Source organism: Periophthalmus magnuspinnatus, chromosome 17, assembly GCF_009829125.3.
Source record: "Periophthalmus magnuspinnatus isolate fPerMag1 chromosome 17, fPerMag1.2.pri, whole genome shotgun sequence".
In the NCBI taxonomy this organism is placed as follows: domain Eukaryota; kingdom Metazoa; phylum Chordata; class Actinopteri; order Gobiiformes; family Gobiidae; genus Periophthalmus; species Periophthalmus magnuspinnatus.
In genome coordinates this window covers 26,725,164-26,847,800 of record NC_047142.1, presented here as the reverse complement: position 1 = coordinate 26,847,800, position 122,637 = coordinate 26,725,164, and the positions used below count along the sequence as shown (strand labels likewise).

The 122,637-nt window shown below is 40.9% G+C and overlaps 3 protein-coding genes across 4 annotated transcripts; 2 read left to right on the top strand and 1 right to left on the bottom strand.

The window, feature by feature from the left end:
• The first annotated feature begins 24,340 nt into the window (after positions 1-24,340).
• On the top strand, positions 24,341-100,646 carry LOC117384681 (voltage-dependent R-type calcium channel subunit alpha-1E-like). The gene is made up of 47 exons (XM_055228719.1): positions 24,341-24,610; positions 36,624-36,729; positions 39,112-39,251; positions 58,749-58,852; positions 60,362-60,520; positions 62,578-62,768; positions 63,823-63,926; positions 64,117-64,232; positions 65,584-65,637; positions 66,321-66,404; positions 66,941-67,150; positions 68,694-68,806; positions 69,408-69,520; positions 69,598-69,729; positions 70,598-70,667; positions 72,264-72,381; positions 72,844-72,911; positions 73,076-73,143; positions 74,243-74,974; positions 75,715-75,989; positions 76,801-76,957; positions 77,031-77,160; positions 77,639-77,698; positions 78,220-78,326; positions 78,677-78,688; positions 79,740-79,836; positions 80,994-81,154; positions 81,345-81,482; positions 83,435-83,636; positions 84,175-84,339; positions 85,806-85,916; positions 86,872-86,952; positions 87,194-87,313; positions 88,208-88,273; positions 88,343-88,434; positions 90,209-90,383; positions 90,530-90,657; positions 92,360-92,456; positions 92,535-92,640; positions 92,709-92,816; positions 94,503-94,603; positions 95,315-95,421; positions 96,335-96,434; positions 97,701-97,802; positions 98,702-98,837; positions 98,935-99,077; positions 99,920-100,646. Exons 1-47 carry the CDS (start codon positions 24,342-24,344, stop codon positions 100,403-100,405), a joined length of 6,714 nt encoding a protein of 2,237 aa, XP_055084694.1. The 5' UTR covers position 24,341; the 3' UTR covers positions 100,406-100,646.
• LOC117384684 (RING finger protein 11-like) lies at positions 63,575-109,717 on the top strand. Of its 2 annotated transcripts, XM_055228725.1 has the most exons (4): positions 63,575-63,587; positions 103,315-103,743; positions 104,156-104,325; positions 105,037-105,933. In XM_055228725.1, the coding sequence occupies exons 2-4, from the start codon at positions 103,621-103,623 to the stop codon at positions 105,206-105,208; spliced, it is 465 nt and encodes a 154-aa protein (XP_055084700.1). In that variant the 5' UTR covers positions 63,575-63,587; positions 103,315-103,620; the 3' UTR covers positions 105,209-105,933. The 2 variants fall into 2 exon arrangements, with proteins under 2 accessions (XP_055084700.1, XP_033837730.1); XM_033981839.2 differs by lacking the exon at positions 63,575-63,587 and having other exon boundaries at positions 103,168-103,743; positions 105,037-109,717.
• A 2,500-nt stretch (positions 109,718-112,217) lies between these two features.
• LOC117384682 (retinoid isomerohydrolase) lies at positions 112,218-118,605 on the bottom strand. The gene is made up of 14 exons (XM_033981838.2): positions 118,527-118,605; positions 118,149-118,231; positions 117,878-118,028; positions 117,680-117,787; positions 116,551-116,692; positions 116,327-116,474; positions 115,461-115,542; positions 114,965-115,097; positions 114,757-114,896; positions 114,558-114,687; positions 113,765-113,879; positions 113,592-113,686; positions 113,387-113,498; positions 112,218-112,470 (listed from the first exon to the last, which is right to left on the bottom strand). Exons 1-14 carry the CDS (start codon positions 118,535-118,537, stop codon positions 112,325-112,327), a joined length of 1,596 nt encoding a protein of 531 aa, XP_033837729.1. The 5' UTR covers positions 118,538-118,605; the 3' UTR covers positions 112,218-112,324.
• Between the last annotated feature and the right edge of the window lie 4,032 nt (positions 118,606-122,637).

Sequence of the window (122,637 nt, the reverse complement as noted above, 5' to 3'; positions counted from 1 at the left end):
TAAACAAGAGTCACGCACTGTGAGACGTGAGGCTTGAACGCTGTTATTCTTCTGGTATTTTTAGACTGAAAAGCTGTAATTTCTACCTGTTTTTCTCTCCCTCTGGTACACAGCTCCATGGTGCTTCCTGCTGGTCTGCATCTGGAGTTAAACTGTCATCAAGGCCGGATTTAACCTGTGCCAATGACAGAAGTGTGAGACAGGTGGCACCAGTACACAAATGAAGTCATCAGGGGTGAAAGGTCCTGTATCACACAAAAGAGACTCTTGTGAGCTTTAAGTCATGTTCTAATGCTGTTACCTCCTCAAAACAGGCAATTTCAGCACTGAAATTATCCAAATGATTCTAGTGAAGGTGTGTGAAGTTTAAAAACACAGTGGAGCACTTCCTGTATCACCACATGATGACATCACAAGGTGGAGCAGAGTGTTTTCTGTCACCTTCACATGGGCACATACATTTAGACCTGTATTGAATAAAAATAGATTCTGTCAACAATTTTATACAAAGGCTTTAATGATTCACTATGTAACTTTTCCATTGGACGGTATCAACCATGCTTTTACTTCATTACAGTTTTTTTTTTTTTTTTTTTTTTTTTTTTTTGCTTCCCGCTGATGTGACCTTGTTTCTTGATCGTCTCCATTGAAATAACACGTGTTTCATCTCCATGGACACAAGTAGGTGCACCCTCCACTAGATGTTACATAGTGCAGCTTTAAAGGGCCCATGTTGCACTATTTTCTGATCTCTGTTCTAATGTTGTTTCCTCATCACAAACAACACAAACCTACATCATCCAAACAGATCTTTCCGCTCTCTAAATGCTGGACTTCTGGTGCTTCTAGAGCAGGGGTCTTCAACATTTTTCGTCCAGTGAGCTAACTTTACAAAACCACAATGCCAGAGAAAGCTACTTATTTTAGTGGGCACAAGAAATTGAGTAAATATTAGTGCCATGGCAAGTGTTAAATGGATAATGGTTTATGTTTTATAGGTATCTAACTGTAGCCCATCTATTAGTCCACAAAGTCAGGCATCAAAATGCTACTTTTACCATGGTAATTGATCAAACTTTTGTTATTCAGTACAGTTTATATAATTGAAAATCCTTTAGTGAGGGGCTTGAGCTTCCAAGATACAGGTGGGAGACCTCTGTTCTAGAATGTCTAAAAGCACAGTAGGAAGGACAGCTTTCACTGACCAAGCTCCTGTGTTATGAAATCACTCCTGTCCATGTTAAAGAGTTAAAGAGGCCCCCACAGTCTCTACATTTAAGACCAGGCTTAAAATGTTCCTCTGTGAATCAGCTTATGGTCAGGCCAGTTAGGAGCAGAAATAAAACCTGTAGTTTTAGTTAAGATGCCTAGGAGTAGCATCATAACCTGAGCACTATCCTCTGTTTCCTCCTGTTTTGTTAAAAAAAAGTCGCCACCATAAAAAACGGTCACACGCTCTTTAGCTTTGATTACGGCACACATTCGATTTCGATTTTGTTCTGCAATATCACAAGATTTATTCCATCCAGTGTTGCATTAATTTTTCACCAAGATGTTGCATTGATGATGGTAGAGTCTGACGCTGCACCAAGCTTCTCCAGCACATCCCAAAGATTCTCACTGGGGTTAAGGTCTGAACTCTGTGGTGGACAATCCATGTGTGAAAATGATGTCTCATGCTCCTGAACCACTCTGTCACAATTTGAGCCATGTGCCATTGTCATCTTGGAATATGCCCGTGTCATCAGGGAAGAAAAAAATCCATTGATGGAATAACCTGGTCATTCAGTATATTCAGGTGTCAGCTGACCTCATTCTTTGAGCACAGACTGTTGCTAATCCTAGACCTGACCAACTGCAGCAACCACAACATATTTGCTTAGTTAAATCCAGGTGGAGACTTTTTTTGGCCAGGCACATGTGTGAATGAAACAAAACACAACTCCAGGTCTGTTTTTGAGGAGTTAACAGCATTAGAACATGACTTAAATCTCAGAGGAGTCAATTTCACGTAATATATGGCCTTTAATGGGCCCTTTGAAACTCGAATACACCCGGGCCTGGCTTGAAGTAACAAAAGAGTGAAAGAGAACATGTGAAAAGGTGCAGTATCACAAACACGATAGGTTCATCTTTGACTTGGAAACCCGCAGCCTCTTTCGTTTTTCCTTCCGTTTATTTTTAGGAGCTGAAAAGAGGCTGATGGCGGCGCGCGGGCACAATGGAGACAGTGCAGGTGAGAAGCACTCAGGTCTTAATATAGAGCCGTGATTTCATGTCAAGACCATTCACACTATCTCTCCCCCAGACATGACGCCAGGTACGCGGCCGTAGTCCACCACCTAGCGGCAAACCTCTCCAAAGACACGGCTCTCCATCTCCTTCAGACCTGTTGCGTTCAAATCCTCACAGTACACGCACCACTCCGCGCGCGCCCCCCACCTCACCCCACCCCACCCGCCTGCGCCACCGTAACATGAACTTTGAGTCAATCTGAAACACGATAAAGAGACTCGCCACCAACGCAGCCGCTGCAGAGCCGATTCCTGCACGTTCCCGTTCCCTTTTCCCGTGCGTTTGTGGACGTCTCCGCTGTGCGCCACACGCTCCTCTGGCTCCGGGCCACTTGGCGGTATTTATAGTCATGCAGCGGTCTAATCATCGCTCCTGAAGGAACCCGCGCCTCACAACCCGCTTCAACTTGGACCTAAAGAGCTGAAAAGAGGCTGGGAGGAATTTGGGATCCGCCTGATACGAGACTCTTGGCCATGGAGCAGAGCGCGGCGCCTCAAGGTGAAGTAAAGATGTTTTTGATTCATTACTAATTGCCTTGTTTTAGCATTTTTACGCGCGCTTTACTTCCCCGCCTCCAGATGAGATTTTGACGTGTGTGCTGGGAGCGTGTGCGACTTGAGCCAGTGTAAAACTCTCCCTGAAAAGGCTTCTTAATTAGCCTCACCTGTTAAGTGCCTGGCGACCCTCAGCTGACGCGCACAGATGAGTGGAAAAGGCGCGCGGCCAGTTGTTCCCAGACTCCGGACTAATTAAAGCGCACAGCCAGGTACTCGTTTGAAATTAAAAATCTACATGAGCGAGTTTTTTTTTTTTTTTCAGTTTCTTTCTCAAACAGAGTCAGATGAGAACGTGTTGAGATCACAGTTAATGCGTTATGGTCCCTGCTAATCGAGATCAGATCAAGATGGCATTTAAAACAAAGATGTTCCCTGAAGGTAAACAAGATACTGATCCAAAAGAGGTGACATTTCATTCAAAGTGCTGAAGAGGGAGGGGATGTGTGTTTATCACCACCCAAAAGCAGTTCAGAATAATTACAGGCAGTTATAGCATACTAGGGCTTTAAAAAAAAAAACTCTATACATTTTTTTTTAGGATCAGAAAATGATTTTGGAGTCTACTGAAGCTTGTAGATGGCCGTGTTGACTCACTCTGTCTATTCCACCTGCTTGTTGCCAAATGAATCATTATAATAGATACACTGGCGCTGTAGTAGCTGTAGTACAAAAACAGCTGCTGTATCCAGAACAACACAGAGCATATGCCAGATACATGGAGTATTTGATTGATAGAACATAGACCTAACAATCCAAGTGTTTCTGTGGAGAAAATGGTCCGTAGCAAGATTAAAATAAATGGCATGAGATGATCATCAAAAACCGTTTAAAATGTCTTAGATTTCAGTTTTAAAGGTCTTATATTACAGAAAATTGATTATATAAGTCCATGTACTACTAGATTTAAAGGGCCCTTATTGCGCTATTCTCTGATCTATGTTATTATAATGTTGATCCCTCCTCAAAAACAGACCTGGAGTTGTGTTTTGTTTCATTCACATGTTTGACATTCACACACATGTTTGAGTAACACTTTGTTATTCGTCTGTAACATCTCCAAAGCTCAAAATGCTCTGTTCTACCTTATGATGTCATGAAGTGGTAGTTTTAACAGCTTTAACAGCCACTTTTTACCTTCAGTTCAGTAAATATGACCAGATCCAGGAGTGAAATCATCCATATGATTTTAGTGAAGGTGTGTGGAGTTTAAAAACACAGTAGAGCACTTTCTGTGTTACCACATCGTGACATCACAAGGTTGAACAGAGCTTAAGAGAAGAGCTCAGCCTAAATATGCAGGGTTTGTGTGTTAAACATGTGTGAATGAAACAAAACACAACTCTAGGTCTGTTTGTAACGAGGAAACAACATTAGAACACAGATAGGAGAATAGAGTCATATTTGCCCTTTAAGTCTAGTGACACATAGACTTATATAATCATTTCAAAACATTTAAAAATCATTCAAGCAAAGATCCTGGTGGCAAAAGGCGATTTCATCTATTACATGGAATGGATAGGGCTGGATTTAGACCATGATCAACATTGTAAAGATGATAGTAAAAGTACTTGTACCCTTTGAGCAATCTGTTGTTATCAGTGTGAGACAGCAGGAACCGGCAACCCTCCGTCAGATGCTTGGCCAAGATCTGGGTCAGGACGTTTGAGGAAGAGCTTGTTGTGCTCGTAGAAACTGAAAGAAAATATACACAGCCCAAACAACCCGGGAATCAAACCTAAGACCCTGTGTAAGGCAAGGACATACCAACTCGATTTCCATATTAAGGAAGAGACTCGATACCGATTCCGACACCACGGTCATGATTAAAAACGCTCTTTCTTTAGACAATAGAATGTGATCCATGTGGCCCAGGAGAGGAAAGAGGAGGAATAGAGGGAAGCTGAGGAGAGGAGGAGGAGGAAAGAGGTTAAAGGAATGTTAGGAGAGAGAATAAAGAGAAGGGTAAGAGAGGAAAGAGAAAGGAGAGAGAACAGTGCTCACTCGTCTAATAGGTTCATAGTGGTCCATGGGTGTGTACTTGTCTATGAGACGTATACTTGTGAAACATACAGAGAGACATCAGTATAAACACTTGGATTGGTCCTGGTTTAGTCCAGTAGGTTCATAGTGGTCCATGTGCGTATTCTAGTCTGTGTCTTCTCTGAGTCTTCATCTGAGTTTTGATACTTTTGACAACCCCATTCTTAGATTACATAAATTATCACCCTGTAACTTTACTATTTGTCCAGTCTGTAGGCTCAGAGTGTGTCCAAACCTCCAGGCGTTGGACAAATGCTATTTTGTGGATGTGTTTTGACCTTGTAACAGAACCAGCACCAGTCTAAAAGCCCGTTCAGCCCTGAGCCCTGCAGTTGTCCTGGGAGCACAGCCCAGTGACTCAGATCCCTGTGTGCTTCACTCAGCTTCAGTCTTCAGTCAGCTTCAGTCGGCTTCAGTCATCTCCCCTTCAGCCTCACTGCCAACAACACTTTAGTCCTTGTACAACTGGTTCAAACCAAATCCCACTTGTTCAGTGTGCTTTGATTAAAAAGTTTGAAAAAACATCTCTCTCTTGTCAAATGAATTCATTTTTTGTAGGATTTTGTTCAAAGTTCACATTTTGGAAGAACTGACAAAAATACTGAAATCTGACAAACTAATACAAGAATCATATTTCAGAACAGGTTTGTGCAGATCTAAACTACAGTTAGATGTTTTTTGCAGAATGAAGCAGGGCATGTTGTTGTTTGTGGTTCTTCTACCACTGCTACACCAATCTACATACATCTGTGTTGGGAAAATAAAACCGAAATTGTTTATGGTATTTGGTTGTTTTCAGAAATGCTTTCCTTAGAATCTAGAGCAGCCAGTAGACGATGAGCTCTGCCAGTATGTCACTGATATATACATCACTCGACAGTGACCGCCCACACCACGGGCGGACTTTCAGAAAAAAATGTATATTAAAAGTTCGAAGCTTGCCCAGGGATAATCAGCTACGTGGAACTAATGACACTAGACCTATCATTTTTTTTTCTGAAACTTAAGAAACTGCAAAGTTATTAAAACATTTAGCAGAATCTTGCAGTTTAAACAGACTTTTTGGACTTAAAACTTTATTATGGAGATTAGTTAGCATGTAGCTGGTTAGCCACTGCGATACCTTAGAACTCTTAATATTTGAATTTTTCTATGGGAAAAATAAACGGAAAATTGACTTTCAGAACCCGAGCAAACGTCACTTTGGAGCTCCATATTGGGCTTATTTTAAACCATAGCTTGTGCATATAAATGGACATAGCTAACGTGCTAGCCGTCGCATTCCACCATGATTTTGGTCTTTAAATGTTTGTATTAACCCACTTTACATGGTGCTGGTGTTTTTATTTCGCTCTTTTGTCCGTGGCTCCATGAATGTGACTTTTTCAGTGTCTATACCTGCTCAAATGAGTATCTAGCTTCGATACTAGTTTTAGCATCAAGTAGAATCTGTTTTTTGATGCTTTTGACCACCCACCCAAAAAATGGTGAACAAAACCATACTAGACCAGTCCATATGTAGCCCACAGTCCCTATCTCCCTCCCATTCCTCTATTGTACAACCAGGGCCTTTAAGTAATGGCATAACTGTCCTCCATTTATGTCTAACCCAGAGCATTAACTATTACGAATTACAAGGTGCCATAGTCAGACCGAAAGTACAAAACTATTCCCCATTAACTTGACTTGTCCTACTTTCTATACAAGCTGAGACCTTCAACCCACTTGCACTATTACCGCCATCTCTGCATGGCTGATCATCAAAATCCTCGGCTCGTTCTAACATATGCTCTGGCTGTTAATAGGCTAGAAAAGGAGAGGACAATTTGCCGCTTTTGTTGCAGATTCCAAATGAATTCTTCGCCTTGAATAGTGTTTTTGTTCCGCAGACAATCACACTATGCATGGCGCTTCCTACGTGCAGCATGGAGACGGACTATAGCTTTCAGGATTAAAGGGAATGGTTAAAAAGCAAAGTGAATGCACAGATAAAAGCTGACAGGTGTGCTGTGCTGGGCCAGATTTGCCAGGTGGAACTTTTTAACAAATACTTGGAAAAATGGGTCAATTGGAGAGAATGGGAGGAAGTGTAGGTGTTATTATGACCCCGGGGTTTGTATTATGCATGACTGATAATTAGACTGCAGACAATAATTAAATGTTTTGAACTACAAAATAAATAAAAACATTTCTATGATAGTACATATTTAGTTCCAAAGTTTGCAGTGGGCAGTGAATGACTCTATCAATATTTTAGGGGGATTGACCCAGTAACTATAATACGATGATATTGTCGTTCAAAATCATACAAAAGTGAGTAGTTTGTAGACTGTATATATAAATGGACATAGCTAACCTGCTACATTCCAAATAGGAAGTGATCATGGGTGCGCTTCCGGCTCCATCGACTCTGGCTCCAATTCACTTTCTATTGAAAAGCTGTGTCCCCTCTCTCTGTAACTGCTGCTGTCAGACTCATCATTTTGGTCTTAAATGTACGTATTCACCTGGTCTACATGATCCTGAGGTTTTTATTTTGCTTTTGTGTCTGTAAATCAAGATATGAACATTAATAACAGGCAAATCAGGGGCCTTATTCCCCCAAGATCACTCCTGCTAGCGTTAGCAACAGGTTTGATTGACAACGTTGCTCGCTCTCTGCTAAACCAGCGGAGCGGGTGGGAAGGGGCGTTATCTTCAACAGCCTCGCTCTGGAGCTGTTTGGTTGCTATGATTCTCAGATCGGAATAAGCTCTATACACAACAGCGCCCTCTGCCGCACTGTTAGTGTAACTACTTCCTGTCCAGTTTTATCTCTATGAGGTTTGTGCCAAGTCACGCTAAAATGAATAAATATTTAAAGATCAGACAGAGGACAGGGAGCTGCAGGTGGATGTCACTGACAACATGTTAAACACAATGCAACTAAAATGAATACTTCACCAGAGACACTTCTGTGTTTAGAAAGAGACATTTTTACGCAAACTTAAGTATTCTACATATGAAAATAATTGGGTAGTCTTTATTTGAACACATTTGAATTTTAATAGATTGTGATGTTTATTTTATGTTTTCTGATTTTAATAAAAGTGACTTGTTAGCTTGTGAGACAGAGTGAGCTTGGTAGTGTGCTGCTGTGCACAGAGCCTATTCCAAATGTGAAACTTGGCTCCAAATTAGCCCCTATAACTGCTAGCTTCGATGAGATTTATTTGGCTGGAGCCGAACACTTTGGGTGACACTCTCTTAGTCCACTTCTTTATACAGTCTGTGGAAGTGAGAAAATAAACATCATAATAAACAGCATAATTATAGTTAAATGGTCACATTTTTATATAGCATTTTCCACCTGCAAGGCTCAAAGCTCTTTACATCATGGAAGATCAGACAGTGGACAGAGAGCTGCAGGTGGGAGCTGCAATGTGTGTGTGTGAATGGGTGAGTGGTAAGTGTCTTGCCCAAGGACACAACAACAGCATTCATCTGTAGGAGCTGGAATAGCAGCACTAACCTGTGGGTCAGTGGATCTGACCATTCAACAAGTTACATAGTTTTACCCCTTTTTACTGTTACAATGGCTTTCACAATAAGACATGAGGTGTTGTTTATGGTACATCAAAAATTGCAGCCTTTGCGATTTGCTGATGCATCCATTCAAATTGAGATTTTCGATTCAATTACGATTAATCTTGCTTCCCTAATAGAAAGAAATAAGCAAATTGTGTTAAACAACAAGGAGGTGTGCGAAAAAAGGTTCTGTTGTTGTGAGGAAAAATAGGACAAAGTGAGAGCATATTTACTTCATTTGACTGGAGCCGAACGCTGTGGGTGACGTCACAGTCACTTCTTTACACAGTCGGTGGTTAAAACAGCATAACGCACACCTCCTTGTTGTTTAACACTTAAGAAATTATATTTTGCATTATCACTATACTTAAGTAAACAATTCATTTACAGGCACCCAACAGTGGGCCGGAGCACCTCGGCCTACCCCTGATTCAATTACGATTAATCTTGCTGCCCTAATTGAAAGAAATAAGCAAATTTGAAATGTGAATGTGTCACTTGTGGGTTTTAAATCAGACAGCCCACATGTTCATATCTTCACTTTCTATTTGTTCTGGTAACACAATAACACAAAAGGCTGGACACTCTATTGAAAACAGTATTTTGACGCCAGGCACCATGGCAACGGGAGACAACGACCAGCCACATTGTACCAGTCGTAGCCATTCTTCTCAATCAATGCCTTTTCTTTCTATTTATAGCGCTATGGTGAGGCTGCCAGCGCCCAGCATTCAAGATGCTCACCAACTCAGACCAGTCCCTGCACGTCCCGCTCGCAGCCAGTCTCCGCCCGCTGCCCGGCTACAGTGGGGCTAGAGTCCAGTCGTCCCTCTCCCTTCCCGAACCAGAACCATGGAAGAGGAGCAGCCCCAGCACTGCCCGCCCGGGTCTGGCCCAAGGGAACCGCTCGTGCTCACTGCAGGTAGACACAACAACAAAAGGTTCTGTTGTTGTGAGGAAAAACAGGAAAGAGTGAGAGCATATTTACTTCAATCACACTGGGTACATTTATATGGCAAGTTTAAATCAAATAAGATTGATAAATAAGACAAATAAGATGTGTGTTTACATGCACAAAATAAAAAGTGAGCATCAAAAACAGCTGCTGAGAAGGATAAATAGATGTTTAGTCTAACTGTTGTATTCAGAAGACAAGGTAAAAGGAAGTTTACACGGCCCTGTTGCATTCTCTATCACCACTAGTTGCTCTATGTGTTACTCCTGTGAGTTTGGCCTAAAGAAGACCAGAAAGCTCAGGTGAGCATGAACAAAGGCCAAGTGAGGGAAGGGGCCAGGTGATGAGAAGAGGGAGGGGCCAGGTGAGGGTGAGGGGCCTGATGAGGGGAATGGGGAGGGTCCAGCTTAAGAGTCCAGGTGAAGAAAGGGGCCAGGTGAACAGAAGGGGTCCGGTGACGTGAGGGGCCAGGTGAGGGGAGGGGCCAGGTAAGGAGAAGGCGGAGGGGGCAGGGGAGGGGAAGGCGGTGGGAGGACAGATTTCACATCTGCCTAGTGAAAACTCAAATAAATGGTTGTTTTAAAACAACTAATTGAACCTTTAAAATGGCTCTTTCATATTTATCTTTGCCGCAGTCGTTTGCCCTTTTTGCATAATTTACTTTGCTGTAACAAATACCACAATTGTGAATAATCACAAAGAACTCAGATTACTCATATGAGATGTCACATGGGGCGAGGGGGGGGCGGGGGGCGTGGGGCACAATGAGCTATTTAAGGATGTGTTACATTCAGTAGATTGAATGAATAATGTGATGAAGTAATAGGATCGAGTGTCATTTTGCTCTTAAAATGTTTGTATTGACCCGGCGGGCGCATAGCAATGCTGTTAATCAAACCTGTTGCTGATGCTAGAGAGAGAGCGACCTCAGGGAAAAAAGGCTTCGCTCTAGATTGGCTCTTTGGTTGCTATGATACTCACGGTCAGAATTCCAAATATGGAACTTGACCCCTATAATTGCTAGCCTCGATGAGCTTCATTTGACTGGAGCCGAACGCTGTGGATGACGTCACACTCACTTCTTTACACAATCTGTGGTTAAAACAGCATAACGCACACCTCCTTGTTGTTTAACACTTATCACTAAGTGATTATCACTATAATTAAGTAAACGATTCATTTACAGGTACCCAACAGTGGGCCGGAGCACCTGGGCCTACCCCCCCGGGCGGCCAGCTTCGACTTAGCCGGCCCCCGGGACGACTCGGACCAGGGCTCGGGGTCCCTCAGCCCCCACAGCGCTCGCCGCAGGAGGGGGGGGCTGGTGGAGCAGAAGGATGTGATCATGGCTCACCAAGCGCACAAGATCCAGAGCACCCCTCAGGCCCGCAGAAAGGAGTGGGAGTGAGTAGAAAGGAGAGAACGCCTTTTTAAATCTATGTGTAAAGATGAAAAGTCTCCATGGAGCAGCATCATATGGCAAAGTAAAGAGATACGGGCTCACGGTTTAAAAATAGACCCTAAGAATGACACTTCTATCAAGATTTTTACCTTCGTGTTCCTAGTTACAGTCATTTTCTTGTATTACATCAAGCTTATTTTATTCTTGGTGAAAATACCACAGATCATAATTCCTTTTGCCTATTTCTAGAGCCTCGTGTATGTACACCTTGTATAAAGGGTTTGGTAACACTACACTATTGATCAAAGTATGAACATATTATGGACATTTTCACAATACTTTAAAACGACTTAAAAGAAACAAGTCCGCTGAGATCACGCTTTGGGAGCAGCCTATTTTTTTCCATTTGTGCCAAAATGGCTACGCGATGCTGCCGAATCCTACGCGTATCACTGATTAAGAAAATGAAATTGGGAGTTGGCACGGTACCGGCGGCGGAGAAAACGGGGGTAGATCAGAGCAATGACGTCTCGAATCCCGGAGATTAAAGACACTCGAACATGTATGAATCACTCTAAGTACGACTTCGAGTGGGTAAATGAGAAGCAGAAACAGTTAGAATATGGTAAAAAGCTCTGAAAAGTCGATATTGCAAAATAGGTCTGATTTAAGAATGATGCAGGACCCCCCTTGAAAAAAAGATGAGGCGTCTCAAGGGGTTATCCAAAATACATACATTAGAACATGAATAACTACTTAATGAAGGGGTTAGTGTTTTCATTAAGTCAAGTGAATCATTCGTAATAAACTGTTTGTTGATTATGAAATAATTCTTCATGCCCTATTATGGCTGTTTAAGGTTTATTCAGTTATTATAGCAAATATTTCATAAACAAGCTCTACTCCGTTCAGGTATCCGCGAGAAAGCAGTTCAAAAACCTGAGTAAAAAGAGCTTTGTTGTGACAGGGTGCTTCTTTGTTTTGTTTATCTTTACCTTGCTCGTTATTTGGACATTTGAAACAATTTTGTTCACTGCAGATGTCAACTTTACAACTGTATACAGATAGACCTATATACATAGACTATAGATCCATTAATATGTTTTTTTTTTTTTTTTTCATGGCTGATACCGATCGTTTAAAATCCAGAGAAACCAATGGTCAATGAGCTCGGGAGATATTTGTTTGGGTCAATTTAGATTTTTTTCTCCAAATCCTGTGTTACGCAAATCTTTACTTACTCTGTTTTACCTAATTTGCACTAGATGTAATTTAAATGTGCCCTTGTTTTTTAGCACAAGCCCATAAGAGAACTGTGGATTCATGTTTTGGGCTGTTGGTCTTTGCACTAAAGTGTTAAAATTAGCTTTATGTTTGTGCTTTGGGCAGCAGGTCTGTGCTGGAGATTTTACATCGATATCAGATGTGCTAAAAAGTGCAAATATCAGCCGAATAGACTGGCCAACCGAAATATTGGTCTATCTCTAGTATAAACTTCTCAATTTAGTGTTTTTTCAGTGCCCTACAATTGACTCCATGCACAACAGCGCCCTCTACCTCACTGTTAGCATCACTACTTCCTGTCCAGTTTTATCTTTATGAGGTTTTTGACAAGTCACTAAAATGAATAAATATTTAAAGATCAGACAGTGACTGGGAGCTGCAGGTGGGTTAGGGGTCAGGGGTCAGAGGTTAGGGGATTAGGGTCCGATAGTGGACAGGGAGCTGCAGGTGGATGTCACTGACAACAATTTAAACATGACACAAATAAAATGAATACTTGTGACACTTGAGACATGTTTGCATCTCAGTGCTAATGCTAATGCTAATTTTGAAGCAGGACATTAAAACAACACCAGAAACTGAAATAATATAGATATAAAAATAATCGGTCTTTACATTAATCAATTTTAATTTTGTCATAACCCAGCTTTAAGCCGTGACAGAAAATATGCCAAACATGTTTTTTATGAGGCATAGGTGTCGGTAAATATCGAGGGTGTAAGTGCGAGTGCATGGCTTGCGAAGTGTGTGCAGTGTTGTGTTGCAAATCAAAGTAATAGAAAGAAAAGCGTGAGACGAGCAGGATGAACATGCCCGAGCTTCTGGTGTACCAAACCAAAGTCCACCTGCACACAAAATCATAATACCACACGGCAATACATTTAATGATTGGGCAGTGACAGTTTTAATAGGTTGTTTATTTTATATTTTTAATAAGTTAGTATTAGCTTTGAGCCACAGTGAGCTAATTAGCGTGCTACTGTACACAGAGCCTATTACATTCCAATTATAAACTACTTCGATGAAAGGGCTGATACTGGGGTGTACTTCCAATTTGATGCGTTTCCGTGCTCTCCTCTGTTATTTGAGCGTTTCATAAAAAGGTTAGCTCTTTCCACTGACCATGAGGCTACAATAATAAGCTTCCATTTACCCCGTTCGGTGAAGCAATTGTAAAAACGCCTGTGATTGAGAGGTTCAAGTGATTGTCCATCTAAAGGTACAGCGCTTTGTTGCCTGGTTACAAAGGCCCGGCTGCATACAGTAGTCGAAAACATACAGCGATGATTCATATCCATAAGTGAAGCTCCATAACAGTTTGTATGTTTCATTTTGTTTCCTGTAATCACAAACCAGTAATGCCGAACTCCTGAACTCAACATGAGCATTTCTCTGATTATCGCCCTCCCAACACTTGAATTTGAAGAGGTACTTTATCAGCGTAACCCCTAAGCCCCCAGCCTGCCCCCGCCCCTGTGTTTTTCCCAGAATCCTTTGCACTTCCTGCCTCCACCACCCACTCCACAGGCTCTCCAGCGCTCCTCCCATCCTCTTCATGGCACGTGCAGCTCTTGTGCACTTTCAAATGTTGATTACCAAAGTGGCCCTAATCATGTACTTATTTCTTTTCCAAAATTCTTTTGCCAAGTACTAACTCTGGAGAAACAGTGAGTTAGGTGAGTGTTAGGTGAGTGTTGGGTAAGTGTTGGGTGAGTGTTGGGTGAGTGTTAGGTGAGTATTGGGTAAGTGCTAGGTGAGTGTTGGGTGAGTGTTTGGTGTTAGGTGAGTGTTGGATGAGTTTTGGGTGAGTGTTGGGTGAGTATTGGGTGAGTGTTGGGTAAGTGTTGGGTGAGTGTTGGGTAAGTGTTGGGTGAGTGTTGAGTGAGTGTTAGGTGAGTGTTGGGTGAGTTTTAGGTTAGTGTTTGTTTGTTTGTTTGTTTATTATTTAATGAAAGGACAATGCATATTAAGAACAGAGGCATGGGGAACGAATCCCACACCTGTAAATATGCAGGATTATAGCCAGTGCTAATTTTCATCCTTTGTCCCTTGCTAGAAAAAAAAAAAAACAGCCACACCACAGCTTATAGAAACAATAAGTACAAAATATAGAGTACAAAATACAAACCCTCTTTCATATCTTAAAAACTCATCCATAGACCACTGCCCTCAAATCACCAGATCTCTCACAAACTTACACCACATACTACTCGTACACCACATCCACCTATAATCACAGCCTACACCTTAATAAGCTAAACATTATACATTCATGAGAAACTACATTTGCAATTCTATATACAGTACATGTACAATAATGACTTGTGCAGACAAAAACACAGCATTACCACTAAAATCCATTCAAGTTAGTGATTATGTGGACAAGTTTGATTGTCCACATAATCATAAACATTGTGGGGTGAGCGTTAGGTGAGCCTTGGGTTAGTGTTGGGTGATTTTGGGTGAGTGTTAGGTGAGTATTGGGTGAGTGTTGGGTCAGTTTTGAGTGAGTGTTTGGTTAGTTTTAGGTGAGTGTTGGGTGAGTGTTAGTTGAGTGTTGGGTGAGTGTTAGTTGAGTGTTGCGTGAGTGTTAGGTGAGTGTTGGGTGAGTGTGGGGTTAGTGTTGGGTGAGTGTTGGGTGAGTGTGGGGTTAGTGTTAGGTGAGTGTTGGGTGAGTGTTGGGTTAGTGTTGGGTGAGTATTAGGTGAGTGTTGGATTAGTGTTGGGTGAGTGTTGGGTGAGTGTTAGGTTAGTATTAGGTGAGTGTTTGGTGAGTGTTAGGTGAGTGTTGGGTTAGTGTTAGGTGAGTGTTGGGTGAGTGTTAGGTGAGTGTTGGGTTAGTGTTAGGTGAGTGTTGGGTGAGTGTTGGGTGAGTGTTAGGTGAGTGTTGGGTGAGTGTTTGGTGAGTGTTAGGTGAGTGTTGGGTGAGTGTTAGGTGAGTGTTAGGTGAGTGTTGGGTTAGTGTTAGGTGAGTGTTGGGTGAGTGTTGGGTTAGTGTTAGGTGAGTGTTGGGTTAGTGTTAGGTGAGTGTTGGGTTAGTGTTAGGTGAGTGTGGGGTTAGTGTTAGGTGAGTGTTAGGTGAGTGTTGGGTTAGTGTTAGGTGAGTGTTGGGTGAGTGTTGGGTTAGTGTTAGGTGAGTGTTGGGTTAGTGTTAGGTGAGTGTTGGGTTAGTGTTAGGTGAGTGTTAGGTGAGTGTTGGGTTAGTGTTAGGTGAGTGTTGGGTGAGTGTTGGGTTAGTGTTAGGTGAGCTCTTACATGGCAGAAGTGGATAAAATAAAGACTATTTTTGTTTTTTATTCATATGGGATAAGTAACATTCATATTTGCTTCTCCTGTTAGAGTTATGTGATGTTGCTGATTTAAACAAAATCTCAAAAGTGAATTATTAAACATCAGAACCATTCATTGATAACATTATATATACAGAATCACTTATTTTTTTCTGATGGTAGGTTCCTGTCCACTCCCAGCTCGGAGAAGCAGACTGGAGCAATTAAAGCGTTATTAGCCCTAATGGAGCCAATGACACTAAATGACTAAGTGAGCGTCTAACTGAGCTTCTAAAAATACTCCATGTGGGTGTTACTGTTACATACTGTAGGTGTCACCAGCACTTTATACTTTTATACTTTTGTACTTCATATTCTTCAATTTGTTCCATTTTTATGCAGCCAAAAACGTAGCACTCCTCAGAGGAGCTCTTGTTACCGTCTGGACTCAAATATGGACCATTTATCAGCCCTATTATTATTATTAACAGGCTATTAAAGTCTATTATAAGAACCATCTGCACAACTGAAGCTTCCACTGACCTCACTCTGCAGTGTGAGCTCTCTGACAGTGTTCTGGCTTTACAGCTATTGTTTTTAGCCACATCTGAGCTGCAGTGGAGGGGGAGGCGGCTGTAGGCCTGTCACAATGATCATTATATCGATTTAGTTTCAACACATGACAGATGGAACAAGATTTTGGGGGTCAGTATTAATCATGAGGGATTTTCTTTGCGCTGCTGGGGGAAGTTTGATTATTTATTATTATTATTATTATTATTATTATTATTATTATTATTATTATTATTATTATTATTATACTTTTATTGTTATTTTCTTATTGTTATTTTTATTAACTTCTATGACTCATTAGAAACAGAAATTAACTACTTGAGTGCTTCATTCTGTTATTTATTTATTACAGTTCATTTTTTTGCATTTTTGTACATTTAGAATCATTTTTGGGGGATAATTGTACACTATAGTTTGGTTTCAATATTATTGCTTGTCATCTATATTTACTTCAGAAATATATCGCACTTCAAAATTTGTTATTGTGTGTTTATGTTCAGAAATAGGGACCAAAACACTTTTTCTTTTTACTTTCACTTTTTAAATTACATACATTCTATTATTAAACGTGAAACATGAAAATGACAATACTCCGGTGTGCAATAGGAGTTCAGAATAATATAGACTAAGAATAGCAGCTGAATGATGTCAAATAGTCCTACAAATAGTGTAAATAAACAAACATAACTCACAAGTCATATTAAAACACCAAATCTGTTTTATTAAATACATATATTGAGACATGACTGAAGCACAGCAGTGTCCTCCGTAGTGATCATTGTGACCCTGTAGTCGGCTGCAGAAAGTTGACTAAAATTGACCACTGAAAAAGCTCCCACAGTACAACAGTACAATCTCATTCATAAAAACACACTGCATCAGCTGTAACACGCAAACCTCTAAGTGCTCGCAAAGAGATGACAAAAAGTGAAAAAAAATTGGTCACTCTTTCATAATCATCAGGGTAAATTCAAATCTAGCATGTTCCTATTCATTTTTATTGATACACTGCATGCACTGTGCTATTCTGTCCATTAGGGGACGCCAGGGACTCAAAGTAGAAGCGCAGCAGGAAAGTGGCATATGAGGCCTGCTATATTTACTTAAACCATGAAGCAGATCTCATTTTGTTGAAGCAAAAGTAAAGATAAGGCCATATTTAAACATAAAACACCAAAGTGAAGGGCTTTATACCTCTGCCAGGTGAACGTTTTGGCTCATACAATCCCCCTCCCCAGTGTCTCCTTCCAGCGCACATCCAAACGTCAGTAATCTCTCGGTCATTCTAATGTGCGCTGATATAAGCCACGGTTATTGGTCAAATTAAACGGACATAACTCGGTTCTAAAAGATGTCTGTTGCTAGGGAACAGAGAGAAAAATAAATGCTAGAACCGCTCCGGTCGGTGATGGCGGCAGAAAAAAAGCCTGCGCACAATTACATAAATACTCTTCAGAGTCCTGCCTGGCATAAAGAGAGTACGCACATTAACTGTGTGTCATCTGTAACCTCAGAGCTGACCCGCTCGTGTGTACTACCGAAAAATACTCAAAAATACTGAGCAGACGGGACAAGAGACCTCAGCCAAGTCACTCTTTTTGCCTCGAGTGGTAAAGACACAAGGCCCACGTCTGGATCCACATCTGGACTTAAACTTATAGATACGGGTTCATGGGTCAGTTTTCTTTACATGGAGCCAAAACTTCCTCTATACTGTACACACAAATCATGTAATATAATAAATGTGTGTGTGTGTGATGTGTATGTATGTGTTTGTATGTATGTTTGTATATATGTAGGGGTGTGTGTGTGTGTGGGGTGTGTGTGTGTGTGTGTATGTGTATGTATGTGTTTGTATGTATGTGTATATATGTATGTATGTATGTATGTGTGTGTGTTTGTTTGTATGTATGTGTTTGGGTGTGTGGGTGTGTGTATGTGTGTGTGTGTCATAAAATACAGGAACATACAAACAAAAAAACAAAAAACTGCACAGGTCCATTTAAAACAAAAAACAAGAGCAGGTTGATTATAAATGTTTATCACAGATAGTTAAAGTGTGTTAATGGCACCAGTCTGTCCAATTTTACATGTCCTTGAATGTGTTCTGTTTTTCTTCTAATATCATTTTCATTGTAATTAATAAACCAGCAGATTAACACATGATTAACACACGATTAACACATGATTAACACATGATTAACACATGATTAACACATGATTATTACATAATTAACACATGATTAACACATTAAACCATGATTATCACATGATTAACCCATGATTATCACATAATTATCACATGATTAACACATAATTAACACATAATTAACACATGATTAACACATGAATAACCTGATCCTGTTTCAGAACAGGGTGTTCAGGCTTAAATATCAGTGACTGGAGAAAACTCACAATATAAATGTTGTGTTTTATATGAAATTTTATCTGACATGATCACCAGCCCTGACCACCACCAGCCCTAACCATCACTGACAGAATAGTTATTATATTATTATTTGTTATTTGTTGTTCATTAATTAATTCATTAATTAATCATTAGTTTTATATAGAGCCTTTCAGACTCGCACTTTACCACATTGTTCACTTTCTCCAGACTTGGTGATATAACCTGCTATTGTAGCCACAGCTGCCCTGGGGCAGTCTGATGGAAGGGAGGCTGCCAATCTGCACCATCGGCTCGTCCACCTACACTCACGCACACAGCACATTCATACCAGGCAATGTGGGTCAAGTGTCTTGTCTAAGGACACAATAATAGTTTTTGGCACTGCTGCCCCATTGTGGCACCGGGTATCCCTGCGGTCTCCCATCCTAGTCCTGATCAGATCTTTAGGTTAAAGCTACATTTGACCCATCCTTCAGTGTCTCTCTTTTAAACCTGCATTTGACCCCTCATTCAGTGTCTCTGGGTTAATCCTGCATTTGATCCATCCTTTGGCATCTCTGGGGTAAACCTACATTTGACCCATTTGACCCACCCTTCAGTATCTCTGGGTTAAAGCTACATTTGACTCATTCTTCAGTGTCTCTGCGGTAAACCTGCATTTGACCCATTGTTTGAGTAACACTTTATTGTTAGTCTGTCTACATCTCCAAACCTCAAAATGCTCTGTTTCACCTTGTGATGTCATGAAGTAGTAGTTTTCATCAGCTCCTTTTACCTTCAGTCCAGTTCAGTAAAAATAAAAAAAATCCAGGGCTGGAATGATCCAAATGATTCTATTGAAAGTTTAGAGTTTAAAAACACAGCGGAGCACTTCCTGTATTACTACATGATGACATCACAAGGTGGAGCGGAGTGTTTTCAGTTTGAGAGAAGAACTCAGACTAAATATGCAGGGTTTGTGTGTTAAACATGTGTGAATGAAACAAAACACAAGTCCAGGTCTGTTTGTGACGAGGAAACAATATTAGATCAGAGAATGGTATAATATGGGCCCTTTAATGTAATGTGGGCCCTTTAAGCATGTTTAGTTCTTTCTAAAATATTGAACAACACAGCGAAATAAGACGTCCACTAAGCCGTTTCTTCACTGTTTGAGTCCAATTTACAAAAGTATTTATTAGACGTTAGGCATCAGGCAGAACCCGCCTCAGACGCCTCTTAAACAAACGCTGTGGTCACTCTTGTGGATTGTGGCCAGCGTTATCATGTGAGTGAACTGACCTCTTGTGTTGGACCTCTGCTCTGAACCGGAGAGCAGTTTGGGCAAAGCAGATTTCAGACGATCTACCGCTACTATTGTGCAACACGGCTTTTGTTGGCAGAATGAAAAGAAGTAGGAATGGAAGAAGAGAGAGGAGCTATGTCGCTATGGAAACAACAGCAAAACGAGTGAGACACGGCGAGCAGTGGAAAGAGTCCTCGTGCTGTTTGCAGAGGATGATCGGAGATGTGTTTTTGTTTGTTGTTTGGGAGTAATGAGTACTTTTACATAGGAAGTCCATAACTGCAGTGTTTAAATGTGTTAATTACATGCTGTTTTGAAATCCCCCTCTCGGCAGGTCATTGTTCGGGCTCGAGCTGCCGGCGTGTTTTGCATGAGGTGCCACCCCACGCAGATTAGGCCAAAGCAGCAGTTTTGGGAGCTTAGTTAAGGGCTTATTCATAGATCCTGTTAAATCTATTTCATTTTTTTTTTTCTCCTTCCCCCAGATCTCGACGTGTTTGCCAAGAATAAATTTGACACTCTCTTGGCTGCGAGCGTTCCCAATCCGTCCTCGTCCTCGTGTTGCTCACAGCCCGTCTACAGCACAATACACGCAGTTTTATACCTGAGATGTGCTGACCGGACCGACAGCCTCCAGTTGACACGTATGTAAAGCAGGGCCAGGTGGAGCGGGTCAGGAGGAGTGGGTCAGGGGGAGCGGGTCAGGTGGAGCGGGTCAAGGGGAGCGGGTCAGGGGGAGCGGGTCAGGGGGAGCGGGTCAGGGGGAGCAGGTCAGGTAAAGCGGTTCCTTCACTGCTCAGATGCCCTTTAGAACTTACACAGTATGTGAAGTAAACCTGATACTGAAGGAGGTCAGGGAAGGGACTAGACCTTGTTTATTTTTTTAAAGTTTTTATTTAATTTATTTATCAAAAGGACAGTGCGTATTAACCAACAATACTACTCTATAATATATACACTGCCTGGACAAAAAAAAAAGTCTCCACCTGGATTTAACTAAGCAAATATGTTGTGGTTGCTGCAGTTGGTCCGGTCTAGGGTCAGCAACAGTCTGTGCTCAAAGACTATCTGAATATACTGAATGACCAGGTTATTCCATCAATGGATTTTTTTCTTCTGTCGATAGTCCTTAGACAGGTGCACAATGTGGAGAAACGGTCTTGTCAGCTGTACTTTGGGCGACAGTGGCTCAGTCGGTACAGTTTTTGTCCACTGATCTGAAGGTCGGTGGTTCAAATCCCACTCTCGATGTAAACAGCATTGGCCAGGCAGTCACAGATTGGCAGATGTGATTCCAGGGGGCCCATGTGTGTGTCAGTTAACTATCGTGAGTCTATGATGAAATGAGCTGGACAGTTTTATTCATTAAAAATTGTCCTATTCTCATGAGACCAATTTGGTGTCGCTTCCTGTGGGAATCGTGACTGTCAGTTGCAGGGTCAGGCAATGTGGTAATAAAATTCAAATCACGATCTCATTCTTGTGACCATCTGCTATTCGCTCATTTTCTCTACGCTCGGGTTTTCCCACCAGCACCACCTACAGGTCAGCCCTGGTAATGGTCTGAGTGACAACTGGATTAAAAACCAAGAAATGTGAACTTTGAGAAGAAGCTCATGACTGAAGGGATGTCTGCAAACAAATATAAAGTTACTACATTTACACAATTTGCTCGTCAGTTGCAATAAGATGTTACTCTGAACCTACTTAGAAAAATATATTTTGTGACACCTTTGAACTGAGAAAAGCATTGGCATTTTTTTGGGGCAACAGTGGCTCAGTTGGTAGAGCCGAAGGTTGGTCCAAATTCCGCTCTCGACATAAACATCATTGGTGGAGCGGTCCATCCAGCTCCTACAGATGAATACTGTTGTTGTGTTCTTGGGCAAGACACTTTACCCACCTCGCCCCAGTGTCTGTGCACACTGGTGTATGAATGTGTGTGTGGTTCCTTCATGTAAAGCACTTTGAGCCCTGAAGGTGGAAAAGCGTTGTAGAAAAATAAAATATATCACCATTTTACCATCTTTCATTTGCCTTGTCCACAGTCTGCCCCAGATGACGTTTACTTCTCCACCATCTTTGTAACTTGTAGAAACAAATAGGTGTGTGCATGTTTTCTTTGCAACACTGGGAAATGTGTGTTATTTTTTTGGCTCTATGATGAGATTTTTATAACAATATTGTAAGTTTAGAGTCGTTTTTGTGGCTTAAATCCAGTCTTGGGCTTTTGTGTCAGTGACATACTGTAAATTAGTTTCAATATAATCTTTTATGGTTTATATTTACTTCATCGATGTGTCAAACTTTAAGATGTATTATCATGACAGGCCTAGAAATGAACCTGATAGCACAGATGATGCTAAATGCTAATGCTAACAGTCCAGTCATATTAGACACTGGCATTTATGAACAAGCCACTGACTCAGACTTTAACAGGTCTAAACCCACATGTGCGGCCGTCGCTCATCCCTTCACCATCACGTCAGCCGCTGTCAGAGAGTGGACTCAAAATGGCCCACATTTTACACTGCAGTCAAACTCTGGGCCATAATAGGGTCAGTGTGTCACTACCTGACTCACTGTGTGGATAAACCTGTGCAGAGATGGTTCAGTGTGTGGGGGGTGAGATGGTCATCTTCAGGAAGCAGCAGGGGAGCGAGCAGAGCGACAGAGCGGCAGATGGGGCGAGAGAGAGAGCCCACTGCCTAACGAGGTCTCACATGTGCGTGTGAAGACGACCCTGCCTCCCCCTCCCTCTCTCTATGTTGCTCTCTCTGCCTCCCTCCTCCTACTCGCTCTTTCTCTATCAACTCTCTCTCTCCCTCCCTCTCTCTTTCTCTCTCTCCCTCCCTCTCTCACTCTGTCTCTCTTTCACTCCCTCCTCTTTCTTTCACCCTCCCTCTCTCTTTCTCTCTCCCTCCCCCTCCATCTCTCTTTCTCTCCCTCCCTCTCTCTTTCTGTCCCTCTTTTTCTCTCCCTCCCTCCATCCCTCCCTCTCTCTTTCGCTCCCTCCCTCGCTCACTCACTCCCTCTCTCTTTCTCGCTCTCCCTCCCTCTATCTTTCTCTCCTCCCTTTCTCTTTCTGTCCCTCTTTTTCTCTTCCTCCCTCCATCCCTCCCTCTCTCTTTCGCTCCCTCCCTCCCTCGCTCACTCCCTTTCTCTCCCTCCCTCTCTCTTTCTCTCCCTCCCTCCCACCCTCTCTCTTTCGCTCCTTCTGTCTTTCTCTCCCTCCCTCTCTTCTTCCTCTCACTTTGTCTCCGTCCTTCTCTCCCTTCTTCCATCCGCCGCTCTCTCCTTCTCTCCCTCCCTCCCTCCCTCCCTCTTTCTCTCCCTCTCTCCCTTCCTCCATCTCCCTCTCTCTCCCTCTCCCTCCCTCTCTCTCCCTCCCTCTCTCCCTCTTTCTCTTCTTCTCTCCCTCCCCCCTCCCTCTCTCCCTCCCTCTCTTCCTCCCTCTCTCTCTCCCTCCCTCCCCCCTCTCCATCTCTCTCTCTGCCTGAAAAAGGGAGCAACCCTAAAATCTATTTCATGCTCTATTTTTACTCCAGACTTTACTCCAGTATTAGCACAATGGCCCAGTTTTGACTCTTCTCATCGTGTCTGACTTTTCCGATGAAGCCGGTGACACGGGCGCAGTATCAGTGATCGATAAAACCCGTTCACGGCTCCTATAGAGTCGAGTCTGCACTTGTTGCTTTTTGTTTATGTGAAGTTGTGCTTTCGCGCGCTTTAGCGTTTGCTCCCACGAGCGTCTTTACATAATGCTTTTAAACCCACGCAACCTTGAACCTTTTTTAGCAGAAGGGGATGTTTTCTCTGCCTTTTCTTTCACAGCCATAAGCAAACTGTAATCACCATGGCAACCTGCACATATACGGTCCCTCCTCCAGCTCTGTCTTCCACTCTTCATTCAGATCATGAAACACTGTGGGAGAGGGCTGAACACTGTCGGAAGGGGCTGAACACTGTGGGAGTGGGCTGTACACTGTGGGAGGATCCTGAACACTGTGGGAGGGGGCTGAACACTGTGGGAGTGGGCTGTACACTGTGGGAGGATCCTGAACACTGTGGGAGGGGGCCAAACACTGTGGGAAGGGGCTGAACACTACTGTGGGAGTGGGCTGAACACTACTGTGGGAGTGGGCTGAACACTACTGTGGGAGTGGGCTGTACACTGTGGGAGTGGGCTGAACACTACTGTGGGAGTGGGCTGTACACTGTGGGAGGGGGCTTACAGTGAGTGCTGGCTGCTTCTGCTGCTGATGAATCCACCAAGTGATAAACGGATCTCGAGATCGCAGCGTCTGTGCCGCTTTGCTCAGAGGAACTTTCCTTTTGTAAATGACCTCTTCCCGCCGCTGCCACTCGGGGACATGCGTAAACTTTTGGGCGCAGTTTTAGCGGAAGACTCGTGCTCTTTGCGGGTTGCTGGCGGTGACACAGCCCTTGAACGCGGCTTTGGCTCATGTTTTGAATAGGTTGCGTGGAGCGAGGCGTGTTAAAGTTAGTTGGTGTTGTGCGTGAGGCTGTGCTCGGCGTATGGGATCACGCTGGAAACGCCTGACCCCGGGTCTGTGGCTGACTTTTACGCACAGTAAACTGATAATGGAATAGGATCTAGCGACTTTTTGGCGGGAACTTGGTCGCTTTTTTTTTCTTTTTTCTTTTTTTGTAAATCCATTTTCGCGTTGTTTTCTTTGTAGAATGGCTCGTTTCGGAGACGAGTCGGCTCCTAGCACCGTGGACTCCGGGGATGGCGACTTGGAGCGCGGTGGAGATGGTCAGGACTCAGCCGCGGCTTCTGCGGGACTCACCGCTTCAATGAAACAAGCCAAGGCTCAGCGGGCCCGGACCATGGCTCTGTACAACCCCGTGCCCCACCGCCAGAACTGCCTCACCGTCAACAGGTCGCTCTTCATCTTCGCCGAGGACAACATCATCCGGAAATACGCCCGGCGGATCATCGAGTGGCCATATCCTTCCGAGGTGTTAAGTACTTCTGCATAAAGTTTGTACAGTATAAACTCATATGATGTGTGTAATGATGCAGCACACTCTGACTGTGTGTGTAAATGTGTGTAAATGCGTGTAGCCTGATCAGGACCACGGACAGCGCCTACATGAGTCCATTGAAAAACACACGTCTCAGTCTTTGTGAGCCACATCATTTTGACATTTATTTAGCCATTTCTGTTTAAACGTGAGTGAATTGAGTCTAGCCACACCTTTAACTTTTGCTTTTGTGTTTCTGATGATGATGAGGCAGGGATGGGAGCAGTTTGCATTCTCTATTTTACATAAGCCTCAGGACAATGGACAGAACTTTTGCCTAAGTGGCCAGAGTTGTAAATTGTTGGTTTCCTTTTAGTCCAGTTTGTCAACATTATAACTGTCGCCTACCTTATACTTTCCATAGCTACACGAAACTATGCACAATCTGTTACAAGCGGCCCCCCTCACCTCCCCACAAAAACACTCGTGAAAGTAAAGTGTGAAATCTGCTCAGAGGTGAGTACTCGCTTCATTTTGTCAGTTCAGGACCACAGACAGAGCTTGTGATTTCAGCTTTTATTAGTCTGTTATTATTTTGTTTGGACATCAAAATCACACCTGTATTTTTTGTTCTGTTTGTTGAGGCCGTGTCCTGCGTGAAGCCTTTACTTCACAGCGCCCCCTACAGGAAGAGCCCGTGGCGTTTTAAAACTCATACACCTTTGATTACAGCCGTTGTTGACAGTCCAATGTAAGTAATAGCATTTTTAAGCCATACACAGCACAGTATCTTTGTAAAGTAAAACTGAGCCATTTGGAGAAAATATCGAATTGGAATTTTTGTTTTGCGATTTGCGATCTAGTTCACGTTTAAAACTTGTCTAAAAAATTGACAAAAACACAGAAATCTGAACTGACAAACTCATTCTACAGGGTTAGCAGCTTTTATGCAGAAAAGACCCCACGGAGAGACAGGGAGGGCATCTGCCACACACAGGGAGGGCAACTGACACACAGGGAGGGCATCTGACACACACAGGGAGGGCATCTGACACACATGGACATCTGACACACACGGACATCTGACACACAGGGAGGGCATCTGAAACGCACAGGGAGGGCATCTGACACACACAGGGAGGGCAACTGACATACAGGGAGGGCATCTGACACACAGGGAGGGCATCTGACACACAAGGAGGGCATCTGACAGACAGAGAGGGCATCTGACACACACAGGGAGGGCATCTGACACACAGGGAGGGCATCTGACACACAGGGAGGGCAACTGACACACAGGGAGGGTATCTGACACACACAGGGAGGGCATCTGACACACAGGGAGGGCATCTGACACACAGGGAGGGCATCTGACACACACAGGGAGGGCAACTGACACACAGGGAGGGCATCTGACACACACAGGGAGGGCATCTGACACACAGGGAGGGCATCTGACACACACATGAAGGGCATCTGACACACAGGGAGGGCATCTGACACACAGGGACATTCCAAAACCTGTTTGCACGGATCTAAACTACAGGGTTCACAGTTTGTATGCAGAATAAGATGGATATTTTGTTGTTTTTTTGGGAGAATTATGGTACTTAAAAAACTATCCTTTGCGATTAGCTAACTGCGTTCATTCAAATTCATATTTTTCGATAGTGATTAATCTTACCGCCTTAATTCGAAGGTGTTAAATAGCATTCTGTCTGGTCTGAATAATACGTTTAATGTTACAAAGGTATGTGCAAATCTGATTCATAATAGTTCTGTCAGGGTTTCGACCTCTCGTTGCGTGTCGGCCATATTTGCGTTGGAGCCCTGTACTGTAGCCGTGCCTGGGCGCTGGCAGGAGAGCGGGGAGCTAGCATGTGGTGGTGGTTGGAAGCAGCTCGGCTCACTGTGGGGGAGGCATGTAGGCACATCTCTGCTGCCTTAGTGCTCATTGGAATATGAACCTGGTCCTGTGTAGGTGTCAGTTCAAATCCAGCACGCACTCTTCTCTGCTTCCTCTCTCATCAACTTCCACACATCTAAAAGAGTCAAAATGATGTAGTGTGGGCCCGCTGTGGAACTGTAGGGCTCCAAAGACGAACAAAAGTTTGGGTTTGTGGAGGGTGGGGGATGGCTTGAGTACAGTGTGTCGGCTTTTGTACTTGTGGGGAACATTTAGTTATTTTCTTGTAGTTTTCTGAAGTTTTAAACAGTAGGGCATTGAGTAAATAACTTGACTCATTAACTGTTTCATATATATTGGAGCTCGTGTAGGACTTAGTGGGAAAGTGGACATTTTTCACTTGACATGGGATGTAGTGAGTACTTATGAATATGCAAATATTGAGTATGTAGCCCGAAACCCCCCTTGAATTTTGTTTTCTTTATTTTAACCATTTTATTATTATTTGTCTGTTGTCTTATTTATTTATTTGGTTTTTTAATATATTTTAAAATGTATATATTGATTTTATTTATTATTTTACTTTTTTTTTTTTGCTGTTAAGCTATATTGATAACACTATTATGCTGAAAAACGTCAATAAAAATATAATTAAAAACACATATAGATAGGCCTGTCACAATACTATTATATTACTATATCTAACTTTTGGGCGTCAGTAATTATTATAGCTAAGAAAAGTTTATTTCTGTAGAACCATTGGCCCACAAAGTAATTCAGAGTACTTTACAGAATAAGAAAGACATTCTTTTTCTTTGTCTAATGAGACACTTTTGGTGACTTTTTCTGCAAAATAACTAATGATTTAAGTGTTTCATTCTTCTGTTCATTTATACAGCTCAACAATATTTAATGATATTGTACGTTTAGAATACTTTTTAGGGGATAATTCTGCTTTATGGTTTGGTTTCAGTATTATTGTTTATCGTCGATATTTTCTTCAGCAATATATCGTCCTTCAGAATGCGTTACTGTGATAGGCCTAAGAGTGTGCGTTGATCAAGTGAGTGCGACGTCATCCACAGCTTTCAGCTCCAGTCAAATGAAGCTCATCGAGGCTAGAGCAGTTATAGATGCTAATTTGGAGCCAAGTTCCATATTTCGAATTCCGACCACAACTATCATAGCAACCAAAGAGCCAGTCCACAGCGAGGCTGTTTAAGGTAACGCCCCTTGCCGCCCAAACCCCAGGATCATATAGAGCAGGTTAATACGAACATTTAAGACTAAAATGATGAGTCTGACAGCAGTTACAGAGAGAGAGTACACAGATATTCAATGTAAAGTGAATTGGAGCCAGAGTCGATGGAGACAAAAACGCACTCATGATCACTTCCTATTTGGAATATGGTGGCTAGCAGGTTAGCTATGTCCATTTATATAAACATTCTGTGTGATCAACCCAGGTTTGAATGTTCAAGTCTGTGTGTGGAGAGTGGATTTTTATTGTAACTATTTGTGAGCTTGTCATCCAACAAATTTCCACAATGAAACTAAACAGCATCATCTGCAAACTTTTGCTCACCATTCTAAAACAATTTGTTTTAAGCTTTGTTTTATTGGTTGTTGCCTTGGTGATGTTTTATGGTTATGAATTTATGACATGACAGAAAAACTCAGAGTCACCCGGACACTACACACAGAGTGCAGCGGATTCAAAATCGTATAGTTTTCCATTTTGATCACTATTTTAAAACTATTTGATTTAAAGCCCGCCGCACATTACAGGATTTTTCTGTTTTAAACAAATTTTAAGTGTGCATTAAACAGACACAAAGAGAACTGAATGAGATTTTAAACTTCAAGTACAAAGACTGCAGCGTGATATGACAGTGAAGAGACCGCACACCACAAGCTTTTCTGACCCAGCCTTTGAAACAACTGCTGGAAATGATCCTTTGGCTATAATCCGGTGTGTTTACATTCATGTTGTATCATGTCTGTACATCAGCATGCATTGTCCCAATCAAATAAATGAAGAAAAATAAATAAATAATCAAGCTAAGAGCTGGTGTTACCTGTTTCCTGTCTACAGTAAAACACCTCACTCTGAGACTCTAAATGTTCCAAAGATCAGAGCATTACACAAGTCCAAACGGTGTTATTATTATTAGTGAAATGTGGTGCAGTAGTTCAGATAAATACTTTTAATGCACAGAAGGCTGGAGTTAAACAACACAGGAAGTAGAGTCGCTATCACTAATCTGCAGCAGCTTCAGCCTGATCCTCGCTTTGTGGATGTAAACAGACGCATGAGGTTCTTCTCTCGCCTTTTTACTTTTACAGAACACTTCAAACTGGAGAACACCGCCACCTTGTGGACTGGGGGTGATTATTTGTATAGTCATAAAGTCGTTTTTAAATTATTTTTACTGTTTCCTGAGTTTGTATCTTGTGCCTCTGTGTTCACTTCCTCTGCCCCTGACGCTTTGTTTTATTCGCTTTTGCCGTGGTGGTGTTTTGTGGTTAAGAATTTACAATATGGCAGAGCAGCTCAAAGTTGCTTGGACATCACACACATGAGGAACGCAGCGGATTCGAAGTCGCATATGAGGATCCTAAATCGGGTCACGCCTCCCTGAAGTCGGGGAAAAGCAAATCAGCAAATGGTCTCGTACTGTGTGGTGGTCTTTAATGCAATTATTGTATTTATTCAGTTAAAATGTCCTAAATCTCTGCGTATGTTTTTGCCAGTGTTCTCCATCTTGAACACCAAATTCTGTTGTGTTGATCTGCTGCAGTAAGAGCCAACACAAAATGTTTTGCATTTATAATTGCTATTCTACCAATTGGAAATGGATAATCAGATCAGATTAAAAAACCCAAATGCAACACTGTATAACTGATTTCTTACTCTTAATGGCTATATTCTCACATCACCAAAAGATTACGTATCAACCAAACCATATCCAAAACAACCCAACGCTCTCCCCATTCAAAAATCCCACTTTGAGACACTTTTATCATTGTCACGCTCTCTTTCTCTCTGTTTTTTTTTTCTCCTTCAAATAAATAACTCCCTGCCCACTACCACCAGCAGTCCGTAAGTTGCCAGTCTACCCACAGCTCCTCCTGTCTTACACCCCCACCAGTGCAGTCTCTTCAGTGTTACCTAACTGCTGAAGCTCCATGGTTGTGTGGGAGTAGGGCCTAGTGGTCAAGACTGGCCACTGGCAGCGGAGTTAGCATGTGGGAGAGGGAGAGTTGGCCTATAGTACCACCATGGCTCGTGGGCTGGGAGAAACAACACATGGTAGGGTACTGACACTGCCAGACCCTTATCTAGGCTCACAGGGTGGTAAGCACTTTCAAAACATCTACAAAAGTGGAGAAATAGCTACAGTGTTTGTGTGGAGAAGTTTAGCTCGCCAGCACCACAGCGGTTTGCTTTTCCCTGCCTTCATGGAGGCATGACCTGATTTAGGATCCTCATACGTGATTTTTAAGCTGCTGTGCAACTCTGAGCTGGTCCGTCATATCGTAACCACAAAACATCACCACAGCAGCAAAGTGGAGAAAGTGAGTGTAACGTCACCCACGGCGTTCAGCTCCAGTCAAATGAAGCTCATCGAGGCTAGAGCAGTTATAGGAGCCAATTTACAGAAAGAGCCCAGATCGCTGGTTTAGTAGGGAGCGGGTGCTTAGCAATGCTGTCAGTCGCTAGCGGTAGCAACCTTTGGAAAAGAAGATGCCTTATTTGGTATTAATGTTCATATCTTGATTTATGGACACAATAATGAAATAAAAAACCCAGGATCATGTATAGCAGGTTAATAAGAACATTTAAGACCAAAACGATGAGTCTGACGACTACAGTTTTTCAATAGAAAGTGAATTGGAGTCGATGGAGCCGGAAGTGCGCTCATGATCACTTCCTATTTGAAATGCATTGGCTAGAAGGTTAGCTATGTCCATTTATATATACAATCTATGGGGCAGTCAGCGTGACGGTCACAGAGGCGCAAGATACAAACTCAGGAAATAGTGAAAAGTTAAACTGCAGCATTCTCATCCATATTATCCTTTAGAAAGTGCCTTCTGCAAAAAAATGACCCCAGATGGCGATGTTCTCCAGTTTGAAGTGTTCTTTAAAAGTAAAAAGGCAAGAAAAGAGCCTCACGTTTGTCTGTTTACATCCACACAGTGAGGATCAGGCTGAAGCTGCTGCTGCTACTTCTTGTGTCGTTTATCTCCAGATGTCTGTGCATTAAAAGCATTTATCTGAACTACTGCACCACATTTCACTAATAATAATAACAGTTTGGACTTGTATCTGAACTAGAAGTGCAACACTTTGATCTTTGGAACACTTTGGAGTCTTAGAGTGAGTCGTTTTACTGTAGACAGGAAACAGCAGACACCAGGTGCGCACACAACTTTTAGCTTGTGGTGTGCGGTCTCTTCACTGCCATATCCCACTGCAGTCTTTGCACTCGGAGGTTTAAAATCTCATCTGATTTCCCTCATGTCTGTGGTCTGCGCTTTTTGTTGTACGTTTAAAAATCATTTGAGATTGAAAAATCCTGTAGTGTGCCGGGTTTAAAAGTGTATTTTTTAGTTTTGACATCTCAGACGGCCTTGTCTGAGAGGCAGTTGAAACCTGATTTGGTTATGTAATCCATCATTATAATACCCATTGTTTATGCCACAGTGAAATGTAGCTCCTAAGATACGCCGCATGCAAGTTGAACTTATACCAGTTTGAAAAGAGCCAAGTTACTTCTTCTTGATATAGTTCTGTTTTTTGGGGCTGCCATATAAAAAGGCGTAAATCAGCATGTCACAGTATCAATTTTTAGTGTTCCGGTTTTGGTGAGAAGAAAGATTTAAAGATTTAACAATTATTTTATTTACCAAACAACAGTAAAATGTTCTGATGTGAAATTCATATTGTTCTTTTCATTCTAATGCAACTTTCTGAAGGTAGTAAGTCAGATTAATGTGACATCAAGTTAATAATAATAAAAATAATAATACATGTGATTATATGGCGCTTTTCAGGACGCCGTACACAACAGACGATGGCCGACAGTGGCTCAGTTGGTAGAGCGTGTGTCCATTCATTCGAAGGTTGGCAATTCAAATCCCACTCTCTACGTAAACGTCATTGGTGGAGCAGTCAGGTCCAGCTCCCTCAGGTGAATACTGTCATTGTGTCCTTGGGCAAGACGCTTTTATTATATTGTGACCTGATTAATTTCGATTTTACTGATTTACTTCATAATCTCAACATTCCCAGATGTGACTGAATAATTTCACAGCAGTTACATAACGGTCTGCAGCCCTGAGTGATGTTTTATGTGAGAGAAAAAGAAATATAAGATTGATATGAAAGTGTATATTTTGAATGTGACAGCCTTGGATTTATATAAGTGCACGCCTGAACCACCTGAGATGCCCTCTTCAGACTGAAGCCTATGCAATGTTTATGGAAATTAACAGCTAAAACTTTTTGTCCTTTATGTCTTTAATCCTCTCATGCAATCCCATTTTCCTGTGAAGTAGGCAGTGGTCATAACATTTTAAAACTCCAGACAATGAGCTCAGATGCTTCTCATTTGCAGATGTTTTGTTTTGAATGCCAAAGTAATGAGTGGGCGATGTAACACTGTACAGTTGAGTTATGATATGATTGTTATAATGTCTTTGAATGCTTCAGTTTAATGTCGCTCTGCTCTTAATACAGTGGCTCAGTTGGTAGAGCGTTTATCCATTGATCAGAAGGTTGGCAGTTCAAATCCTTCTCTCGACATAAAAAAAAAAGAACATCATTGGTAGAGCAGTCAGATCCACTGACCCACAAGTTGGCTGTGCACTTCCAGCTTCCACAGTTGAATGCTGTCATTGTGTCCTTGGGCAAGACACTTAACCCTCCAGTGTCTGCCTAGGAGAGTGGTTCCTTGATGTAAAGCATTTTGAGTGTCTTGAAGTTGGAAAAGTGTGATATAAAAATGTGACCGTTTACCATTTACCTCTTGAAGAGAATACGAAGTTACTTTATTTGAATTATGATAAAATTATGATATATTTTGGGCTATGGCTCTGCACAACCTTAACTGGTTTAAAACAGCTCTGAGGAATTAGGGGTTTTCAGATAAGAGCGAAATGTCTTCCCTCTTACAACGATTTGTCCAGTTGATAAATTTAAACTTTGTCTTTTGCTTTCCTGAATATGTTTATAATGATGTTTCTCTGTATCTTTCTCAAGTATAAGACACATAGGCTAGTACACACCCATGGACCACTATGAACCTACTGGACACTGAGGGATTACACACATATAACACACATGGGAATAGAACACAAAATACAACATTTCAAAATTGAGTTTTACTTTCCTTTGGAATATCCAAAAGGTAAATTCACAAATGTTGAACCTGATCATTTCTATAGTCACTGGACATTAGAACTCACTGTATTAACACAAATATGCATTTTAGCCATATTGCTTTGGCCTGCCCCTTATCAGTTTTAAAGGGCCCATAATGCTCTATTCTTTGATGTCTGTTCTAATGTAGTTTTCTCATCCCAAACAGACCTGGAGTTGTATTTTGTTTTATTCACACATGTTTAAGGCACAAACCCTGCATATTTAGGCCAAGTTCTTCTCTCAAACTGAAAATACTCTGTTCCACCTTGTGATGTCATCATGTGGTAATACAGGAAGTGCTCCACTGTGTTTTTAAACTCCACATGCCTTCACTAGAATCATTTGGATCATTTCAGTCCTGGAATTGTCAATCTCTACTGAACAAAAAAATAAAAGATAGGTGTTAACTTGGAAACTACCACTTCATGACATCACAAGGTGGAACAGAGCATTTTGAGCTTTGGAGATGTAGACAGACTAATAGTAAAGTGTTACTCAAACATGTGTGAATGAAACAAAACACAACTCCAGGTCTGTTTTTGAGGAGGAAACAGCATTAAAACAAGCTCACAACAGTCAAATTTGCCTAATATAAAAGATTTAAATGTGTTTGGCCTATAGAATGTTGTGATGTCATGTGTAACCTAACAATAGATAAGATTGAATTTCATTTTTCTCACCGGTTGTGTGTCCAAATGAACATATTGTGTGGGCTAAAACACAGGTAAACGCAGTCACGATGTTGATTAAGCGTTATCCATTTAAGGTATTCTGAAGCCTTGAACAACCTCAGAATGGAGTGTGTGGATGTATCAGAGGGGCTCCCAGGGGCCCTCATCTCCGCTCCTCTGTGACTCACTGACCTCATTTCACTCACAGCATCATGGGTAATAAGGGCGGCCAGGGACAGCAGCACCAAGCGTCTGGGATTAGAGTTTTGGGACATGTGTGTGAGCTCCCACTAGACGAAACACACATACAGACAGACAGACAGACAGAGCATGTACGTAATCTGGTGAAAAAGAAACTACAGAGCTTATAATAGACAGTGGTACAGGCAGTGTGTGGACCACAGACTGTGTAAACAAGTGGACTAAGTGAGAGCGACGTCACCCATAGCGTTCAGTTCCAGTCAAATGAAGCTCATTGAGGCTAGCAGTTATAGGGGCCAATTTGGAGCAGCGTTACATATTTGGAATTCCGACCACGCGTATCATAGCAACCAACGAGCCAATCCAGAACGAGGCTGTTGGAGGTAACGTCACTTCCCACTCGCAGAGCTGGTTTAGCAGGGAGCAGGCACTTAGCAGTACTGTCAATGAAATCTGTTGCTAATGCTAGCAGTTTTTTGATGTGAAGTGAATTGAAGCCAGAATCGATGGAGCCGGAAGCGCGCCCATGATCACTTATTATTTGGAACGCGGCGGCTAGCAGGTTAGCTATGCCCATTTATATATACAGTCTATTGAAGTAACTAAATACATGTACTTAAAATACACACTCAGAATATTCATTTTGAAGTTACCCTTTTCTCTCGTTCTCAAAAGTATTGACAGATAATAATCTTCAAAGATATCAGTTCAGTCGATATGTCATTTTGGTTTATAAACTGGTGTAATGAGACTATTTACTGGCTGATGTTGGCTCAAAACGTCTCATAATATTAAACTTTTATTTTTACACAGCTGTTCTGTAGTTACAAAACACATTTGGATCATTTTTTACTTTACACCATTTGTGTTTAAAGGGAATAAATGGTGTTTTCAGTCTCTGGTCTGGGCTGTCATCGGAGATCAGCAGAGACTTAAAGACATTCAAAAATACTGGAGCTGTTGGTCCTTAGTATTTTAGTCAATCAAAATGTGTATTACTTGTAGTATTTTAGTTTATTTAAAGGATTTCTATGAGACAACAACAGACAGCACAACATATGGGGCGAGAGAGCTGGAGATATGGGAGTTTAAACTTCCTTTTTACATATAAATACACAGTTTCCGAGTCCTATTTTGAACCCGTTTTTGCATGAACTCTTGTGCCGCTGGAGTCTTGTGAGTGTCGTCTGGCTCAGATACATAGAGAACCTTTGCCACAACCCCTTTTCATAATCGATCGGGATAGCATCATAGCATCATAACATCTTTAGCTAACCAGTAATGTAGTTGACTGCATCTCCACAAAATATATTTTAATGACAAAATGACATGTTTTTTAGTAATAGTAATTATGCCAGTGTTTATGAGGTGAGTATAGTTGGTTAGATTTGGATGTGTTCAAACTGCAGTCTGCTGGATGTGTTTACATACAAACATACCAGGACTTTCCTCCTTGTAGAGATGCTCCATTACACTAACAAAACCACATCCACAGTAATTTGGGTCGTAAAAGAAATGTAGCAATAATACGTTTTGTTCATAATGATCCAAATGTGCTAAACGGCTCCACCCTGTTTACTTTGTCATGTTTTGCATTCGTTGGCATCTCAGTGTATAGTTGTTATGTCAGGTGAAGGTAAGTTTGCAGCACTCTGTCTCCCACTGAACTCTCTCCTTTTTTTTCTCTTCATGAAAAGCACTTTTAAAAGCGGGTTGCCATGGATACGACCATTTTTCTAATAGATCGTTTCCAACAGAGAGCAATCCAACTGTCATGAGCTATAAACATCAAACAAAGCTCAGTCCATTTCACAGTTTCAGGGCGACAGTGGCTCGGTTGGTAGAGTATTGGTCCACTGAGCCGAAGGTTGGCGGTTCAAATCCTGCTCTCAACACACTGGTGTATGAATGTGTGAGTGGTTCCTTGATGTAAAAACATTTGAGCCTTGAATTGATTACAGAGCGCTATCTACTGTTTCTAGGCATTTTGTGTCAGCTTTAGTACTATCTAGGTAAATCTGTTCAAAAACAATGTGTGTACTGCCTTTATTGGCCTCTGCGATTTCAGGTAGTTGGTGAAATCACAAAGCACTGCCCTCATTACAGCAGGTGTTTCAGATCACAAACAACTGGCTGCAGGGGCGGAGTTTGAAGTGTGTCGCAGTGTTCCTCATACCTCCAGACCCCACCCTTCTTCTCTCACTTTCCTCTTTAGTCCTCCAGGTAGTGCCCAGCTGTATTTCAAATGAGGTTGTTTTAGTTTAGGTGTTTAGTCCGTTGACTGCATATATAAATTGACGTCGCTAACCTGCTGCTCTGGCTCCAGTTCACTTTTTATTTCGCTATTGTCTCTGTAACTCGAGATAAGAACATGAATAACAGACAAGTCAGGCGCCTTCTTTCCCCAAGGTCGATCCTGCTAGCAACAGATTTGATTGACAGTGTTGCTAAGTGCTTGCTCCTTGCTAAACGAGCAGTGTAGGGGTGTTACCTTCAGCAGGCTCGCTCCGAATTGGCTTGTTGGTTGCTATGATACTCGCGGTCAGAATTCCTAATATGAAACTCTGCTCCACATTGGCCGCTGTAACTGCTCTAGCCTCGATGAGCTTCATTTGACTGGAGCCGAATGCTGTGGGTGACATCACACTCACTTACTCCACTTCTTTACACAGTCTGTGGTTTAGCCCCACTTTAAAAAGTTGTGATTTCTGTTACTGTTTTGGTTTACAGTTTAAACCTGTTCCATATTTGCTGTCTCTGATCGTTCCTTAACTCGGTGCTTCCACTCCGTTTGAGTACATGATTCTGGCCACCATCACCGCCAACTGCGTGGTCCTGGCGTTGGAGCAGCATCTCCCCGGAGAAGACAAGACGCCCATGGCAAAAAGACTTGTAAGACCTCATATTTTTGTTATGGTTAATTATGCAAATGCCACAAACATACACTACCAGTCAGAAGTTTGGACACACCCTCTCATTCAATGTTTTTTTGTTTTTGTTTTTACTACTTTCTATATGTTATTTACTCACAGAAGGCATCAAATATATGACGTAACATATATGGAATTATGTAGTAATGAAAAAAAGTCTGTAAAAAAATTCTACTGAATATATTTTTTATATTCAAGTTCTAAAGTATCCAGCTTTTGCTTTGTCAAAAAATATTTTGTAATTATTTCACTTTTTTTCTTACTACACACAGTGGGGCAAAAAAAAATCTTTAGTCAGCCACCAATTGTGGAAGTTGTCCCACTTAAAAAGATGACAGAGGCCTGTAATTTTCATCATAGGTTCACTTCAACTCTGAGAGACAGAATGGGGGGAAAGAATCCAGGAAATCACATTGTAGGATGTTTAATGAATTAATTGGTAAATTCCTTGGTAAAATCAGTATTTGGTCACCTACAAACAAGCAAGATTTGTGTCTCTCACAGATGTGTAACTTCTTCTTTAAGAGGCTCCTCTGTCCTCCACTCGTTCCCTGTATTAATGGCACCTGTTTGAACTGGTTATCAGTATAAAAGACACCTGTCCACAACCTCAAACAGTCAGACTCCAAACTCCACTATGACCAAGACCAAAGAGCTGTCAAAGAAACCACAAACAAAACTGTAGACCTGCACCAGGCCCCGAAGACTCAATCTGCAATAGGTGCAGCTTGGTGTGAAGAAATCAACTGTGGGAGCAATTATTTGAAAATGGAAGACATACAAGACCAATGATCATCTCCCTCGATCTGGGGCTCCACAGAAGATCTCCCCATGGAGTCAAAATGATCACAAGAACGGTGAGCAAAAATTCCAGAACCACACGGGGGGACCTAATGAATGATCTGCAGAGAGCTGCACTACACCGCCAGGGACTCAAATCCTGCAGTGCCAGACGTGTCCCCTGCTTAAGCCAGGACATGTCCAGGCCCGTCTGAAGTTTGCTAGAGAGCATTTGGATGATCCAGAAGAGGACTGAGAATGTCATATGGTCAGATGGAACCAAAATAGAACTTTTTGGTAAAAACTCAACTTGTCGTGTTTGGAGGAGAAAGAATGCTGAATTGCATCCAAAGAGCACCATATCTACTGTGAAGCATGGGGGTGGAAACATCATGCTTTGGGCTGTTTTTCTGCAAAGGGACCAGATTGACTGTGTAAAGGAAAGAATGAATGGGGCCATGTATTGTGACATTTTGAAAACTTACTTCCATCAGCAAGGTCATTGAAGATGAAACATGGCTGGGTCTTTCAGTATGACAATGATCCCAAACACACCACCCGGACAATGAAGGAGTGGCTTCGTAAGAAGTATTTCCAGGTTCTGGAGTGGCCTATCCAGTATCCAGATCTTAACCCCATAGAAAATCTTTGGAGGGAGTTGAAAGTCCATGTTGCCCAGTGACAGCCCCAAAAACATCACTGCTCTAGAGGAAATCTGCAGGAGGAATGGCCCAAACTACCAGCAACAGTGTGAAAACCTCGTGGAGACTAACAGAAAACATTTGACCTCTGTCATTGCCAACAAAGTATGGTATGTACAGTATAGTAAAGTATATAACAAAGTGTTGAGATTAACTTTTGTTATTGACCAAATCTTTAAAAATCAGACAATGTGATTTTCTGCATTCTTTCCTGCATAGTGTCTCTCATAGTTGAAGTGAACCTATGATGAAAATTACAGGCGTCTCTCATCTTTTTAAGTGGGAGAACTTGCACAATTGGTGGCTGACTAAATACTTTTTTGCCCCAGTGTAATTCCATATATTACTTCACATATGTGATGTCTTCTCTCTGTCTCTCTCTATCCACTCTTTTCTTGGTCTCTTTCTCTCTTTCACTATATGAAGTCAGCTTTTGCTTTGTTGAAAAATATTTAGTAGAATTATTTCACATTTGTTCTTGACTACATTCTTCCATATATTTTGCTTCATATATTCACTACCAGTCAAAACTCATTCAGTGTTTTGTTTTGTTGTCCTCTCTTTAAACTGTAGAAAGTATAAAAAAATAGATACATGTTGAAGACATCAAATATATGAAGTAACATATATGGAATTATTTAGTGAAGAAAAATTGTGAAATAGCTCTACTAAATATTTTTTGACACAGCAAAAGTCAGATACTTTGAGGATTTAAGAAAAATATTTAGTCGAGACATTAATCTTTCCTATATTTGATGTGTGTTGTGTGTATAAAGTGTAGAAAGCAGTAGAAATAAAGAAAAAAGGGGGGCGTGTCCATACGTTTGAATACTCGTGTACATTCGGATGTTTGTCTTGAACAGGAAAAGTCTGAGCCGTACTTCATCGGGATCTTCTGCTTCGAGGCTGGGATAAAGCTGGTGGCCTTGGGCTTTGTGTTCCATAAAGGCTCGTATCTGAGGAACGGCTGGAACGTCATGGACTTCATAGTGGTGCTCAGCGGGTATGTAACTGCTGGTTGCCACGGTAACTACTGTGTTTAAAGTTTATTTTTCATGTGTTTAGTTTTGTATAGATGCAAAGTGTTCATGTTTTTAAAATCATGCATTGTGTCCCGTGCCAAAAATACACTTTCAAACTCCATCCATCAGAAAGCCACACATCAGTTTAAGGGACAGATACTCGAGTACTCCATTCTGTTAAGTAAAAATACAGACAATAGAGCAAAATACTCAAGTAAAAGTACCTGTTTAAAATGTACTTAGAGTAAAAAGTGAAAGTTTCATACACAGTAGTCACAGATTTTGAGTCTTATAAAGCTTCAAATGTGGTGATTTTGATAAAAATTTTAGCTGAATTTTGTTCAACAGAAACAATTGAATCGATTTTTTTTTTTCTGTTTTCATTTGTATATTTTTGTTTTGTTCAAATTCTGAACATGTTAAAATGTCGTAACGTCAGGTGCGGACCAAGGAGTGCAGACTCGGGGCAGATTTACAGTGTGTGCAGAAACAGTTTAATAGTTCATTTAACACACACAAGGAGTGGGGAGCAGGAGGCGAACCAGAAAGGCTTCGTGTAGAACAGGAACAGGGAAAGCCAGGACTGGAGCGAGGACAGGATCGAGAACGGGACCAGGGAAGACCTAGCAGGGGTAATCCAGAGAGCGGGAGCCAGGGCAGGAGGCGGGAGCCAGGGCAGGAGACAGGACAGGAGGCGAAGACAAGGGGTGGACTGTACCGGAGCGCACAATCAGGAGCAGGAATCTGGAAGGTGGCAAAAATCCAGTGAGTAATGAGCAGACAGGTAACAAAATGCAAAAACTGAGCTGGAGCATTCACGTTGACACACGGACGATCTGGCACTGAGTGTCTTCTGCCGAGCCCTCAAATACTCGGCAGCAGGTGGTGGTAATTGTGCTGATGCGCTCCAGGTGCGCAGGAGGAGTAGGAACTCCGCCCAGCTCCGGATTCAGGCAGGTAGGGGAGGGAAAGAGCACACAGGGAGACAGATAATGCAGGCATCATGACATAAAAATAAACTCTCAGCCTTTTCAGCAGGTCTCACACAATAATAAAAATACATTTGCTTTTCAGTCTACTTCAGAAATGTAGTGGAGTAGAAAGTACAGATACTGCTCTCAAATGTACTCAAGTAAAAAGTATAAAATGTACAGATAAAGTACAGATACATCACATTTTTACTTGAGTACAGTACTTTACTATTTTTACTTTTTTACATTCCACGACTGCAAACACAACATGCCACTTGAAGTTGTTGCTGCAAAATGCTTCTAGAATAAAATGGCAAATGACACAAATTATGAAGAAAGAAAATGTAATCATAAATGACATGTTCATTCAAAATATTGTTGATCCCGATTATGAATAAAACATGCTTAAATAAACTGTTATGGTGTAAAGCTGCTAGCATTAGCCGCTTTAGCTCGAGCTGTTAACAGGGCGATAATCTCCACATCTCAGATAAAAAAATGCATAATCCAGTCTGTTTACATGAGATCCAGTTTGACATAAACGTGTCTGATTATTATTTGTTCATAAAGACTTGTGCCAGTTCAATCTGATCAGTATTTATGACACAAATCAACTTTTATCAGAGTTTACACTTTAGACTTTATTTCACCCAGACTCACATGACCTGAGTCACATGACCTGACTGTAGTGAGCTGTGTCTGAATCTCTTGTGAATGAGGCTCTGTACTTTCTGATAAAGAGAGCAGGACTTTGGAGTGAACAAGGGGTCAGGGGCTGTGGACTGAACGAGGGACCAGGCGCTGCGGAGTTAACGAGGGGTCAGGAGCTGTGGAGTGAACAAGGGGTCAGGGGTCAGGAGCTGTGGAGTGAACGAGGGGTCAGGAGTCAGGGGCTGTGGAGTGAACGAGGGGTCAGGGGCTGTGGAGTGAATGAGGGGTCAGAGGCTGGGGGAGACATTCGGACACAGACTAACTCTTACCGTGAGCTCTATAATCTGATGGTGTCCACTGTTTGTTCCTGTGGTGATTGAAGCCATATTGTGGAACTTTTGCGAAACCAGAAAACTTCCATAAGCTTCACCTCACTCCCTCCGTCTCTTTCTATATTCATCCTGTATCGACCATTACAAGCATCACTGACCCAACTCCTTCATTTTCTGGAAGGGATTTTACAATTATTTTTTCTTTCCCATTTACGGCTGTTGAACCAAGAGATGAATTTTGCCCGCTGATTCTCGTGTTACGTTGCGATGCTCGTGCGACTGTTTACATCACCCCTACACATATTCAAACAGGCCAGACCCTATAGCTGAGGCTCTATTGTTGACATACCAGCGCCCGTTTGGATGTGAGATTTTAAACACCTTCAATACATCATCGGGGACACATAATGAGTGTTTCCATGGAGCGCTCGGGCTCTGCTGCAGTCTGAAATAGGTGGGTGGATAAGTGGATTGGCACTGTCTAAAAACCTGCTTCGAATCGCCCCCAGGACCTCCGCGGATTGAACGAGAATGCGCCGCTGCTGCTGGAGATGTTATGCAAAATAATAGCTGGGAAAAGGGATAACACGCTAACTGATTTCATTAGTTCTTTCGGCGTAAAGACCAGGTTTGGAACGTGGTTAAACATATAGTGCGGCTGACGTTGGCACGCTGACATCTCGAGCCGACTCCCACATGTTTTTTTTTTGCTCTTACATAAAAAGGGCTGGACTCAACGCTGAGCAGCTGTGATGGACACGTTTGCACAGAACACAGAGACGAATACAAATGAATCCAGAACAGGTGTGGGCTCCAAGGGCTGTGTGATTGGGAGGTTTGTCGCTAGGTATATCTGCTAGCTCAGTGTTAGTCTCTCAGGAATTAGGTCGTAGGTGATAAACTTTACAAATTTTATGTTTAATATTCAAAAGTATAGACTGTTTGAGAGAGGCTAAACAATGAATATACACATTATTCTCCAGCCTCACAGCATAGTAAGTCAGTTTTTAGCCAAATAGGCTCTATGCACCGCAGCATGCTAGCTAGCTAGCTCGCTCAATGTGTCTCAAAGCCATAGACTGTATGTATAAATGGACATATCTAACCTGCTAGCTGTGTTCCAAACAGGAAGTGATCGTGGGCGCACTTCCGGCTCCGTCGTTCCAATTCACTTTACTTTGAAAAACTGTGTCCTCTCTCTGTAACTGCTGCTGTCAGACTCGTCATTTTGGTCTTAAATGTTCGTATTAACCCGCACATGATCCTGTTTTTTTTTATTTCACTATTGTGTCTGTAAATCAAGATATGAACATTAATAACAGACAAATCAGGCGCCTTCTTTCGCCAAGGTTGCTGTCAATCAAACCTGTTGCTCCCGCTGGCGTTAGCAACAGGTTCGATTGACAGATTCAAAGCGCTTGCTCCCTGCTAAACCAGTGGTGTGGACAGGAAGGGGCGTTACCTTTAAAAACCTCGCTCTGAATTGGCTCTTTGGTTGATATGATACTCATGGTCAGAATTCCAAATATGGAACTTGGCTCCAAATCATCCCCTATAACTGCTAGCCTCGATGAGCTTCATTTGACTGGAGCCGAACGCTGTGGGTGACGTCACACTCACTAAGTCCACTTCTTTACACAGTGTCAAAGCTAACAGTCACTTTTATTCACATCTGAAAACATAAAATAACCATCCTATTAAAATAAAGATGACCCAGTTATTTTTATATGTAGAATACTTCAGTTTGTGGTGTTGTTTTAATATTTATTATACCTCAAAATTAGCATTAGCATTAGCACTGACACACAAACATGACTCTTTCTAAACACAGAAGTGTCTCTGGTGAAGTATTTTATTTGCGTTGTTTTTAATATGTTGTCAGTGACATCCACCTGCAGCTTCCTGTCCACTGTCTGACCCTAATCCCCTAAACTCTGACCCCTAACCGTTAACCCACCTGCAGCTCCCTGTCCACTGTCTGATCTTTAAATATTTATTCATTTTAGCATGACTCGCAAAGACCTCACAGAAATAAAACTGAACAGGAAGTAGTGATGCTAACAGGGAGGTAGAGTGCGCTGTTGTGCATGGAGCCAATTGAATTTCCAGTCCCATTCTGCTCTCCACACCCTACTGCACCTGTACGTGTCATTGGCTCCATCTTCAGCCAATCAGAAAGAACTTTACAGCCAAAAAAAATACAAAACCATCCCAGTCATCTAATTAATTTGTTTTTCTATTTTCACAAAAACCTGGAAAAATGACTTGGGTAATTACACTATGAGGCTAATGACAATATTAATTTTATTCAGGAAGTTGCCGTGGGCGATGCTATTACTTTCGGCCATGTTTGCGGTTTGCGTGAATTTGCTGAGATTTTCCAAACTCATGGAACATAAGTTATAAACTACAATACTGTTTTCAAACCCTTCAGAAAGAAAGGAACAGTGCTGACTTAAAAGATTGCAGACTAAAAGTGGTGGACGAAGAACTTAATGTTGTTACTTAAGTAAAAGTACAGATACTGGTACAAAAAAGCAACCTGTTTAAAAATGTACTTAGAGTAAAAAGGTCTTGAGGTCTTACAAAGTCGTTCAGTAGCCATGACCTCGCCCCCTGTGTCTGTGTACACTGGTGAATGAATATGTGCGGGTGTCTGTGGTTCCTTGATGTAAAGTATTTTGAGTGACTAGATACTATAAAAATATGACCGTTTGGGGCTGACGTTTTGGACACTTGGTCATTAGTATTTTGTTTATTACTTTTTACTCATTATATTAACAATGAATATGATTATTATATTATGTTGGATACATTAGTTACTTTCTTCATAATAATACTGGGTCCTACTTATTGTTGCGGTACAGCGCATTTGAGGAGCGCACCGATAAAAACACACGAGTGAACACGCACAGGGCACGCACGAGATGAGATGAGTTAAGTTGCAGATATCGCTGGAGCAGAGGCACGTGGACAACAAATTTAAAGTGATCATCGAGGAAGAGGGATATAATCTACGAAGGTTTGAACTTTTAGAGTGTTTAAAAAAGAGAGAAATGTGTGAAAACGTTAATGCCTGTGTGAGAAAAGTGTATAAAGTGTGTGGTGAGGGGTTTTACAGCTGCAAAACATATAGAATAATTGTAAAAAATAAAGCTAACTACTTTGCGGATTTCGTCTATTGCGGGTTATTTTTAGAACGCTATAAACGAGGGACCACTGCACACCAAACAGTCCTTTAAATGTATCGAATAGGGGGAGCTTATAACATTCGCATTATAGTTTGTACAAGCCGATATTTGGCCAAGGGGGTTTGTATTTGAACATAAACGTCTGAAACAAAAGCACTTACCCTCTCAGCAGGTGTGTGGAATGCCGTGTTGTGACTCATGCTCTTTATAATGCAAATAGATCCGCAAACATATGTAAATGACGCTAAAGACATCATTATCCTACGATGTTTTTGTTCTATACACGTTTGTCAAGTGATCCCCCTGAGCAGCCTTTGAGATTCTCCCTTTGTGAAACGGCTCCCACTAAAACAATTTAGTTCTGAAACTGAAACCAAAAATAGCACGGCTCAAATTGGCTAAAACTTTAAAAGCGTCCCCTGGTTTATGATCAAAGCGTGTTTCTGATGAGGAGAAGCCGGGGCAGACGACAGTGTAGTGCTGTTTCACGTTGGACTAGGGCGGTCAAAAGTATTGAAAATCACTACTACTATACTAAAACTAATATCAAAAGTAGTTAATAGATTTGAGCAGGTATCGATACTAAAAAGTCACATTCACAGGACAGAAATGAATATGTCTATAATGATGTTGAGCTAAATCAGAGCAACTATAAGACACTATGAACCTACTGCACACTGAGGGATTACACACATATAACACACATGGGAACGGAACACAAAGTACAACATTTAAAGGTCCCATGTTACACTAATTTAAAATCTATGTTCCAATGTTGTTTCCTCATCACAAACAGACCTGGAGTTGTGTTTTGTTTCATTCACACACGTTTAACACACAAATCCTGCATATTTAGGCTGACTTCTTCTCTCAAACTGAAAACACTCTGTTCCACCTTGTGATGTCATTATGTGGTAATACAGGAAGTGTGAAGGAACCTGTGTTTTTAAACTCCATACACCTTCATTAGAATCATTTGGAATTTTTTTTTTTTGCCAATCTCTACTGAACTAAAGGTAAAAAGAGCTGTTAAGTTGAAAACTACCATTTCATGACATCACAAGGTGGAACAGAGCATTTTAAGCTTTGGGGATGTAGACAAAATAAAAATAAAGTGTTACTCAAACATGTGTGAATGAAACAAAACACAACTCCAGGTCTGTTTTTGAGGAGGTAACAGCATTAGAACATGACTTAAAGCTCATAAGAGTGCATTTTGTTTAATACAGGACCTTTAATGTTGAAAATCACGTTCTATTGCCTGAAGAAAGCGCTTTTTTGTTATCATCATAGTATCGAATCATCATCGGATCCAGTCACCACTTTGTGAACATCCTCAGCTCACACTGAGACGCTTTGACTGCTGCTCAGTGACTAACTCTCTTAGACTCCGAGCTGCTGTTCACATGCCCCAAATGCATTCACAAATATTTTTCCTTTGGCTGGTACAACTGTTCTCTGTCTGTTTTGCAAATGTGGAGTTAGAACTTTGGATGAAAACTTGCAAACTCACTCATCTTTTGTAAGGCCATTAGCGATCCATTGTTGAGAGCTTTCTTCCATCTCGTATTTTGTATATTATGGGTTTTTAAAGATACATTATGACTATATTTTACTTGCGCAGAACTACAGACTGTATAAAGAAGTGGACTAAGTGAGTGTGATATCACCCACAGCGTTCAGCTCCAGTCAAATGAAGTTCATCGAGGCTAGTGGTTATAGGGGCCAATTGGGAGTTGAGTTCCATATTAGGAATTCCGACCACGAGTATCATAGCAATCAAAGAGCCAATTCAGAGCAAGACTGTTGAAGGTAACGCCCCTTCCCGTCCGCACCGCTGGTTTAGCAGGGAGAGAGCTCTTAGCAACGCTGTCAATCAAACCTGTTGCTAACACTAGCAGGAGCGATCTCGGGGAAAGAAGATGCCTCATTTGTCTGTCAATAATGTTCATATCGTGATTTACAGACACAATAGTGAAATTAAAAAACCCAGTGTCATATAGAGCGGATTAATCAACATTTTAACCCTTTAAGGACTGAGCACACTATAGACCAGTATAGCTCACCTGGACTTTTATTCTTTTTAGCCATAAAAATCATGTTAAAGAAAGTATCAGAATGTTCTGCATTTTTTCACACAACTACCTCTATTTTACATATTCATCTGTATTTTTTATTTGATGCATTGAATAACTGACTGGAAAAATCCCTGCGGCACCTGTGCTCTGATTGGTCGTCTTCGATGGACAACGTAAGCGCATTACCCTAATGACAGTAAAATATTTAAGGAGCCACATGCCTCTGCTTTGAGATGCCGTTTGAATTTACATGAAGCACAATGGGTTGCGGAGTTACAGTAATGACATCCGCCACAATAGGCTTAAGACCAAAATGACTGAGTCTGACAGCAGCAGTTACAGAGAGGGGACACAGTTTTTCAATGTAAACTGGAGCTTGTGTCGATGCATCACGCTCATGCTCACTTCCTGTTTGGAACTGTAGCAGTTTAGCTATGTCCATTTTTATATACAGTCTATGGGCAGAAAGATTATTCATAATTGAATTGAAATTTGAATAGTCCAAAGGATTCGGTCACACCCCACACACCTGCCTGTGTGCACAGGCTCAGACTCTGCACATCATGTATTAAAGATGTGCTATTATTGTTTTCATTTAGCATCTCCATATTTTCTCAAGGTTAAAATGCTGTTCCACATGAAATGAAATCACAATTGTAAAGTGTCTCAGTTGGTAGAGTGTTTGTCCACTGATCAGAAAGCTGGCAGTTCAAATCCCACTCTTGACATAAACATCACAGTTTGGTGGTGTGATTCCAGCTCACACAGATGAATGCTGTTGTTGTGTCCTTGGGCAAGACACTTAACCCCCCTCTCCCTCAGTGTCTGTGTGTGAATGGGTGAGTGGTGGTAAAGTGAAGTTGGGAAAGTGCTATATAAAAAATGTGACCATTTACAGTTATAATCATAATCACAAACAGACAAGTTGCATATTACTTTGAAACTACTCTTCACTGTTGTTAAAGCTCCATTAGGAAACTTTTCTGGTCATGTGTCTGCTCCATAGAGATATTGTTGCTTTGTCTAGAATGTCTAACAGTTCCACAGCATTGAACTTGTCTATATTACATTTATTTAATTACATTCTTACTGAGCGGGGTCAACTCTCCACAGACCTGACCTGGAATCTGTCAAGGCCCCGGCATCAGCTTGCACATGGAGACAATATTTTCTGGACTATACGCCGCTCCGGAGTATAAGTGACACTGGCCAAAAAATGCATAATAATGAAGGAAAAACATATATAAGTCACATTTTTTGGGTAAATGTATTTTACAAAATCTGAGACAAGAACAGACATTTTATCTTTAAAGGCAAGTTATAATAATAATAATAAAATAGAGAACAACAGGCTGAACAGCAGTACAGCACACTAACATAATACATTTATATTTTTTCAGCTACATGAAGCATAGACAGAACTGAACATGTGTCTGGCCTGTTAACATAAGATATTAACAGTTAATCAGATACTAAAAAACTAAAGCATAAAAAACAATCAACAGGTTTACTCTGGATCTCACTCCAAATCACTAAATCCATTGACAACAACTCCACCTGCTCTGGAGGTAGATGAAGTGCCACTTCGACAGCGTAGCTGTCACACTGGTACAAGACTAGAGTGTCCTCACGCGGCTGTCACTGTGACAATAACGAAGATGTGAAATTATATATTTTAATAATTTCACACATATAAATTGTATCTGAGTATAAGTTGCACCCACAAACTATGAAAAAAGTGCGACTTAGAGTCTGGAAATTACGGTACTTACGATATTTACGGCATTTAATGCCGTATGGTGGAACTTTCCAGGAAAAACATTAACATTTCTATAGAGACAGGTAGCGGACCCTTAGCCAGAAAAGTTACATAGTGCACCTTTAAATGACATTTAACGTCAACATCAGGTGTTACTGAAGTTAAAACCACTGGTAGAACGTAGTAAAGTACTTTACTTAAATACATTTTAAAGTTTATACTTTTTACTTTTACTTGAGTACATTTGAGAGCAGTATCTGTACTTTCTACTGGGCTGAAAAGTAAAAGTATTTTTTTTTAATTATTGTGTGAGACCTGCTGAAAAGGCTGAGGTTTTATTTTTTACATAATTTAAACAAAACAAAAATATGCAAATAAAAACAGAAAAAAACAATCGATTCATTTGTTTCTGTTGAACAAAATTCGTCTCAAATCTTTATCAAAATCTCCACATTTGAAGCTTCATTAGATCTCAGAATCTGGGCAAAATACTTTTACTTGTTACTCTTTAAGTACATTTTGAAACCTGTACTTAAATACCAATTTTTAAGGTAATACTTTTACTTTTTTCTCCAGTATCTGTACTTTTACTTAAGTCACAAAAGTACTTCTTCCACCACTGGCTAAAATACAAATAGAATCAATGTCCGCTTTTTTTCAGTCTATTTTTAAGCCCAAACTCGTCGCTCTTTCTGCCATATCCATCGAAACGGCAGCTGGATTTGGTAACAGACGACCTGGTTTCCTGCCTTCGATCTGACACAGTTTGAGGGCTGCACAGATGCCCTCCCCTCTCTCTCAGTGTAGTAGTGGTTAAAGTAAGTCAGACTTAAAAGAAAGCCTTCATCTGTCAGAGAAGACGAGTGGGACTCCGATCGAGGCCAGTGGGGCAGGCCGCCGGCGCCTATTCCAGTTCGTATTAATGATTTGCTATGTCTGAATCTACCGGGACGCGGTGCTCAATTAAAACAGCTAATCTGAGGGAGGAGTGCGTGGCAAAACGGACCCAACCAAATTAATTCTCAAAGATTCCAAAAATGGGGAATTGTGTCCTGGGGCGGGTTCGGAGTCTGCAAAGGTGGTGGGTCTGGTGCTTTGATTAGCAGCACAAGTCTCCCTAATGACTGCACGAGCGTACGGAGGTGAGGGACACGTCGTTTTACATGAATATTGTGATTTCAAATGTGCCTTTTATAACATAATGATTCACGGCTTTAGAGATTATAACTACAGAGCAGACTTTAAAGCTACAGTATGTCACCTTTTAGCCAAAAAAATAGACTAAAATAAAAACTTTGGCCAGTAGGAGGACTTCCTGCTTGTTCTCATGGAAAAGTACTTCACATAAAAGCGTAGACAGTATAAAGAAGTGGACAAAGTGAGTGTGACGTTACCCACAGTGTTCAGCTTCAGTCAAATGAAGCTCATCGAGGCTAAAGCAGTTATAGCGGCCAGTTTGGAGCACAGTTTCATATTAGGAACTCCAATAGCGAGTATCATAGCAACGAAAGAGCCAATCTGGAGTGAGATTGTCGAAGTTAAAGAGTAAAAAGTCAAAGTATTTCATGCAGATTTTGAGATCTAATGAATCTTTAAATGTAGTGATTTTGATCAAGATTTGAGCAGAATTTTGTTGTAAATCTGTTAAATCTGTTTTATTTGTGTATTTTTGTTTTGCTCAAATTATGAACGTGTTAAAAATAAACCCTCAGCTTTTTCATCAGTTCTCACACAATAATAAAAAATACTTTTACTTTTCAGTCCAATTAAAAAATGTAGCGCAGTAGAAAGTACAGATACTGCTCTCTAATGTACTTAAGTAAAAGTAAAAAGTACACACTGTAAAATCTACTTAAGCAGAATTTTTAGGTATCTATACTTTAATTAAGTACAGTACTTCACTACTTTGTTACCTTCCTTCACTGCTTAAGCTTTACATTCTGTCATTTATTCATTGCAGTTTTTGGGGATAACTGTGCTTCATGTTTCAGTTTCAGTATTATCGTTTATCATCCATATTTACTTCAGTCGACTGCAGCCCTCGTGTGCGCCTCCTTCAGGTCACTGTCCCTCATTGAGAGTGAAGTGAGCCAGTGTTTGACACTAAAGCGTTTGCTCTTTAGGCTGGATGAATAACAGCAGTAGGTGGAGACTGGGAGTGACTCATTACCATCTGGCTCAAAGACACACACAGCAGAGAGAAACAGGCCAGAATATGACTCTACAATGATATATATCAGGATTGTGTCATCATAGTCAGATATTCAGTTAGCTTAAAGGTCCTGCATTATGCCAAATGTACTCTTGTGAGTTTTGGTCATGTTCTAATGCTGCTACCTCCTCAAAACCAGACCTGGAGTTGTGTTTTGTTTCATTCACACATGTTTGAGTAACACTTTATTATGTCTACATCTCCAAAGCTCAAAATGCTCTGTTTCACCTTGTGATGTCATGAAGTGGTAGTTTTCAAGTGAAAAGCTCCTTTTACCTTTAGTTCAGTAGAGATAAGTGGCTATTCCGGGGCTGAAATCATCCAAAGGTGTATGGAGTTTAAAAACACAGTGGAGCACTTCCTGTATTACCACATGATGACATCACAAGGTGGAACAGAGTGTTTTTTGTTTGAGAGAAGAACTCTCTCAGGAATCTGCAGTTTGTGTGTTAAACATGTGTGAATGAAACAAAACACAACTTCAGGTCTGTTTGTGATGAGGAAACAACATTAGAACAGATCAGAAACAACGTAACATGGCTCTTTAATGTTAAACTAGAAATATTCTACAAATTGTTCTGTTCAGATCTTTATCCATCTAGTCGTTTCTTCTCATTTTCCTGTGAAGTTGTATTTGGAGTGATTCATGTTTGAGTAATCTTTAATTGACTATTTTCAAGATGTCATTTTGTCAATCAGCCCCCATGAACCTTTACCGGTACATGACCACTGTGACGTACACGGCACGCCCACTGTCACGACCACTGTCACTGACGTACACACTTCCTTTTCCAGTTTTATTTTCTTAATCGGTGATATTCGTAGGATTCGGCAGCGTCGCATTGTCATTTTGGTACAAATGAAAAAAATGTGCTGCTCTAGTTTGATGTGCAGCTGTCCATAGGGGGCGCCGACAGCATGCAGTGCTTTGTTGTGATGACGTTTTAGCCAAAATATAGACAAAAAAAAAAATTGTTAATAAAATTTGGACTACAGTGAGCAGGCTTGCATCTCCACAAACCTGACTCTCATTTGGCCAATTGGAAGGCTTCCTGCTCGTTCCCATGGAAATGTTGTTCTGAAGTATGGTTTTAACTTTCTGTTTCTATGGAGACATGCAGGTGACTTTCCACCTCCAGAAGTTATATATTGTACCTTTAAGATGCTAGATAGTGATTGTAGTGTTCATTCAGAAGTATTTAAATATATAACAGGAGGTTTCTCGATGTTGTTCTTGTTTTTGCTCAAGTCTCTCTAAAGCCTCTGTAAAGCATGTCTCTGGCTGTTCCACACACTGGTACAAACATGGTGGATTCTGCTAATAACAGACATTTACAGGTAGGTTTTGTACATTTTGGATAAATCCTCGCTCTTATCACTGTGAGGTTTATATTTGAAATGACCATAGAAAATCACATTGATCTGATGGTGTTATAATTTTACATGACTTGTCGTTTCTGCCATTCTCTCTCTCATCCCAACACACCAGCCTCAGTCCCAGATAATTAAAACCTTTTAGCTAAAATTGGCTGTTGCTAGGAGACACTTTATTTCATTTTGCATCAGTCCATTTGCTCATATGTTTTCCTCTTGTTTTTTTATTAAACAATTTAAATGAGTGCTTGTGTAATGTGCATCTGGCCGAGAGAATAAAACGACTCATTTGACTCACACATAAGACGAAACCTGCACATACTTGAACAGGACGCAACGCCATGGCAACCAACGCCACTGCAACCACAAGTATAAAACATGAAATTATGACAACAAGTTACATAGTGACACTTACTTTTCAGATACTCTTTTTCTGTTTTTGGCTTCCTCTGTTCCTAAAAAGTTCCACAGCATGGCATTAAATCAGACCTATTCTGCATATTGGACTTTTCAGATCTTTTATCTATTTTCTAGTCATTTCTTCTCATTGAGCCTCTGAAGTACTCTGTATTTGGAGTGATTCATGTAAGAGTAATCTTTGATTCTCGATTTTCAAGTCACCATTTTGCTGATCTATCCCCGTTTATCCTCTACCGGTACACGCCCACTGTGACACGCCCACTGTGACATACGCACTTCCTTCTCCAGTTTTATTTTCTTAATTGGTGATACTCGTAGGATTCAGCAGCGTTGCATTGTCATTTTGGTACAAATGGGGGAAAAAAAGTGCTGCTCTAATGTGATGTGCATCTGTGTGATGACGTTTACAGCGACATCAGCTCCCATTGGACACACCAGTTTTCTAACGCGGAAGTGGACTTGTTTCTTTTATTAAGTGGTTTTAGATGAATATTGTGATTTAAAATGTGTACATTAAAACATAATGATCCACTGGGGTTAGAGATGAGAACCTTAGAAACACAAGCACAATAGGACTGATTTGAAGTGATCTAGTATGGGGTCTGTATTCAATTATAGGTATTTTATTGCTAAAATATTACCTGGCAAAACATGTATTGTTACTAATAGCAGGCTCATGTCTCCACAGACTCGTAACTCATTTTAATGAACCACCTTAGAAGATTCTAGTAAAAAACATAGACTGTGTAAAGAAGTGGACTAAGTGGACATCACCCACAGCATTCGGCTCAAATGAAGCTAATTGAGGCTAGCAGTTACAGCGGCCAATTTGGAGCCAAGTTCGATATTTGGGATTCCGACCACGAGTATCATAGCAACCAAAGAGCCAATCCAGAGCGAGGCTGTTGCAGGTAACACCCCTTCCCGCCCGCACCACTGGTTTAGGAGTGAGCAGGCACTTAGCAACGCTGTGAATCAAATCTGTTGCTAACGCTAACGGAAGCGACCTCGGAGAAAGACGGCATCTGATTTGTCTGTTATTAATGTTCATATGTTGATTTACAGACACAATAATGAAATAAAAACCCCAGGATCATGTAGAGCGGGTTAATACAAACATTTAAGACCAAAATGACAAGTCTGACAGCAGCAGTTACAGAGTGATTTGAATCCAGCGTCGATGGAGCCGGAAACGCACCCATGATCACTTCTTATTTGGAACATGGCGGTTACCAGGTTAGATGTGTCCAATTATATATATATAGTCTATGGTAAAAATGGCTATGGAAAAAGTGACCTAGTGCGCCTAAGTGAACCCTAAGTGAACCTTTAAATCATAATTGACTTGGCCCAAACGACGGCTCACGTACATCCCGCCTCCTCATGATCCTCCGTCGTACTGTATAACTGTATAAACGCCTGTGTCTGTCCCCACATCGGCAGAGCGGTGTCATCATTAGGCTCGAGCTTCATGTGTCTTTGTCGTCTCATTCAAACTTATTCGTTCTGTTGATGTTATGTTGAGCCATATGGAGACGTGTTTTTCCACTGGTTAGCAACGCGGTGATTGCTGTGGGTTTTTGGTGATGTCTGAGTGTAGGTGGAGGTGTGTGGGAGAGGCTAGCGTTCTGTGCATGTAATGAATTCAGCCTCTCCTCTGACGGTTTGCAACAGCGCTGAGAAACTGCTCTTCACTTCAGCTGTTAAAGAGCCAACCAGCAACACTAAACACGTGGGCCGTGCTATATATACGGCGTTTGCATGCAGTGGGAGGGATCAGTGAAGCTATAGTTATAGTTATGGACAGTAAGCGAGGGATTAGCATGTTTTGGTTGAGGCGTTTGTGGGTGAAGTTTAAATAGGCAAAGAAATGGATCAGTGATGTAACGGTTTGTAATGGTTTGGGATTGGTGAGGAGTTGAGATGCACGATACGATACTGGCATTCCATATCGGCACCAGTATCGTGTAGTTATTAGTTTCCAAGATATCGATTCAGTCGATATCCCATTTTGGTCTATAAATCTGTATAATAAGACGATTTCTCTGTTCTAATGTTGTTTCCTCATCACAAACAGACCTGGAGTTGTGTTTTGTTTCATTCACACATGTTTAACACACAAACCCTGCAGATTTAGGGTTCTTCTCTCAAACTCAAAACACTCTGTTCCACCTTGTGATGTCATCATGTGGTAATACAGGAAGTGCTCCTCTGTGTTTTTAAACTCCATACACCTTTCACGTTTTATCATTTGGTTAATTTCAGCCCTGGAATTGCCAATCTCTACTCAACTAAATGTGAAAGATAGGTTTTAACTTGTAAACTACTGCTTCATGACATCACAAGATGGAACAGAGCATTTTGAGCTTTGGAGATGTAGACAGACTAATAATAAAGTGTTACTCAAACATGTGTGAATGAAACAAAACACAACTCCAGGTCTGTTTTTGAGGAGGAAACAGCATTAGAACATGACTTAAAACTCCAAAGAGTCTATTTTGTGTAATATAAACTACAGTAGTCCCTCGTTTATCGTGGGGGTTACGTTCTAAAAATAACCCGCAATACGCCTTATTTTTTTTACAATTATTCTATATGTTTTTGGCTGTAAAACCCCTCACCATACACTTTATACACTTTTCTCAGACAGGCATTAACATTTTTTCATATTTCTCTCTTGTTTAATTCATTAAAAGTGACTCACATATATTTCACAGTTCCTCTGAAGCCTCTCCGCTGTAGTGTCAATCAATAGTGTTGATTTATGTAAATTTGGCTGACCACATTCTTTTACTGTACAGGAGACACGGCACGGAGGAGATGGACTGACAGTGGTCTAAAGACTCTTAGCCAATCAGGATGCAAGAAGACAATGGTCATTCATGCAATGGAAAAAGAAGTATGCAAAATTGCACAAAAAATCAGCAAAACAGCGAGACTGCGAAAGGCGATATAGAGAGGGACCATTGTATATTATTTTTACAGAGCTGTTATGTAATAACTTTAAATGATAAATAACAGTTACACATTTGGATCATTTTTATGCTGTTTGTGTAAATTCTGTTTTCTGTCTTGAATTATCCCAATGAAAATACTCAGTTGAGGACCTTCCAAAATGTGCTATAACGTACCTGTAGATCCTTCAGCTGAGGTAGTCCTGACCGAACCTAAGATCTGGAGATAAAGGTCAAGGTTCACTTAATTTTCCCCATACAGAAATTTGTCCTCTGCATTTGACCCATCCTTCAGTGCCACTGGGACAAACCATAGGAGCAGTGCACACCCAGGGATCCATCTCCAGATCTTGAGCTCATCTTGGTCAGGATTAACTTTACTGGAGGATTTGACCTTTTGTGCGTGTTGTAGGTTGGTGAGGAGTTCCCACACACAGGGAGAACGAAACCTTCCTGATGTGAGGCATGTTTTGATATATTTATTTGATATGGACATAGCAATTACATTGGACAAACCAGATATTTCAAGTGTTATAGCTAAAAATGCTCATTTTCAGCACATGTCCATAAGAGGTAGCAGACACGTTGACAACAATTTGGGGGCCCGAGGCAAGAAACCTTGTATGGGCACCCCTCTATGTGCCCCCTCTAATATAAATGAATGAGATAGGCCTGTGACGATAACAGATTTTAACATATTGGTGAAGTGGCTCAGTGTTTGTCCACTAATCTGAAGGTTGGCGGTTCAAATCCCGCTTTCTACATACACATCATTGGTCAAGCGGTCAGATCCACTGACCCACAGATTGGTGGTGCAATTCCAGCTCCCACAGATACTCAGATACAGGAGCACAGCTGTTGTTGTGTCCTTGGGAAAGACACTTAGCCCCCCTCGCCCCCAGTGGGTGGTTACACTGGTGTATGAATGTGTGAGTGGTTCCTTGACGTAAAGCTCTTTGAGTCTTGAAGGTGGAAAAGAGCTATATAAAAATGTGACTGTTTACTATTCAACCCTCCACAGCTCAAATCTAAACATAGAACAGAAAAATCTAAACGTGTCCCACTAGTGCAGAGAAAAAGTCCTCACGATGAATACTGACCCCCAAAAATGGTTGTTCCACCTAACATATAGTGAACGATAAGTCTGTATAGTTTTTATCATGACAGGCCTAAAAGTTAAGTGTAAAATGAACTAAAGTAGTTGCATAACATTATCGTGTGTACAGCTCTGCCCCTGTTTTCAGTTTCAGACTCTGTTTAAGAAGTTAAAGTCAGTCTGCAGTTTTTCATTTTAAATCTTTGTTTACGAGTCTCTTTTGTCTTGGTTTTGTCTCTTGTCTCTAAACTTGTGTCGTTGCCGGATGACTGTGGACATATGGTGGCTTGACAACGCTTCAATATGGACTGGAGGTGTGTGCATGTTTGTGTGTGTGTGCTGGTGTCACTGAGCGGACGCCTGCAGGAGAGAGAGAGTGTGTGAGTGCGTGGGCTCCTCTTCATCGCTGCCATGTGCTTCCACCCCCTCCTCATCGCACTCATGTGCCTCCCCATCACACACACAGACGCCTACACACACACCTACACACACTCGCATGGATGCCTACGCACACACAAACATACACCTCACACTCAGACATACACCTACATGCACATAGGCACACACAGCCATACCTACATGCATATATACACAGACACGCAGACACAGACATGCGCACACACACCCACACACCTACACCCACGCACACATACCTGCATACACATACACGCACATACACACACTCAGGTGCAGGGTTGGTGATGGAAAAAAAAAAAATTATCTAATTCTTTTTACCTCGTATTGATCAGTCTTGATTTTTATAACACACAAGTTTTCAGTTTTATAAACCAGACAACAAACATTACACCAACACACTTGATCCAGACAGTGATGGAACATAATGAAGTAAAAGTAGTAAATTACTATACTTTACTTAAGTATAAACTGGATACTTTTTACTTTTACTTGACTACATTTGAGAGCAGTATCTGTACTTTCTACTTCAATACATTTTTGCACTGAAAAGTAAAAGTATTTTTTATTATTGTGTGAGACCTGCTGAAAAGGCTGAGGGTTTATTTTTAACATGTTCATAATTTCAACAAACAAAAGTATACAAATAAAACTAATTCACTTGTTTCTGTTCAACAAAACTCATTGCATTGTGGTATTGTAATCGGTGTCAGATGTTGAGTGAATTCTTTAGTATTGAAATAGAGTTTGAAATGTTAGTACTGTGACAACACTAAACTGCACAGACAGACCTGTTTAGGAACCATTTTGCTGTGAGGTTGTAGCGCTAACGGCTAGTTCTACACTAATTCATATTTTTGTTAAGGTGTGTGCAGGGGTGTGTGGATGTGTGTTTGTGTGATAGTGTGTGCAGATGTGTACAAATGTGTTTGGGTGTGTACAGATGCGTGCAGTGTGCAGATGTGTGCGGGCAGGTCGGAGCCTCTTGTGTGATGCGTCTTCGGTGCCCGTGTAGGTGGTGGGATATCACTGTTTGCGCGGGTTCTATATGTGCCTTTGCATTCCCAGTCTGCATCCTGTCACATTACAAGTGTTTGATTACCCAGAATGCCGTCCTTGGAGTGACATTTGTTTTGTGCCCTTTTGCAGTTTTTCTCTTTTTACCTTGTATTGACAGAAGCATCCGTCTCCGTCTTTGTACCTGATTTAGCTCATGAAATCCACCAGGTCTCATATCCCCTAATTGATTTAACCTAGATACTCCTGATTGTTCCCATTCAGGTCTAATGTAGGTCGTCAAAAGTATCAAAAATCAGATCATAATCGGTTCTAAAACTTGTATCGAAACTAGATTTTTGAGCAGGTATCGATACTAAAAAAGTCACATTCACTGGACAGAAATGAACCTTTCCTGAATATAAGAATATAAAGTATAACACACATAGACTAGTATACACCCATGGACCATTAGGACCCTACTGGACACTGAGGGATTACACACATATAACACACATGAGAATAGAACACAACAACAGCACTCTGTTCCACCTTGTGATGTCATCATGTGGTGATTCACGAAGTGCTCCACTGTGTTTCTAAACTCCATACACCTTCACTAGAATCAGTTGGATGGTTTCAGAGCTGGAGTTGCCAATCTCTACTGAACTAAAGGTAAAAGGAGCTGTTAACGTGAAAACTACCACTTCATGACATCACTAGGTGGAACAGAGCATTTTGAGCTTTGGAGATGTAAACAGAGTAATATAAAGTGTTACTCAAACATGTGTGAATGAAAGAAAGCACAACTCCATGTTTGTTTTTGAGGAGGTAACAGCACTAGAACATGAATTAAAGCTACAAGAGTCCATTTTGCGTAATATAAGACCTTTAACGTTGAAAATCACATTCTATTCTCTAAAGAAAGAGAGAGTTTTTTTTATTATCATCATAGTATCGGTATCGAGTCTATTCCTTAGTATCGAAAACAAGTTTGAAATTCTAATGTAATGTACTTTGTTTTTTGTAGTATTTTGGCGACAGCTGGGGCCCACATGAACATCCCGGTGGATCTGAGGACGCTGCGTGCGGTCAGGGTGCTCCGGCCTCTCAAGCTCGTCTCTGGGATTCCTAGTAAGTCACATCTCTCCGTTCTGAACGTACTGTAGAACTATTCTTATGTATTTCATAAACACGTTCGATCTTTGTTATTATAAGGATTGTAAGGTTTCATTAGTAAGTAAAAGTAAAAAAAAGTAAAAGTAATAGTATCACATGAAAAAGTACTTAAGTAAAAGTATTAAATTACCTGTTTAAAAATGCACTTAAAGAGTAAAAAGTGAATGTATTTTGTGCAGATTTTGAGTCTTATAAAGCTTCAAATGTAGTGTTTTTGATACAGAGTTGAGCTGAATTTTGTTCAACAGAAACAACTGAATAAATTTTTTTAACTTGTTTTTATTTGTATATTTTTGTTTTGTTTAAAGTATGAACATGTTAAAAAATAAACCCTCAGCCTTTTCAGCAAGTCTCACACAATACAAAAAATACTTTTACTTTTCAGCCCAGTTCAAAATGTAGCAGAGTAGAAAGTACAGATACTGCTCTCAAATGTACTGAAGTAAAAGTAAAAAGTACACACTGTAAAATGTATTTAAGTACAGATACATAAAATGTACTTGTGTACAGTACTTTACTATTTTTACTTTCTTGCATTCCACCCATGGACTGTTTATATAATTGGACATATCTAACCTGATAGCTGTCACCCACGGTGACGTACCCACCCACGGTGACGTACCCACCCACGGTGACGTACGCGCCCACTGTTCTGTGCTTACCTCATTCTCCAATTTTATTTTCTTAATCGGTGATACACGTAGGATTCTCCAGCGTCGTGTTGTCATTTTAGGACAAATGGAAAAAAATAAAAAATCTACCACAGCTGTCCACAGAAGGCATGCACCACCAGTATAAGACACATCGACTAGTATACACCCATGGACCAGTATGGAACATACCAGGACACTGAGGGATTACACAGATATGGGAATATAAAAGAAAGTGTTTCCTCCTCAAAAAACAGACCTGGAGTTGTGTTTTGTTTCATTCACACATGTTTGAGTAGCACTTTATTATTAGTCTGTAACATCTCCAAAGCTCAAAATGCTCTGTTCCACCTTGTGATGTCATGAAGTGGTAGTTTTCAAGTTAACAGCTCCTTTTACCTTTAGTTCAGTAGAGACTGACATTTCCAGGACTGAAATTATCCAACTGATTCTAGTGAAGGTGTATGGAGTTTAAAAACACAGTGGAGCGCTTCCTATATTACCACATGATGACATCACAAAGTGGAACAGAGTGTTTTCAGTTTGAGGGAAGAACTCAGCCTAAATATGCAGTTTGTGTATTAAACTTGTGTGAATGAAACAAAACACAACTCCAGGTCTGTTTATGACAAGGACACAACATTAGAACAGATCAGAGATTAGTGTAATATGGGCCCTTTAAAGTTGAGTATCTATTTCTTAGTATCGAAATTGAAATTTTAATATCATGACAACACTACCCACCTCAGATCTAACTGTTTACATCACATTTCAATCAGATAATGCACTGCTGTTGTCCTGTTCTTGCCCGTAGGCCTACAGATAGTGCTGAAGTCCATAATGAAAGCCATGATCCCCCTGCTCCAGATCGGGCTCCTCCTGTTCTTCGCCATCCTCATGTTCGCCATCATCGGCCTGGAGTTCTACAGCGGGAAGCTCCACCACACCTGCCTGGCGTCCTTTGACATCCTGGGTACGGCACGACCAGAGACTTAGCCAAATTTAAAAAGACAAGCAGAGACGATAATTGCTTTCTCAGCGGCGTGTAAGGAAAACGGTTCATAGCTGGTCGAAGTTTGGAGCAGGTCCAAATGGAGTGGGAGTTCATATGTTTGACCAGTGTTGCGTAATATTGTCTTTTTACTAATGGATTTGGCTGTTTCAGGAGGATTTAAAGGTGCTATATTATACAAAATGGTGAGCTTCATGTTCTAATGCTGTTACCTCCTCAAAAACAGACAAGAAGTTGTGTTTTGTTTCATTCACATATGTTTGAGTAACACTTTATTATTAGTCTGTCTACATCTCCAAAGCTCAAAATGCTCTGTTCCACCTTGTGATGTCATGAAGTGGTAGTTTTTACGTTAGCTACTTTTAGTTCAGTAAAGATTAGCAATTCCAGGACTGAAATGATCCAAATGATGCTAGTGAAGGTGTATGGAGTTTAAAAACACAGCGGAGCACTTCCTGTATTGCCACATGATGACATCACAAGGTGGAACAGAGTGTTTTCAGTCTAGGAGAAGAACTCAGCCTAAATATGCAGGGTTTGTGTGTTACACATGTGTGAATGAAACAAAACACAACTCCAGGTCTGTTTGTGTTGAGGAAACAACATTGGAACAGAGATCAGAAAATAGTGTAACATGGGCCCTTTAATATCATTGGTTTTACATTGTTTCAGATTTTATAAATTAGCATTAACCACTAGAGGAGCAGGCAGCAATCTCTCAGTTCTGGTCAGACTACTGCTGAAGGGAGGAGCTAACTACACTGAAGCTAACACACCTGTTTGTTTACAGTTTGTGTTTGTTGGCTCGGTCTGTTGAACTGCACTAAGTGTGAACTGTGCCTGAGTCATATTTTACATAATCATTTAGGCCCTTAATGGATGCTCTCACACCTATTAGCATATTGGCTTTTAACACACTGGCTATTAGCACACTGGCTGTTAGCACACTGGCTGTTAGCATATTGGTTTACTATGGACAACTGAGGGATGACACAGACAACTTTTCTGGATCTTACTAGTATAGACCACAAGGAAATATTAATGTAACTTCTATTTATGTCTTAAAAATTAAAAAAAAAAATATTGTGTTTTAGCATCACTGTGGTGTTGAAATCAGTGTCAAGCTATTTCCTTAGCATCAACATTGAAATATTTGTATAGTGACAATGGTGTAATACAGTAACTCTTTCTAGTCTCTCCCTAAAATATTGTCAATTTCTTTGTCCTTCTAATTATCCACATTTCTAACTCTGTGTTTCTTGGAGTGAAAGCAAATAAGCAGAACACAGAATGGCAGTTTGAGAGCTCACAATAGGAGCTTAGGGCTGTTATTAGAGACGCTGTGGACTCTTCAATTATTTCACATGGACTCTGTAATCAGACGACACAACACCATCATTTACTATCAGTCCCCAACACTACTACAAGCCAACACAACCATAGACTGTATATATAAATGGACATACCTAACCTGCTAGTTGCCACGTTCCAAATAGGAAGTGATTATGGGTGTGCTTCCGACTCCATCGACTCTGGCTTCAATTCAGTTTCTATTGAAAATCTGTAGCCCCTCTCTCTGTAACTGCTGCTGTCAGACTCGTCATTTTGGTCTTAAATGTTCGTATTAACACTCTCTACATGATCCTGGCGTTTTAATTTCACTATCGTGTCTGTAAATCAAGATTGAATATTAATAACAGATAAATCAGGCGCCTTCTTTGCCTGAGGTTGCGGCCGCCAGCGTTGCTAAGCACTCGCTCCCCGCTAAACCAGCAGTGTGGGCAGGAAGTGGCGTTACCTTCAACAGCCTCCCTCTGGATTGGCTCTTTGGTTGCTATGATACTCGCAGTCAGAATTCCAAATATGGACATTGGCTCCAAATTGTCTGCTATAACTCTTAGCCTTGATGAGCTTCATTTGACTGGAGCCGAACCCTGTGGGTGACGTCACACTCACTAAGTCCACTTGTTTTTACAGTCTATGTTTACAGTTCACTTACTTCTTGTCTTGTTTTCCAGACAATGAGACGGTGGATTCATCTGAGTTGGCGTTTGCGTGCGGCGTGCGGAAATGTCCAGACAAATACGATTGTAATGACACTTGGATCGGACCAAACGACGGCATCACGCAGTTTGACAACATCCTATTTGCCGTCCTCACTGTTTTCCAGTGCATCACAATGGAGGGATGGACAGCTGTGCTCTATAACGTACGCTACCAATATTTCCCAGTACTCTACTTACATTTACTCAAGTAACTTTAAAAAAAAAAAGTACTTTTCTGAGTAGTTTTCAGGCAGCTTGCTTAGACCTGTCTACTGTCGTTCCATAAATGAGAAATGGAGGACAGTGTTTATCATGGTTACTTAGTGATGAACCTTTTGCACTCCCATGAGACCTGAGACTTCAAAATTTGTTATCATGACAGGCCTAACATTGCTATTTACTCGAGTAATACAGTGTAGTAGTACTGTACTTGAGTAACACTTGTGGTTCCTCTTCCCACTGTGAGTAAGTCTATGACTGACAAAAGCTTTATGTTGACGATATGAAATTATTTGAATATTGGTGTTTTTTTCAGCTCTTCTTCAGACAGGATTTAGTTTGACTCATTTCTGTGGTGTATCTTTTGTAAAAGTACAGATACAGAGATAAAAAATTTACTCAAGTGAAAGTATAAGCACCACATGAAAAATTCTACTTAAGTAAAAGTATTTAAGTTTAAATACTTTATAATTTGTTAGCGTGTTAAATTTAGAAAGACTGATTAAAAACCACACATTTTGGTCGGCTGTAACAATACGAATCAATTTCTTCATTTTTCTTCTGAATTGTGTGTATTTATTTTTGTTTTACTCAAAGCTGAAGCTTGAACTCAAAGACTTTAGTCAGGATGTTTCCACAAACATGGTAAAAATAACCTCCCTGATCATATGAAAAGTACTTTTAACTTTTCAGTCCTGTTCAGAAATGTAGTGGAGTAGAAAGCACAGATACTGCTCTCAAATGTACTGAAGTAAAAGTCAAAAGTATACACTTTAAAGTGTACTTAAGAAGAGTACAGATACCTAAAAATTCTTCTCTTTACTACTTGTACTTTGTTACCTTAGTAGTTTCTCCAGATATGTTTGTACACTTACTTTTACTCTACTTTGTACTTCTACTCTACTAATATTATTTTGAAGTACTGTTACTGGAATACAGTTTTGGCTGCTCTACGACCTCTGAAAGCAAAGTTATGAAATGTTGCTTTTTTACTTTTAGACCAATGACGCTTTGGGCCCCACGTGGAACTGGCTGTACTTCATCCCACTCATCATCATCGGCTCGTTCTTTGTGCTCAACCTGGTTTTGGGTGTACTGTCTGGGTTAGTATCACTTTTAACTTTGAACTTGTAACTATACTGTATTTTTTTTTTCATTTTAATTAGCTCTTTTTGCAGCTTATTTTCAATTCAAGTTTTTTTTATTAAATTAAAACAGATGATCAGAGTGCTTCACATATACTTAGCTGTTTACCTCTAATGGTTTTTTTTTTATATTTTTGTTTCCATACAGTGAGTTTGCCAAAGAGAGGGAGCGGGTGGAAAACAGACGAGCCTTTATGAAGCTACGTCGCCAGCAGCAGGTGGAGCGAGAGCTGAATGGCTACAGAGCCTGGATAGACAGAGCAGGTACGACTCACACCTTTATACAAGGATCTCACACAGTTATTTACTTTTTGTTGTGCGTGAAGGAAAACCAGAACACCCATGTACAGCTTATTGGTTTGTGCCACTTTATATATAATATCATTTATATCTATGGTATTGATACTTTGCTCTGTTATAATTCTGGGGGGGATTCTTCATGTCTTGAATGTTAAGCCGTTACCAGGTTGACACAATGCACACATGAAAGATACACACACACATCCTCACATGCACATACACACATACACACATACACACATCCACACATGCACACATACACACATGCACACACGCACACATCCACACACGCACACACACACATACACACATGCACACATGCACACATCCACACATGCACACATGCACACATGCACACACACACACACACATACACACATGCACACATGCACACATGCACACATGCACACACGCACACATACACACATACACACATACACACATAAACATCCACCTACTGACTTCAATTTATGTTTGTGGCTCTGCAAGCCCAAGAGAGAGAGAGAGAGGGTGAGCCGTTGGATGAAGCTGTGGATGGAGCTGTGGATGGAGCTGTGGGTGGAGCCTGTGGGTGGAGCCTGTGGGTGGAGCCTGTGGGTGGAGCTGTAGATGGAGCTGTGGATGGAGCTGTGGATGGAGCTGTGGATGGAGCTGTGAATGGAGCTGTGGGTGGAGCCTGTGGGTGGAGCCTGTGGGTGGAGCTGGTGGATGGAGCTGTAGATAGAGATGGGGATGGAGCTGTGGATGGAGCTGTGGATGAAGCTGTAGATGGAGCTGTGGGTGGAGCCTGTGGGTGGAGCCTGTGGGTGGAGCTGGGGGATGGAGCTGTGGATGGAGCTGTGGAGGGAGGCTGTGAAGGGAGCCATGGATGGAGCCTGTGGGTGGAGCTGTGGGTGGAGCCTATGGATGGAGTTGTAAATGGAGCCTGTGGGTGGAGCCTGTCGGTGGAGCTTGTGGGTGGAGCCTACTCAGATGTTTGTTGTGTGATGTTCAGAGTGTTTGCACCCTGAAGAACACATTAGCTCTCATGTGTACTGTATGTGTGTGTACTGTATGTGTGTACACTGTATGTTTGTGTACTGTATGTGTGTACGGGGTGTGTGTGTGTGTGTGTGCTGTATGTGTGTGCTGTATGTGTGTGCTGTATGTGTGTGTGTACTGTGTGTGTACTGTGTGTGTCTATGTGTGTGTACTGTGTGTGTACTGTATGTGTGTACTGTATGTGTATGTACTGTATGTGTGTGTGCTTGGGACATTATGGTGGATGTGTGTTTTCTGTTATGGTGAGTGTGTTTCTGTGTTTTCTATTTTCTAGAGGAGGTGATGCTTGCAGAGGAAAGCAAGAATTCAGGCCGATCCCCATTGGACGGTAAGTTACGAACGTGATGTAACTTTTCAAAACTGTGTGAATTAGAGCGGACAAAAGTGAATGAATCTGGACTGTTGTTTTTTTTAATCTGTAAACATGTACAACTGTTTTTTGATTTAGTGAGAATACACTGCAACTTCAAATTTAGTAAAAACCTAAAAAACTACTGTACTTGATTAATGGACAGAATAATTACTAGATTTATCTATTTGTAATTGTAAGTAATTGTTCAATCTTAATATGATTTATAAAAATATAAACTATAGGAGAGTATACTATAGGAGAATGACTTCCTACTACTGCATATAAAGAATCTTGTGTTGTGTTTATAACTTTAGCAGTGTACATCGCCCTGGTCTGGAACATTCATTTACAGTTGCTATGGATGAGTAGTACTTATGAGACAATTAAAATGACATAAACAGCAAAATGGTGATTTTTCTTCCTCTTCATGGCCCCTCTGAACACTCATATCAGATACTATGGTTTACTTGTCATTTAATTCAATTTAAATGCCAAAAAAGAAGATTATAATCCGATCCTAATCAGATTATAATCAGATTTGATGACGTTTCTTGCGGGAAGTATCTTTGCATTTAACATTAGGCCTTTAAGATCGTGTAGATATTGTATTTGAAATGATCATCTTGTACATTTGTTTTATTAGAAATTCTGTGTTTTAGTGTTAAAACGAGCCAGTAAGAAAACAGGAGCGAGAAGAGGAGCCCCAGGAGACGACAAAACGTACACCGACATGTCCACCGCCAGTGAGTCAACTTTAGGGTTATGAGGTTATAAGGTCACGTTAAGGTCACATGGGAGTTAGGGTCATGTTATGATTATGTTATGTTCACATGGGAGTTAGGGTCATATCGGGGTCGGAAGTGCTCACGTTTCTTACTTGAGTAATACAGATACCAGGGCAAAAAATACTCATGTAAAAGTAAAAGTATCACATGAAAAAAACAGTTTAAGGTATTAAAGTATCTAAGTAGTTTAAAATGTACTTAAAGCGTAAAAAGTAAAAGTATTTCACAACGATTTTGAAATCTTATAAAGCTTCAAATGTCATGAATTTGATACAGATTTGTGATATCTGTAATATCTGCTCTCTCTCCTCTCCCTGTGTGTTTTTAATACCCCCTCTTCCTCCTCTCCCTGTGCTTTTAATACCCCCTCTTCCTCCTCTCCCTGTGTTTTTAATACCCCCTCTTCCTCCTCTCCCTGTGCTTTTAATACCCACTCTTCCTCCTCTCCCTGTGTTTTTAATACCCACTCTTCCTCCTCTCCCTGTGTCCCTGAGGCATGTCCCGGTGCCGTATGAACTTCCGGAGTGGTCGTCGTGGGCCAGCGGCGTATTTGCGTCGTAAAGAGCGGATGCTGCGTATCTCAATCCGCCGCATGGTTAAGACCGACACCTTCTACCTGCTGGTGCTCAGCCTGGTGGCCCTCAACACCATCTGTGTGGCCATCGTGCACCACGACCAGCCAGACTGGCTCACCATCTTCCTCTGTGTGTACAAACAATAATACTAATAAGATACGCTAATATTTATGAGGGCTTTAGCCAACGGGGTGACAGCTCTGGTTCCAGAACAATTTTAAAAATAAAAATTTTAAAATTAAAAGTTCAAAGCATAGACTGTATATATAAACAAACACAGCTAACCTGCAAGCCTCCAAATTTCAAATAGAAAGTGAACATGGGCGTGCATCTGGCTCCATCAACTCTGGCTCCAATTCACTTTACATTGAAAAACTGTGTCCCCTCTCTCTGTAACTGCTGCTGTCAGACTTGTCTTTGGTCTTAAAATGTTCATATTAATCCGCTCTACATAATCCTGGAGTTTTTATTTCGCCTTTTGTCCATAAATCAAGATATGAACATTAATAACAGACCAATGAGGCACCTTCTTTCCCCGAGGTTGGAACTCGGCTCCAAATTGGCCGCTATAACTACTAGCCTCGAGCTTCACTGAACACTGTGGGTGACATCTCACTCACTTAGTCCACAGTTTATACAGTCTATGGTTCAAAGCCATAGTGGAGGCTAACCAGCTATGTGCTAGCAAAATGTAATATAATAACTTATGAAATTTCAAAAACATATTTAAAAAAAACTATGTTACCACAAGACCCATCAGAGCTGATTAGCCCTGAGCTTTCAAACTTTTAAATAGGGACGCAGCGACCTAGCTGCTTTGTAGTTTTAAGTAATTGCCAATGCATGGTATGAACCAATATCAATGAGGGACTGAAAACAGCATTTATTTCCTTTAAGCAAAAATAAAATGAGTCAAAACTGATCCAAATGTATTATGTAGCTGTTAAGTAACTACAGAACAACTTTGTATAAATAAAAGTTCAGACATTATGAGACTGAATATATCTCCAACCAGGGTATCGACTGAACCGATATTTGGAAGCCGATATCTGATACACAAAATCTTTCACTATCAGCGCTGAGATCTGATTCCAGTTGGATTGGTGCATCTCTAGTTTTATTATACATTTTTTATAAGAAAAATGAATGAGAAATGTACTTCTGGAACAAGGGTGTGACTGTTGAGCTCCATTAAATGATCGATGGAATCTTAAACGACTTATCATTTTATTTACATTATATGGATGTATATGCGACATAAACATAAAGAAAAGAGCTGAAAATTTGGTACTTTTTGATATTTCTCCATAAAAACTCAAATTCAACTCATGACTCACAAGTTTAATCTCTCTCTCTCTCTCTCTCTCTCTCTCTCTCTCTCTCTCTCTCTCTCTCTCTCTCTCTCTCTCTCTCTCTCTCTCTCTGTATGTATATGTATATATATATATATATATATATATATACTGTTTCCTAGTATTTTTTTGGCATAAATGGTAGTTTTTGCATGAATGAGTGCAGTTTGGGTCAGATACACAGGGATACGTAATAGTTTTGAGCCCTTTTGCCGTTCCCTCTTTTTAGTCCCTTAATCAGCAGCACATGTCTTTAGTCCAATAAGAATTTCTTTAGTCAACTACAAGCATAAACTTTACAATGTTTAATTTTTCCTCAGACTATGCAGAATTTGTTTTTCTGGGGCTGTTTCTGGCGGAGATGTGCCTGAAAATGTACGGCCTTGGATTCCGGCTCTATTTTAATTCATCTTTTAACTGCTTTGACTGTGCGGTGAGTTCCTCCAAGTCATCTTCAGATTCATTAAATCAGATCTGTTCTACAAACTGGACTTTTCAGAGCTTTATCCATGTTCTAGTCGTTTCTTCTCATTGAGCCTCTGAAGTTGTATTTGGAGTGATTCATGTTTGAGTAATCTTTGATCGCTTATTTTCAGGAGTCACATTTGGTTGATCTACCCCCATTTTCTCTTCCACTGTGACACGCCCCCTGTGACATACACGGCCACTCTGACATGCCCACCGTGACATACACGCTGACTGTGATGTACACGCCCACTCTGAAATGCCCTCTGTGACATACACGCCACTGTGACACGCCCACTGTGATGTACACGCCGACTGTGACGTACACATCCACTGTGACGTACATGCCCACTCTGACATGCCCTCTGTGACATACAAGCCCACTGTGACACGCCCACTGTGACACGCCCACTGTGATGTACACGCCCTCTGTGACATACACATCTACTGTGACATGCCCACTGTGACGTACACGCCGACTGTGACAAAGGCACTTCCTTCTCCAGTTTTCTTAATGTTTTGCAGGTCATGATAGTCTTCATTTACTCTGTCGGTCACATGTTTTGCAGGTCATTATCGGCAGCATCTTCGAGGTGGTGTGGGGGTTCTTCAGACCTGGGATGTCTTTTGGCATCAGTGTGATGAGGGCTCTGAGACTCCTGAGGATTTTTAAGATCACAAAGTAAGTATATGAGTAAACACGATACAAATTGGACCGTCACCAGGATCCAGAACTGTAAAAGCCTTTTTATTTCACAGGTACTGGGCTTCTCTCCGAAACCTGGTAGTCTCTCTGATGAGTTCTATGAAGTCCATTATCAGCCTGCTGTTTCTTCTCTTCCTCTTCATCGTGGTCTTCGCTCTCCTCGGGATGCAGCTCTTTGGTGGGAGGTAATGAAAAAATTTAGATATTCAACTCCTCACACACGTAACGCAACATGTCTCTGCTATAAGTAGTAATATCAGACGACTAGACTGACCAGAGGAGTCAACAGGGGCGGACAAAGGGGTCCGTCGTCTCGGGCCCCAGAGTCTTAGGGGACCAGAACTGGACCCTCTTCCTAATAATTTATATTAGAGGGGGGCCCATGTGAGGCTTCTTGCAGCGGCCCCCAAATTTCTGTCAACAGACCTCAGATTGATATTGATAAAGCACTACCAGTCAAAAGTTTGGACACACCATCTCATTCAGTGTTTTTTTTTTTCTTTATTTTTACTACTTTCTACACATTATATACATACAGAAAACGTATAAGATAAGATATATGAAGTAAGATGTATGGAATTATGTAGGAAAGACAAAAACTTAAATAACTCCACTAAATATTTTTTGACAAAGCTTTGAGGATTTGAATATAAGATATAAAATCATTTTTAGTAGTTAACTTTTTTCTGGGCTAATGCTAGTGCTAATGCTACTTTTGGAGCCTAATAAAAGTCACTGACTGAAATAATCTACACCTAATAATAATCAGTCCTTACAACAAAATACAACAACCTTACAACAAACCTTACAACAAATATAATTTGTTTTTATGTTATATTTGACAGATCACTGTAATCTCCTGTGTCAGTTGTTAACTTTTATTTTATACTAGTTGTCACCGTCCTATTTCTGCATCTACACGGTGGAGGGATATTTACTGTAAACAGGTGATGAGTCGAGTGAGGCGTCTGGGTGAAAATATACTCCTCTCATCTACGCTCCTATTGGTCACTCTCTCTGACTCCTCCCCCTCCCGTCTGTGTCCCATTTTAGGTTCATCTTTGAGGATTACACTCCCACCAACTTTGACACGTTTCCCGCCGCCATCATGACGGTGTTTCAGGTTCGCCTCTTTCTGGTTGCTTCACATGACACATTGCATCCTGGGAAATTTCTCACCCCAAGAACAGATTTGAACCACCCAACCCATCCTCCTTCGCTCTCTATGCTCCTTCTCTCCCTCTGTCTCTCTCCTTCTCACTCTCTCTTTCTATCCTCCTTTTTTCGCTCTCCTTATCCTCTTCTCTATCCTCCGCTCTCTATCCACCTTCTCTCTCTCTACCCTCCTTCTCTCACTCTGTCTCTCTCCTTGTCACTCTCTCTCCATCCACCTCTCTTTCTCTCTCACGCTCTCTCTATCCTCCTTTCTCTCTCTCTATCATCTCTCTCAGTCCTTCTCTCCCTCTCTTTCTCTCCCTCCCACACTCTCTCTTACAATCCTTCTCTCCCTCTATCTCTCTGTCCTCCCTTGCTCTATATCCTCCTTTTCTCCCTTATCCTCTTATCCTCTCTCACTTTCCTCCTCCCCCTCTCTCTCTTTCCCTTTCTCCCTCCCTCTTGCTCTCTCTCCTCCTTGTCTCACTCTCCCTCTCTCTCTGTCACTCTGTCTTCTCTCTCTCTACTCTCTTTATCCTTCTTCTCACTCTCTGTCTCTTTGTCTCCCTCTCTCTCCACCCCCCTTGTCTCCCTCTCTCGACCCCCCTTCTCTCTCTCTTTCTCTCTCGCTCCCTCTCCCTCCCTCTCTCCCTCTCTCTCTCCTCCTCTCTCTTTCACCAGCCCCCCTTCTTCTCTCTCTCTCTCTCCTCTTCTCCTTCTCTCCACCCCCTCCTGTCTTCCTCTCCTCCCCCTCCCCACCTCCTTCTCTCTCCCTCTCTCCTCTCCTTCCCTCCACCCCCCTTCTCTCTCCCTCTCTCTCCTCCTCTCCATCTCGCTACCCCCTCCTTCTCTCTCCCTCTCTTTCTCCCTCTCTCCTCTCCTTCTCTCCACCCCCTTCTCTCTACCTCTCTCTCCTCCTCTCCATCTCACCACCCCCTCCTTCTCTTTCTCTTCTCTCCCTCTCTCCACTCCCCTTTCTCTCTCACTCTCTTTCTCTCTCCCCTCCTCTCCCTCTCTACCCCTCCTCTTCTCTCTCCCTCTCTTCTCTCCCTCTCTCTCCTTCTCTCTCCAGTTCTCCACCCCCTTTCCTTCTCTCCTTCTTTCCCTCTGTCTCCCCCTCTCCACCCCCCTTCTCTCTCCACCCCCTTCTCTCTCCATACCCCCTTTTCTCTCTCTCCCTCTCTTTCGCTCCTCCTCCTTCTCTCTCTCCTTCTCTCTCCCTCTCTGCACCCCCCTTCTCTCTTTCTCTCCCTCTCTCTTCCTCCCACCACTCCCCCTCCTTCTCTCCTTCTCTCTCCCTCTTTCTTTTTGTCTCCACACCCCCTCTCTCCGCTCTCCGCCCACACATGTATCCATATCTTCACAAATGTGCACATGAAGTCAGACATGAACAGTTCCTCCACAGATCTGCCATTAAACCAATTTAAACCAATCCTCAGTGTTTTGATTTTTACACATAGTAATTAAACGCCCCCAAAATGAAAAAAAGCCTCCTTTGTTAAATACATTTCAGTACTGTGAATGTTAAACCTGTTTCTGTGGCGACTGTGTGTTTTGTCTGTAGATCCTGACGGGAGAAGACTGGAATGAGGTCATGTACAATGGGATTCGCTCACAAGGCGGCGTGCAGTACGGGATGTGGTCGTCCATATACTTCATAGTCCTGACGCTGTTTGGGAATTGTATCCTTAGGGCGCTGTCTTACACTGGACCCTCCACACTGAACAGGCTCTCATCATTGTGAAGCTGACGTAGACTGTATATATAAATGGACATAGCTAACCTGCTAGCCGCCATGTTCCAAATGAGAAGTGATCATGGGCACACTTGCGGCTCCATCGACTCTGACTCCAACCCACTTTCTATTGAAAAACTGTGTCCCTCTCTCTCTGTAACTGCTGTTGTCAGACTCGTCATTTTGATCTTAAATGTTCGTATTAACCCGCTCTACATGATACTGTTTTTTTTTATTTTACTTTTTGTCCGTGAATCAAGACATGCCCATATAACTGCTAGACTTGATGAGCTTCATTTGGCTGGAGCTGAACGCTGTGGCTGATGTCACACTCACAATACAGTCAAAAAGAACCCTCATACACATTATTCTGGGTAAAAACGTTGTATTGTTATTAACTCGTGAACAGACACACTGCTGAATGTCTTCTTGGCCATCGCTGTGGATAATCTGGCAAACGCACAAGAGCTTACAAAGGTTAGTGCACAAACGTAGATGGTGTGAAATTGCCCAAAGATGCAATGGCCGCTCAACAAATGATGTTTATGTTGAGAGTGGGATTCAATCCACCAACCCTCTAATCTGTGGGATTTAGCTTTCCATGACACTTACTGGTTTAATGTACATATGTTTTTCATCAGGATGAAGAAGAGGAAGAGGAGTTTTTCAACCAGAGGTATGCCAGAGGCAGAGACGGCTTAATATCTGAGTAAGTTACTGGTTTTATCAAGTTGTGTGAAGGTGAATCAGCATCCACATCCCGTGGCATTTCTCAGTGACTTCTGTCTGCATGTTGTAAGGAAACACAGATCTGTACAGTGGAATATAGTTGATTATGTTCATTACAGTTTCATTATGATCATGTCAAAGCGTCGTGATCATTGTAATGCTCTGTTTGACCTCTAGGCTGCATGGACAAAGGCATGTTTCAGGCATTATTGACTCGATGTCATAAATACAGAAGCATGACTTTACATGTATTTAGCCCCTGACTTTTAAATATGTGATTCTCATGTGATTCTCATGTGATGTTTGATTACTTCCTGGTTCAGACACATGTTTTTCTTATAAAGAGGTTTCAGTTTTTGTGATGAATCCTTTTGTAAATCTGACTGTTTCATTGTGTGTGTTGTGTTTGTTTTTATATGTTTGTCTTGTGTTGCAGACGTCTGGAGACTGAACTTTCTGTGCTCTGCTGATCTCATCCTGTCTTGTTTTATGACTGTTTTACTGCACTGACCAAAACGGTAAATATTATTATAAATATCAGACTTTGTCTCCCGGATGCTCCATATTTACAGATCGTACTTGTAGAATTTCATTATTCGTAAAAATAGATTTGCTTAGTTGCAGAAACACTGCAGAGTGAGTGTTTTGGTCAGTGTCAGAGCAATGTTCTGTGTCCAACACTAATGTCTTGTTTTCAAACGGTCACTCATTGATTTCATGGACAAGAATCTGAGCAGTAAGTAAACCTGTACTCATCTCTGTCCCACCGGCATCTCCTTCTTTTTCTATTTACGTCTCAGATATCGTTTACATCGTTAGAACCTCAAACCTGCACTTTCCTTTTGATTTTGTGATATTTTTTGCTTGATCAGTCAAATATGTTTTAAATTCAGTTTATGTTTTGTTTTGAAGTATTTCACATTTGTATGAATAATGTTTAGTTTTGTTTCCACTAACATGACACTGACCTACTGTAAGTGTCATGGAAAAATGTTTTTATTTTATTTAAATGATTTGAAAAAATGAACAAATACGGTGATGTTCTTCTCTGGTCTAATAGTGATTATGTTGTTCCTTAGTGGGAGACGGAGACCCTACCTGTACAGGAAGCGAGCCATCCACAGAGGCCGACCGAACTTCCCTGATGAGGCGGATGGAGGGACTGGACCTCCAGACGAGCAGCCTCTGAATGGTGCCAAAGCTTTCGCCAATCGCCGCGAGCGACGAAGGAAAGTCAATATGTCCGTGTGGGAGCAGCGAGCCAATCAGCTGCGCAAACGCCGCCAAATGGCCAGCCGAGAGGAGCTATTCAGCAACCCCACTGAAGACACCGCAGAGACCTCCACTATCCCCCACCATGGCCCCGCTCTGGCCTCTGAAGTGAGCCCAGCCCACCTGCCAGAGTCGCCCATGTCCGAATCAGAACCACCCATGTCCATAACGATCCCCATCCCCGAGCCCCCCACGTCCGAGCCGCTCGTGAACATCTCAGAGGAAAAAACACCCACATCTAACCACCGCACCACCGGGGGGAGCCGTCACAGGATGGCACGCAAGTTCAGAGGCTCGGAGGATGGAGCGAGGCACAGAAGACACAGGCACCGCGAGGCCCGAGCCGAGGCCAAGAGTCTGGACTGTACACTGGCTCCGAATGAAGGGACAAGGGTCAAAAGGTCGCTCAGCCAGGACCCGAGGGTGCTGGACGAGCAGGACGAGAAGGAGGAGGAGAGAGAGAAAACGGATGTTGTACAAGACGAGGATGGGACGTGTATTGTGAATCCATACGCTGATGTGGGAGAGGAGAGCAGAAAGTAAGAAGAACACATAGTTAAAGTTCCCATATTACACTATTCTCTGATCTGTGTTCTAATGTTGTTTCCTTATCACAAACGTGTTTTGTTTCATTCACACATGTTTAGCATATTTAGGCCGAGTTCTTCTCTCAAATGGAGAATAATCTGTGCCACCTTGTGATACCATGTGGTAATACAGGAAGTGCTCCACTGTGTTTTTAAATTCCAAACACCTTCACTAGAATCATTTGGATCATTTCTGACACATAAATCAGACCTATTCTGCAACATCGACTTTTCAGAGCTTTATCCATGTTCTAGTCGTTTCTTCTCACTGAACCTCTGAAGTTGTATTTGGAGTGATTCATGTTTGACAAATTTTTCATCGACTATTTTCAAGACACCATTTTGCCGCTCAAACCCTTTTTTCACGTCCACCGCTACACAGCCTCTGTGACGTACGCACCTATTGTGACGTACACGCCCACTGTGACATATGCACTTCCTTTTATTTTCTAACATGGAAGGCAGTGGACTTGTTTCTTTTATTAAGTGGTTTTACATGAATATTGTGATTTAAAATGTCTAAATTATAACATAATGGTCCACAGGTGTTGTAGATTATAGCTATAGAGCAGACACAAGCACAATAGGGTTGTTTTAAAATGTTTTTAAATGGTTTATCATATATATTAGATCAGAAATCTTTTTTGCTTGAGGTGTGATATGTTTAGTAGCTCTTTCTTTATGAATCCCAGAGCTTCCATCCCAGACTCGGACGTCCCAGACCCCCCTGAGTGCCAGCCACTGATTGACTGTAACTGGTCTGGACAGACCGATGCTCAGTCAGATCAGTTCGAACATGAAAAAATCCCCATAGAGACGGCGCAGGAGGCCACAGAGTACAGTGCTGGCGCCATGGAAACCGAGAACCACCCGAGGACCGTTGGATCGTTCAAACATCACAAAATGGAGAGCAGCGTGGCCATCGATATATCATCACAGCCTCTGCTGGAGCTCACCCCAATGACAGGTAGCACTTTCCTCATCACAGCATCCCTGAACCATGGAACAAAGTAATAGCATCTCCATGGAGACCAGCAGGTCTTAACTAAACACATCCATAGACTGTATATATAAATAAACTTAGTTAACCTGCTAGCCGTTGCGTTCCAAATAGGAAGTGATCAAGGGCACACATCCGGCTCCAATTCATTATCTATTGAAAAACAGTGTCCCCTCCCTCTGTAACTGCTGCTGTCAGACTCGTCATTTTGGTTTTAATATATTTGTCTTAACCTGTTCTACATGATTTTTATTTTGCTATTGTGTCCATAAATCAAGATATAAACATTAACAACAGACAAATCGGGCACCTTCTTTCCTCAACGCCATTCCCGCTAGTGTTAATAACAGATTTGATTGACTGCGTTGCTAAGATCCTGCTCCCTGCTAAAGCAGCCCAACCAGGGGCATTACCTTCAACAACCTCACTCCAGTTAGGCTCTTTGGTTACTATGATACTCATGGTCAGAATTCCAAATATGGAACTCCAAACTGACTCCTATAACTGCTAGCCTCGATGTGCTTCACTTTACTGGAGCCGAGCGTTCTGGGTGACGTCACACTCACTTAGTCCTCTACTTTAAACAGTCTATGGATTAAACTTCACCCTCCTCTGTCTGTGTGGAAAGTGGTGGGTTTTACTTTCTACATAACCAACCTTCTGAACTGTGTCTTGAGGCGTCAGGATCTCCCCTCTCCGGTGTCAGACATAACTGAACCCTGCATGAGCCGATTGCACTGGTGACTCACTTGCTCTTACAAATGTCTTCTGTTTTTAGTGAGCAGTAAGGAGCTGGAGGCTTACCAGTGTGAACAGAAAGAGAAAGAAGACGAGGAGACAGATGATGAGGAGGAGGAGGAAGAGGAACCACCACCTTTACCTCCGCCCAAACCTCCAGCTCCAGACAGCATGTTCATCTTCAAAGCTTCAAACCCGTAAGACAGTGTAAAACCAATATGGCTTTCTGAGATGTTCCAGGTTTGTGAAGCTGTCATGTTCTGTCTGCAGCATAAGGAGGATCTGTCACTATGTGGTGAATCTACGATACTTCGAGATGACCATCCTCCTTGTGATTGTGGCAAGCAGCATCGCACTGGCAGCTGAGGACCCTGTCTGCACCAACTCAGAAAGGAACAAGGTGCCAAAAGATCAACACTAAGTCCAAACAGTACTAAGTCCAAACAGTACTTATTATTGTCCAGTTAGTAATACTAACCTCTCTACTAAAATACAGGATGGTAAATGGTCACATTTTATATCACGCTTTTCCTTTTCAAGGTACCATGCACCCATTCACACACACATTCATACACCAGTGTACACAGACACTGGGGGCAAGGTGGGTTAAGTGTCTTGGCTAAGAATACAACAAAAGCATTCATCTGTGGGAGCTGGAATCGCACCACCAACCTGTGGGTCAGTGACGCTCTACCAACTGAGCCACTGTCGCCCCAGGATCAATACTTTTTATGCAGCCTTAGAATTGCAGAAAGGAAGCATTCAGGAACAGAATGTTTGAGGGGCAACAGTAGTTCAGTATGAGCTAGCTCTCCCTTCTGACCAGGCTGTTTTATTTGTCTAACTCGTTTTCCATGTACTTTGTTTTCTTGCACTAGGTTCTGCGATACTTCGATTATGTCTTCACCGGTGTGTTCACCTTTGAAATGATCATTAAGGTGAGAGCTCGTACACGTCCTTGTTTCATTCCTATATTGGAGTTTGACTGTGTGTGCGTGTCCTGAGCATAGACTGTGTATATATATATATATATATATATATATATATGGACATAGCTAACCTGCTAGCCGCCGTGTTTCAAATAGGACGTGATCATGAGCACATGTTCTGACCATCTCCCCAAGTTCTAACCCTGTCCCCAAGTTCTGACCATGTCCCCATGTTCTGACCATGTCCCCATGTTTTGACCGTGTCCCCATGTTTTGACCGTGTTCCCATGTTCTGACCGTGTCCCCATTATCTGACTGTGTCCCCAAGTTCTGACCATGTTCCCATGTTCTGACCGAGTCCCCATGTTCTAACCCTGTCCCCAAGTTCTGACCATGTTCCCATGTTCTGACCGTGTTCCCATGTTCTGACCATGTACCCATGTTCTGACCGTGTCCCCATGTTCTGACCGTGTCCCCATGTTCTGACCGTGTTCCCATGTTCTGACCGTGTCCCCATGTTCTGACTCCAGATGATCGACCAAGGCCTGATCCTCCACGACGGCTCGTATTTTCGAGACATGTGGAATCTGTTGGACTTCATTGTGGTGGTGGGAGCTCTCATAGCCTTCGCCCTAACGTGAGTCATGATGCTGCTGCTGCTGATGACTACAGACTGACTCACTGCACCATTGTACTCAACGACCTTCCCTTTAAATCTCCAATCTGATTTTCTATTACTGAAAATACTGGCTATGAGAAGTGGTATTAAACCCCGCACACATATTTTAGTGGGATGTCTATGGGACTTTGCTAACCGTGTGCGATGTACTTTTGCTGTCGTCTTTTGGGAATTTGAATGTGGCAAATATTTAATGATTTTTTTGTTCCTTTTAAGTGTTGTGAATATCACTGTGATCCTCAATTTCTCTCTTTTGTCTCGATTTTTTCTGTTGTTCCTGTGGATTTTGTGACTGTTGGGGCTTCGAGGAATGTGATGGGGTAAAGCTTCACACTAAATGTTGTGCGTTGTCGCCATGTTTTCTGTGTTGTGTTGCCGTTGGTTTCCATTAAAGGCGCACTTCGTAACTTTTCCGGTGGAGGTCTGCCTCTGCCATCCTCTTGTCTGTTATGATGATGTTACTGCATTCAGTGTTGGATTTTCTAGCTTTCCATTGGTTAATTCAGTGTTCGTGTTAAACCCTAAGAGGCGACTGCTGTTGTGATTTTGGGCTTTACAAATACACATTGACACACATTTTACCTACTGATATCAATCTCCATGGTGACAAGGACGCCAAGATGCCATCACCAAGTCACAGGTCAGATTTGTGGAGAGGCGATCTCACTTTCAATAATAATGCGTGTTGAAATGCTTGATGCCATACTGTGAAACATCAGACCCAGCATCAGAAAGGCTCCATTGCGCATTATATTGTTCTGTCGTAGTAGTTGTGGTAGTTGTTGTAGTTGTACTAGTTGTAGTAGTTGTAGGGCCATTAAGGAGATGTTTTATTCTAAAATCAATGCATTGGATTTACAAAGCACTTTTCTGGACACTCAAAGACGCTTCACAGAGCATTATTCATTCACTCCACACTCGGTGGTGGTCAGCAACTACAGTAGCCACAGCGGCTCTGGGGCAGACTGACAGAAGCGAGCCTGCCAATCTGTGCCATCGGCCCCTCCGACCACCACTAACACACACCACTTTCATGGTAAGCATTGTGGGTGAAGTGTCTTGCCTAAGGACACAACAGCAGTTTATTTTGCAACTGGCGCCCCACTGTGGAAATGAACCGTCACTACTCCACTCTACTTTATACCTGTTTGTTGAACCATATTCTGCCATTATTTTATCATTCACTTGACCTAGATTCCATATAGAGGCTTTTAAGCTCAAATCTGTCTTCACAGTCATGTTTTTATAATTATTTGATGTTAAACTGGTCAAAGATCATGTTTATGTAGTGTGTTGCCACTGTGCTGTGACCTATGCTGAGTCCCTGTCTCCACAAACGCACATTTAACTTCTGACTCTTCATTTTCCCAGAAACAACAAAGGAAGAGACATTAAGACCATCAAGTCCCTCCGAGTCCTGCGAGTCCTGCGTCCGCTGAAGACCATCAAAAGACTTCCAAAGCTCAAGGTACCATTTATATAGAATATGTAATGTGAAGGGCTGCAGTCGACCAAATGCATCCTTAGGCAACAAGAGGAGTTTAGTTTTGTGTCAGTCATGTTTGCTTTGAAAACTATTAAGAGACTCATTTTTCACGTGTTTAGTAACCACTGAGCTGCTTTGAACTAGGACTGCACCAGAACCAGAACCTGAACCAGGACTAAAAGGATCACATGAAAAAATCTACTTAAGTAAAAGCATTAACATACCCATTTGCTACTTTTATTTTGTTGCATTTCACCATTGCGCTGACCATATCCCCATGTTCTGACTGTGTGTCAGAACATGGGAACATGGTCAGAACCATGATCCCATGTTCCGTGTCCCCATGTTCTGACCATGTCTTTATGTTCTGACCATGTCCCCATGTTCTGACCGTGTTCGCATGTTCTGACCATGTCCCTATGTTCTGACGGTGTCCCCATATTCTGGCTGGTTTAGGCTGATGTCGGTCATGTTTAGTTTGAAAACTACTAAGATATTCACTTCTCGTGTGTTCAGTAACCCGTGAGGTGCTTTGAACTAGGACTGCACCAGAACCAGAGCCTGAACCGGATCTAAACCAGGGCTAAATAAGAGGACTGACCTTCAGACCTGAATCAGAACTAAAGCAAGACTAAACCAGGAGACACAGGAGAAAATAGGTTCAGCTTCAAAAAGTGAAATAACATTTCAGTTCTATACTTGAATGTAATATTAGAAAAATAATAAAGCAGGCTAATTATTATTGACTTTTATTTGGACATTTTAAGTAACTTCGTCCCAGATACATAGAAAAATCAAATCCAAATTAAACCAGCCCAACACTGAGTCAGTACTACAGTATATTTATGTCTAAAAGGTCAAATAAACAGCAGTTTAGGAGCCAAAAAAAAATCATGATTTTGTTTTTTGACTTTTTAAAAATGTGATCACTTCCCAGGTCTAATGTAAATATTAAAAAAATCTCAGCTCTTCAGCTTACTCACTCACCTATTCCTCCGTTCTGCTGTTGTCCTGTATAAATCCTTCTAATCTACATATAAAAACTCCATGGGCCGATGATTTGACTTAAGTCCTAGCAGCTCCAGTGATGTGTAAATTTGCAGTTGGATCTTGCTCACTTCTCTCCTCCTCGTCTTCAGGCTGTGTTCGATTGCGTGGTCACGTCCCTGAAAAACGTCTTCAACATCCTGATCGTTTACCAGCTCTTCATGTTCATCTTCGCCGTTATCGCCGTGCAGCTCTTTAAAGGGAAGTTCTTTTACTGCACCGACAGCTCCATGAACACAGAGAAAGAGTGTCAGTAAGTCCCAAGCTCACACTTTCTGTTTTGTGTTCAAGAATCTGCTAAAACTGTTCAGTGGTTCTGTTTGGATCTGAGCTGTTACAGAGAGGTATTGTGATGGTGTGTTGTGTGCTCTCCGTCATGCAAAGAACCTGTTTAATCAGCGAATGTGTGAACGCTAACATCTGGGCCGATACACTCCCTACAGAGGCTACTACATCGACTACAGCCGAGACAAAAAGGAGGTGAAGAGAAGAGAGTGGAGGAGGCACGAGTTTCACTACGATAACGTCTGCTGGGCCCTGCTCACGCTGTTCACTGTGTCGACGGGAGAGGGCTGGCCACAGTAAGTTTTTAGGGTCTGTTTAAAATGTTAGGACGATATCAGTGTTATCACGATGCTAAAATCTCACACTCAGTGGCATGCTAGCTAGTTCACTGCGTCTCTAAGCTAACAGTCACTTTTATTAAAATTGGAAAACATAAAATAAACAACCTATTCAAATAGAAATTAACTGAAATAAAGACTACACAATTATTTTTATATGTAAGCCATGTCTGCTCTGTTCCCATCTTTGATGGACAGATCCATTGGCTTTATCTCATTATGTATTTCTTCATGTGTTTTCCATGATGAGGGTGTGTGCATGATGCTCAAAATGATAGTTCAAAATCAAAACTAGTGTATTCTTCAGCAAATTATCTCTCCCCACATCTGTCTCACTTTTGCATTTACTGGTAGAGAGTGCCCCGGTGGCCGTTAGCAAGGAAAAATCTATAAATTAGCCGCACAGTTGTATAGGCCGCAGGGTTCAAAGCATGGGAATAAAGAAGCAGCTTATAGTCTGAAATTTCCAGCATTCATTTTATTTGTGTAGTGTTTAACATGTTGTGTGTGACATCCACCTGCAGCTCCCTGTCCACTGTCTGACCCTAACCCCCTAAACTCTGACCTCTGACCCTTAACCCACCTGCAGCTCCCTTTCACTGCCTCATCTTTAAATATTTATTCATTTTAGCATACCTCATAGAGATAAAACTGGACAGGAAGTAGTGATGCTAACAGTGAGGTAGAGGGCACTGTTGTTCAGTATTCTGATGCTGAAGTATAGACTTGATACTTGAAAAGCCATATTTATTTGTATTTTTTTTTATAAGTCAAAATTAGAACTTGTGATTGATTAATATGGGGAAGAAATGTGATTCATAAAACTAATAACAAAACCTATTCTAATTGGGATGATATAAAGTCTTTCTTTTTGAATGTTTGTGTCCATTAGCTTTTCCATTTTAAATATTTACTCGTGTTCTTTTTACTTGCCACCAGCTAAATGGCTAAATAAAGTTTCAAAAGCTGAATAATCTTATACAAATCTAAACTAACTGTACAGTATCATAGTGAGCATTTGTGGACTAGAGGGATCTCAGTGCTCTGTGAAAACCTCGATGTTGGACAGAGCCAGATTGGCATTGGCCTGACACCAGGTCTTTCCCTCTCTGCTTGGTGAATAACTTTGGCTTGTTTTCTGCTCAGCAACTGCACCTGAATCAGAGTGCTGCAGGGCTTATGGTTGTTTTTATTACCTGTGTCTGGACTGGAATATTAATCAAAAACTAATGGGAGTTCTGTATCAAAGGGGAAATAATTATGATAATCACAGACTGTGTATATAAATGGACATATCTAACCTGCTAGCCACTGTGTTCTAAACAGGAAGTGATCATGGGCGCACTTACGGCTCCATCAACTCTGGCTCCAATTCACTTTCTATGTAAAAGCTGTCACGCCTGTCTCTGTAACTGCTGTTGTCAGACTTGTCCTTTTGGTCTTAAATGTTTGTATTATCCCGCTCTACATGATCCTGGGGTTTTTATTTCACTATTGTGTCTGTAAATCAAGATATGAACATTACTTAACAGACAAATCAGGCGGCTTCTTTCCCCGAGGTCACTCCTGCTAGCGTTAGCAACAGGTTTGATTGACAACGTTGCTAAACAGAAAGGGTAGTACCTCCAGCAGCTTTGCTCTAGATTGGCTTTTCGGTTGCTATGATACTCAGGGTCGGAATAACAAATGTGGAACTTGGCTCCAAATTCACCCCTATAACTGCTAGGATAATCTGTAGTTGAATATATAATAGAGCGTTGAATTCATCGATCTAAGTCAGACTCTGCTGAGGGAGCTCCAGCTGGTTCCATGTGAACATCAGACTAACACAAACCTCTGCTTTTACAATGGCAGCGTGAGAAGCAGAAGGTGTTTGCTCTGTGTGTGCTCATGTGTTGTTTCGTTCTCAGGGTCCTGCAGCACTCCACTGATGTGACTGAGGAGAACATGGGCCCGAGCCGAGGGAACCGCATGGAGATGTCCATCTTCTACGTGGTCTACTTTGTGGTTTTCCCGTTCTTCTTTGTCAACATCTTTGTGGCTTTGATCATCATCACCTTCCAGGAGCAGGGAGACAAGATGATCCAAGAGTGCAGCCTGGAGAAGAACGAGGTCTGTGTGTCTTCAGTACGGACTCGTGTTTCACTGTTATAGATTTTTCTTTTAGTCAAATTTCAAGTCAAGTCAAATTTATTTATAAAGCACATTTAAAAACACCCACAGCTGCCCCAAAGTGCTGCCCAGAGGCAACAAATGTGCAATCTTAAAAACATGCAAATAGAACAATACAAATACAATAGAATATGGATAGAAATATAGAATAAAGTGTCCCGCTTAGCTCGTATTTAAACCCAGTGCAAACAAAGATTGCATTGTTTCAGAGTCTAGAACCAGCTACAGCAAAAGCCCAGTCCCCTCTAGTTTTTAGCCAGGACCTTAGAACATCCAAAATCATCTGGTGCTGATCTCAAAGTTCTACTGGGAACATGGACAGACAGACGCTCAGAGCAATAGAGATGGAGGAGCCAACCCATTTAAAAACCATCATCAGAATCAAAAGTCATTCCTGAAGCTGACAGGGAGCCACTACCGAAAGGCCAACATAGAAGAAATGTTTTTATTATTATTTTGTTGTATTTATCCTTTTCAGAGAGCTTGTATCGACTTTGCCATCAGCGCCAAGCCCATGACCCGCTACATGCCTCAGAACAGGCAGACAGTCCAGTACAGACTCTGGCATTTCGTAGCGTCGCCGTCCTTTGAGTACACCATTATGGTCATGATCGCTCTCAACACTGTGGTGCTCATGATGAAGGTGAGATTAGAATCTACAGTGTCAGTCTGGAACTCTTTCTTTGATTTTTCTATTCAATACGAACAGACGTTTAAACAAACTGAAGGATTTTAGTTATAAAAATGATTTAATGTTAATTTAGAAAAGTGCAGGCGTTCACACCGCAATAGAACTGGGACTACACTCGAACTAAACCTGGAACTAAACCACAGACTGTCACCCACAGCGTTTGGCTCCAGTCAAATGATACTCATCAACGCTAACAGTTATAGGGGCTAATTTGGAGCAGAGTTACATATTTGTAAGTCCGCAAGTATCATAGCAACCACCGAGCCAATCCAGAATGAAGCTGTTGAAGGTAACACCCCTTTCTTCCAGCAACACGGGTTTAGCAGGGAGCGAGGACTTAGCAACGCTGTCAATCAAACCTGTTGCTAATGTTAGCGGGAGCGACCTCAGGGAAAGAAGGCACCTGATTTGTCTGATATTGATGCTAATATCTTGATTTACAGACATGATTGTGAAATAACAACACCAGGATCATGTAGAGCGGGTTAATACGAACATTTAAGACCAAAATGATGAGTCTGACAACAGCAGATACAGAGAGAGGGGACACAGTTTTTCAATAGAAAGTGAATTGGAGCCATGATCACGTCCTGTTTGGAACATAGCAGCTAGCAGGTTAGCTATGCCCGTTTACATATACAGTTTATGATCACTGGAACTAAACCAAGTCTTCATCCCTTAACCCAGGACTTACACCGGCCCCATCAGAGTCCAAATACAATAAAAAACATGACTTATAAGGTATATAAGTTTAAACTACATTAACGCCAAAGTGTTTGAGCTTATTAATTCTGACTGTTCCCAGAATCTGCACTTCAGGTCACACTCTTAGAACAGCTGAGCGGAGTCACTTTTCATCCCAGTCTTTAGATTTGGAGCCCACTGAGACATGAGCCTCGTTTGCCCTCTAAATCAAAGGCAGTGCTTTTCAATGAGCTCCTCACAAAACACTCACCAAAGAGCCTGAAAAAGAGTGAGTGGAAGAGATGTTCAACCCCGTGGGGATTATTCTGTGACACCATCTTATATAATTAAAGATATAAAAGTCCCCCCCTCTGTGTACACTGGAGTATGAATGTGTGTGTGAATAGGTGATTGATGTAAAGAGCTTTGAGTGAGAAAAAGTGTGCTGTAGAAAAGTGTGACGATGAGTGACCAAAGTAGTTTCATTATCATTTATCGCAACAACCTGGCCTGGGAATGCCACTGGAGGAGCTGGAGGACATGTCTGGGGTGAGGGAAGTCCCTGCTTAGACTGCTGCCCCGGCGACACAGCCCTGGATAAGTGGAAGAAAATGGATGCATGGATGGCATTTATTGCAATGTTTCTCAGTTTTTCTTCAAGATGTGAAAAAGTTTGAAATATTTAAATAGCTTTTTAAGGTAATACGCTAACACCATGTTTTCTGTCATTTCAGTACCACTCAGCTCCGACTGCATATGACTACGTTCTAAAGCATCTGAACACTGCCTTCACTGTGCTGTTCTCAATGGAGTGCATCCTAAAGATTATGGCTTTTGGTTTTGTGGTGAGCCATTATTAACAGAAGATATATTATATTAAAGGTCCTGTCCTTATGAGCTTTAAGTCATGTTCTAATGCTTTTACCTCCTCCAAAAGAGACCTGGAGTTGTTTTGTTTTGTTCGCACATGTTTGAGTAACACTTTATTATTAGTCTGTCTACATCTCCAAAGCTCAAAATGCTCTGTTCCACCTTGTGATGTCATGAAGTGGTAGTTTTCAAGTTAACAGCTCCTTTTACCTTTAGTTCAGTAGAGATTGGTTTGCCTGGGATCCAGAACACACACTTTTTCAATACTTTACGAAGATGTGAGTCTGGTCCCTGGTGAATCTTCCTGTTTTCAAATGGGTGTGATTGACAGGTGGATTAGCCAATCAGAGACACACATGGTCCGTCCATATTGGAAAAAATAAAAGGGAAAAAAATATCACGGGGGCAGAATCAATGAGAGAAGCCTAAACTGTGTTAATCTGAGGTGAGAGACATGTGATTTTATTTGTGACCAATGAGCTCCTTCGTTTCACATGTGTCACTGAAATTAACAGATCTGATTGGACGATCACGATTGACCGAGCTTGAGATGCGACGTAGAACGTGGACCAGACTGACATCAATCTGTATAAAAAATACAGAGAGAGATCAGTCTGGATTAGCAATTCCAGGGTTGAAATGATCCAAATGATTTTAGTGAATGTGTATGGAGTTTAAAAACGGAGCACTTCCTGTATTACCACATGATGACATCACAAGGTTGAACAGAGTGCTTTCAGTTTGAGAGAAGAGCTCAGCTTAAATATGCAGGTTTGTGTGTTAAACATGTGTGAATGAAACAAAACACAACTCCAGGTCTGTTTGTGATGAAGAAACAACATTAGAACAGAGATCAGAAAATAGTGTGATATGGGCCCTTTAAAGTCTTGTGTGTTGAGTAACTAAAGACATTCCATTCTCTTTTCACAGAACTACTTTCGAGATACTTGGAATATCTTCGATTTCATCACCGTACTTGGCAGCATCACAGAGATAGTGGTAGACTTACAGGTAACTACTGCGGAAACATTTGGTATTTTTGTTCACAGCATTTTGACACGTTTAGCCTCGTTTAGCGCCAACCCATTCTTCCTAAGTTAGCCCATGGATTAGTCTCACTACTGTTGGATTTGACCATCTGCCCGTGCCTGCTGTCTCGCGCACGGGCCCTGACGTTTGTTTTTGTTTTTTTTCGATCCCTTCTCGCCTTTTGCCACGCTCCCTAAACCGCTCGCGTGTGTGACTGGCCCAGTCTGTCAACACTATCAACATGAGCTTCCTGAAGCTCTTCCGAACGGCTCGTCTGATCAAGCTGCTGCGACAGGGCTACACCATACGGATCCTGCTCTGGACCTTTGTGCAGTCGTTCAAGGTAACCACAGTCTGAGTCATCGTTTGGGCTCCATTTATTTCACACTACACTTCATACATTGGACCTGCATCATTAAAGATGCATTATGGAAATTTTCTTGTGGAGGGTCTGCCACTTGCTTTATCCCGAATGTTCCACAGTACAGCAATAAATTAAGAAAGCCAAAGCAAGTTTATTTGTACAGCACAATTGGTCCACAAAGAAATTCAAAATGCTTTGCAGAATAAGAAAGACATTAAAATCACAATACAACAAATCAAAACATAAATAATCATCATAAAATCAACATTAAAACAGAAGAGGCAGAATAAAACCCTTTCAGTCACAGCAGATAAACAGAACAGTTTGGAGCCTGGACATTGTCAAAGTAGAGGCCAGCCTCACATCTTCAGGAAAACTGTTCCAGGTTTGAACTGCACAAAACTGAAACACTGATTCCCCATGTTTAGTCCTGACTCTGGACACCACCAGGAGGCCAGGAATAAACCAGGAATAAACTGGGACTAAACTGGGACTAAACCAGGGCTAAACCAGGACTAAACTAGAACTAAACCAGGACTAAACAGAGACTAAACAGGGACTAAACCAGGGCTAAACCAGGATTAAACTTGGACTAAACTAGGACTAAACTGGGACTAAACCAGGACTAAACTGGGACTAAACCGGGACTAAACCAGGACTAAACCAGGACTAAACAGGACTAAACCAAGACTAAACTGGGACTTAACCAGGAGGTGGGTCCCTGAGGTCCTCAAAGTGCGAAATTATTCATGTGGCACAAAGGTTACGGTTATATGGTCACAAGCTTGTGTTCGCTAACTGCTCCCTTTGACCCCATTTCCAGAAAACAACATAAATATCTTTGATAATGTGTAATTGACTTTTTCCCCACAGGCTCTTCCTTACGTCTGCCTCCTGATTGCAATGCTTTTCTTCATTTATGCCATCATTGGCATGCAGGTAATCATCCGGAACATCTGGCCTTTACATCTTAGTAGAACTCCATCACTAAAGTCAGTTATTCTGCAGGTGTTTGGGAACATCAAACTCAATGATGACAGTCACATCAACCAACACAACAACTTTAAGACGTTCTTCAGCGCCCTCATGCTGCTGTTCAGGTAAAACATGTCTCATTTTTTAATACGTTTTGGCTAGAGATGCACCAATCCAGATTTTTCATTTGTGTTAATGATACTGTGACTTTAAATGTTCTAAAATGGTGAGTGAGTTTTAAGTTGTGTTCTAGTGCTGTTACCTCCTCAAAAACAGACCTGGAGTTCTCCAAAGCTCAAAATGCTCTGTTCTGTTCTTGTGATGTCATGAAGCAGTAGTTTTCAAGTTAATCACTACTGTTCAGTAGAGTTGGCAATTCCAGGGCTGAAATGATCCAAATGATTTTAGAGAAGGTGTTTGGAGTTTAAAACACAGTGGAGCACTTCCTGTATTACCACATGATGACATCACAAGGTGGAACAGGTGTTGAGAGAAGAACTCAGCCTAAATATGCAGTGTTTGTGTGTTAAACATGTGTAAATGAAACAAAACACAACTCCAGGTCTGTTTGTGATGAGGGAGTGAGGAGGTGCCGTGTCCTGATGGGGGAGTGAGGAGGTGCTGTGTCCTGATGGGTAAGTAAGGAGGTGCTGTGTCCTGATGAGGGAGTGAGGAGGTGCTGTGTTCTGATGGGGGAGTGAGGAGGTGCTGTGTTCTGATGGGGGAGTGAGGAGGTGCTGTGTTCTGATGGGGGAGTGAGGAGGTGCTGTGTTCTGATGGGGGAGTGAGGAGGTGCTGTGTTCTGATGGGGGAGTGAGGAGGTGCTGTGTTCTGATGGGGGAGTGAGGAGGTGCTGTGTTCTGATGAGGGAGTGAGGAGGTGATGAGGAGGAGCCAGTGGAGGTGTAAATCATGGAGCCGATCCCCCTAGTTTTTCAGGGGCTTTTAGCTGTTTTCCTTCTCAAAAATGGAACACACTCCAAGAAAAAGCAAATCTCAATTTGATAATCAAATTGGTGTGAGCACCTGCTCATGTTTTTAATGTTTTATATGGATTTGTTTGTTTTGTTTGTAAAAGCCAAAGTTAAATCTGTCGGCTGGACAAAAAGTTGTGGGAGTAAAGATATTTGGCTGCTCGTCCAAGCCGCTTCTTCAGTTCTGGTCAGATTATTGCTGGAATGTTGGCCTTATATCTGTTTGAAGGAAGGAGCTAACTACACTTAAACTGTAAACAGCTTTTGTTTACAGTTTCAGACTAAATTGACCTGCATTCAGTCTTAATGGGCCTATTGGCTAGCTCTATTGTTCTCTTTGTTTCCTTTGTTGGCTTCGGGTCTGATGATGGGGTTATAGATGGGGATTTGATGATGTTTAAGGCCCCTATTCCTGTTCAAAGATGGATTGTCTTTCCTAACAAAAAATGCTTCTTTAACTCTCCTCTCAAACATTTCTTTTCTCTGGCTTAGATATGTACCTCACTATTATCAAAGGAGTGGTTAGTGTCTTTGAGATGGAGATGGACAGCAGACTGGCGTCTTGAGAAGCTCTCCCGACGATGTTGGTGCATTCACTTAGGTGTTTTGATGTTCAGTGTAATTAGCTCCTTCCTTCAAACAGATATAAGGCAGTGTTCAGCAGTAATCTGACCAGAACTGAAGAAGCGGCTTGGATGAGCAGCCAAACATCTTCACTCCTGCAACTTTTTGTCCAGTTGACAGATTTAACTTTGACTTTTACTCTGGATCAGACCTGGACGACTGAGAATTACACAGACATTTGTTTTTACATTTTAAACAGGGCGCACATGAAAAAGAGACTCTACATTTCCTCATTGGGTCCCCCTGTATAAATAAAGATACATTTTGTCTGTATTGTAACTGCGTTGTTTCTCTGGTTTCAGGAGTGCCACAGGGGAGTCGTGGCAGGAGATCATGCTGTCCTGTCTGTCTGGTCAGGAGTGTGAGCCGGACCCGTCCCTCGCCCCCTTCACTATGTCCCCAGACCACGAGGGCGGCTGTGGCACAGACTTTGCCTACTGCTACTTTGTTTCTTTTATATTCTTCAGTTCTTTTCTGGTAATTCATACTTTGATCACAGTGACTCACTCAGGTGGTGGTCCACCTGAGTGTGTGTGTGTGTATATATATATATACTGTTTGTTGTGTTTGTGATGATCTTTGTTGTGTTTGTGATGATCTCTTCTGTTTATTGTTCTATTCAGATGTTGAATCTCTTTGTGGCTGTGATCATGGATAACTTTGAGTACCTGACCCGGGACTCGTCCATCCTCGGGCCTCATCACCTCGACGAGTTTGTGCGGATATGGGGAGAGTACGACCGTTTGGCCTGGTACGACTTTACACACAAAATGATTCAGCCAACATAGATACACAGTAATGGTAGAAGTACTCAGTTCTGTTACTTAAGTAAAAGTACAGATACGAGAGCAAAAAATACTCAAGTAAAAACATTACATGAAAACATTTACTTAAGTAAAAGTATTGAAGTACTTGTTTAAAAATGTACTTAAAGTGTAAAAAGTAAAAGTATTTTGCAGATATTTTGAGGTATTATACGGCTTCAAATGTAGTAGTTTGTGCTGATTTTTGTTCAACAGAAACAATTGAATCAATTATTTTTTGATATGATAATTGTTTTGCCCAAATTCTGATGTTAAAAATAAACCCTCAGCCTTTTCAGCAGGTCTCACACAATAATAAAAAAAACTTTTTTTAAACTTTTCAGTTCAGTTCAAAAATGAGTAGAAAGTACAGATACTGCTCTCAAATGTACTTGAGTAAAAATAAAAAGTATCCATTTTAAAATGTACTCAAGTAAAGTACAGATACCAAAAATGTATACTTAAGTACAGTACTTTTGCTTTGTTACATTCCACCACTGTAGATAGATAATGAACTGACCAATGTAAACATGTTGTCTTTCCAAATCCCACATACAGATCCTAAGCTTGTGGTTAGAACTGTTTACTGTTTACTGTTTTAGAACTGTTTACTGCTGTCATGGTTCTGTTTTAATAACTGTATTTCATGACATATTTCATGCTGTCATTACTGAAAACGTAAAGGGCCCATATCACACTATTTTCTGACCTGTCCTAATGTTGTTTCCTCATCACAAACAGACCTGGAGTTGTGTTTTGTTTCATTCACACAATCCTTTAAGGACTGAGCGCACTATAGACCAGTATAGCTCGACTTTTATTCTTTTAGCCATAAAAATCATGTTAAAGGAAGTATCAGAATGTATTGCATTTTTTCACACAACTAACTCTATTTTGCATATCCGCATGACGCATTGATTAAGTGACTGGGAAAATCTTTGCAGCACCTGCGCTCAGATAAACCCTGCATATTTAGGCAGAGTTCTTCTCTCAAATTGAAAACACACTATTCCACCTTGTGATGTCATCATGTGGTAATACAGGAAGTGCTCCACTGTGTTTTTAAACTCCATACACCTTCAATAGATTCTAGATCGTTTGGATGATTTCAGCCCTGGAATATCCAAATATTACTGAACAAAAGGTAAAAGGAGGTGTAAAATTTAAAACTACATGACATCACAAGGTGGAAAAGAGCATTTTGAGCTTCAGCGATGTCATATTGCATAATATAGGACCTTTAAACTATCAAAATGAGGTCCTTAGATAAGGAGATATCAGTACAAAAGCAAGAACAAAGATAACAAAAACAAGGCTATTCGTTACAAAAGAGATTATTGTGAAAGTAGGTCATTATTATGATTTCTTTTATTTTTGTTGACAGTTCAAGTCTGTATTTTCATATTCTACACTGGTACAACCTGTTTAAACACAGCAGAGGGTTGTACTGTAGCCTGCCTAATTGCTACAGCACGCTTATTTGATTAGCCATGGAATACTGTTAGCATTTTATATTAAATAGCACAGAAAACGCAATATTGTTATTTTTTTTGTCAAAGATGCAGTGATGTTATTATCCAACAGACAGCAGTGGATGTGCATTAAAGCTTCTGTTACAATGCTACAAACGTGTTTCTCTCCTTCTCATAGTGGACGCATTCACTACACGGCTATGTACGAGATGCTAACACACATGTCACCTCCGCTGGGACTGGGCAAAAAATGTCCTGCCAAGATCGCCTATAAGGTAAGTTGTAACTGGCTTTTTGAATGTCACGAGTATAAACATTTTGAAATCTGATTGGCTGCGTCTTCGTCCAATCAGAGGCTGGTATTGATGAACATGCCTGTGGACGAGGACATGACAGTTCACTTCACCTCCACATTGATGTCCCTCATTCGCACCGCTCTCGATATTAAAATCGCCAGAGGTCAGTTGTCGGGTGAAATTTACTGTGGTTTTTCAAGCGAAAATGATTTTTTATTTATTTTTTTTAAGGTGGAGAGGATCGCATCGCTCTGGATTCTGAGCTGCAAAAGGAGATCAGTATTATCTGGCCCTACCTCCCTCAGAAGACCTTAGACCTGCTCGTGCCTATAAACAAAGGTGAAAGAATGGATCCTTTTAGAAATAGTAAACAGAAGTATTCAAAATCCAGAAAAGAGGCAGCTTTAGGCGAAAGTGAAATGACACTTAATGTAAAATCAAGGGAGAAATGAGGATTAACCAGAGAACATCACAAAATATAAAAAAAAAAAAGTGAGACATGTGAGTGATGTCAGAGCCTGGTTTAAAGACTTACTTACTTGTTTTATATTATTTCGCAGTTCCAGTTCACTTATGTAGCACATTTAAAACAACTTCAGCTACCCAAATATGATACATAGCAAAAGAACAATAAAACACCAAGAAATGCTGTCTAGTGTTAAATGCCAGGGAGGAGAGGTGGGTTTTCAGTCTCTTCTTAAACTGTGAGGATCTGACAGGCAGAGGGCGCTGTTCCATAGTCTGGGCCCTGACACAGAAAAGGCTCTGTCACTGCTGGTCTTGAGCCAGCTGACCTCTGACCTCAGGGCTGTAGGTGGAGTATAGAGCTGCAGTAATTCCCTCAGATAAAGAGGGCCCATAGAGTGCACACATTTAAACACTGTCAATCATAATATGAGATTATGATTGTCACTAAATGTTTTTAATGAGTGAAAAATACAGATTTTTAGGTTTTACTGGACAAATACTTAAAGAATATAAGAATATATTCAGATATATTCAGACAAATTACGATTCACCATAAATTATACTTATTGTGAAGCTCAAATGTTATTTTGAGGCTCGGAGATCATGCTTTTTTCCATCCTTATTTATGGAGAGGCTAACTGACTAGCCATGTCTATCCTGAAAATTCTTTCTTTCTTTAATCTTTATTTATCAGGGACCGTGTACAAATTCATTAATCTAACAAAAGAAGAGATGATTTGTACTAGATTTAGCTACTGCTGCTTTCCATGTGCAGTCCCTGGGCAGGTGAACACACATTAAAATACACATTTCATTACAATTATATTATAAGACAAACAGTTCATCATTGACATTAGCAGTAACATACAATAAATGTCCCCATGTCTAATACAGTATGTTTCCTAGAGGCAAAACCAATTTAAAATATGAGTAATGTGCAGGTTTTTACAGTGAAACAGAACATTACAAATTAAATCGATCGACCAAAATCTAAAATGTACTTCTTCAAGTAAAAGTATTCAGATCTACAGACAGTTTCAGAGTCTGATTGTTCTGATTGATCTGAGGGATTGTTGTTTATTTTTGCTCTAAAGACTTAAAACTGTTTGCATTTAGATAATTGAAAACATTATGGGCTTCTTGCCTTTAGAGATGCGCCAACAGTGAAAAATGTGCTGGATCGGATATCAACTTCCAGATATCGGTTCAATCGATATCCTGGTTGAAACTGATGTAATAACATTTTTTTACACATCATAGCCCAGAAAGTCTCAGAATGTTTGAACTTTTATTTATACAAAGTTGCTCAGCCGAGAAACTTGAGAGATAAAAAACAGCTACGTAACATATTTGGATCAGTTTTATTAAATTTTATTTTTGTTTAAAGGAAATAAAGCTGTTTTCAGTCTCTGCTGGATTTGTGCATTCCTGCTCCAGTCCTGTCCATTCTGGAATTTTGAACATTCTGGTGATGTGGCATTTTAAAGGGTCGACAAACAGGGAATATTTGAGTGTTTTGTTCATAGTGAAATAACTCTTCTAAATACTTTCACACAGACACTGACATGACTGTGGGGAAGATTTACGCTTCAATGATGATCATGGACTACTTCAAACAAAACAAGGCCAAGAAGCTCAGGCAGCAACTGGAAGCTCAGGTACTATGCTGTTCAAGAGTGTTTTTCTGAAACATTCATTGTGATTTGGCCGTTTCATTCCAGAGCTGTACTCAGGCCCGTTTACAGAAATTTGGGGGCCCGGGGCAAGAACCCTCACATGGGCTTCCCCTGTATTATAAATGAATAGGAATAGGAGGGTCCAAGACAACAGACCCCTTTGTCCTCCTCTGTGGTGCCTAAGATGAGACTTAAAACCAGGGGGGACAGGGCCTTCTCAGTGGCCGGCCCTAATCTCTGGGGAACCCTCACACTTACTCATACATGTACACACACACATGTCCCAATAGCCCCCACAGTGTTTTGAGTCTCGTCTTAAGACTGACTTTTATTCTCCTGTGTCTTTTTTCCTTTAAACCATTTTGTAGTTTTACATATTTTACTATTTGTCTGTGCAGCTAGGGGAGTTGGCGGAGGGGACAAAGGGGTCTCTTGTCTCGGACTCCAGGGTTTTAAGGCCTCAGAATTAGACCTTCTTCCTATTAATTTATATTAGAGGGCGCCCGTGTGAGGCTTCTTGCCCTGGGCCCCAAAATGTCTGTCAACAGACCTGTGTGCAGTTCTTAAGAAACAGTCATGTTTTCTAAAATGTGCTATATTAATGAAGTGATTTGGATTGAATTAAGGGAGCAGCACAAGTTGAAAGTTGAGTTCAAACGTAATATGACTTATGTGTTTTTATGTGCTGGTCAGAAGAGTAACCTGATGTTCAAACGCTTGGACGCTTCTGCTCTGCCTGAAGACATTCTATCCAACACACAGCCTCTGCCCATGATGGCCCACAGCGCCGGCTCCGCTTTGTGAGTTCTAAACTTATTTCCATGGTAGACAAGCACAATATAATTACAAAAGTATCAATATCACGATACTGACTGATGCAGTAATTGTTATTGCAACATACTCAATATATCAATGATGCCAAGGTTCTCCATCTGACAAAAATGCTCTTTTTTTTTAAATGAATGTGTTAATTAAAGATTAAAGAAAATTATAAGTCCAAAGTTACTCTTGATCAAGTCCTGATTTTGTCTGTTAACTTTTTTGTCAAAAAGTATATTTCAGTTCTTTACAGCCTTCATCAGTGGTGGAAGAAGTACTCTATTCTGTTACTTAAATAAAAGTACAGATACCAGAACAAAAAAATACTCACGTAAAAAGTAACACATGAAAAAAATGTTCTTAAGTAAAAGTATTAAAGTACCAGTTTAAAAATGTACTTAAAGAGTAAAAGTATTTCACACAGATTTTATAAAGCTTCAAATGTGGTGATTTTGATAAAGATTTGAGCTGAATTTTGTTCAACAGAAACGACTGAATCGATAATTTTTTCTCTGTTTTTATTTGTATATTTCTGTTTTGCTCAAATTCTGAATGTGTTAAAAATAAACTCTCCGTCTTTTCAGCAGGTCTCACATAATGATAAATAATACTTTTACTTTTCGGTCCTGTTCAAAAATGTAGTGGAGTAGAAAGTACAGATACTGCTCTCAAATGTACCGAAGTAAAAGTAAAGGGTACACACTGTAAAAAGTACAAATACATCACAGTTTTACTTTAGTACAGTACTTTACTACTTGTACTTCATTACGCTCTAGCACTGTCTATCATATATCGCGAAATGTTCTAATGTGGTGCCATGTGGCCCTATTCCGCAGCACTAATATAAACGAGCCTGTTTCTATGTTTATGTTTTCTACTGTTTTTCCCCTGCAGGACCAGAGGAGGCTTTGTGGCTCTGAGCCCCATCTCACCACAGGAGCTGTTTCTGCAGCCCATCAGCTCCGACATCGACTCCAGTCAACCAGACAATCTGGTAAACAACAAAACAACAAATATATGTTTATTTTTAACCCTGTTCCCAAACACTCACACGATATTGTTCTTAAATATTATTCCTATTTGACAGCGGGTTGTTGTTGAATCCTGATCTAACCTTAATTTTGTGCATTGTTCGACGTGTTGGTGTTGGACTCCTTCTGGCTCTTGTGTCGTCTGACTCTGTTGTAACTTTCTGTGGAGGTCATAATACGGTCTCTTGTTATGTTCTTTCTCTAGATTTAGACAAGAAAAATATTTTCCAAGCTCCTCAAACGGTCCAGAGTAGTGTTGTCACCATACCAACATCTCAAACTCAATTTTTGATGTTAAACATAGACTCGATACTCAATACTGATTTTGATACACGAATGATCATTTTAAAGGTCCTATGTTACACAAAATGGACTCTTTTGAGCTTCATCCATGTTCTAATGCTGTTACCTCCTCAAAAACAGACCTGGAGTTGGGTTTTGTTTCATTCACACATGTTTGAGTAACATTTTATTATTAGTCTGTCTACATCTCCAAACCTCAAAATGCTCTGTTCCACCTTGTGATGTCATGAAGTGGTAGTTTTCAAGTTGACAGCTCCTTTTACCTTTAGTTCAATAGAGATTAACAATTCCAGGGCTGACATCATCCAAATGGTTCTAGTGAAGGTGTATGGAGTTTAAAAACACAGTGGAGCACTTCCTGTATTACCTCATGACATCACAAGGTGGAACAGAGCTTTTTCAGTTTGAGAGAAGAACTCAGCCTAAATATGCAGGGTTTGTGTGTTAAACGTGTGTGAATGAAAGAAAACATAACTCCAGGTCTGTTTATAATGAGGAAACAACATTAGAACATAGATAGAAACAAATGTAATATGGGCCCTTTAAAAGCTTTTTACACAATATTGTCATTTTTAATAGTAAATAATAGTATTTGTTTATTATACCATGTGGTCTTACAGTAGTTCTGATAAAACTCAAGATAAACCTGTTCAAGAAAGGTCCACTTTGATCCAATTTAAGTGATTTTTTTCAGTATCGATTCCTGCTCAAATTAGCATCTAGTTTTGATACTAGTTTTAGTTTCACGATACTTCTGACAGCCCACATGTGTCGCATTTGTTGTGCTCGTCTTGTCCAAATGTGTCTCATTGAGGCTATCTTTTTGGGTTAATCGGGATAATGGCGTCTAAATGGTCAGGGGTGAGTTTGACATGGCATGGGGCGGCCCATGCGTCTCGATGCCCTCTCTTGTGTGTGTGTGCCAGGTGGTCCAGTGCACACAGGGCCTTGTGGTCCCTCTGGAGCTCCTGGGCAGGGGCCTGGGGTTACGAGCCGCGTCTATGCCACGGCTGGTGGTAGAGCTGCAGGTACACACTCAGATCTGAGTGGCCTCTGTCTGCATGGCTTCAGAATGCCTTGGTTCTAATGTGAAGACGTTTGAAGGGGGCTGCTTCGGACAGGACGTGTTGGAATGCTATGACTGCATTAGATATTTCAGAATGCTCTATATTGCAATGAAAGCATGAAAGGTTTTAAAGGAAATGGTTTGGTGCCTGTGCAAAGAGAGTGAGCCTATGGAAAAACAGCATGTCTACATTCATTCCCTTTAATTACTTTACCAAACTTTAAACAGTGAATGACTTTATTTTGCAAAATGTAAGGAATTAGCAAAGATTCTAAGGATTAATATGTAGATTTACACAGTGTCCATAAAGGCACTTGATAAGATATATTAATTAGATTTGTTCTGTTGTACTCAGTGGTACTAAAAGATTTTTAATGACATTGCATTTTTGTATGTCAGGCATTCTGTTGATTAAAGAGGTGTCCTTTTGAATAAACCCCTAAGAAATGGCTCCTCAAGAGAACGCATAATGTGTATCATGGTTTATTGAGACAAAATCAGATACACAGACTCAACAAAACTACAGAACAAAGTATGGAACAAGAATTGTATGGAGACAGAGACTGTTGGAAAGAGAAGTGGGCTGAGAACATCTGAGGAAAACATCGATCATTAAGAGAGGTGTATTAAATGAGGTAAAAGCTTTGGAAACCACTGAGTACAACAGAACAAGTTGGGTTAAGATATCTGATCAACTGCCTTTGTAATACTTTTTTTTTTACTTATAGAGAGACTTTATGGGCACAACTATGAAATATACAGTTACTTCCCCTTTAAATCAAAGTAAATGTAATAAAACCATGATTTTGTATGTGTGTTCCTGTTGCATTTGTTTGTTTGTGTTTACTTGACAAATCCCAGCCAGCGGAGGGCGCCAGCGAGTCCCTGAAGCGTTCTGTGTCAACTGTGGGCGACCAGCGGGTGAACGGGCTGTGGCAGGACGAGCCGAGTCCGGAGAGAGTGTACCGGCCCCGCCACAAGAGCTACAAGGCCGCTGGTCAGTGATGTCACTCCAGTCCGCCGTCCTCCGCTAAACACGCACCTGTTTATTCTATGTCACTGCCCTCATTTACTGTGTGTCACTGCTCCTCCAGTGTCCCGGTCCGAGCGGCAACACGCGGAGAGGGAGCGCCGACACCTGCTCTCTCCTGACAGGTCCCGCTGTAACTCCGCAGATAGGAGCCAGCAGCCGTCACGCTCCTCCAGTGTAGAGCGAGCCAACCCAGAGGACAAGCAGGTTAGAGCTGTACTCACTGCTCACAGAGAAGACAGGAAAGAGTGGGTTTGTCCCTCTCAGCTGCCATGAAAACATTACAATATGTATGAAATGAAGCAGGGATAAAACCACTGAACTTAAGGCTCCGTGTTGAGTAAATACCGAAGACTGTATAAATGGGCATAACTAACCTGCTAGCTGCCCCATTCCAAATAGGGAGTGAGCAGGGGCACGCTCCATCGACACTGGCTCCAATTCATTCCTACAACATTAGAAACTGTGTCCCCTCTCTCTATAACTGCTGCTGTCAGACTCGTCATTTTGGTCTTAAATGTTTGTATTAACCCACTTTACATGATCCTGTTTTTTTTTTTTATTTCACCATTGTGTCTGTAATCAAGATATGAACATTAATAACGGACAAATCATACGCCTTCTTCCCCAAGGTCACTCCTCCTAGCATCAGCAACAGGTTTGATTGACAGCGTTGCTAAGCGCTTGTTGCTAAACCAGCAGTGCAGGAAGGGACGTTACTTTCAACACCCTCACTCCGTATTGGTTCTTTGGTTGCTATGATACTCGCAGTAGGAATTCCAAATATGTAACTCTGCTCCAAATTGGCCCCTTTAACTGCCAGCGTCGATAAGCTTCATTTGACTGGAGCTGAACGCTGTGGGTGACGTCACACTCACTAAGTCCACTTCTTTATACAGGTAGTGGTAATTGGTAAATAAACTTTACCAAGTGATTTGTTGCTTTTTTATTCTTGTTTATGGAGATATTTTAACAGGGAAATGCTGTTGGTGGACAAAGGGTTGAATGACACACTTGTACTAAATATGAGCTGTTGTTTTGTTGCCCAGGGTAACAGCTCTGACAGCCCAGTGCCCTCCACATCAGAGTCCAGCACCCCCAGTGGTCGGAGGCCCATGTCGCGGCCGCACATCTCTTACTCTCCTCTGGCTAGCCGACCTCAGCCTGAAGACGAGGACGAGCCAGGCAGCCCGGAGACAATCAGGAGAGTCAAGTCCAAGAGGGAGTCTAAAGAGAGCAAAGGCGAGCGGAGGCGAAACCCCTCCCCCCCGCGCCGCTACCCCTCAGAGCCCTTCCTGGCATCTCAGGAGCAGGACGACGAGCAGAGCCCAGACCCCACCGGGCCCATAGAAACTCTGACGTTTGAGGCGGCCGTGGCCTGCAGCCTGGGCCGCTCCAACACCATCAACATAGGTGCGCGCTCTCGGACTGGCTGGCAGGTCCCCAACGGACACTTCCGAAAGCGCCTCGCCCAAACCACATCTGTGACAGGGTGTGACCCCCTCAGTGACACAGAGGAGGATGACAGGTGCTAGGGACTGAGGATATATGAGAAGACCCCCGAGGTGCCCCCCAAGATGCCTGTTATTAAGCAGTAATATTTATATGCTGGGTTTTACATGGCTCACACTGTATGGGCCTGTAGTGTTGAAGTGAGATGGAGACTGACAAAGTAACACTGTTTTATGTTGATATTAAAGATAGGATAATAAAACAGAGCGCCAAACTAGAAATTCAGTTTTTTATTCCTGCTTGTTTCAGGGAAAGCACATTTTATAAGTGCACACAATAAATGTTTACAACATTTAACTGAAACGGATTTAAGATATGTATAACTGATTTCATAGACAGACATGTGTCCAGCTCATGAGCTCTGCCAGTGTTTCTCAAATTTTACCCACCGAGTACCAACTTAGATCGTATTTGTCTTTCCGCATCCCACCAAATTTAAACCGGATCTGAGCCCAGATCGGATCTAAGACCCGACTGGATGAAAACTGGACCAGATCTAAACCCAGACCAGATCTAAGCCCAGACCAGATTGTATTGTATTATATTGCTTATATTTTATATTGTATTGTATTTTTCACCTGTTCAGGGACTACAGACGGAAACTAGCTTCGGCTATAATCTGATGCAAAGCATCTATTAATGTTTTTTTGCACACTGTCCCTTCAAATAAACTAATAAACTAAACTAATCTCAGGCCGGACCAGATCTAAGCCCAGACCAGATCTAAACCCGGATCAGATCTAAACCCGGACTAGATCAAAAACTGGACTGGCTCTAAGCCCGGATCAGATCTAAACCCGAACTAGATCAAAACCTGGACTGGTTCTAAACCTGGACCAGATCTATGCCTGGACTAGATTTAAGCCTGGATCAGATCTAAGCCCGTACCAGATGAGAGCTACATTAGGACTAAACATGGTCATACAATTAGACTAAACTGGATAAAGTCATTCTAAAGGATTATTAACCCAGAGTAGGACTAAAACATCACCACGTTTGTCTAAATAAAACACTCCAAACTGCAGTGGGACCTGTGTACCACCAGAGGCAACAGTGGTACATGCACCACCGTTTGAGAAACACTGATGCCATTATCTAAGTAAATAAAATGTTACATAACTTGACAAGTTTAAAATGTGCATCCTTAATGAATCCCCTACTTCCTGATAACGGTTCCTGACGTGTACTTGACGAAACAGAGTAATAATATTTATCTGTAGGAGACAAGGGGTCAGATTCTCATTTTTGTTGACTTTTTTTCTTTCTCAAGATGTTCTAAATGACTTGGTATTGCGATAAACAGTATTTTATCTGTAAGGTGTGTGAATATGTAACTACATTTTCTTATAAATAATTGTTTTGTAAATACATAATGATCATCTCATCATTTTCACTAAGCAAAGAACAAATCCAGCCACTTTCTGGAGATGAAGAAAACCAGATGATGTGGAACTAATAAAAAATATTCAAAAATGCTGGACTTTTTTACAGTGCAAATGAATGTGCAACTTAAGCAATTAAAGATTGTTTCCTTCACATTTTGCACCTTGTTTTAACAATAATGTTTAGAGTGAAGAAAGGATGTGGATTTTGTATTTGTTTTATTTTAAAATACAACTTAAACTTAAAAATGCAAAACCTTTACAGGTCCTGTATTACACAAAGCTGACTTTTTTGAGCTTTGAGCCATGTAATAACGCTATTCCCTCCTCAAAAACAGACCTGGAGTTGTGTTTTGTTTCATTCAGTCTACATCTCCATGTAGACACGTCTGTCTACATGGAGATATAGACAGACTAATAATAAAGTGTTACTCAAACACTTTATTATTAGTCTGTTACATCTCCAAACCTCAAAATGCTCTGTTCCACCTTAGTTCAGTAGAGAATGGTAATTCCAGGGCTGAAATTATCCAAATGAGTTCAAAAACACAGTGGAGCACTTCCTGTATTACCACATGATGACATCACAAGGTAGAACAGAGTGTTTTCAGTTTGAGACAAAACTCAGCCTAAATATGCAGGGTTTCTCTATTAAACATGTGTGAATAAAACAAAACACAACTTCAGGTCTGTTTGTGATGAGGAAACAACATTATAACGTAGTTTAGAAAATTTGGTAATATGGGTCCTTTAAACATAAAACTCACACTCTACATTCACACTTGTTTTCATCTTATATTAATTTCTATAAAGCTGAATCATTTGACTTTCAGAGCCACCAGCTGTGTAACTAATAGCAACAAGACATTTTTTGCTGTCCTCATTTTCAAACAGAATGACTGTAGAGAAACACAAGGAGAATACATTTACTATCACTCACCGTTACAAGACACAACAGTTTTTAACATTGGGGAAAATAACGCTTTAAAATAAAAGGGTATTTGAATGTTTATTTTAGGTTTGTGTTATTGTTTTAATTGCAAAAAGGCCAATTCTGTGAAATGTACCTAACCAAATACATGAGATTGTACCATAATTTCTTGGAATGCAAATAAATGGTGTTTTTATGTGTATCATAGATGTACATAATAAAGGTGTCATCAAAGGTGTTTTCGTGGTCATATTTCAGTTTTTTCATGTATTTATATAATTTACAAACCTTATATTACTTCTGTGAGTATAAGATGCTTAAAGTTGTATTTTCTAATCATTTTTATAACCTAATACTGAGCGTAGATTCATGTCGAGCACAAAAAAATAAATGGGCGGGTCTAAATATATAAACTGTAATCTGATTGGACGTTGATAAAGTTGTCAGCCAATCACCGTGCAGGTTTACGTGCGTATGTTGACGTCATTTCCTGATAACATGTCCTGCTGTTAAAGAAAGAGCTAACAGATGAGAACACACTTTATTTTTACAAACCTGCTGTAAATAGCGGGTTGTCGTTCGGTCTGATCTCTCTCATATCGTAGAGGAAAAAGCGCAGCTGCTGTTTAAAGAGCTGTTCAGTGACTTTGGTGATTAGAATTTTGGGATGAGCGATACTTGTCGAGGAAGTATCCCAGCTGGCTAGCAGACTTAGCTAGTTGTTAGCAAGGGAGTTCTTTGTTTTGTATTTCAGAGAACATGCACAGAAATTGTTGTTGACATTACTGAGGTGTATGATCGTTATGGACAGGAGACATCCGGCGACAGCAGCGTTGTAAAATCAGATATTAACGGAGTAGCTTGTGATACGTGGTCAAACTTTAGAAAGAACAGTTTCGGGTTCTCCGCTGGACAAAGGCAGACCATGGGAAACTGTCTCAAGTCTCCGACATCGGACGACATCTCTCTGCTCCATGAGTCCCAGTCGGACAGGGCCAGTTTTGGAGACGGGATCGACCCTGACCTAGAGCCACCTCCACCTTATCAGGTACAATATAAATATGTGTTTAGTGGATCAGCTCCTGTTTACAGTCCTCTGAAGCGCTGGTGTCAGGTTTCAGGACTAAAGTTTTCAGTAAAACCTTTCTCCTGAAGCTATTTTTAGTGACTTAATCAATTTGTCAACATATTCAGTTTAGAAGAGTTAGAAAAAATGGTAAAAACTGTCTTAAGTTAGTAAGTTATTTAAAATAAGTATATTTGATAAAACAACATGGTCTAAAACTTTAGGTTTTTGTGTTTGTAAACCGCACCAAATTGATACTCATTAGTGTTAGTAATAGCTCTGTAATAGGAGAACATTAAAGTGATATAACGCGGACGCTGCTGTTATGCTGTAACTGTTTGACCGAACCAGTCCTGTGAGGTGCTGCGGTTCATGTCTGTTGTTGTTGTCTCAGGAGCCAGCTCACATGCCGCTGTACCACCCCACGCCCAGTCAGACCCGCCTGGCCTCACAGCTGACGGAGGAGGAGCAGATCCGCATCGCTCAGCGCATCGGCCTCATCCAGCATCTCCCCAAAGGGGTCTTCGACGGAGGCCCAGACGGCTCGGAGAAGAAGATCAGAGAGTGAGTGGTTTGCACTTTTCACTGCACTTTGAGTATCACTTTAGCTCCATGCATACTATTTGTCTGACTGTCATCATCAAAAATGTTTGACAATCAGACTCAGAATAAGTTTTATTGCCTTTGTCAGTGAACAAAATTCACAAACAGGAACTTGCATTGTTGGGTGAAAATTTCCATTTTAGCAATCAGATAAATTTGGTAGTTTTCAGATTATCCTCTTAATCCTATAAGGCGCTGCCTGTTGGCATTCTCAGAATATGACTAATGCACCATTATGTTGTTATGTGTTCACTTAAGCAAAACATGACCAAGTTGTTTTTCTTGTTGCAAAGTATAGTGGTGGTGATAATTACATAATTACATTGTGTGTTTGTATGAGTATACAACACCAGACAAAGTTTGGACACAATCTCTTATTCAATCATTGTTTGTTTTTTTTTACTTATTTTTATTACTTTCTATATTTTATATACACACAGAAGACATCAAATATATGAAGCAGTAGATGAAAAGAAAAAAGTAAAATAACTCAACAAAGCAAAAGGTGGTTACTTTGAGGATTTGAATATCATTTTTATTTGTTTTTATATATTATTATTTATTATTTTACTTTTTTCATTGTATATAAACCATACACATGTGTATATACTTATAATATATAAAGAATATAACATGAAATCTATAATTTATTTTCTGTGTTCTGTTTGACAGGTGTGTGATCTGCATGCTGGACTTTGTCTATGGTGACCCCATCCGGTTCCTGCCCTGTATGCACATCTACCACATGGACTGTATAGACGACTGGCTCATGAGGTCCTTCACCTGCCCCTCCTGCATGGAGCCTGTGGATGCTGCCCTGCTCTCCACCTACGAGACCAACTGAATACACATTCCCCTTTCTCTGTTAGCTCCAATATGGCCGCTCCTCCCAAAACACAAGCCCCTATACTCCCCTTATCCTCTTGTACAGCGACAAAAGAGGAACAAAAATGTCTTTGCTGTTGTCTTGCACTTTCAAAAATGTTGGCCTTCTCTGCCCCTCATCTCCATTTTAAGAAATAATCATAAAAATAAGCTGGTCTTGCATTTAAAGTCCACTATTCGGTAAGAAAGTGCTTCCAGACAACTGTGCATGATTGTCAGTGTGTAGTTGTGAAATTGTGTTTGCAGTGAAGGGACATGAGTGTGAGAATGTACTGGAGGACTGTGGAACTGCCCACCCGAGCCGGCCTCAGGGGGGCGCCTCACACATCCCATAAACCACTTACATTCCCTGTTATGTGGCAGTTAGAAGGCTGTATGTTGATAGACGAGCTTCACAGTTGATCCCGTCTCCCGTCATGCCATTGGTGTGGAGAGTCGGATGTTTTTTGAAGATCACTACTTAAGGTACTTAGCTTTTGGTCTGGATATCCTTGTTAGCATTATTGTCCATGTTCACAGATGTTTTTGCTGGAGGTTTTGCTCTTTGTCAGTTACATTTATATATAACATAAAGAAATCAAAAGCCTAAGTAATGCATTATACAGAACAATATTGATATTAAAAACTAAATGCAAACAATATTTAAAATGCTATTCTCAAAACATAAACCTTTCTCTGGATTTCTTTTACTACATTTTTTTTCAGACCAAGTATTAGTTTGTTTTCATGCCTGATCGTTTCGACTTCTCACTGGCGGGATTCCTTTAAACCAGGATGAGGGGCCCTTTTTGCTCTCACAGACCTGAGATATTGACCTGAAGAAGTCTGACTGCAGATGGCACTGCCTTCCTGGTTCCAACCATAAACTGTACCTATATAAATGGACATAGCTAACCTGCTAGCCGTTGCATTTCAATCAGGAAGTGGTCATGGGTGCACTTCTGGCTCCATCGACTCTGGCTCTCACTTTACATTAGAAAATTGTGTCCCCTCTCTCTATAACTGCTGCTGTCAGACTCGTCATTTTGGCTTTAAATTGTTCGTATTAACCTGCTCTATGTGATCCTGGGGTTTTTATTTCGCTATTGTGTCTGTAAATGAAGATATGAACATTAATAACAGACAAATCAGCTGCCTTCTTTAACCGAGGTTGCTCCTGCTAGTGTTAGCAACAGGTCTGTTTGACAGCCTTACTAAGCTTAGAGAAGAGGCCTCACTCCGATTGGCTCTTCGATTGCACATCTACTTGCGGTTGGAATTCCAAATATGGAACTCTGCTCCAAATTGGCCGCTATAACTGCTAGCCTCGATGAGCTTCATTTGACTGGAGTCGAATGCTGTGGGTGATGTCACACTCACTTAGTCCACTTCTTTATACAGTCTATACCTCCACCATTAGAAAGACTGCGCTACAACCTGTTTAAATCAGCTGACCGGACACGTCACAGCTAACATCACATAACCACTCTGAGGTGCTAGTGAACTCCAAACTGTCAGGGATGAAAGCAAACTAAACCTTGGTCTGGAAAAATCTTGAAATGACTTATCAGGAGACCAGATGAACCTCGTTGGACTGTCTCTGGGTCCTCTGAGAGATAACGTCTGCTTATGTATGTGTCTGTAGCCCAAAGTCACATTCATTTTTGATCTGATGTAGTATAATGTGACATTATAGAGAATCGCATTGAAAAGACCACTGGTGTATTGACTTATGCAACCAAATCCTGTAGCCAAATTGTCTCTCAACATACAGTCATAACCATTTTGATCACTTCTAAACAGACGATTCACAAAAGAACTAAACAACGTCATACACTGAACTCGTTTATCGCAGTGACGAAATTACAATATTATGCACAGACAGAAGAAGGTAATTAACCCAAAGTTGAAGTTGAAGGTAAAAACCAGTGATGTTGCATGAATGTTTTTACTGAGCGCGTGTAAAGTCAGGACAAAGGGCTCATTCGTGCATGAGCAGGCTAACATTACAACGCTTGCACACTCTTTCAACTCATCCAGAAAATTGCACTTTACTCATAGGACAGTATCTAAAACAATATTAATATATGTACTTATAACCTTGCACTATTTAAACAATTTTTTTTTTCCTGAATTGCAAACATGGGACAGCTGATAGAACTTTGTCACTGTAAAAGAATTCTGGTGTTGTTATGAACATGCTCAAAAAGTCTATTGTAAATCAGTGGGACAGAGGCTTGATGCTTGTTTTGTTTTGTTTTGTGGTGTTCGCTCGTCCTAACTTTGGGCCGTATACATCTGACCAATCACAAGAAAGTAGTTTAGACTCACCAATATGTATTTTAGTATCTGGTTAGTTTTATTTATCTTTTATTTCTAGACGGAGAGCCCAGTGAGAAGACAGTCTCAATACAGACAAATACTAACAAAAGAACAAAATGATTCAGGTATATAAGTGTACGTGTGAACAGAATGTTGGCTTAGAGACTAGGTTGTACGAAATCATCTAAAAATATAGTTCACATTCATAGTAGTTGGGACAGAGATTGTCGGTCATAGTGAAACATCATCATATATACGCTACCAGTCAAAAGTTTGGACACACCCTCTCATTCGGTGCATTTTTTCATTATTTTTACTACTTTCTACACTTTATATACACACAGAAGACAACAAAAATATGAAGCAAGATATATGGAATTATGTAGTGTAGAAAAAAAGTTAAATAACTACAAAATATTTTTCGACAAAGCAAAGGGTGCAGACTTTGAGGATTTGAATATTTAAAAAAATGTAAAAAATGAATATTAAAATAAACTTTTTTCTCTCTGCTACATAATTCCATATATCTTACTTCATATATTTGGTGTCTTCTCTGTGTATATAAAGTGTAGAAAGTAGTAAAAATAAAGAAAAAACTGGTCCACTCAGACTTGGTGTTTTAAGTTTTACAGCTTAAAATCACAAAATAATTCATATTCTTTAGGACTTAGCGCGTTACAGGCCCTGAATTTCTCATTGTCTGTTTAAATCCACAACAAAAATCTGATCATGATCTGATTTCTGGAGTTACACAGTTCTATCTGATGTGTGCAATAAGCCTGTCACCAGAACACATTTTGAAGTTTGATATATCACTGAAGTAAATCTAGACAATAAACGATAATATTGAAACCCATTTACGCCACTGACACAAAAACCCAAGCGCAGATTTAAACCACAAAAACTATTCTAAATCTATAATATTTTTAAAAATCATGAGCTGCAAAAAATAAACAGTAAAATGAAACACTTTAGTCATTAGTTTGAGTCTGGAATGAGTCAGGCAAGTTAGGAATTCAACCTTTTTTACAACTTAAACCTCATCATATAGACAAAAATTAACCAAACATTTCCCAGTTGTGCAAAGAAAGAGTAACACGATAAAAATTTCCCCCAAAAAAATATAGTTCCAGCTTCATATATAGAACGAGAAGTTGATATAGTGATTATAGTAACAGGTCTTGTAAGTAATTTCCATCTGATTGTTCACATCTCTGCAGGTTTTGGCGAGAAAAATTATGCAAAAAAAGCTCAAAATAATTAGGCAAAAACAAAAGAGAAAAGGTTTAAGATGGAAAGAGAGACTTTGTCTTCCAAATACAAGTTACTCTCAAAACCCAATGTGAACCCAAATTTTAAATCACGATATATCGCTACAGAGAAATATCTCTATAAATGATAATATTGAAACTGATTTATGTCACTGATTAAGATTCAAATAATGCAAGATAATCCCAGTGAACTATTTTAAATAAACTGTTTCATTAAAAGACATGAGCGGCAGCAAATAAACCACAGAATGTACCAATAATTAGCCATAAAACAGACTAACTCAACTTTTTATTTTGTTTCTTAATTTATACAGGGTGACCCAATCATGGGCGCCCTGTTTAACATACAATACAAGCAGAAAAACAAAACTAACGAGTTAACAAGTCCGTATAAAATATTAAAAACAGGTGTGTGTGTAAACGTTTGTTACCAGAACCCTCCGCCGCTTAAATCTTATTAGATCGTATTAGAATAAAAACACCCCAAATCTCCCACTTTTGCAAAGAAAAGGAACTCATGAAAAATACTAAGGCCTAAAATATGTTGTTTCAGCTTTCAAATACTGAACGATAAGTCGATGTAATCATTATCGTGACAGACCAAGTAAACACACACCAAAACTTCAATCGAAATACTGCGTTTTCTGATTATTCTACTGATGTGATTTTTACTGGCCAGCGTTACGTTTTTTGTTTGGTTTTGATTTTGGTCAGTGTGTCTCATATCCACTGCACAACCCTCTGTCCCTTTGAATTCCAGTGTGTGAGGAACTCTATCTGTTTGTACTATTCCCACTGTTGTGTTAGTCATCTTAATGGTTTCTTATAGTCCCTGTTACGTTTCTTTTAGTTCCTTTCCTGAACCATTACAGAATAAAGCAGAAATGTACTACTGTAGCTGAATGGGGTTTTTGTTTTTCTTTCTTCAAATGCCACTCAGACTGACTCACGCGCTAAAGGCCAGATTTGCAGTTCCGTCGTCACCACATCGGGAGATTATGGAATTATTGGCTGCATTGCAAAATAGTTAAGCCATTTATTGATGCAATCCTAATGGCTGGCAGAAGCTGAGAAACGTGACTGCGCATCTCGTGGGGTTTCAAAAGTATCAAAAATCAGATACTAGATACACATTTGAGCAGGTATCGATACTAAAAAAGTAACATTCACTGTACAGAAATTAACCTCTCCTGAATATCTTTATAATGATATTAAGCTGTATGTTTCACAAGTACAAGACACATAGACTAGTATACACCCATGGACCAATATGAACCTACTGGACACAGGGATTACACACATATAACACACATGGGAATAGAACACAAAGTGCTACCATTTCATGTTGAAAATCACATTGTTTAAGGCAGGGGTATCCAAACTATGGCCCAGGAGGTAAATGTGGCCCTCAGACCAATTTTTATTGGCTCTCAGGCCTTCAGTTGAACTGGCCCAATTGATCATAATCAGTACTTTTTACAGCAAATTTGAGTAATCCTACCAATATAACCTAAATAACATCACATTGCAGTATCATACAGACCTAACATTAATATTTTAAGCCTTATTTAAAGTATGAAGTCAAAACTATGTTAAATGCACCCATGGAAAATACTCTGCGTGGCCAAAAAAAAGTCAAGGTAATATTTGGTTGTTCCGGCTTTAGCTTTGATTACGTCACACATTCGCTGTGACATTGTTTCGATTTCGTTCTGCAGTGTCAGAAGATTTATTTCCATCCAGTGTTGTATAAATTTTTCACCAAGATGTTGCATTGATGATGGTCAAGTCTGACGCTGCACAAAGCTTCTCCAGCACATCCCAAAGATTCTCAATGGGGTTAAGGTCTGGACTCTGTGGTGGACAATCCATGTGTGAAACTGGTGTCTCATGCTCCTGAACCGCTCTTTCACAATTTGAGCTTGATGAATCCTGGCATCGTCATCTTGGAATATGCCCGTGTCATCAGGGAAGAAAAAATCCACTGATTAAATAACCTGGTCATTCAGTATATTCAGGTGTCAGCTGACCTCATTCTTTGAGCACAGACTGTTGCTGAACCTAGACCTGACCAACTGCAGCAACCCCAACCTATTTGCTTAGTTAAATCCAGGTGGCGACTTTTTTTTTTGGCCAGGCAGTGTATATATTCTATCCTTGAAAATGTCTCCACCCTTTGCTTTACTGGATTATTGGATGTTAAATTGATGGACCTGTTACTTCTATTATAACAGTAAAAAGAGCAGTTGTCCTTTTTCTGAAAAAGTTATTTAAACTTCACCATAATGCAGGAATTTACACCTACTTTGTACAAATTTCTTGGGGAAGGACCTCCAAACCCCCTTCACCTTCATATCTTACTTGCCATTGCATTAGAATACACATCTGAACCCAAACATACTCACTTCTGAAATTAAGTATTTTGTGTTTCCATCTAATTTGAGTTTGTCCAGAAGAAAACATATTGTGATTTATAGTCCTATGTCTACATGAACAGTGACGTCACAGTGCAAAGAGAGCTATGAACTGAGCACGGATACAGCCTTAGACTACAATTTTTTTTAATAACCGTGATCAAAATAAAATGAGGTCCCATAGTTGTAGATGACGTGATTACTTCATAGAAAATGTTGTCGACAAGTCCTGGAAAACAATTTCAAACAAAACATGGGATCCCTGAGAGTGTTTTTTATCATCATCATGGTATCAGAATCTGTGTTGAGCATCAAGTCTGTTCCTTAGGATTAACGTCAAGTTTGAAATAACACTGGTATCTAGGGAACTCAGGTACTCATCAGTGATTGGCTTGTTTTTGTGCAGTGTTAAAAATGACGAACTATAATATTTAATAACTACTATTACACCACAGCTGTTATTCTGAGCTACAGATGGCGCCATTGTGTTTCTGCTCCTCCGGGTTTAATGTTGAAATGGTTAATCAGCTTTTCAGTTTTACAAAGATCAACAAGAATCTTAAATTGGAAACGTCGAGTTGAGTTGTTGAAATTTGGCCATAATGCGATTTGGTGTGAAATTCTTAATCGGGTCAAACATCTCAAGAATTTGTGGATTAGTTTGTTTGACTTGTACAACTTTTATCTGAGTAACTGGAATGTAGACACAAAAGCTACATTTTATTTTAAAAAGTTTATTTAAAAACCTGACTTAAATTCGCTCTCAAAACAAAGTAAAAAGACACACATTTGTCTTGTGTTTTATGAAATTTATTTTTCCGATCTTGACACATTTACAGAACATGCAAATAACAATAGAAAATCATGAATCTTGACATGCCCATATTTTGTGTCATCCATTTCAAGACCAGGGGATTGAATGAATACATCAGGCAGGGGAGTACACGGGGGGCAAAGGGGTCTGTTGTCCCGGGCCCCAGGGTCTTACGGGCCTAGAACTGGACCCTCTTCCTATTCATTTATATTAGAGGGGGATTCATGTGAGGCTTCTTGCCCCGGGCCCCCAAATTTCTGTCGACAGGTCTGATTTCAGGGTTTGTACATCCCGTGGAAGGTGACTGGGAAGGTACACTCCACCTCAGCTCGGGCGATCTCAGACAGGTCCTTGGCGTTCAGGATCAGGAGGTAACCAGGCCTCTGAGCACCTGGGTTCACCACAATGGTCAGCAGAATACCTGGACAACACAAAGGGTATAGGAGTTAACATGTGCTAATAATTCACTAGATTCAACTCCACAAAGTCCACAAGTTTAAGCTGTCTTTACGTAAATGGGCAACAGTAGCGCAGTTCGTTGAGTGTTCGATATGACAATCTCACCAAAAGAGCATATCGTCACTTAAATCAAAAGGTTGGAGGTTCAAAACCCACTCTCAACATCAAAAAACATCGTAAAGCGCAGATGAATCCTGTTGTTAAGTCCTTGGGCAAGACACTTAACCCACCTTGCCCTAGTGTCTGTGTACACTGTTGTACAATGGGTGAGTGGTTCCTTGATGTAAAGTTCTTTAAGGGACTTGAAATTGGGAAAGCGCTATATAAAAATGCAACCATAAATACACTAGTACATTTTCTGCTTAACTCCCCCTGCAGGTGTCGTCTTGTGAGTGCGGTTTGGGTCAGAGAGAGATATGGAATTGAGATATGGAATTGTTTTTAGAGCTTTTGCCCCACCCCCTTTATAGTCAACCAATCAATCGGCAACACATGTCTTTATTCTTTAGTCTTCATCACCAATTTGCTCACTTTACGTTAGTGTTGGCCTATATTTATTCAACCATCATAATTACGGATAATGTCCAGGCTTCACATTTGTTAAGTATTTTGTGTTTGGTCTTTTCTTACTAAATATAAATTCTAAATATAAATTCTTACTTTTGTGTTTGGTCTTTTCTTACTAAATATCCAACCAAGTATTTTTCATTCCAAATCCAAATGATCAAGAGTCGCTTCCCAGTGAAGTCTCTTCCACTTTTAGGTTCTATCAAGTGATACGCTCAGTAGGCACACTTATCGTCTTTTCTCACTAGATTGGTTTGTACAGATTAGTCTATTTTTTTCTTGGAACTGCAATTTTTGAATTCAAGCTTTACCATCATCCTCGTCCACTCCTTCAGGAGTCTGAACAAACAGGGGCTCTGAGGGGTACGAGTCCGGCTCTTGCCAAACCCAGGTCTCCTTGGTCTTCACATTCAGCTTGACAATCTGCAATGCATTTACTTTAGGTCAGTAAATATACTTTCTACACATATTTTCGCTGGTGATGTCTGGGTTGCTACATAAAAGTGATGAACTTACTCTGTCTGGTACAAAGTGGTTGAGACCCAGGCCATAAGCGTATGTGTAGTTCTTTCCTGCAAACTTTTCATAGTTGATCTGAGGGAACTCAAAAGCTAAAAAAGGAAACACAGATTTTTTTAGTACAATAATGTAATAAGAATAATAGGACTGATAATATCATTGTGACCTACCCTGCCGTGGGCCAGAGAACAACACTTCAGGCTCCAGCCAGATCATGCCGTCAGCGTGCATAGTGGCTGTAGCTGTGGTGTAGGGCAGGCTCACCAAATTCTTTCCTTGCTCCTCCTACATCAAACAAGACAACAGCGTGTTGAGGGTTCATGCCTCTGGACACTGAGTCCTGTACTAATATAAATAAACTTCTTCAGCATTAGAACCAAGCTTTATAAAGTAGTGGACTAAGAGTGTTATAGCGGCCAATTTGGAGCAGGGTTCCATATTTGTAATTTTGACTGTAGGTATCATAGCAACCAAAGAGCCAATCTGGAGCACGGCTGTTGAAGGTAACCCTCCTTCCCGCTCACCGCACTGGTTAAGCAAGGAGTCTGTCAATTAAACTTGTTGCAAATGCTAGCAGGAGCAACATCAGGGAAAGAAGGCGCTTGATTTGTCTGTTATTAATGTTCATATCTTGATTTACAGACACAATAGTGAAATAAAACCCCAGGATCATGTAGAGCGGGTTAATACGAACACTTAGGGCCAAAATGACGAGTCTCACAGCAGCAGTTACAAAGAGAGGGGACACAGTTTTTCGATGTAAAGTGAACTGGAGCACGCCCATGCTCACTTCCTATTTCGAACGCAACTAGTAGGTTAGCCATGTCTATTTACATATACAGTCTATGGTTAGAATTCTAGTTTTATGTCTCTTATTTCAACTCTTGAGCTACTTCAATTTATTCTACAACAATGTTGCTAGTATTAGTGTTAGTATTAGTTTTATCCTGAATGGTCCATCACCTTGTGCACATCCAGTGGAATCACATATCGGCGCACTTCAGGCTGAGGCGCCATCATGGCCGCCTTCTTCACCTCGTCCCAGTTGGCTCGCAGGTTGGCCAGCCATAGGTAGTTGTAAACAAACTCAAAGCTGCAAAGGATTGAGTGAAAAATAAGGCAAAAATACCAGTACTTAAAATATGAATTACATTTTGCTTACCCTTTCCACGCGCAAAGATCGACCACTACAAAGCCCTGATCTTCATATGTGTTAATGTGGTGGAACATGCCAATGGGCGCTCCTTTGAACTTCAGATCAATGTACTCCGCTGGCTCTTTTCTGGCAATGTGGAACAGCGTCTACGATACATTACATCACTGAAACTTTAGACAGAACAATTCACACCATTTTAACTTTTTGGCCTTACTCCTTGGCTTTCATTGGACTCGAAACAGTCCATGTAGTTAGACCCTCGGATGCTCCATGCGCTCAAGAACTTCAGCAGGTTGATTTTCACTGGAGTCTCCACAAACACAAAGTAGTTCTCCGACATTCCAAAACTGAAGTGAATGAAATGATAAACAGGTTCAGAAAAATCGACAAGATCTAATAATAAATAATATACTGAAATGTGCTACTTTTTTCCCCTTTATTTTTACTACTTTCTACATTTTTGTATTTTAAACGTGCCATAGAAATAAAATCGAATTTGCTTTGTTGATTTTTTTCAACAAAGCAAAGGCCATCTACTTTGAGAATTTTAACATAAAAAATATTGTAGTTATTTACATTTTTCCTTGCTACATAATTCTATATATCTTACTTCATATATTTGATGTCTTCTGTGTGTATATAAAATGCAGAAAGTAGTAAAAATAAAGAAAAGAGGGCGTGTCCACACTTTGGCCTGGTCATGTACATACCTGTGGACATAGGAAGGCTTGAATCGCTCATGACTGGGGAATTGCACCCACACCTTTGACTTCTCAATTGGATCAGACTTATCTATAGAGGAATCAAAACAATTTGTCATTACATTTGTTAGTATTCAAATTAAAAGGACTACCTCACTAAACTGCAAAAAGCACCAGTTTTAGGTTATGTAATGTAGCTATGTGCACAGAAGCACACTAGCTAGCTCACTGTGTCTCAAGTCACTTTTATTCAATTCAATTCAAATTAATTTAAAAAAGGACAAACCAATTATTGTTATATGTCAAATAATCCAGTTTATGGCATTGTTTTAATATTAATTAAGCCTCAAAATTAGCATTAGCATTGAGACACAAACATGTTTCTTTCTAAACACAGAAGTGTCTTTGGTGAAGTATTCATTTTATTTGTGTCGTGTTGAACATGTTGTCAGTGACATCCACCTGCAGCTCTCTGTCCACGGTCTGACCTTAACCCCCTAACCTCTGACCTTTGATCCCTAACCCACTTGCAGCTCCCTGTCCACTGTCTGATCCTAGCCACCTAACCTCTGAACCCTGACCCCTAACTCACCTGCAGCTCCCTGTCTACTCTCTAACCCTAACCACATAACCTCTGACCCCTAACCCACCTGCAGCTCCCTGTCCACTGTTTGACCCTAACCCCCTAACCTCTGACCCCTAACCCACCTGCAGCTCCTGTCCAATGTCTGATCTTTAAACATTTATTCATTTTATCGTGACTGCAAAAACCTCAAAGAAATAAAAGTGGACAGGAAGTAGTGACGCTAACAGTGAGGTAGAGGGCGCTGTTGTGCACAGAGACTTTTACTGTCTAATGCATTGACAGTTAATACCTTTCTGTGTTGGTGGGATCCTGACTATGTTGTAGGCCAGTGTGGCTCCTTTGCCCATGCAGTTCCCGATGTTCCAGACTGTACCATCTCTCTCGATGTGAGGGTGGGCAGTCACTCCATTGATGTTGACATAGTTGCACATATCGACCTGGAAAAATATGAAAAACATTCTGGAAAACTATTCTAAATCTCATGAGATAACGTTTGTAGCAGAGGAACTGTACCTTCTTGAGTGTGTCCAGAGTATCTGTGTCGACTTTAGTGATGTAGTTTGTTTCTGTCACAGCGTAGTAGTCCTCTCCGATGGGGTACACATTCACCAGGCAGTTGTCTGTCACCTCCACACCCTTGAAGTAGGAGAAAAACCTGCAAAAAACATACTCTTGACTACAAAAGTACCTTTACTTTTATTAACCCACAATATTCTACAATTTGGTGTCATAATATGGCATAAAGGACCTGTAAAACTTTATGGGCAATTCCTTGTTTTTGAAAGAAATGTGATTTTTGACAGTTTAAAGGTCCTGTATAACACAAACATGACTCTTGTGAGCTTTAAACTATGTTATAATGTTGTGACCTCCTCAAATACAGACCTGGAGTTGTGTTTTGTTTCTTTCACACAAGTTTGAGTAACACTTTATTATTAGTCTGTTTACATCTCCAAAGCTCAAAATGCTCTGTTCCACCTTGTGATGTCATGAAACGGTAATTTTCAAGTTAACAGCTCCTTTTACCTTTAGTTCAGTAGAGACTAGCAATTCCAGGGTTGAAATGATCCAAATGATTCTAGTGAAGGTGTATGGAGTTTAAAAACACAGTGGAGCACTTGTATGTATTACCACATGATGACATCACAAGTGGAACAGAGTGTTTTCTGTTTGAGAGAAGAAGGGTCCATGTCTGATTTCATCCATGGAGATGACATTGCTTTACCAAAAATATTACACAGTATGGCATTAACCATATCCATCTTCAGCAACAGTTCTTTTTAGTGTTTAATGAAAATACTTTGAATAGCATGTATGCTAACCGTGAGTGGGGTCACCTCTCCACAGATCTGACCTATCACTTGCCCTTGTCTCCAACGAGATGCATATACATGCTTAATAATATGCTATGGAACATTCCAGGCAAAGCGATCTCCATGCAGACAAGCTGATGACATGCCCTACACCAGAAAAGTTATGTAGTGCAACTTTAACAGCTAATTCTACCAAAGAATTCTGATCTATACCACAGCTCAGTTTAACATGTGGACAGTTTACAAAGCTGGGACACATGTTTCAGACAGAAACAGCTGCTTACCAAACTACACCTACTTTATGGATCATTTTTACTTCTATAGCTTACCTGGAGAAAATATTTTTGCAGGGATCTGGGTAAGCAAACGTCCCAAACTCAGTGATCACCACACGCTTCTCAGTGATGGCTCTGACATAAGCGTCTGTTTTCACATACCTGCCAAAAGGAGAACCAGTTCATATTCATACGCCTATTTATCATGATGCTTACGTTATAAAAGACATCAGCGGCGCTATTTCTTCTTACTTTCTGAAATAGGTGACCTGGCCGTTCTTGAAGTCAAACTTGTGCATGAGTGCCTGTCCGTCAAACAGGTGATAGAAGGGCTCATCCCCGACTTCAAACAGCCCCGGCCCCAGACGCAGCAGACTGCCCTTGAGAAACGAGGGAATCCGACCTGTCAACAAGGGCTTATGTTATTATAAAGTGAACGATGAAACCTTATGAATGAATTATACATATATTTCTTAATAAAATAAAATATTAAGCAAATGATTGTGAGGGTTTTAAAACTCACCAGTGACTGTGGCTGGAAGTGGCTCTGACAGCTCTTCACATGTTTCAAAGATCTTTCTGTAGCCTCCAGCTGGATGTTCAAATCTGTCAATAAAAAAATAAAGATTGAGTTTAAATATATGACATGATAAACAGTTATGAGTATAAGCAAACTTTTCACAAACACATCCCAAACCCCAAGTATATTCCAAATATATCCCAAGAGTTTTTTTTCTTTCATTTTAATTAAAAAAGTATTGTTAACATAAATAGACACATAGTCACACAAATAAAACAATTAAATTAAATTAACTTTCTTTCTCTTCTTAATCATCTTTTTCAATTTTTTAATAATCTTGTGCTTGATTAAACGATAAATAAACCCATATTCTCATCTTACCGGCTGACCATAGTTGTTGGTTGATGCTGCGTCTCTCAGAGCTGCTCGTTGGTCACTGGTGAACTGGATTCCACTGACCCCGGTGGATTTAGTCTATTTATCCACAAAGGCCCCCCTGCTCTAAACGTAGACTACAGTCTTTGGTGTAAAACCTTTGCCTTGGCCAATCACATCACATCATGAACAAGAATGTCATTGTGCCCGTGACCTCGGTTGGGTGGCTCAATCGGCCCCGCTGCTCAAACCGGATTTATTTCGTATGGAGAATATTTATTTCAGGGGCTACGCTTTAGAAAAGTGTTGCAACGGGCCATGTGACTGCTCCTGTTCTGTAGCAACTGTTTTTAGTAAATGTCATTGTTAATGCTGTGTCATGCCTCTTAGCTTTAGTGTTGCATGTTCAAGGCTAAATGTGTTGAGCAACATGCTAGCTAAGATTAGCATCTTAGCTATAGTCATAACCAGGTCACTACACGATGAATCAAACCATTTGGACACGCCCCCTTTAGGTTTACTACTTACTCTAATCTAACTCTACTAAATATATTTTATATTCAAATTCTCAAAGTCACTGCTTTCTGCTTTGTCGAAAAATGGTTAAGGTTCACTTTATTGTCCCCGCAGGGAAATGTGTCCCTCTGCATTTGACCCATCCCTCAATGTCACAGAGGCATCTCCTCAGGAGCAGGGGACCCATCTCTGTGATCTTGTTGCTAGTCTGGGTCAGGACGACCTTAGCTGAGAACATGCAAACTCCACAAAGAAAGGCCCAGGCGACCCAGGGATCAAAGCCAGGCACTAGCACCCCACAGAATCTTCTTGCTGTGGGGTGCTAGTGCCTGGCTTGTTTTACAGTATGGCATTAAGTATTTCTGTTTCCATGGAAACAAGTGTGTAACACTGCCAGGCCAAGTTACAGGTCAGATCAGTGCAAAGGCGACCCTGCTCACAGTGAAAATGCATGTTTTCTGTGGTACTTTTGAGCAATAATGATGCCTGTAATTGAATAAATGCAAATTAGATGTGTTTAATGCCATACTGTGGAACATTCAAGGCAAAGCAATATAATCTCCACGAACAAAAAATAGGACAGATCTTCTACCAGAAAAGTTACACAGTTACACCTTTAAACTTTTTTTCTTCACTACATAATTCCACATTTTTTTACTTCACAAATTGATGTCTTTTGTGTGTATATAAAATGTAGAAAAAAGTAAAAATTGAATGAGGTTTGTCCAAAGTTTTGACTGGTATTGTAACTGTGGGTAAAAATACTAAAGCTTGTGCAAAATGTTCCATGGTATGGTATTATCTTGCATTATGTTTTCAGTTACAGGTGTCTTTTTATTGTCCAAAAAGTACCTTGAAAAACATTCATTGTTATTGGGAGCGGGGTCACTTCTCCACAGATCTGACCTGTACCTCGGTCTGTGATGATGTTATCCGCTTGTCCATATCATACATTGGAAAGTTCAGTCAAAGCATTAACATCTGAATAGAGACAAGCAGGCAGTGTCCCCTCTTCTAGAAAAACTGCATAGTGTACTTTAAATTGATACTATAGTGACCCACGCAGTGTAAAGCAAAAGCAAAAGATTTACAGAGTCCTTGTGAATGTGTGGCTTGAAATGAAATTAGTCTTACAACAATCTGCTGTAACTGAAACAAAAACATGTAGAGTCAAGGAGTTGAAGCGTGTCCAGTTTTAATTTGCCTGTGTCGGCGCAGCTTTAATCCAGGTGTGGGGATTATGCAGAGCGGCCTCTGGACAACGGCTCTTTGTTTCTCCTGAGAACAAACTGCATTAATGTCAGCACTTTGTCAAAGCTCTTTTCATTCATAACATTGGATCATGTTTTTACACACCTCAAACAATGTGAGATGAGATTCACTGGAATGCGTGCGTGTCCTGGAAGTGCTCTGTGGAAATGGGCTGTTTTTAAGTACAGCTCCCAAATGTTAGAGCCACATGAACCATCTCACACTCTGAGGACTTCAGGGACCCACCTCCTGATGGAGTCCTGGTTTAATCCTGGTCTAATCCTTGTTTAGTCCTGGTTTAGCCCTGATTTAGTTCTCGTTTAGTCCTGGTTTAATCCCAGCCTCCTGATGGTACCCAAAGTCAGGACTAAACCAGGACTAAACCAGGGCTAACGCAAGACTAAACCAGGATTAAACCAGAACTAAACCAGGACTAAACCAGGGCTAAACATGGGGAATATGCGTTTCAGTTTTCTGTAGCTAAAACCTGGAACAGTCTTCCTCAAGATGTGAAACAGGCCACTACTTTGAGAAATATTAAATTTGTATTTTTATATTTCTTTATATATATTTTTTTGTATAAGAGAACACAAGATCACTGAACATTTCACATTTTACTTTAAAGGTTCTATATCACGCAAAATGAAGCTTTAAGCCACGTTCTAATGCTGTTCCCTCCTCAAAAACCGACCTGGAGTTGTGTTTTGTTTCATTCACACATGTCACACACTGTCTACATCTCCAAAGCTCAAAATGCTCTGTTCCACCTTGTGATGTCTTGAAGTGGTAGTTTTCAACAGCTCCTTTTAGTTCAGTAGAGATTGGCAATTCCAGAGCTGAAATGATAGTGGACCCAGAAAAGTTGGGATTAATGAAATCGTAGAAAAAATGTGTGAGCTACTTCATCGCCAAATACAGACTACAGAAAACTTGAAAACAGGTCGTGAAGTTTACCCCATCAGTTTACCTGGATCATTGTGTCTGTGGGTTAAGCTGGAAAAATACAGAGCGACATCTGCTGGACAGCGGACAGCATGACACACGTTTTGCTTTGTATTTTCTTACATAATCGGAACCCCTGAATGCGTTTCTGCGACCTATATGAGTAAATAATGATAAAATAAAAACTTTTTGTCTTTTTGTTGATACAAGTTGAGTTTTGTATGTACTATGGCGTCATTTGACTATCTTTAAGTTGAGAAACCGAGGACGCAGTAACTAAAAGTGAGCGTTGAAAATGTTCAAACTGTGCCAGAGCGCGCATGTGTGTGAGTGTGCACGTGTCTGAGCGCGCGCTGTTTACCCTCCAGCGCCCCCTTTCTGCCAGCACCCGCGCGCCTTTTTTTTTTTTTTATACGCCCCCTTTATGTTTACTACTTTTAGACATCAAGTATATGAAGTATGGTATATGATATGATACCGAGACACACCAAGACACGCCAAGACACATCAAGACACGCTAAGACACATCAAGACACACTAAGACACATCAAGACACACTAAGACACATCAAGACACACTAAGACACATCAAGACACACTAAGACACACCAAGACACACTAAGACACACCGAGACACACCAAGACACATCAAGACACACCAAGACACACTAAGGCACACTAAGACACATCGAGACACACCAAGACACACTAAGACACATCGAGACACACCAAGACACACTAAGACACATCAAAACACACAAAGACACACTAAGACACATCAAGACACACCAAGACACACTAAGACACATCAAGACACACCAAGACACACTAAGACACATCAAGACACACTAAGACACATCGAGACACACCAAGACACACTAAGACACATCAAGACACATCAAGACACACCAAGACACACTAAGACACATCGAAACACACCAAGACACACTAAGACACATCGAAACACACCAAGACACATTAAGACACACTAAGACACATCGAGACACACCAAGACACACTACGACACACTAAGACACATCGAGACACACCAAGACACACTAAGACACATCGAGACACATCAAGACACACTAAGACACATCGAAACACACCAAGACACACTAAGACACATCGAAACACACCAAGACACACTAAGACACATCGAGACACACCAAGACACACTAAGACACATCGAGACACACCAAGACACACTAAGACACACCAAGACATATTAAGACACACACCGAGACACATTAAGACACATCAAGACAGACCAAGACACACTAAGACATACAAGACACACAAAGACGCACAAAGACATACAAAGACACACCGAGACACACTAAGACACATCAAGACACACAAAGACACACCAAGACAAACAAGACACACTAGGACATACCAAGACAGTC

What these genes read in the sequence shown, in the direction of transcription:
- LOC117384681 (XM_055228719.1), top strand. Translation starts at nt 24,342, where the DNA reads ATGGCTCGTTTCGGAGACGAGTCGGCTCCTAGCACCGTGGACTCCGGG. An exon ending in AGGCCGATCCCCATTGGACG is followed by an intron (nt 65,638 to 66,320) that starts GTAAGTTACGAA and finishes TCTGTGTTTTAG; the next exon opens with TGTTAAAACGAGCCAGTAAG. An exon ending in ATGCAGCTCTTTGGTGGGAG is followed by an intron (nt 69,730 to 70,597) that starts GTAATGAAAAAA and finishes GTCCCATTTTAG; the next exon opens with GTTCATCTTTGAGGATTACA.
- LOC117384684 (XM_033981839.2), top strand. Translation starts at nt 103,621, where the DNA reads ATGGGAAACTGTCTCAAGTCTCCGACATCGGACGACATCTCTCTGCTC. An exon ending in AGCCACCTCCACCTTATCAG is followed by an intron (nt 103,744 to 104,155) that starts GTACAATATAAA and finishes TTGTTGTCTCAG; the next exon opens with GAGCCAGCTCACATGCCGCT. An exon ending in TCGGAGAAGAAGATCAGAGA is followed by an intron (nt 104,326 to 105,036) that starts GTGAGTGGTTTG and finishes TCTGTTTGACAG; the next exon opens with GTGTGTGATCTGCATGCTGG.
- LOC117384682 (XM_033981838.2), bottom strand. An exon ending in ACTTCCAGCCACAGTCACTG is followed by an intron (nt 118,029 to 118,148) that starts GTGAGTTTTAAA and finishes CCTTGTTGACAG; the next exon opens with GTCGGATTCCCTCGTTTCTC. An exon ending in GATCTTTGCGCGTGGAAAGG is followed by an intron (nt 114,688 to 114,756) that starts GTAAGCAAAATG and finishes AATCCTTTGCAG; the next exon opens with CTTTGAGTTTGTTTACAACT.